The sequence below is a fragment of the Podarcis melisellensis genome, assembly GCF_964234715.1.
Source record: "Podarcis melisellensis genome assembly, chromosome: 1".
Lineage (NCBI taxonomy): Eukaryota > Metazoa > Chordata > Lepidosauria > Squamata > Lacertidae > Podarcis > Podarcis melisellensis.
In genome coordinates, this window is record NC_138528.1 from 8402031 (window position 1) to 8545443 (window position 143413).

General features: G+C 43.9%; 3 protein-coding genes across 11 annotated transcripts; 2 read left to right on the forward strand and 1 right to left on the reverse strand.

Annotated features, from left to right (window-relative positions):
* Window positions 1-716: 716 nt before the first annotated feature.
* Window positions 717-34756, forward strand: PCNX4 (pecanex 4). Of its 7 annotated transcripts, none has more exons than XM_081909400.1 (12): window positions 717-832; window positions 2329-2412; window positions 6670-7399; window positions 7681-7860; window positions 10878-11392; window positions 13139-13239; window positions 15308-15430; window positions 16463-16826; window positions 19448-19497; window positions 21893-22938; window positions 24629-24815; window positions 34009-34756. In XM_081909400.1, exons 3-12 carry the CDS (start codon window positions 6702-6704, stop codon window positions 34258-34260), a joined length of 3516 nt encoding a protein of 1171 aa, XP_081765526.1. In that variant the 5' UTR covers window positions 717-832; window positions 2329-2412; window positions 6670-6701; the 3' UTR covers window positions 34261-34756. The 7 variants fall into 7 exon arrangements, with proteins under 7 accessions (XP_081765526.1, XP_081765520.1, XP_081765524.1 ...); XM_081909394.1 differs by having other exon boundaries at window positions 719-832; window positions 19448-19551; XM_081909398.1 differs by lacking the exon at window positions 717-832 and adding an exon at window positions 908-1096 and having other exon boundaries at window positions 19448-19551.
* DHRS7 (dehydrogenase/reductase 7) lies at window positions 34676-55924 on the reverse strand. Its single transcript, XM_081914047.1, has 7 exons — window positions 55749-55924; window positions 45978-46130; window positions 43371-43477; window positions 42190-42429; window positions 40653-40775; window positions 37905-38120; window positions 34676-36512 (listed from the first exon to the last, which is right to left on the reverse strand). The coding sequence occupies exons 1-7, from the start codon at window positions 55882-55884 to the stop codon at window positions 36477-36479; spliced, it is 1011 nt and encodes a 336-aa protein (XP_081770173.1). The 5' UTR covers window positions 55885-55924; the 3' UTR covers window positions 34676-36476.
* A 12901-nt stretch (window positions 55925-68825) lies between these two features.
* On the forward strand, window positions 68826-104156 carry PPM1A (protein phosphatase, Mg2+/Mn2+ dependent 1A). 3 transcript variants are annotated; one of them, XM_081914159.1, is made up of 6 exons: window positions 68833-69102; window positions 89166-90019; window positions 91004-91121; window positions 97803-97911; window positions 99891-99948; window positions 104004-104156. In XM_081914159.1, the coding sequence occupies exons 2-6, from the start codon at window positions 89186-89188 to the stop codon at window positions 104049-104051; spliced, it is 1167 nt and encodes a 388-aa protein (XP_081770285.1). In that variant the 5' UTR covers window positions 68833-69102; window positions 89166-89185; the 3' UTR covers window positions 104052-104156. The 3 variants fall into 3 exon arrangements, with proteins under 3 accessions (XP_081770287.1, XP_081770285.1, XP_081770286.1); XM_081914160.1 differs by having other exon boundaries at window positions 68844-69102; window positions 104076-104156; XM_081914161.1 differs by lacking the exons at window positions 97803-97911; window positions 99891-99948; window positions 104004-104156 and adding an exon at window positions 95158-95634 and having other exon boundaries at window positions 68826-69102.
* Window positions 104157-143413: the final 39257 nt, after the last annotated feature.

A 143413-nucleotide genomic window follows, 5' to 3' on the forward strand; every position in this document is an offset into this window, starting at 1 on the left:
GAGAAATGCTTGAGGGTATGGACCCAGCCAGATGGGCGAGATAATAATAATAATATATTTCCCTCCCTGAAAATATAAAGCTGTATAGAAATAAAATGAAAAATTATTATGGAATGGGACGTCCTTATTTTCATTGGATAAATGCTGGAGGGTATAGATCCAGCCAGATAGCAGGGTAATAATAATAATAATAATAATAATAATAATAATAATAATAATAATAATAATATATTTCCCCCTTGAAAATATAAAGCGGAATAATAATAATAATAATAATAATAATAATAATAATAATAATAATATATTTGCCCCTTGAAAATATAAAGCGGAATAATAATAATAATAATAATAATAATAATAATAATAATAATAATAATAATAATATTGGGGGTTTGCCAGCTGCCCGCCCTTCTTCTGCCTGATCCTCTTGTCTTCCTCTGCTCCCACCTCGCACTTTCGCGATTCGCCAGGTGAGAGAGCCTGTTGTTAACAAAGCAGCCCCTTTTTCTTTTCTTTTCTTTTCCTTTCTTTTCTTCCCCCCTTTTGATTCCCCCTGGAAGGGAGAGAGGAGGGGAGGGAAGGGGAGGCGCCACGGCCGGCCATCGCCGCCGCCGCCGCCGAAGAAGAAGAAGAAGCCATTTCCCAGCCCCGCATCCTCCTCAGGAGCCCAGGAAGGAGCAGAATTCAGAGAGGGAGGAAATAAATAAATAAATGAAAGCAGAGAGAGAGAGAGAGAAATAGGAATATCTTTTCATTTCCCCCCCCCTCCCCTCCCCTCCCCCCCCCAGGCTCCCGGGGAGGGCGAAGGAGAAGGGCGGGCTCCCTCGGCTGGGTGAGTGGGCGATGGATCGATATCTCTTGATCGATATCTGGGGGAAGAGGAGGAGGAGGAGGAGGAGGAGGTGCGGGTCCCCGCGGGGTCGGCGACGGCCGCTCCCTACCCTCAGAGGAGACCTATGTCGCGCCCTCTCCTTCCTCCGCTTTCCCGGGGCCAAAATGGCGGCGGCGGCGGCGGCCCTGAGGAGAAAAAGGCGCGAAGGGAAGGGAGGAGGAGCGGCTCCTCCGCAGGCTCCCTTCTTCTTCGCTTTCCTGTCAGGTTTCCCGCCTTGGGGGCTTCTTCTCCCTTCTCGGCCTCCTCCCCACCCGGCTAAGCATGAAAGGCTTTTGCCGTAATAATAAACGTGTTTGTTTTGTTTTTTTAAACTGGCCACGGGACTCGCTGTGTGGTTGTATTTTCGCCTTCTCTCGGCCTCTGCTCCGCCCGAAAAGCGGCTGGTTTGGGGTTTTTCCCGGCGGGGAGAGAGAAGGAGGCGCTTGCTGGTCCCGCTGCTGCTGCCGGCCGGGGTCTGGCTCTTGCTCAGCCCCTGCCTTGCCTGCGTGTTGCTGCCAGCCAGGGTCGGGCTCCTGCTCAGCCCCTTGTTCTGCTTTTGGCTCCTGGGTGGTGGCTGCCGGCCCAGGTTTCACTCTTGTTCAGCCCTTGCTTTGCCATGCAGCTCCTGGGCTGCTGCCAGCCAGAGTCTGGCTCAAGCACCCCTTTGCCTTGCTTCCGTACGTAGCTCCCAGGCAGCTGCTTGCTGGGGTTGCTGCCAGCCAGGGTCTGGCTCCTGCTCAGCCCCTTTGCCTTTATTTGGTATGTGGCTCCTAGGCGGTTGCCAGCCAGAGTCTGGCTCTGGCTCAGCTCCTGCCTTTGCTATGCAGCTGTGAGCCAGTGTCCAGCTCTTGCTCAACCCCCTTTTTTTGCTTTTGTATGTGGTTCTTGGGCTGCTGCTGCCAGCCAGGGTCTGGCTCCTGCTCAGCCCCTTTGCCTTTATTTGGTATGTGGCTCCTAGGCGGTTGCCAGCCAGAGTCTGGCTCTGGCTCAGCTCCTGCCTTTGCTATGCAGCTGTGAGCCAGTGTGCAGCTCTTGCTCAACCCCCTTTTTTTGCTTTTGTATGTGGTTCTTGGGCTGCTGCTGCCAGCCAGGGTCAGGCTCTTGCTCAGTCCCTTTGCCTTACTTTGCTATGTGGCTCCTGGGCTGCTGCCAACCAGGGTCAGACTCTTGCTCAGCCTCTTGCCTTTGCTAGGCAGCTCCTGGGCTGTTGCTGCTGCCAGCCTGAGTCGGGCTGTTGCTCAATCCATTTGCCTTGCTTTGGCATGGGGCTCCTGGCCTTCCTATGACAACGTGACCCTTTCACTATAGAAACCATCAAAAGGTAGAGTTGTGGGTGTGTATTGTGCCCATTCTGTGTTTGTTAGTTCCTCTGCAGTTGCCAAGTGATGGTGGGTGAGGGAGAACGGATCTTGTTAATTGCTCTGCTTTATAACTTGTTTTCTTCTTCTTTTTTTAAGGCTACGGATTCTCTTTAAAGGGTTGTTTTGTCCAGCCAGCAAGCCTGCAGTTCTTTTCTGCCTCTGAAATGTAACCTCCCCCAGGTATGTTGGTTTCTGCTGTGGAGTTGACCTCTGTTTGGTCCATGTCTCTTGGTTAGGGTTGCCAACTCTTAATTGGCCATTGCACCCTGTGCTTTTTAACATCAGCTTGCTGCGCAAGAAATGGGGGTGAGCGAATAGCAAAACATTCTGTATTTGCAGATTTCTGCTAATCAGGCTGCTGCATGTCTCAGTGTACACTTAGTTAGGCTTACATTCTAGTTTATAAAGAACTGAAAGCTGATGTTTTAACATTTAATTGATAAATACGCCTACATTCTAGCTTATAAACAGTCACTTAACCTCAACTGAACCTGAGCTTGAATTAAAAGCTAGGCTTCCACTTTTTGTTTATAATCTGGCTTCTTCCAATATCTGGGTTTCACCTTTTGGTACAGAACAACTGTGTGTGTGGACACACACTCTTGTGCAGTTATTAATGTATTGGGAGCAATTAAATCACTGACTGGTTCTCCAGTATTTGCAGCAGGGCTAGTGTGTGGCGCAATGGGGTCTAGCTTCCACTGTGCAGCAAACTTCATTATACCTGCCTCTTCCACATGAGGCGCTGACACATTTTAGTATAAATGCTGTCAAAGGAAGTGCAATTACAGCGGAACCTCGGTTGTTGAATGCTTCAGAAGTAGAACATTTCGGCTTTTGAATGCCAACAACCCAGAAGTGAATGCTTCCATATTTGAACACTCCTCAGAAGTCAAACGGCTTCTGAGGTCCATTTTTTCGATGGATTTTGCCAACTGCCCATTGCTCCTCAGTTGTCGAACGTTTCAGAAGTCGAACAATTTTCCAGAACGGATTACGTTCGACAACCGAGGTTCCATTGTAGTAGCATATTGGGGTATTAGCAAGAAGCTTTATTTTTGTCCTCATTTATATCATTAGGCATACATACACAGGTGTGTACAGGGGAACTTCCATAATAAAAGAACAACTCATGGTGAGTTCTGGCACCTCTTTTTCTAGAAAAATAGGTGCTATCTAGCCAGTGAACAAGAGCATTATAAACATACGCAATATAAAATCATCCTCTTACAAAGCACAGAATATCAAGTACTTGTTGAATAACCAAGGGACAGACTTCCGTAATGCTGGTGCAAACATGCTGAAGGCCCTGTTGCCAGTCACTACAGCCTGAACACATGCACCCCCAGCAAGCGCCCGTCATCTGAGAACACATTCCAGAAGTGCTTTTAAGCCAGACCTGCTTCTGATTTGCCAACATCTTGGGCCCATATTGGAAGGCGTCTTATACGAAGTCTTGCCTTAGTTCATCTAGTCTGGCACTAGTTCTCTCAGGAGGACTTGGGCATCCTTCTTAGTCTGGGCGCCCAAAATGGTTTTCACAGGAGATTCCACAGAATTTTCTTCCTTGACACAAGGTCGCCAAGGGTTTTCTGGTGTGGTGTTCTGTTACAGGCAACTCTCCATTTACACACGCTCAATATGTGTCTGACCGTGCACACATGCGTCGTAATGAACCTGGAAGTGCCCCGAGAAAGTAAAGGACCAGAACAGCGTGGGGGCTGAGCGGGGCGTTTGCAGGATTTGACAATGGTGTTTCAAATATATGCCGTTTCGCTTAAACACATGGTGCCTCGGAATGTAACCCTCTCGTAAATGGTGGGTTGCCTGTATTCCCATTCTGTTGCCCTCTTCTACCTGCTAAGCAAGCCTAAGAGTAGTAAGGCATCATGAAAAACTAGGATGGAAAAGCTGAATACAGTGGTACCTCGCAAGACAAATGCCTCGTAAGACAAAAAACTCGCAAGACGAAAGAGTTTTTCGTTTTTTGAGTTGCTTCACAAGACGAAAACGTCTTGCAAGTTTGTTTCCTTTTTCTTAAAACCGTTAATACCCAGGGAATCCGTGCTTCGCAAGACGAAAAATTCGCAAGACGAAAAAACTCGCAGAACGAATTAATTTTGTCTTGCGAGGTACCACTGTATCTCCTCTGGGGCTGTTGAAGTCCAGCAGCATCTTAAACTTCTTCACTTCTGCTCTAAAGTATGTGTTCTCTCTTAAGACAATTTAGCTGCGTGCAGCAATTTAAATTTTAATACTGACCAGCTGGGGATGAAAACCACTAATCAGTGGGGTAAGATGACTGTCAGTGGTACATGGTAGTGATACAGAAAGGCCTGTGTCCATAGTTCGTAACAGGCAACGATGCCTTTGTTTTGTAAATCCTGTGGTGGTACCCAAGCAGAAGATAATGGATGCTGGTTTCCAAGACATTTAAAAGGTATTAAATATTATAGTAGGAAGATTTGAAAAATCACTTTGCTTTCCTCCCTCTTGTTAGTAATAAAAGATAATTCAAAATGAAGCAGGCTGCCCTTAAGCAACGCAAGGCAGGTGAGGTTTAAGGAGTGTCTAGGTTAGTGCTTCTTGTTCTACGGCCACAGATACCAGAAGAAAAAGCAGGTGTAATGTTGCAGTTGACCAGGAGAGAGCTCATGTAGTGAGACGCTTCTGGGGAGAAGGCTCCCCTCTGCATCAGATAATGATGTCTTGATTTGTTGTCATGCTTGACCCCACTGAAACTGCTCTGTACTTGTATGTTGTTCCTCCGATACTGCATGGCCTGCTGGGTAGTAATGTCAGTTACGCAATTATTCATGCACAAAAGGTTGTTTACAAATATACAGAACAGTTCCCCTAAAGCAGTGGTGGGGAACCTGTGGTCCTTCAGATGTTTTTGGACTACAGATCCCATGAGCGGCACTCAGCATGTTCTATAATTGGGGGACGATGGAAGTTTTAGTCAAACATCTTCCCAAGGGCTACCAGCTCTCACCTGTGGCTCCCAGAAGCTGCCAGCATGTGAAGGTGGAATGGCCTCCTTCAAGATGGGTGACACCTAGCTTGAGAGCAGTACATGTGAAAAGGATCTAGGAGTCTTGGTTGACCACAAACTTGACATGAGCCAACAGTGTGACGCGGCAGCTAAAAAAGCCAATGCAATTCTGGGCTGCATCAATAGGAGTATAGCATCTAGATCAAGGGAAGTAATAATGCCACTGTATTCTGCTCTGGTCAGACCTCACCTGGAGTGCTGTGTCAAGTTCTGGGCACCACAGTTCAAGAAGGACACTGACAAACTGGAACGTGTCCAGAGGAGGGCAACCAAAATGGTCAAAGGCCTGGAAACGATGCATTATGAGGAACGGCTAAGGGAGCTGGGCATGTTTAGCCTGGAGAAGAGGAGGTTAAGGGGTGATATGATAGCCATGTTCAAATATATAAAAGGATGTCACATAGAGGAGGGAGAAAGGTTGTTTTCTGCTGCTCCAGAGAAGCGGACACGGAGCAATGGATCCAAACTACAAGAAAGAAGATTCCACCTAAACATTAGGAAGAACTTCCTGACAGTAAGAGCTGTTTGACAGTGGAATTTGCTGCCAAGGAGTGTGGTGGAGTCTCCTTCTTTGGAGGTCTTTAAGCAGAGGCTTGACAACCATATGTCAGGAGTGCTCTGATGGTGTTTCCTGCTTGGCAGGGGGTTGGACTCAATGGCCCTTGTGGTCTCTTCCAACTCTATGATTCTATAAGAGGTTGTAGATTCTCCTTCCTTGGGAGTTTTTCAAGCACAGGTTGGAGGGTCATCTGTGATGGATGCTTTAGATGAGATTCCTGCATTGCAGGGGATTTGACTAGAATGACCCTTGTGAAAATTCCTATCACAGGATCCCTTCCAACTCTACAACTCTATGATTATATGACAGCGGCCACACCCCAGGAAACAGTGGGGGTGTGTGAGTGAGGGGAGGTTGAGCAAGAAGCACTACAGGGAGTTAGAAGCTGGTAGAATATGCCCAATGGTCCCGTCCCCCCCGAGGGGGTGATTATTAGACCTAAAGTTGCTCCAATCATGGTTATGGAGAATCTGGTTTTTAGAATGGGGCTTTCACTTTCATTTTTTTGGAGAAATGCTGTTTTATTATCAACACAGTGGTACCTCGGGTTAAGTACTTAATTCGTTCCGGAGATCCGTATTTAACCTGAAACTGTTCTTAACTTGAAGCACCACTTTAGCTAATGGGGCCTCCTGCTGCCGCCGTGCACGATTTCTGTTCTCATCCTGAAGCAAAGTTCTTAACCTGAAGCACTATTTCTGGGTTAGCGGAGTCTGTAACCCAAAGCGTATGTAACCTGAAGCGTATGTAACCCGAGGTACCACTGTATTTAGAATGGCACTCTATTGGTAAAATTTTCCTTTTGTCCCTTTATCCTCTTCAGAGAAAATGAGATTCATTCAAGGTCTTGAGTGAATGAGAATGGGCCCAGATGTTCCTTTGCTGAACGACCACAAACAAGAATTCCTCCTGAAACGTTTTCCGCAGACTGTTTTGGGCGGCCCTCGATTTAAATTGGGACACCCTGCGCCTCTTTATGTCTACGTGAACCAAATTCTTCTCTTCCTGCTACCATGTCTTCTGGGAGGTGTGGGGACGCTGCTCTACCAACTAAGTATTCTGCAAGACTATTCTACGGCTGCTGTCTCTGGAGGACTCATGCTAGTTGCAGCTGTTACTGTCCAGGCAGCAAGCCTGTATGCAAAACAGAAAACGGCTTCGGTGGAAAGAGTGCATACTCACAGTACCCTAACGGATGAAGATGAATGGGAGTTCTCTAGTTGTCTGGGCTCAGAGACAGTCAAATTTATTATTCCAGGCAAGAAATACATAGTTAACATCATCTTTCACTCACTTCTCGCTGGGGTGCTGTGTGGCTTAGGAACTTGGTACCTTCTACCTAATAGAATCGCCTCATTGTATGGAGGTAACATTGGAGGAACTGTTATGATCTTTGTCTTTGGTTGGGTGACAGTCTGCATTGGGGAGTACTCCTTAATTGTCAATACTGCTTCAGAGACAGCTACTTACCAAGCACTAGACACTTACGAAATTGTTCCTCTGATGAGACCTTTCTACATTTTTGTCTTCTTCGCAGTGGACCTCACCAACAGGTAAAAATGCGCTGCCTACAGCAGTGACTGCCTTAGAAGATTTTAATTTATTTTTTGCTGTGGAAGCCAGGTTATAATCTTTTAAACAAATCAGTACTTTTTACTGGTCCATCTTGTGCAACATCTTTCTGTAAACATTCGTATTTAGTTACATCTATTGAAACAATCCGTAAGAGGGCTCAAAAACTCTTCAGCAAAATGGTGGGCAGGGCAATGCGACTGGATGTAAAAAGCCTGTCTTCTGTCACAGAAATAATACATATTTCCATTTTTTTGTCCAGATTCATGGCTGATGTTCCAGCTTTAAAACTGGCAAACCAGATTTTGCACGTTGTGTTTTTGTGTTTGCCATTCTTGTGGACTCTGGGAATTTTACCCCCACTGGACGCACTTTTTCTCTGGGGAATGGAACAAGTGTTAGAGCTCGGTCTAGGCGGTTCACCCATGTCAAGTAACACAAGGTAATCATTGTTTGGCATAAGAATACACATTTATTCCTCTTCAGTTTCATTCTGTTTTATGGGTTTTTAAATCCATGGTAAATTCTGCATTTTAATATTTTTGTTTTGTAAAAGCAATGAACAAATAGTAGTAATCTGTTGCAGCAAAAACAACTTACTTTGTGGCATCTTAAAGGCGAAGACATGTATTAAAGCTTAACCTTTCATGAACTAGAGTCCTCTTAATCGGATGCAGGAAGCATTATCCTAATGGAACTGTAAACAGTGACGTTTGAAAGAAATGGCCTGCATTTTGCATCTTTCTGAATTCATTCCTTCAAATTCCTCACCCTCTGCAATCGTATCTGCCGATTTAGGTTAACATTTTCATATCTGTTGACGTGAACTCCAGTCTAAGATAATTTATGCTCTCATAAGTTTATTAGGTTCTGGGGTGCCAATATATTCTTTATTTAAAAAACAACATGCAGTTCAGCATGGCAGGGCAAAAAGCCCCGAATAAAGTTTAAAATACTAACAGATGCGAAAGAAAGAGGGGGGTTTGCCCTGCCGGACTTGAGGTTATATTATGAAGCTGCAGCCCTCTGCTGGTTGAAGGATTGGATTTTATTGGAGAACACCGATGTCCTTGACCTGGAGGGATTTGATAATGCTTTTGGGTGGCATGCATATTTGTGGTATGACAAGGTTAAAGTTCATAAATTGTTCAAAAACCATATTGTCAGAAGGGCAATTTTCATGGTCTGGTCAAAATATAAAGACTTATTGGAGAGTAAAACTCCGAGGTGGCTCTCACCGATGGAGGCCAAAGCACGTAAAAGACTCAATATGGAGGCCCACTGGCCTAAATATTGGGAAATAATTGAAAAAATTGGAGATAAATGGAGGTTACAGAGTATGGAAAAGTTAAAAAACAAGGTGCGAGATTGGTTGCATTATGCTCAAATCCAGGAAGTTTTTAAAGCAGACAAAAAAGTGGGTTTTCAGGAGGAAAAATCGAAACTAGAAACAGAGTTGCTTGAGCCAAAATCTAAGCTAATTTCGAGAATGTATAACTTGCTGCTTAAATGGAACACACAGGATGAGATTGTCAAATCCTCTATGATAAAGTGGGCACAGGACTTGGGGCATAACATTATGTTTGAAGACTGGGAAAGGTTATGGAACACCGGAATGAAATTCACGGCATGTACTGCCTTGAAGGAAAACATTATGAAAATGATATACCGGTGGTACATGACCCCAGTCAAGCTTGCAAAGATATATCACCTGTCCGATAATAAATGTTGGAAATGTAAGGAAGAGGAAGGGACATTTCTACACCTCTGGTGGACCTGCCCGAAAGTGAAGGCCTTCTGGGAAATGATACATAATGAACTAAAAAAGGTGCTGAGATTCACCTTACCTAAGAAACCGGAGGCCTTCCTTCTGGGCATGGTAGACCAGAGGATGGTCAAGAAAGATAGAACTTTCTTTATGTACGCTACTACAGCAGCGAGGATTTTGTTGGCAAAGCACTGGAAGACACAAAATCTACCCACATTGGAAGAATGGCAGACGCAGCTGATGGACTATATGGAGCTGGCTGAAATGACTGGCAGAATTCGAGACTCGGGAGAAGAAGAAACGGAGGAAGTTTGGGAAAATTTTAAAGACTATTTGAAAAAGCATTATAAGTTGTATGAATGTTAAAAAATGCTCCTTTCTAGGAAGGTATAGCTTCAGTATCGGCAAATTTCTGGATTGATAAATAAGACACTATAAGACAGAAGTGAGGTAATGAAATATTTTTATTGTGTGGAAATTAAAAATTAATGCAATTGTACTGAAATGTTTACATCAGATAACACGATAGAATGGAAGACATATTGTTATGTATAAAATAAGTTAACAAATTGCTGAGGTTTTGGTTACACAGGGAAGGCAGTGCTCGGGAGATGGGGGGAGTCCATTGGATCTATGGAAGTATGTATTTGAAAGTGGAAATTTGTTTATTAAAAACCTAATAAAATATTTATAAAAAAAAAAAAAAACATGCAGTTCAGCAGACGCATATCCCTAAACTACACACAGGCTTCAAAGCAAGTTTCGCAAACCCTCCAGACAGTTTGCAAAACTGCGTAGGAGATGAATTGCTAATATGATGCTCAACTCAAACTTCCAGTATGCCGTGTTGTCATCACATGGTGTATGGGACAAAGAGCATCCTGTTGAAAATCACAGTAGGTGAAGAAGCTGATCCTTGGATCTGCTTGTGGTAGAATGGAAAGGTATGAACACGTGAAGCTGCCTTATGATGGACCCTCTGGTCCGTCTAGCTCAGTATTGTCTAAACTTACTGTCAGAGACTGTCCAGAGTTTCAGACAGGGAGTCTCTCCCAGCTCTACCTGCAGACGCCAGGTATTGAACCTGGGAACTTCTGTATGCAAGGCACATGCTCTGCCACTGAAGTACAGTGGTACCTCAGGTTAAGTACCGTATTTTTCGCACTATAAGACGCACCTAGTTTTTGGAGAAGGAAAACAAGAAAAAAAATATTCTGAATCTCAGAAGCCAGAACAACAAGAGGGATCACTGCGCAGCAAAAGCAGTGATCCCCCTTGCTGTTCTGGCTTCTGAGATAGCTGCGCAGCCTGCATTCGCTCCATAAGATGCACACACATTTCCCCTTACTTTTTAGGAGGGAAAAAGTGAGTCTTATAGAGCAAAAAATACGGTACTTAATTCGTTCCGGAGGTCCGTTCTTAAGCTGAAACTGTTCTTAACCTGAAGCACCACTTTAGCTAATGGTGCCTCCAGCTGCTGCCATGCCACCGGAGCACAATTTCTGTTCTCATCCTGAAGCAAAGTTCTTAACCTGAAGCACTATTTCTGGGTTAGCAGAGTCTGTAACCTGAAGCGTATGTAACCCGAGGTACCACTGTATGGCTCTTCCAAAATGAAAATAGACCCAACTCTCCAGATGTCATTTATGACTTCTTCCTAACCAAATAAATATTTTTTCTCCCCTTTCTAGGCTGCTATTCATGTTTTTGATTTCTGTGGGAACAGCTGTTGCCTCTTATTTCATCCCCAGCACGCTTGGTGTCGTCCTCTTCATGACTGGGTTTGGATTTGCATTGAGTCTTAACTTAAGAGAGATTGGGTTTGCGTTCAAGTGCACTGTGATCAACTTCTTAGCCTCCGACAAGTTTACAAAGGCACCTGGCTGTTGTGGGACCCAGTTTGGATGGCGGGAATTTGTTTTCTATTTGACTGCATTGACTCTGGCTCTCCTGGAAGCTGGCCTGTTGCACTCCTTCCTGGGTCCTCAGGCGTTTTCTAAAACCAGCCTCCAGGCTGTTGTGAGCTATTTGCTGATGGCATTGCTCCTTGCGACGTGGATTCTTGGACAGATTCAGGCCGTGTACCTGTTCGGAATGTTGCGAAACCCGTTTTATCCAAAGGATGTCATGACTGCGAATGTATTTGTGGAGAAACAAAAGAGGCTTAAGAAAATTGGTGTGCTCAGAAGGATTTTGCTAGCTGTAGGTAAGAGAGTCTGCAGCCTTCTGTATTATGTATAAGCTGGAGATCGAAGAAAGATCATGAAATGTTCTACACGTACATTCCAAAATAACCCACATTAAGTGGAGCCAAGGCATTTAAATCTTAATGATCTGAGGGTTTACTGAATAAGTGTTCCTTTATAAATGCCACATTCTGTGGAATATACCGAATTGCTTAGTTCTCACTTAAAAATAAGCTCCTGGTATGTCCCACAGAGGAACTTGCGGTCTGCAAATAAAAACATCTTGAAGGTCCCAGGCCTCAGAGAGGTTAGGCTGGTCTCAACCAGAGCCAGGGCTTTCTCAGCTGCGGCTCCAATTTGGTGGAGCACTCTGTCACAAGAGACTAGGGCCCTGCGGGACCTGACATCTTTCCACAGGGCCTGCAAGACAGAGCTGTTCCACCAGGCCTTTGGTCAGGGCGCAGCCTGACTCCCTCCTCTGGCAATCTGCACAGAATTTTGCTTAACGGTTGCCATCAATTTGATTTTAATTAATTTTTAGAATGAAATGTTTTTAGAATGTTGGATTATTTGATTGTTGTTAGCCGCCCTGAGCCCGGCTTTGGCTGGGAAGGGCGGGATATAAATAAAAAAAATTATTATTATTATTATTATTATTATTATTATTATTATTATTATTATTATTATTAGATTTAATGGTAATTCTTCGATTCTAAAGCAGGAGTGAGAAACCTGTGGCCCGCTAGATGTTGCTAGACTACAACTCCCATCATTCTTAACCATATAGTGAGTCCCCACAATATCTGGAGCACCAAGGGTCCGCTAACCCAGTGCCAATCTAGAAGAAGGCATTTAGGATATAATAGCTGATTCACTGCCTAAATTAGTCATGCAAATAAAATACAATTTAGCTGGTGTACTGAATTTCAGTAGAAGAATTGAACTGTATCTAGCACAGAACTGTTGAATTTAATGAAAAACAATAGGTTTTAATATCAAAGGCAATTGACCGGGATATCTAATTTGACATGTTACAACTGATTTCAAATGTTTCAGAACATCCCTTCTCTCCCCCTCTCCCCAATTTGCTGAATAAAAAACTTGTTATATTTTTTCCCTGTAATTATAGTATATAGTGTAGCAATTGGCAGATCAGTCTTATTATACAAAATGGCTACTGGATTACACTGACTTCAGAAAGTGACAAAGACATTACAAAATGAAACGTAAAATTGCTTGACATTAAAACAAAATAAGAACCAGTTATTAAAAGTCAAAACTGTTAGCACAACACTAAGGTTGCAGTTAAGCATTTTCTAATGGGGGATGAATGTCTGCCCACTCAATTTTGAAGAGATGTTAGAACATAGACACCTATCCTGTAGACACCTTGCATTTTTGCCAGAGATAAAAGCCAATCTGGGCCTTTCATAAGATCTTGGGACCAGTGAGAGTCACCTAGAGAACGTCAGCCACTTGAGAGCCACATAACATCAGTGTAAACGATTTTTAAAGGCCTGATAATCCTTACGTATATAATTTCACTTTTACCTGCATGCACAAATTTAAGTGCACTGTGTTGAACTCTGTTTTAGTAAATGAAACATTCATTGCTGCCGCCTTTCCAGCTTCCCAGGGAATCCCAAATAGACAAAACTCTGTAGATCATGGTTGCAAAATCTCTGTTCTGAAGCATGCCCCTTATGTATATACTCCTTGTATAAGGAAAAACATTGTGCATAATTTCTTTTCTCTTGTAATTTCAGTGTCTCCATTTGCTATGGTAGCGTTTCTTTCCCTAGACAATTCTCTGCACCATCTTCCATCTGTATATGTTTCCATTGGATTCTCAAGAGGCTTTAGAATGGTAACTTTTAAGTATTTTGTAAAAAAAAAAAAAAAAAAAAAAGCACCATGGAAGAAAAGCACTTGATTTTTAGGGAAGATAGAATAACGAATGGATGTGAGAATTACATTTTCCAGTTCCTGAAAGGGGATATTTGTTCATAATAAGGGATGTCTCCGACCCACGTAATTTGGTGGTAGACAATGTGACTTGTATGTTCACGGCCCCAAGTTTAAATTTAAGTATCTCTAGTTAAAGAATTCTTAGGTAACATTGACCTAAGTCATTGTTGGTCGTTGTTTGGATTTAGGCAAGGGATTGTTCTCTGCCGCAGATACCGTCATGTATTGTGGAGGGTAAAGGACTGGCCAGCGTTAACGTTGTTTGTAAGGATTACTGAGATAATGCATGCAAAGTATTTTGACTACTTGGAAAGCATTAATAGAGCACTATTTATAAAGTGCTTTTTCTATTATTAGCCAAGGTTCACTCTAGCTTACTGGTTTGATGTACCGTGTCTAAATCTAGATGTATTTTGTGTCTGGAATATTGCCATGGTCTTGTATGGAATTATCTAGTGCAGAATTCAGCTTGCCAAGTCTGAGTTTCTTGCTACTTTTTTCTTTCTCTTCTCTCCCCCCCCCCCCCAATGTTTATCACCATTTTGGATGTGCTGTTGAGAACATGGGGGAATTATATGGTCTGAACTTTGAATTCTGAGAGAGATACGAAAAAAGCTGGCAGTGGGAGCAACTGGTGCGAGTAATTTCTTGCTCTCCGTTATGGGCTCTGTTTGCCTGACTCGCCAATGCTCTATTGCCCAATCCCATTTTATTTTCCTCAGGTCCTGAGTAAATGTTCCAGATTAATTGAAAACCTGATTCTTGGAATTAGAGCAAGTCACACAAAACAAGCACGTGGTGGACTGCACATGTTGTTCTTAGCCTAAGGCAGTACTTCTATAACCTAGCAGTTCAAAAGCACGTCAGTGCAAGTAGATAAATAGGTACCGCTGTGATGGTAAGGTAAACGGCGTTTCAGTGAGCTCTGGCTACCGTCACTGTCTTCCATTGCGCCAGAAGCGATTTAGTCATGCTGGCCACATGACCCGGAAAGTTGTCTGTGGACAAATGCCAGCTTCCTTGGCCTGAAAGCAAGATGAGCGCCGCAACCCCATAGTCACCTTTGACATGACTTAACCGTCCAAGAGTCCTTTACCCTTTTACTTTTTAACTTCTATAATAATATAATTACTGTATGGGACAAAAATGGCAAAAAGAGGAAAGACCAGTAAATTTTAGGCAAAAAAACAACAGAGGAATAGCAACTTTGGGTTGTATCCAAAACTGCAGGAACAGTTCCAGTTACAGATAGGTAGCCGTGTTGGTCTGCCATAGTCAAAACAAAAAAAAATCCTTCCAGTAGCACCTTAAAGACCAACTTAGTTCTTGGTATGAGCTTTCGTGTGCATGCACACTTCTTCAGATACACTGAATGCTACTGGAAGGAATTTTTTTTGTTTTGCATGAACAGTGTTCCAGTTCTGAGGGCCTTCTGGCTGTTCCCTCAGTGCAAAAAGTTAAAGGGAACCAGGCAAAGGGCCTTCTTGGTAGTGGTACCTGCCCTGTGGAACGCCCTCCCTTCAGATGCCAGGGGATGTTAAGGGGGGAAATAACTATCTTGAGTTTTAGAAGACATCTGAAGGCAGCCCTGTAGCAGGAAGCTTTTAATGCTTGATGTTCAGTTGTGTTTTTATATTATGTTAGAAGTCGCCCAGAGTGGCTGGGGCAACCCAGTCAAATGGATGGGGTAAATTATTACTCTTAATGGTCTTCCATTTCCTCTCGTCTCCATGTGCTTCCACATACCTCCAAAATCTCCTCTGTTAGGTCTCCAGAGAAGATTTTGAGGGTGCATGAGAGGGCTGTAGAATACAAGTGAGGAAGGCACAGTTCTGTGGTGCACACAGAAGTCCGTTGCACGGATGGAGCTGCAGCGTTGAATATAGCCCTTTTTATTTTAAGTATTAAACTTCAGATCAAAAGTGAGATGAACATATTGTAAGTCAATAAAGTAATCTCTGTTCCAGGTATGGCAAGATACAGAGCATGCGTTGTTGGATATGGTGATAGTGTCAACTGTGCAGTTGCTGGTGTTCAATACTGATCTTTGGTGGAATAGAAGCATTGATACGGGAATCAGGCTCTTGCTGGTAAGTCTGATTTTATTTGTAGCTTCCTTCAGCATTTCTATTCCTCCTTTCATATATATATATATATATATATATATATATATATATATATATATATATATATGCAGGTTTTGGTGTCCTCGGGTGTCTTCCCGTTTACACGGGAAGACACCCGAGGACACCAAAACCTGCATTCCTGTACCCGTGAAAATCTACGAAAGCATATATATATATATATATATATCCCAAGGTGGTGAAGCAAGTAAGCAGAAATTAAAGCAAATTATTAAAAGGCCAATTAAAAAATAAACAAGTCAAGAACAACAAGTCAGAGTTGGTATCAAACAGTGGTACTGTCAAAACCTGTTTTTAAAAGGTCAGACCTGCCTCTTGGAGAAGGTTAAGTCCTAGCTGCTCACCAAAAGCAGTAGTTGGGCCAGGGAAAGTTTCTGTAGCAGGTGCCACCACTTAAAAGGTCCCGTGCCTCATGCCTTCCTCCCAACCCCAGTAGAGGCCAAAACATTGAAAGCAGAAAGCATCATACAGAGATTTCTCTGTTGTGGCACTGCAGCAGACTCATGTGAGTGTGGGGTGGTTCTTAAGATACGCTGGTCCCAGGCCATACAGGGTAGCTCTTAAGATAAATTGATAACCGAGACAGATGGTATTTGATCTGACCTACATACTCCAATTAGCATTGCAGCCATGTTCTGGACCATTTTGGGCTTTCAAACTACTACATGTATGAAAGTTTTTTTGTTTCATTTTATTCTTTTAAGACATTTAGAAGCCTGTTTTGGGATTAAGTGGTATGTAATAATAATAATTAAAAATCTTATGAAACGTGCTATTGCCCTTCAGCCCTCCCCTATTCCTTCCCAAATAGACTCCTATTTTGATACATACCAGAGTTAGGGTCAGAAAACCATGTGACAACCAACTCAAGCTTGATAATTATATTCTGAGGGCATTCCAACAACTTTAGCAATACAAAGTGCTGTAGAAGAGCCTACAATTTAAAGAAAAAATGATATGCTATTTCTGTCCTGCTAGGTCGGAATAATCCGGAATCGACTGTTTCAGTTTGTTTCAAAACTGCAGTTTGCACTTACTGTTCTCTTGACATCATGGACAGAGAAAAAGCAACGCCGGAAGTCCACTGCTACCCTGATTACACTCAACATTGTCTTCTTTCCAGTTGTACTGACCCTCATATTGCTGTCTGCACTTCTGTCTTCCCCCTTGCTGCCCCTTTTCAGTCTCCCAATATTTCTGATTGGCTTTCCAAGACCTATCCGAAGTTGGCCGGGACCTGTGGGTGTGACGGCCTGCATATGTCCTGACACCATATATTATCAGCAAATGATTCCAAGTTTGACTACTGCATTGCAGTCGGCACTGTCCAATGGTAGCCTGGGTAAGTAAGCTTCAAAACAACTTTGTTACTCATTAGATCACATTTTATCATGTGCTGAAAACTGACCTGACTACATGGCTATGAGGCCAGTTTGAATCTGACCTTTTATACTCAGAAGCCTCTAGTTGATTGTAGCAGCTGTGGCCTCTAAAGGCTGCTACAGCTGAATGGAGGCTTTTGGGTATGTGGGTTATGGTTCAATCCCATAGGGGTTACCAGATCTGGAAAATGATTTTCTCATATCAGTGTTGTTGTTGTTTAGTCATTTAGTCGTGTCCGACTCTTCGTGACCCCATGGACCAGAGAACGCCAGGCACCTCTGTCCTCCACTGCCTCCCGCAGTTTGGTCAAACTCATGCTGGTAACCTCGAAAACACTATCCAACCATCTCATCCTCTGCCGTCCCCTTCTCCTTGTGCCCTCCATCTTTCCCAACATCAGGGTCTTCTCCAGGGAGTCTTCTCTTCTCATGAGGTGGCCAAAGTACTGGAGCCTCAGCTTCACAATCTGTCCTTCCAGTGAGCACTCAGGGTTGATTTCCTTCAGTATGGAGAGGTTTGATCTTATTGCAGTCCATGGGACTCTCAAGAGTCTCCTCCAGCACCATAGTTCAAAAGCATCAATTCTTCGGCGATCAGCCTTCTTTATGGTCCAGCTCTCACTTCCATACATCACTACTGGGAAAACCATAGCTTTAACTATACGAACCTTTGTTGGCAAGGTGATGTCTCTACTTCTCAAGATGCTGTCTAGGCCTGTCATTGCCCTTCTCCCAAGAAGCAGGCGTCTTTTAATTTCGTGGCTGCTGTCACCATCTGCAGTGATCATTGAGCCCAAGAAAGTAAAATCTCTCACTACCTCCATTTCTTCCCCTTCTATTTGCCAGGAGGTGATGGGACCAGTGGCCATGATCTTCGTTTTTTTGATGTTGAGCTTCAGACCATATTTTGCGCTCTCCTCTTTCACCCTCATTAAAAGATTCTTTAATTCCTCCTCACTTTCTGCCATCAAGGTTGTGTCATCTGCATATCTGAGGTTGTTGATATTTCTTCCGGCAATCTTAATTCCGGCTAGGGATTCATCCAGCCCAGCCTTTCGCATGATGAATTCTGCATATAAGTTAAATAAGCAGGGAGACAAAATACAGCCTTGTCGTACTCCTTTCCCAATTTTGAACCAATCAGTTGTTCCATATCCAGTTCTAACTGTAGCTTCTTGTCCCACATAGAGATTTCTCAGGAGACAGATGAGGTGATCTGGCACTCCCATTTCTTTAAGAACTTGCCATAGTTTGCCTTGGTCGACACAGTCAAAGGCTTTTGCATAGTCAATGATCTCATATCAGTAGATGGATATAAAAAGCAGGTGCAATATAAGAAGACTATTCTTTGTTACTAGGGTTGATGGGTGGGGATCTATGTTAGACATTTTCAAAGGTAAGGGGATAAATGCAGTAGGAAACCTCTTTGGCTCACATTGGAGAGTGCTGTGCTAGGGCATGTATGCCTTGGGGATTTAAATGATTTTAAAAATTAATTATCAGGAAAAAAATTACCTGGTCTTTAATGGGTGAGGCCTTGACTAGACATGTCTTGGCAGGATATCACTTTATGTTTTAAGGTTAAGGCGTATTTTATCAGTTTTGGCAGCTATGCACAATTAAGGAAACCTTTACAAAAATGTTAGCAAGAGAATGCACTCTATTAGCTCAGCAGGATAGAAAAGGCTATTTTAAATTTTAACTAATGTAATGGCAGGTTTCTTAGATTGCACTTGCTTTATTCTGAAACTCTGTAGTTTTAACTGTGCCAGCTGAGATAATTTAGTTTTAACTGCAGCCAGCCGACATCTGACACATCTCAAACCCCTGCAGTTATGTGGGGGAAGTAGTTTTGCTTCTACGACAAAATAGGTTTGGTTCGATTCAGTAATGTTCTCTTTAAGAGTGTAGTTGCAAATAATAGTTGTGCACGAACAGTTGTGCAGAGCCGATTCCTCTCTTCCATGCTGGGGTGACTGCAAGAGCTTTATCTACCAAACGTCTCTCCTCAGCAATTGCTGCTAGTGTGGCAGCCCTTTCCTGTAATCATTAAGGGTGAGATTTTGTTGATCCGTTCGGCACCACTGTATCCACTAATGGAAACAACCAATTCAAAGCAGAAAACCTCAACAGAAACTCATGACATCCATGCGTCTCCAAACATCCATAGCTAGAATCTGTTTGTAACAACAATTTCCCCATCTCTCCATTATTTTCGAGGATTGCCATTTGGGTCAGGGTTTGTCCTTTTATTTTTCTCACTGTACCTTTTTTAATATATAAAAAAGGGAAATAGTAACCACATGCAGCTGTGTCTTTGTAGAAACTGTGCATGTCAGTGTGATAGCTGCAGTCATGTACAGCTGAGATTCAGTAAGCAATTACAGGATTATGGCTATGATGTAGTCTGATGTATTTAGTTTGTTACTTTAACCCCACTTTTCTGTGAACATAACAACCATTGCCTTGATTCCTGCATTGCAGGCAGTTGACCTAGATGTCCCTCGGGGTCCCTTCCAAAATGCCGTTCAGCAATCCTGCAGCAAAAATTAATTCTTTGTGTGTGTGTCTTTTTCAAAAGGGCTCTGCTCACCTGGCTCTCACTACCTGTGCCGATTCCAAGACAGACTGGTATGGATCCTTGTGTTAGAAAGAGGCTTCACTTATTGTTGTCTTAATATCAAGGTGACTATTGCTAAGCCTATCTGGTACCATTGTGGCAGAGGAGTAGCTCCCCTCCCCCCCCGCCCCGGCAGTCAGTAGAAGTTGCTCTAATTTTCATGGTGTGCAAACTATCTGCTAGAGTGACCCAAGGAGGGGTAAAGTTAAAAAAAGAAAACACGCTACATGTGTGGGCATTGGATTCAGACTGTCTGGGGGCGGAACTTTTTTCATGGGACTATCTAGTCCCTAGGGAAGAGGAATTTTGTGAATTTCCCTCTTCCTTCTGCAGGACCTACATGGAGGGTTGAAGACCCCTTCAGAACAGCCCGGGAAGTAGCTTTGGGGGCTGTAATGTTGGTGGGAAGGAAAACTGGCCAAAAAAACCCCTCTTCCTGTAGCACAGCCTTCCCAAAACTTGTGCTCCACATGTTTTGGACTACAAAATGCTGCCTGGTGCTGATGGGAGTTGCAGTCCAGCACATATGGAGGGTACCGGCTTGGCGAAAGCTGCTCTAAGGGGAGCCTGTGCTGGGTGTCTGTGCTTCTGCTCCCAGAATGGCAAGTCTGAATCCAGCCCAAGGTGTCTGATTCATTCAGAAAGCTGCTCAGCCTTTCTGCAACTCGGAAACTGTTCTTGCTAGCAAGTTTTAGATTTAATATCGCTGTGTTGCCTTCTGACCATCTCTCTACTGCCCTGCCCCTCTGTTTCCAATGTTTAGAGGCATGTGGTGTTGCATACATAGCTGAAAATAGCCACATCCATGCACAGGAGGGGACATATGTACCGGCTTGGGAAAACCTAAAGTTTTGCAGAAGTGCAAAAAAAAGGAGCTAACAGGAGACTCACCCCACCCCACTCCCCACCCCCCAAAACATCCCAGTTCAAGGGAAAGAATGAAGCATGTTTTTATGAGTACGACCAGCAACAAAATGTTGCAGTAAATCCCCACTCTTGCAGGATAGCTTCGGGAGAAGCAAAGGCTCAGGAGCTACGACAGTTGCATGGTGCCTTGTATGCCTCCTTATGGGGACTCCTGCAGCTAAGCTGGTGTCAAACGTCTTGCTCTGCTTTCCTTTGGGCCACATCAGCGAGGCCGAGAGGAGGGGTTTTGTCATCTGGGCAGCCCAGGCTTGCACCCCAGGGAGGTTGCTTTGGTGCTGCTAACGTAGCAGTTTGATTTCACCCCTGGATGCACACTCCATTGTCTCTCAAGACAGAGGGATGCCAACCCAAGGCAGGGGGGGCTAACCTTTTTCCGCCCAGTGGCCACCACCCTTTGGAGGGTTGCATGCCAGCTCATGCTCACATGCGTGCACTTGCAGCTGGGGCAGGCAAGTTACCTGCACGAATGCTCAGCAGTGGGGTGGGGTGGGGGTGACAGAGAAGCAGCCACACATGCTTGCTCACTCAATTTCAGTACACACCCCATCGCTACTATCCCAGTTTTGCCCTGAGGTAGAAAAACACACTGTTTTTGCTCTCTAGTGCTGCACTGTAGGTTAGAAGGGCCTTTTCCCCCTTTCTCTTAAACAACCCTATATAGTTCATAGAGTAGGAGTCTTTTGACCACACAGCACTCACCCCTTCTCTATCGTAATAATCTCTCTTCCTCCAGGATATTTAGCTCTGTTGAGACTCAACATAATGTGCAGTGGTGCCTTGGTTTTCGAACTTAATCCATTCCGGAAGTCTGTTCTTAAACCAAAGCATTCTTAAACCAAGGCGTGCTTTCCCATAGCAGTGGGGGGACTCAATTTACAAATGGAACGCACTCAACAGGAAGCGGAATATGTTCTACTTCCAAGGCAAAGTTCACAAACCAAAACACCTACTTCCGGGTTTGCAGCGTTCTTAGTCCAAGTTGTTCATAAACTAAGCTGTTCTTAATGAGCATGTGGCTTATTTAAAAGCAGATCTAAACCAGACCCATGTAGAAACCATGAATTGGCACCTTTCTATTCCAAAGTGATAAGCACTTGGCCAACTGAACTCACCGTTCGTATGCATGTGCGTGTTTCCCCCCATCTTTCCACTGAGAGTGCCCAAGGTGTATAAAAAGGAGTAGAATTAGTCATAAAAACTTAACAGTTGAGCTAATAACAATAAACACAGATGACGATGCAGCGTTTGCAGGCTCTGAAAGCTGATATTCATGCAGATGATCTTGCTGTAAGACATTGCTTTCTGTGTCCCATTAAAGCTGAAGCGCTACCCTTAAAACCATGGCTTGAAGTGGGCCTGCAGAAACTACGATTGTAATGACCATCTAAACTGAGCCAGTGTATTACTCTGTGTACTTGAATACCTAGTCAGGAGGGTTTTTTTTTACCTTTTTTTTCTTTTTGCCTGTTTGATTTTCAGGGGTTAGAATTGCAGGAAACCTCCTGCCATACTGCTGAAGCTCACAAAGTAGATGAAATGTTTGAGGCGGCCTTTGAACATGAGGAGCACGGGAAGATCCTCTCCCTCAACCATCACTTTTTAAATATTTTAACACCTTGTTGTGTTCTTCCTGTGAAGCTCTATTCAGATGCCAGGAACGTCTTGTCTGGAATTATTGACTCGCCTGACAACCGGAGGCAGTTGAAAGACGATTTTCTGAAAAACCTCTTATGGGTGCTAGTCCAATACTGCTATAAGAAATCAAAAACACAAAGAACACGTGAAAGTACACCCAAAACCAAGCATAAGTCGCCTTCAGTGGAGCCACCTGAAGTTTTAAGCAAGGCAATAGAAAGCCCGGACTCCTGGAAAAATGATGACCACCTCAGTGTGGAATCAATAGATGAGTGGACTGACGACAGCAACCTTTTTGAGGATGAACCCAGCAAAAAAGGACCCAAAATGGCATCGCGAGGAAGCACACCAAGACCCTTCTTTTCTCTCCCAGGTTCAGTCGAAATACACACCACAGACACCGAACTGCCAGAGGCACCCAGTGTCAATAAACTCTACAAACCTGTTGTCCTTGGTCTTCCTGCTGTAGACACTGGGGGGAAATGGGGCTTGGTGGATTTGCCCCCTGTTAAGTTTAGCAACTCTTATTCTGAGCTGTTAAGCATTCCCGAAGAGTGGAGAACTGTACCCTTACCTGTGGCCAAAATTTATGAAATGAAGCAGAAGTTCCCGGAAGACTGGTACCATTTTGTACTTCACCAGCTGGACTTCTTCCACTTGAAGGAAAACCCTTCAAGTTTACTCGAGGACATCGTTAAAGATGCTGCTTTGAAAGACTTGTACGTCAAGTGTGCCCTGTCCTGCTACATTGCCGTGTTTGGGTTAGAAGATGTTCTTCCCTCGCCTGGCCACATATTCAGAGCCTACAATGGAGGCCTCCCCTGGTCCGTCTGTTTGGACTGGCTGGTGGCAAAGCAGGAGCTGTTTCAGCTGGCCCTGAAAGTGTTCAGGTAACCGTGGCAAGAAACTGTTGAAATAAGGGTAGCAAAAGCACAGCTAAGAAGCTCAAATCATATTTAGGACTGGCACCCTTTATCGGAAATTAAAACAAATGTCCAGACTTTAACATTCAAAATCTTTACTTACAGAAACTTATAGATGAATTAAAACATAATATTTACAGCCCTATGCTTCTCCAAGCACGGGCTTGCAGTCTGTTCTTCTAAGTTCCAAACAACTGTATTTTCCTCTTTCTAGAGCTCAGCACTTTCAGCCTTCTGTATCTCAATTAGGCCATGCCTTACAGCTCCTATGAGAGATTTCCGCTTTTACCTTCTGTAGTTTTACCCTCTTTTTTTCCAAGTAGAGAAGAAGCACTCCAGCATTACACTTTCCATTTTTAAGTTTGGAATAGAGTAGTTGCTTTGGAAGACTATAATCAGGCATCCGCACAACATGACCAGTCCAGTGAGGACTGGGCTATATATACTAATAGTAACACCTTGAACTTGGCCTGATATCTGTATTGCAATTGTTTCCAAGGTATCTTGTTTATCACTTGTTTGCCTTCCTGGCCTCCTTTGGGAGGAAGAGCAGGATGTGAATTCAATAAACAATGACTGGGGATGGGGTGAGTTGCTTCTGCATTGGGTACTAGACTCCACTGCCCCCTCTCTGTGCTATTACATTGTTTTTTCTTTTACCTCCAAGAATGGGGTTTTTGGGGGAGCAGAAAAAATGGATTTGGGTTGCGTTGGGCCTCCAGACTGGGCCTTAGCCACCCCTACTATAAAGCTGTGCATTCACAAACATACAGAGAGAGAGAGAGTAATAGTATTATGAGCCGAATCACTAATGTGCCACTGTGCACGTTCAGCATGGGTTATAGAGAATGCGCATAATCTGTCCATGAAGAAACACTTGTGCACATTTCCTGGTCAGTACATACAGTCTTGAACAAACCTTAAAAGAATGTGCATTCCTTTACTGGGGACACCATGGACTGCATAAATCTAGACTGTGCACTGGAGATAAAAACCAAGGGTGTGTCTCTTGGGGAAATGTACAAGATTCCAGTATTCTTTGAGTGAGGCGGGACTCTGAAATCACAAGGGCATCGTTAAAAGGCTCATGACCTGTTCTCAAGAGGCTCTGGCCTTTACATTTTAAGAAGCCATGAGTAAGAATGCTAATCAGGAAAAGTCATAAAATGGACTGCATGCTGAAGGATGTCTTTTTTTCTTTTACTTAAAACAGAACCATTCAGTAAATGAGTTGGTCAAGCCATGTGTGGCAGAGCGGCTGCAGTCGCCCTCTGCGGCTGCTTGGATAGAAAGCTGTAATATATTTCTTCGAAAATTGGTTTTGATCCAGTAGCCCTCTTACCATCTAATGTGCAGTCTAGCCAAAGAGCGTTTAAAGGGTTTTTGCAGGAACTACTGGCCAGACAGGATAGGGAAACCATGAAGGCTTAACAAGCTACACGCAAGTAATTTGCTCTCTAAATCAGCAGATGCAGGCATAACCTTACTGTGTGATTAATGCATAATTAATCTCATAATTAATCCTAAGCAAATCTAGTTGTGGCTCCAGCCACACGTGAGTGTTCCCAGGGTGGCATTATTATAGGCATTATTCTTTCTTACGTAGCTTTATAGATCTACACATTGTGCACTGGTCCTTACATGGTTTATCTTGCAGATACACAGTTAAGCTTTTGGTTGACCAAGCAAGTCTGGGACCAGTGGAAAGTTTCAAAGAGCTGCTAAGCTGTCTTGAAGAATATGAGAACGACTGGTACATTGGACTGGTGTCTGAGGAAAAGTGGCAGCAAGCTGTTTTACGAGAAAAGCCATATCTTTTTTCCTTGGGGCATGACCCTAATATGGTAAGTGGTTTTTCTGTTTTTCATGCATGAATTTTGCTGCAAGGCACAGGAATGTTGCCTTTTTTTTTTAAGGAGTGTTAATTGAAAACAGTTCAAAAGAACTTTTTAGACCCAATCAATGTGCTTGAATTAGATGTAGCTATTGGACAACGAATCCATTAATTGAATCCAAAACTATGATTCGGCTGTTGTAACTGGCTTGGGGGCATGAAACAACCAATTTCTTTACTCAGTTAATAATCTTGTAAGGTATTTTATGGTCTTGGATTGTATCCAAGGATGTTCCTCTGCTTCCGAAGGGCACTTTGACTCAGCAGTTGTTTCCATCTGTGGAGTGGGTAGGGACACGCTCATTGTTAGGAACGTAGGACCGTGTCATTACCGAGGAGGCAGGCTTAGTTGTTGTTTGAGGACCATCCCTGCCTCCAGGTCTGGCCCTGACCAGAAGGTTACTGGAATCAGCAAGGGAAACCCACATGACCTGAAAGTATTGCTGTGCAATGCCAGGTAAATGATGAATAAGACCACTGCCATCCATGACCTGATTGTGGATGGAGGACTTGACCTGGCATGTGTGACAGAGACCTGGTTGGATGAAGCAGATGGGCCTGTCCTTGCCGCTGCTTGTCCACCAGGTTTCTCTTACCCACAGCAATCCAGGTCATGTGGGCGAGATGTGTGTGTGTGTTGCAGTGATTTTTAGAAAGTCACTAGTTTGCACCAGGTGTCCTATTGGGAAGACCCAGTTTTCTGAGTGCATGTTCTGGAAGTTGGGCAATAGGGGCAGTACAGGATTCCTTTTGGTGTACCAACCTCCCTGCTGCACCAAGGATTCCCTGCCCGAGCTGCTTCAGGTCATGGTGGATGTGCTCCTGGAGACACCTAATTTGGTTGTCCTACCTAGGGGATTTTAACATCCATGCCAACACGAACTTACAAGGGGCCGATTGGGACATTGTGGAAAGCATGGTCTCCATGGGGCTCTCCCTAAATAAGTTTGGCCCATCTCATAGCTGTGGACATGCCTTAGACCTGGTGTTCACCTCTATGGATGTTGGTGATCTGACACTAAGTAAAAGCGAAACAAAAGAAGTGCCATAGTCAGATCACTTCCTGGTGCAACTGGACTTCTCCATGACCCTTCCCTTCTGCAGGGAGGTGGGACTGATTTGGATGGTCTGCCTCCGCCACTTAATGGATCCAAATGGCTTCCAGAGAGTGGTAGGGGATGTTTTATTTTTATTTTATTTTTTTTTAAATATTTTTATTGGTTTTTACACATAATAAGAACAAACAAAACAAGCATAAACATTAAAAACAAACAACAAAAATTGACTTCCCCATGCCTTCCCTTCGTCACATCCTTGTTTTACCATTTTTTCGAGCAACTCATCGATCAGTCTTTAGTCAGGTCCCTTTTGAGTTTTCTTAAAGTTTAAGATTTACAGCTGTAATTCTTTATTTCCTACCCCTTAACATCTTATCAGTCCACAATTTTACAGTAGTTTTTTAGATATGTTTTAAATTTCCCCCAGTCCTCTTCCACTGTCTCTTTCCTCTGGTCACGGATTCTGCCGGTCATCTCTGCCAGTCCCATATATTCCATCACCTTCGATTGCCATTCTTCCAGAGAAGGTAATTCTTGCATCTTCCAATACTTTGCCAACAGGATTCTTGCTGCTGTGGTTGCATACATAAAGAATGTCTTATCCTTCTTTGATACCAGTTGGCCGACCATGCCCAAGAGAAAAGCCTCCGGTTTCTTGACAAATGTCCACTTAAGGACTTTCTTAATTTCATTATAGATCATTTCCCAGTAGGCCTTAATCTTTGGGCAGGTCCACCAAAGATGGTAAAAAGTACCTTCAGCCTCATTACATTTCCAACATTTGTTATTGGGCAGATGGTAGATCTTTGCAAGTTTGACTGGGGTCATGTACCACCTATAGATCATTTTCATTATATTCTCTTTCAGGGCATTACAAGCCGTAAATTTAACACCGGTGGTCCATAACTGTTCCCAGTCGTCAAACATAATGTCATGACCAATATCCTGTGCCCATTTAATCATAGCTGATTTCACTGTTTCATCCTGTGTATTCCATTTCAGCAGCAAATTATACATTTTAGATAGATTTTTAGTATTGGATTCTAACAATTCTGTTTCTAACTTTGACCTCTCCTTCTGAAAACCAAGTTTCCTGTCCTGCTTAAACATCTCATTTATCTGACGGTAGTGTAACCAATCTCGAACTTTATGCTTTAGCTTCTCAAAACTTTGTAGCTTCAGTTTTTCGCCATCATATTCTAAAATTTCACAATACTTAGGCCAATTAGAGTCCATATTAATTTTTTTCACTGCTTTCGCTTCCATTGGTGACAACCACCTAGGGGTTTTACTTTCCAGTAAATCCTTATATCTATTCCAAGCATTGTACAATGCTTTCCTGACAATATGGTTTTTAAAACTTTTATAAACCTTTACCTTGTCATACCACAGATATGCATGCCAACCAAAACTATTGTCATATCCTTCCAGATCAAGAATGTCTGTGTCTTCAAGAAGTAGCCATTGCTTCAACCAGCAAAAGGCTGCTGATTCATAATAAAGTCTTAAGTCTGGCAGGGCGAAGCCCCCTCTATCTTTTGCATCAGTTAAGATCTTAAATTTTATTCTGGGCTTTTTGCCCTGCCAGACAAATTTAGATATGTCTTTCTGCCACTTCTTGAAACAGTCCATTTTGTCTAGAATCTGCAACGTCTGAAATAAAAACAACATTCTTGGCAATACATTCATCTTGATAACAGCAATTCGGCCTAACAAGGAAAGTTTCAGCCTAGACCATATGTCTAGATCTTTTTTAACTTCTGTCCAGCATTTTTCATAGTTGTCTTTAAATAGATTCACATTTTTTGATGTCAGATTTACCCCCAGGTACTTAACCTTTTTTTCTATTTCCAACCCAGTTTCACTTTGAAACCTATCTTTCTCCTCTTTTGTTAGATTTTTTTCCAGCACCTTTGTTTTCTGTTTGTTCAGTTTAAATCCTGCGACCTGGCCGAATATCTCCATTAATTCTAAAACTCTTTTGGTACTAGCTTCTGTCTGTTGCAAAGTTAGCACTAAGTCATCTGCAAATGCCCTTAACTTATATTGTTTGGATCCGACCTGTATTCCTTTTACCAGCTGGTCCTTCCTAATCATGTTTAATAAAACCTCCAGGACAGATATAAACAGTAAAGGGGATATAGGGCATCCCTGTCGTGTACCTTTCTCTATTGATATTTCATCCATTACCACATTGTTCACAATTAGTTTCGCTCTTTGTTCAGAATATATTGCACCTATACCGTTTTCAAACCCTTGGCCTACCCCCATCCCATGGAGATTCTTCTTCATAAATTTCCAAGAAATGTTGTCAAAGGCCTTCTCCGCGTCCACAAAGATCAAAACTGCCTTCCTATTAATGTCTACCTCTAGCATCTCCAAAATGTCTATAATGTTCCTCACATTTTCTGACATATGTCTCCCTGGGAGAAAGCCTGTTTGGTTCTTATGAATCTCCTCCATCAAAACTCTCTTAAATCTTTTTGCCAGAACGTCTGCAAAAATTTTATAATCCACATTCAAGAGTGATATAGGGCGGTAGTTTTTAACTTGATGTTTCTCAGTTTCTGTCTTCGGTATAAGTGAGATGAATGCTTCTCTCCACGATTCGGGAGCCTTTTTCCCCTCTAATATCTGATTGCATACTTCCTTCAATGGCTGTATTAGCCATTCTTTAAGATCTTTGTAGTATTTCGCAGTCAAACCATCTGGTCCTGGTGATTTCCCCAATTTCATATTCTGGATGGCACCCTCTATTTCTTGTTCTGTAATTTTTTCATTCAAAATCCTTTTATTTTGTTCTGAAATCTTTGATAGTCCATATTTTTTAACAAATTCCTCTATTTCTTGTTCGTTTGTAGGCCCTTGTGCATAAAGTTTTTTGAAGAAACTTTGAAAACAGTTACTTATTTCATTTGGTTTGTTGATAATTTCCCCATCTATTTCCAGGGATGTCACAGTGTTTAACTTTTGCCTCTTTTTCAGTTGCCATGACAACAGTTTCCCACATTTATCTGCCGATTCAAATGTCCTTTGTCTCATTTGCTTTATCTTCCATTCTATTTCCTGATTCATCAATTCCATATATTGCGTCTGATGGTACTTTATTTCTCTTAAAATCTCATGAGACTTCGGTTTGGATCTCAGTTTCTTTTCTCCTTCCTTTATCTGGTTCAAAATCTTTTCCTTCCTCTCATTTTGTTTCTTCCTTTTTATAGAATTTTGCTGAATTAGGAATCCACGCATCACGGCCTTGCTTGCGTCCCATACTATTCTTTTTTCCACCTCCGTTCTCAAATTTATCTCAAAGTAATCCTTCAATATTTTTTGGGCCTTTTGATAAATTTCTTCATCTCTAAATAGGGTGTCATTCATTCTCCATCTGAAGGTTCCAGCCGTTGTTAATTTCATTTCCATCTTGACTGCGTTATGGTCGGAGCAGGTTTTTGTGCAGATTTCTGTTTTTTTCACTCTTGGTGCCAGGCTGCTAGAAATCCAAATTTGATCAATTCTAGTCCAGGTCATTTTTGCTTCCGAGAAAAAGGTTCCCTCTCTTTCCAGAGGGTTCCTAGTTCTCCAAATGTCAATCAAGTCCATGGTGTCAGTGAGTTCAAAGAAGGTCTTTGGTAGTCTCCCGTCCTTAGATATTACTTGTCTTTGTGCCTTGTCCATGTTTGTGGAGACAACTCCGTTGAAATCTCCCATCATTATAATTTTAAAGTCCATAAAGTCCATTAAAGTCTCATGCAACTTCTTGAAGAACTCTGCCTTCCCCTCATTAGGTGCATAAACTCCAACAATTAAGATCTTTTCTCCTTGAATTTGAATTTCTACTGCCAGGTATCTTCCTTCATCATCTTTGAAGATCATTTTTGGTTCCCATTTTTCCTTGGCATAAATCACCACCCCTCTTTTCTTAACTTTGTCTGAGGAAACAAATTCCAGTCCTAATCTCTTATTTATCAAAAGTTTCCTGTGTATCCTGGCAATATGGGTTTCTTGCAAGCAGATTATATCTAGCTGTTCTTTCTTTAATATGTGAAAAACTTGATCTCTTTTTCGGGGATGGTTTAGACCATTACAGTTCCAACTCAGAAGTTGCAGGGACATTTTTGTTATTGGGTATTTTTCCCACCCACTGCTCCAAGTTCTTGTTCCTCGTCAGTCGGTGCTGGGTTCAATCCAAACGATAGGTTTGTAATATCCAGTGTTTCCCTCTCTACAGTTCCTTTCTGAAAGTCCTCCGAGTTTCTCTCCAAAAAGTGTTCTTTGTCTTGAATTGTTTTTATTTTGATTTTCTTCCCTTTGAAGTTGAAGGACAACCCTTGTGGGAATTCCCACCTGAATGGAATGTTATTTTGTTTCAATAGGTCGACTAAGTCTTTAAATTGTGTTCTCACCTCCAAAAAGTATCTAGGAATATCTTTAAAGATCTGTATTTGGGAATTTTTGATAACCAATGCCCTCTGGAAATATAGATTCAATATTTTGTCTCTTTCTTCCTTGGATCTGAGAGTAATTAAGCAATCCCTTGGCTTCTTGCCTTGCTTTCTGCCGATCCGGAAGGCTGTAGTTATTGTAAAATCCTCTTCCTCTTCCCCTAACTCTTCGCTCCAAAATTCTTGGAACTTGTCTGTAAGAAATTCCCCGAGCTTGTCCTCCTCCTCCTCAGGTACCAGTCTCAATTTCAAATTCTTGCCTTTCCTCTCCAATTCCATGAGGGCCAGGGCTTCATCATGTTCATGTACCTTCTTTGCAATAGGAACAAATTTCCCTTTGGTTTCCTCGGCCGTGGTCCTCGCGCTTTCAGCTATTTTCCTCGTCTCTGTACTTTCCTGAATTAAACGATTTATAGAATCTGTATTAGTCGATATTATTGTCGTGTTCAAATCCAATCTTGTTGTCAATTCAGTCAATTTCTTGGAGTTCTCTGTAGTTTGCCTAGTAAGTGATTCTAAAGATTCATTTATCCTGAGTAGAGCCTGTGTCATGGAATCCATTGATACCGTTGTTGTTCTTTCCTGTGTTGCTGCTGCTCCTGTCAAGGAGCCTCTTTTCTTTTGAGCCTGAGCCTGTTTTGCTTTGGATCTTGTTGATATTTCATTCAGTGGGCCGCTCACATCTCAAGGTCGTTCCCACAGGAACAGTTGCAGTTGGAAAATCCCACTGTTTCTATCTCAATGCAGCAGTCTCTCTTTTAAGCCTCTAGAGGGAGTACATTGTATCCAGTACGAAAACAAAGAAACAGGGAAAGAAATAGCCATACAAAGTTCCAAAAGCGAAAGTCCCAGTAAAAACCCTACTTTGTTGCAATTTAAAATGTTACAGTTTTTGTCCACTAAAGTCCCGTTATTTTATTTCAGATAAATCTTACTTTGTATCCTCAATCTAGTTTGACAGTTCACTTCAGGCGCTCACTGCTCCGGCAGCCTGGCCAGAGGTATCGGCAGTGGAAAGTTTCCCGTTCAAAACTCCTTTCTTTAAGCAGATAAAGTTAAGTCAAATTTCTTCCCCCCCCCTCCTGCTCATTGGGGGGGGGAGGTCCTCTTCCGATGTCAGGTTTAACAGGGTTAAAAAGCATAAATGCGTCCCCTTTAAGCACAGCTTACTCTTTTCGTTGCTCAGTCAATCATGCAGTTCCGGGAGGCAGACTTCCTTAATTTTTGCCTATCCCGTTTTCAGCCGAATCTTCTTAAATTTTAAAGTCCCGTTCCCTTTATTTGCTGTTCTTACTCACGGGTGTTGTTTCCAATCGGTAGTTTCAGGAAGGAATCGGCGCTCTCCGTCAATGGCGACGCGGCTTCGCTCTGTGAGCTGGGTTGCGATCCTCAGCACCGCGCTCACACCCGATGCCGCTCCGGAGCCTTTAAAAAGGCTCTTTCGCGATACCGGGGGGCGCAAAGGTGCCCACCGAATCTCCTTGTTCACAGGCTTCAGCGCCTGTGATTTTAGGGGTCCCCCGCTCGCCGTAGCGGGTCAGACCCGAACTCACGGAGCAGTCCTGCTTCGGAGCTCGAAGCAAGGACCGCCATTAACGCTGGCGCCGACCGGAAGTCCGGTAGGGGATGTTTTATCTCATGTTGATGGCCTTTCAGCTGTTTTCCTGGTGACCCGACAGAATGCAGAGCTAACCAGGGCTATTGAGAGCCAGTGTAGTGTAGTGGTTAAGAGCGGTAGTCTCGTAATCTGGGGAACCGGGTTCGCTTCCCCGCTCCTCCACATGCAGCTGCTGGGTGACCTTGGGCTAGTCACACTTCTTTGAAGTCTCTCAGCCCCACTCACATGAAAGAGTGTTTGTTGTGGGGGAGGAAGGGAAAGGAGAATGTTAGCCGTTTTGAGACTCCTTAAAGGGAGTGAAAGGTGGGATATCAAATCCAAACTCTTCTTCTTCATCTTCTGTTGACTGTCTGGCTCTGAAGCGCCCTCCGATTGCTCCATGGTTTTCCCTGGAGATGAGGGTGATGAAACAATTGTTGAGATGGCTAGAGCGCCGGTGGCAGAAAACTCATTCTGAATCGGACTGGACACGGGTTAGGGCTCAATGTTGAGCCTACCAAATGGCGATGGCGAAGAGGACCTTCTTCACTGCCTCTATTGCAACTGCAGAAAACATCAGCAGGAGACTCTTTCAGGTGGTTCGCAATCTATCAGAACCTCCTTCATCACCGGAGCCTGGTAGGGACCCCAAGAACTCCTGCAATGCTTTTGCAAAGTTTTTTGCAGATAAAGTTGCTCAGATTCGGAAGGAGGTAGACTCCATTTGGGAGCAGGGCCGGGGCAGGAGAGTGCTGGAGTCCTGTCTAGTCATGTTATATGGGATCAGTTCCAATCTGTTACCTCCGAGGATGTGGGCAGGCTGCTTGGACGAGTGAAACCAACCACCTGTCTCCTTGATACTTGCCCATCCTGGCTAATAAAAGTGAGCCAGGAAGGGCTGGGCGATGGGGTCTGCAGGGTGGTGAATGCTTCCCTCTGCGGGGGAGCCTTCCCAGACCCGCTGAAAGAGGCAGTCATTAAACCACTTTTTAAAAAAAACATCTTTAGACCTGGCCAATTATTGCCCAGTTTCAAATCTTCCATTCTTGGGCCAAGGTGATTGAGCAGGTGGTTTCCGAGCACAATTGAAGGTGTTGGTGATGCCCTTTAAAGCCCTAAACGGCCTTGGCCCAGTATACCTGAAAGAGAGTGTCCACCCCCATTGTTCAACCCGGACAGAGATCCAGCACTGAGGGCCTTCTGGCGGTTTCATCACTACGAGAAGTGAGGTTGCAGGGAACCAGGCAGAGGGCCTTCTCAGTAGTGGCGCCTGCCCTGTGGAACACCCTCCCATCAGATGTCAAGGAAATAAGCAACTCTCCTACTTTTAAAAGACACCTGAAGGGAGTCCTGTTTAGGGTTTAGTAATGTTTAATTGTGTTTTTAATATTCGATTGGGAGCCACCCAGAGTGGCTGGGGAAACCCAGCCAGATGGGGTATAAATAATTTATTATTATTATTATTATTATTATTATTATTGCTTTATATAGTTTGGTCTGCCTAGCTCAGTAGTGTGTACACCGACTAGAAGTGGCTCTCCAGGGTTTGACATTCCCAACACTACCTGGAGATCTTGGGAGTTGAACGAGCGGCCTTCTGCATGCAAAGCAGATGCTCTACCGTTGAGCTATGGTCCTTCACTCTGCAACCCCGTCACCATCTCCCATACTACTTTGAAGTGTCCCCCACCCTAAACTCTAGAATATTTGATTGGCCTTCCTCCCCATTCCAACGACAAGCCTCTGATGGTTCAGAATCTGCTGTCAGCAATACACAAGAGTGCCGATTTCCCACATACAGTGGACGCTCGGGTTGCGAATGTGATCCGTGTGGGAGGTACATTCGCAACCTGCATTGTTCGCAACCCACAGTGCCGCGTCTGCGCACGCATGGGTTGCAATTCTGCGCAAGCGCAAAGTGCAATTTTGTGTTTTTGCGCAAGCGCCAAAACCCGGAAGTAACCTATTCCGGTACTTCCGGGTTCAGCGCGGTGCGCAAGCCAAAGCATCTGTAATCTGAGGTATAACTGTATGTGCCTTGTCTTTCAGGGAGTTTATACCAGCAGAGTCCTCACCCTTCAGGAATTCCTAGTGCAAGTGGGGAGACTGAGCAGCGAAGCTGTTAGAGGGCAGTGGGCAAACCTTTCTTGGGAGCTGCTCTATGCCACCAACGACGACGAGGAACGCTACAGTATCCAAGCTCATCCTGTCCTCTTGAGGAACCTGACCATACAAGCAGCAGATCCTCCCCTGGGCTACCCAGTTTATTCCTGCGAACCTCTCCATGTACCTTTGCTCTAGAACTTGACCATTGGCCCTTTGGTTTCCTAAAGAAAAACTGCATTAATTTTCTTGACTCTTGCAGCAAGGAAAACTTAAGTTGCCAAAGATGTCAGTGGCAGCAGAAGAGGCCGGTTTTTTTGGCAGGAATATTATGAACGTGTCTCTTTCAGCCCCAGTGATGTCTGAACCTCTGATCCTTGTTGGCCTGATGGAGGGAGATGCTGGGAGAAGACTTAAAAGCAGGCAGTAAGCTCATTGATGTATTCTGCGAGGTTGTTGTTTTTTTAAATGAAAAATCAGTAGCTTGACATGTGACTTGCATTAGAAGGCATGTCACAGTTTACGTACTTTGAAACCACAGGTTAGTACAAAAATGTACATAGGATGAAAGCTTTCCCCCCGATTTTGAAAGACCACACTTGGATTTTATCACTTGTTTATATTGTATAGCTTTATTTGCATTGTCAAAGCAATACTTGAAGAAACACTCAATAATACATCTGTTCAGCCTGCAGCGAGTTCTTTTCAAATATAGCAAGTCGGATACTCTTACTTTGGTGCAAACAGTCTCATGGTGCAATAAGCCTGGCAGGTGGAAAAGCTTGCTCTGCTAATGTGCCCATCTCTAGATAACACTGAAATCATTGGGACCAAAATTCCTATAAGCAAGGAGAGGTTTGAAACCCAGGTTTTTACCTGTACCCTGCAAGGTGAAAAAACAAATCTCATGTAATATTTCCTGCCTCAGAGTGCTTTAGAATGACTGCTGTAGAACATGGAAATGAACATCTGGATTTCTGGGGGGTAGAAAAGGCTTTCCGACCTCGTTTTGCTTCGTTTTAGCATTAGTTTGAATTGTCCTTTAACTTTCAGTATCTTCCCATCCTGCTCTTCCACTTACATTTTGGCATGAGACTTACTAGGTGTCCCATTTAAGCCAAAGCACAAAGGAGGCTTCAAAGGGAACCCAAACCACCCGCCCCCTTTCATGCAATCTCTCTCCTCCCCCTTCCTTCCTGCACACCCACAGAAAGGAGCTCTGAAATTTCTGCTTCTTATTAACAGCAGATTGCCGCGTTGTTTGAACGGCTAGCCTTGATGATGAAAAGCAGAAAGAAGCCAGCTTCAATGTGTAAGCTTGTGAACCTTTGTTTTTGCTAACTATAATCAAGTTTTTACTAACTATAATCAAGCCATGTTTAAGGTTCATTTGAATTAATCTTTTTAATTTGAAGCAGCTTCGGATCTCGTCGCCACACGGGAGAAAGCCAGGCTAAAAGTCAACATGAGATCTAACTGCTGCCAAAGTACTTTTCTTTATAAATGTAAATATAGCGAAAACCACTTTAAGAACACAGCACTGCCTTAGTAGCATTCAGTAAGAGAATAGAGGTGGTAGATAAAAGCTTGGTCCTTTTTGTGTACCTGCAGGTCCCACTATCCAAACGCTCATTATACAAAAATTCATCTAAAAACGAGGAATTAGTACCCAAACCTCATTATACACACTGCAGATTCAGATATCCAAACAGCCAGACCTGTTTAAACAAATAAGCAGCCTTAAACGAGCCTTACTTATTTGTGTTTTGCTGGTAGATAGCAGCCATTTCACCAGAACAAGGCAGGAAGGGGGATTGGACAACTATAGAGAGCTTTCCCACCTCCCTTCCTTGTTTGCCTTTCGCAAGCTTTCAGAGGGTTTTCCAGTGTCCCTGCCCCCTCCAATCATTTTGAGGTGAAAATTCCATGGTCAGGAACACATTAGAAATTTCCCCATAGGAATCAATGGAAATGGCTGACTTTATGCAAGCGCTCACCTAACAAACGTTTTCCTGAGAGTGCATTGTTTGGAGAGAGACACCTGCATATATTAACATTCTTTTTCATATCCTGAGGTCTTGAAATGAAGCAAGATGTAAATGAGTCACTAACGACATTAAGGCAGGGCCTGAGAAGACACTGGGATATGGGGTGTAGATTTGAATGGTCCCCCTAGCATACAGCAGAAGATAGCACCATGAAAGGCCAGGTAGTAAAGGTTTTTGGTGGCTAACCACACTACAGTATCAACAAGCGTTATAAAATCATTTTTTATTCAAGAGACTATAGTGGAACAGGTATGGGTTACATATTATAACGTCACTCCTTATCCTCAAAAAAGAATGTGTGCTTAAAGCAGGGGTTCTTCCTCCTCCTTATGCTGGTATTGGTGAAAAGGAGAACGCAATGCTCCTTTAAGAAGATTTTTTGTAGTAAGAAATATCAGCATCCTGCAATTAACAAAAAGCACAACTTAGTCCAGACTGCTCTTAATGTCATTTATACTTAAGTATACCCGAAGGAGAGGCCCTGTATACCTGAAGAAGCATCTCCACCCCCATTGTTCAGCGCGGACACTGAGGTCCACTTCCGAGGGCCTTCTGGTGGTTCCCTGACTGCAAGAAGTGAGGTTACAGGGAACCAGACAGAGGGCCTTCTCAGCAGTGGCGCTCACCCCGTGGAATACCCTCCCTTCAGATGCCAAGGAGATAAATATACAGAAGAAAAGAAGAGTTTGGATTTGATATCCCGCCTTTCACTCCCTTTTTAAGGAGTCTCAAAGCGGCTAACATTCTCCTTTCCCTTCCTCCCCCACAACAAACTCTCTGTGAGGTGAGAGGGGCTGAGAGACTTCAGAGAAGTGTGACTGGCCCAAGATCACCCAGCAGCTGCATGTGGAGGAGTGGGGAAGCAAACCCAGTTCACCAGATTACGAGTCCACCGCTCTTAACCACTACACCACACTGGCTCTTTTATAAGCTGGTCTCTGATCGTAATAAATTATCTAGCTACAGCTTTTAGAAGACACCTGAAGACAGCCCTGCATAGGGAAGTTTTTAATGTTTGGTTAAATATTTAAAATGTTATTATGCTTTTATATTTGTTGGAAGCCTTCCAGAGTGCCTGGGGCAACCCAATCAGTTGGGTGGGTTACAAAGAACAAAAACATTTTAACACTCCTCCAACTGGGCTGTAGGAAAGAGGACCACTTTCACTGCCTAACAGCTTTAATGCATCATGGGATTAAGAGAGCATAACTTGAGGAAGGATCCAAAGAGTTGGGCCACCTGCCCCTCCCCTCTTCCTCCCCCTACAGCTTTTGAAAATACACTCTGGGAACCTGAATGAATATTGCAAAAGGCAGAGATGTGAGATGATGCCTTTTGTTCTGATCTTGCTTCTTCCACCTCTTCTGGCAAACAGCATGAAACCGGATCCTGCTTATTTCTCATTTTAAAACCCTCCAATAAAAACAGGCTGATCTGAACACTTTGGCCCATATAGAGGATGAACACAAGCAGCCCACAAAGTGGGTTGAGACAATGCATTGCAAGGGGACAAATGAAGACGGGGTCATACGCCACTCAGCCTTCAAAGCCCTTCAACACACATTGTTTCTGGCTGAATAGACTAGAGCAGAGTTTCTCAATCTTGGGTATCTCCAGCTGTTGCTGGACTACAAGTCCCATCATCCTTAGGCCAGCGATTAAGTCCCATCATCCCTAGTGGCTAGGGGTGATGGGACATGTAGTCCGAAAACAGCAGGAGGAGACCCAAGTTTGCGAAACCCTGGGCTAGAGTGATAACGGAACATAAGAACAGCTCTTGCTTGAAGGACGTACCTCTCCTTTTTTGAAATTCTCAATTCGCTTCTTCCCTAGGCGGTTCAACAACCACCATGCCCAGGTAGGTGTGTATTGCCAGAGGTAACAGACTGCCAGGTAGGGATGGTCGCTGATCCAGGCTTCCTTTATATCGTTAGCCATGCTGATCAGTGTTAGTCGCACACAACGGCCGGTTTCCATTTTGTGAGACTGATCCCCAACGTTTGCATTTGCCTGGATGGGAAAGCAGGGGGTTAGGGAAGAGAGTAAGCTGGAGAGGGAGGATCTGAGGATCACAGAGTGGTTTGCCGCATAAGATCTTTCTTTTTAATCATTTGCCGTATTTTTTGCTCTATAAGACGCACCAGACCATAAGATGCATCTAGTTTTTGGAGCAGGAAAACAAGAAAAAAAATATTCTGAATCCCAGGAGCCAGAACAGCAAGAGAGATCGCTACGCAGTGAAAGCAGCAATCCCTCTTGCTGTTCTGGCTTTTGGGATAGCTGCGCAGCCTGCATTCGCTCCATAAGACGCACACACATTTCCCCTTTTTAGGAGGAAAAAAGTGAGTCTTACGGAGCAAAAAATACGGTGTTTGATTTTTCAGATTGCCATTTTACAATCATATATACAACATAAAACTTAAAAGCAAGATTCCGTAGAATCTCCTGACCATCCCTCCTCCCCTTTGTGGGTCCTATTGTTAGTCATTTCCTCCTGCATCTTTTATAATAATCCAAATATTTTACATCTCCATTTTGTCCGAAATTCACCAGTAAACCGCAAGTGTTATTCCAATCCTACTAACCGTTTTAACTGTTTACAGTGGTTTTTAAGATAAATTATAATTCCCGCCCCCCTTACAGTGTAAGATCTAACTGGCCAGGCCAGATAGGTTTGCCACACCTGTGCCAGGTGTGAGCTAGGAGGCAGGTGAGCTGGATGGGAATTGGCCCATGCTGCCCCCAAGGTGGAGGCATTGATACAACCATATCAGCATAAAAGGGACACAGTTCAATATGCCAGTCCACTTTCAGAAAGCTGTATCTGTGCTAAGAGTAGGAAATGTGGCATTTTGCCCATGCCCATTTATGCTGCGTTTTAATCAAGCAAGAACTCACAGTACACCCGATGGATTTATTACAGTGACCACATTTGGACAATCTTATCTTTGTCGTGTTTAATAGATGGGCTGGTATGATTTTTTAAGTGTACTTTTTTGCTTTCTTTGCATTTTAAATTGTTTTGACCTGCCCTGAGATCACTAATGGTGAGGGGCAGAATATAAACCTTTATAAACAAACAATCTCTCATCTTAGTAAGCAAAGATCTGGTTTTTGTGTCCCCATCATAAACAAAGGGGCTGTGTGCTTGCTCAGCAAGGCTTGTTCATCTTTCTAACAAAATCTCTGTGTGATGTATCTTTGAAGGCAACCCCTAGGACACGGTTAAGGAATCTCTGATGCCTTAGACCTTGTTGTACTCCCAACTCCCATAATCCCTGTGTTCCCATCCTTGCCTTAGTGGGAGGGGGGCGCAGTGTGGAGACCTGGGGCCTAAAAGCCGGGGAGAGTTCTGGACAGCCGAAAGGGGTGTCAAGTATTCATGGGAAGAATTATGCTTAGTTCAGGGCAGGGGCTTATGAGGAAAGAGGCCTAGATTGTGTGACTCCGAGTTAATAGAAAAAGCTGTTCCCCTAAACTGGATCACTATCTTATGAGCAGCTTGAGTAGGCCACAAAGCTACCTTAACAATGTCCTGGCTTATTTGAGCTGAGATATTATTGTCTGAAAAGGCTTGGTACGAACTCTTCCAGGCTTACTTATCTGGACTGTGTTCAGGCACATTAATCATAAATTCAGTCACTGCGAGCGATTGGTGCTCTGTTGCATTTTAAGAAGAGACAGCTTTGCAGCCTGAAAGTTTCTTGCTTTTAAAAAAACAAAAGTGGATGAGAGGCCAGCCGGAGCAATTTGGATTTACGGGCTATGACTACATAAGAGTTTGGCCTTGCCAGAGGATTACAGAATAGCCAGCAAGACAAAAGAAGATCTGTGCAAGCGGCAGACCAGAGTTTTCCCTGTGAAGGCTACTGTGTTTGTCCTTTCAAAACCCACTCCTTTTTTAAAAAAACATAGATGGGACACGAAATTCAGCACCGCACAGAACACTAGACAAAAAGACAAAACTCCCCCTAGCATGGAGTTGTATTTGGAGAGCATCGCATTGGCTAGCCTAAGCTTGTTCTAGCCTTGCAAGTTTCCTATATGTGTAGGCACCTTTGGGGGGGAAATGTGGGGGAGCATTCGGAGACATGATTGCCCCACCTGTGTCCTGAAGTGGTACAGTCCTGGGACGGCTGTACCTTCTTTACCTGGAAGGTGTCCGACAAGATGCTGCGGGTCTTTTTTTAAAAAATATTTTATTTTCATTGTGCTTCCAAGGAGGATAATATGAAGCCAACTAGAGACTGGAATCCATTCATGAAGAACCTTGTTGTTGTTCTGGCTTTGATTAATAAGCGGTGAGTTATTAATTTATGAGGAATAACGTTTTACAGTGCAATCCTAAACATGTCTGCTCAGAGGTTAGTCCTATTCAATTCAATGAGGCTTCTAGGTTAAACTACTTAATAAACTAGCTTTATAAATATTTAGTGACAACTCTAGGTGATATCCAACTCTGCACACAGCAGATTTCTTTGATTTCACGGCCTCTTCTAATCCCAGTTAACACGGTCCTTTAATCATCTCAACCTCTCTTACCTTTGCAATATCTTCAGTGAAGACGTTTTGTATGATCTGTGACTGCACAGGCCCCGGGCAGATGTTAATTATACTTATCCCAGGATAATCAGTGAGCTCAGGTCGGAGAGAGTTGAAGAAGCCCTGGGAAACAACAAAAGCCTGACAGTTAAAGTACCAGCTCCCCCCCCCCCCAAGCTCAAACAGGACGGAATCTCTTAGGAATCTCAGATAACCTGCACTGGGGTGCACCAAGGGCCATAGCTCAGTGGCAAAGCATCTTCTGTGCATGTAAAAAGGTAAAGGGACCCCTGACCATTAGGTCCAGTCGTGACCAACTCTGAGGTTGCGGCGCTCATCTCGCTTTATTGGCTGAGGGAGCCGGCGTACAGCTTCTGGGTCATGTGGCCAGCATGACTAAGCTGCTTCTGGCGAACCAAAGCAGCGCACAGAAAAGCCGTTTACCTTCCCGCCGGAGTGGTACCTATTTATCTACTTGCACTTTGACATGCTTTCGAACTGCTAGGTTGGCAGGAGCAGGAACTGAGCAACGGGAGCTCACCCCGTCGTGGGGATTCGAACCGCCGACCTTCTGACCGGCAAGTCCTAGGCTTAACCCACAGCGCCACCCGTGTCCCTTCTGTGCATGTAGAAGGTCTCAAAATTAATCCCCAACATCTTTGGACGTAGGGCTGGGAGAGAACCTGTGTGAAACCTTGGAGATCCCTTGCCAGCCAGGGTGGACAGTACTAGGTTTATATAAGTCAGCTCCCTGTGTTCCTAACAAACCACACTTGTCTCGTCTATCACAGTTTGGGGCAGGGCGGTGAAATGTTCACAGGGGAACAGTTAGGGCCAGAGGCACCAGCTTGCAAAGGTGATTGTGTGGCGGGGACCGCCTCTCCTGGTATGTCCCACAGAGGACCTTACAGTCTTCAAACAAAAACATCTTGGACGTCCCAGGCCACAGGGAGGTTAGGCTGGCCTCAACCAGAGCCAGGGCTTTTTTAGCTGTGGCCCCGATCTGGTGGAACGCTCTGTCACAAGAGACCAGGGCCCTGCGGGACTTGACATCTTTCCACAGGGCCTGCAAGACAGAGCTGTTCCACCAGGCCTTTGGCCAAGGCACAGTCTGACCCCCTCCTTCTGTAATCCTCACAGAACTCTAGCCCAATGGTTGCCATTAATTTGATTTTGAATTGGTTTTAGAATGAATTGATTTTAGAATGCTGTGTTACTTCTATTGTTGTTAGCCGCTCAGAGCCCGGCTTCAGCTGGGGAGGGCGGGCTATATATACAATTTTATTATTATTATGTTGCACGAATGAGCATCACACTTCCCTCCCTAAACTGGGCAGAAGCTTCCTGGGCTTGGGGAAGGAGGTACCAGGGGAACATCTAGGGGACTAGCCTAGTCCACTGACCGCACGCCACTGGGGAAGGGGGACCAAGTCTGTGAGAGAGTCATTTGCCAAAGGCCACCTAGTGAGTCCATGGCAGAGATAAGAGTCTCCAAAGCAAGCTGCGAGCAGTCGAAGGCCGGAAGAGAACCCGTTACCTGCAAGGCGTGTTTGCTGGCGCAATAGCCGGTGGCCAAGGGAGCTCCCATGATGCCCATCACGCTGCTGATGGTGACAATCTTTCCCTGCTTCCTCTGTGTCATGTGGTCCAGGACGTATTTCGTTAGGGAGATGGTGCCAATGTAGTTGAGCTCCATGATAGCCTTGTAGACATCGACGGACGTGTCTACATAGAGGGAGCGCTGGGAACGGCCGCCGTTGTTCACCAAGACGTCGATCTTTGGGAACAAGAGGGGAAAAGTTAAGCATGTGTAAGGATACAGGGTGGGGAAACCCCCGAAACTTGATTTTTCTGTGGGGAATTCCCTTTCAAAAGACAGATACCAACTGCAAAGTTGCAAATTTTTCAGCTTTGTTTTACTAAGTAAAAGGAAAATAAGCATGCTGAATTAGGTAATCCTAAAGACTTATTTATTGAGCATTCATTCTGATTAGTTTGCGCAAAGCTTGCATGAAGGTTAGGCTGTATCTGCACTTAACTGAGCATTTGTTCTGGTTTTTTGGCAGGGAGGTAAAACAGCAATGAGCATCTTCACTTTCCTAACTACAAAAGTTACTTTCTTTTTTCCACAAGGCGCCAGAGTGCTTTAATGTACACTGCTTGCAAATTCTGATATATAAATACAGTGGTACCTCAGGTTACAAACACTTCAGGCTACAGACTCCGCTAACCCGGAAGTAGTACCTCGGTTTAAGAACTTTACCTCAGGATGAGAACAGAAATTGCACACTGGCGGTGCGGCGGCAGCGGGAGGCCCCATTAGCTAAAGCGGTAGCTTAGGTTAAGAACGGACCTCCGGAATGAATTAAGTTCGTAACGAGAGGTACCACTGTACTGGATATAAATACTTTTATTATTTTTAAACTGAACTCAGGATCCCAACTGCATGAGTAGTTCCATGTGCCGAAAGGGGCTTTGGGTTCGAGTTTCTAGAACAGCAGCCCCCTCATGCTGCTTATGACAGCTTTTAAAACCATTCAGATATCTCATGAAGAGCTGGCTTTTCATCCACCAGCTTAAAGAATGCCAAACTGCTCCACATTTTATAACAAATGACCTTTGACACCCATTTTCTGCCCCTTTGCAAACTGTGGCCAAGGCAGGTGCCCCTGCGGCTCCTCCCTCTCCCCCCAATCCACTGAGGAAAGTCCGACTTACCTTTCCAAAATGCTTCAGGACAGTTTTTGTCGCCGCTTCGTGGGCACTCCTGTCAGTCAAGTCAAGTGGCACAATGAGAATATCCTTGTCAGTGAGGCTGCTGATCTCTAAATGTGTTTTTTTTTTAAGCCGGGGAGAGGAAAGAAGGAAGAAGAGGAACCGTTTAGAAACAGTGGTAAACAATCCTTCCTCTTCTGTTTCATTAGCCCCACAGATCTTGGGATGCAAGAGGCGCTCACATGGCCTGTGTTGCACAGAATCACCATGCAGATTGCACATGACCTCTGGCAGGTCATGCTAACATTGGGAGCGGCCTTAAATTACTGGTCAAACCAGCTCTGCACTGTCCAAATGATGACCAGGACAGTAAGGCGTGTTAAATTTTCCAGCTTTCAAATTCCAAAAAGCTGTAACATGACTTGGGAACGCAAAAGATACGCTGGTTAAATTAATACACTTTAGTATATTGGTTTAGTTTTCTGCAGGAAAGGAGTCCTTGGGTGTTTAGTATTAAAGCTCCCCCCATCTTAAAACATACTGTATTTTTCGCTCCATAAGGCGCACTGGACCATAAGGCGCACCTACCGTATTTTTCGCTCCATAAGACGCCCTTTTTCCCTCCTAAAAAGTAAGGGGAAATGTGTGTGCGTCTTATGGAGCTAATGCAGGGTGGAGGCAGGCAGGAAAAGCCCCCAAGAGCTGCACACAAGCTCTGTGAGGCTCTTGCGGGCTTTTCCCCAGGAGCGAGAAGGGACTGTCTTGGCTTCTTTAGCCGCACGCAGCCCCTCCGGCTGGGAGAGGCTGCGTGCGACTATGGCAATTCCCCCACCTCCTGCAAAAGCCCACAGGAGCCGCGCACCCTTTAAGGAGCCCGCGGCTCCTGCAGGCTTTTCTACGAGGAGGCAGAAGGGACTGACTGGCCGCGTCTTATGGAGCGAAAAATACGGTAATCAGCCTTCAAAGGTTTCTCAATTTATTTCTATACTGAACTGTATGCAGCTCTTTTCAGGGTTTGCAAACGGGTTGGCGGGCACATGAAGGAACCCTTTGATCAGCTCTGCATTTTTTTTAATGCTCTACATCGCTGCAAGGCCAGCCTCCCCCTCCCCACCCACAGAGAACAAATGATTGTAAACTGCGTAGTTAATGGTTAATCATGAAGGCTAATGCGGGGACCTCGTATTTTTGCAAGCAAAATGACCCCTGTGACGTTCAAATGCTGTCTATCCATTTGACCTGATCTCTCCTTTCCATCGGTTACACACTGGAATCCAGGAGCCCTGGACAAGATCTAATAGGACTTGTTAATGATTAAATCCCTAAATGCTCTCCATAAGCAAAACTGGCGTGGACCTTGTTTCCTTCATTTGTTGAGCAAATATGACGTGGGCTGTGCTTGGTTTGCAAAAGTGGCTCTAGCACTGCAAGACTACAACCTTTGCCACAGATAAACTGCCCATCACTGTGACCTTGGAAACAATAACCCCTGTTTTGTGGCAAGATGCCACTGTTAGAAGTAGCTGACAACCTCTCCCCCACTTGGCAATGTTTTAATAATGGGGGAAGGTGGGTGGGAGGAACAAAGGGTGCGTTGCATCAGCAGAACAACTACGCAACATCGCTGCTTAGCTCAAGCTCAGCAAGGGTTCAATGGATGGAACATTTAAACCATTTGGTTGCCAGTTAAAAGAGCAGTTAAACCATCATTCTGGGTTCAAGCATAGGAAGCCCCCAGCTTACTCAGGGGTAATGGATTGTTCCTAAAACCAAAATTGCATAAAGTCAAAACACATTGGGTGCAAAGAGAGGTGGGATCGCTGAAGGCTTTTTTCCTGGTTGCCCACCCTATTTCTGTCCCCTTCTTATTTTATTGCCAAGCACATAAAGCTGAATGCACACAAGTTAAATGTGCATAAATTGCAGGCTTGCTGTATTCACACCCCCCAACTTTTTTTATATGTTTCAGGGGAGAAGTGGGATGAGAATGCCCCCCAAATTTTGGATTAATATTCAGGGGCAAGGCAAATCCTAAGAATTTTCAAGGGGAGGCCTTATCTGTGCTGGCTGCCAGTTTGCTTCTAGGCACAATTCAGTATGCTTGCGTTTATGTTTAAAAACCTAACCAAATGCTATTTTTCTAGAAAAAGAGGTGTTGGAGCTCACAATGAATGCCTCCTTCGTCAGCTGCAACAGCACCCACCTGGGACGTGTCGGAACTGAGCTCTGGCATGTTTTGGCTGGGGGAAAAAGCCCAGCGCCTAACCAGTTAGGTCCTAAATATCTGGACATAGAAGCAAACTTCAATCCCCACCAACCTTCTTCGACATTAAGATGGGCAAAATGGGGTTCTCTTGGTGCTTTTATCATGCACAGGTGTACAGGAAACGGTGGCCCAGGGCAGGGGTGAGAAAGCCCATGGGCCAACTTTGACATAACAACTTATGATGATGCTTGATGGGCAGGTGCGTTGGAAGGGACCCAACAGATCACCTAGAGCAACCCTCTGCCATGCATAGAATACGGTTTCCCACTTGCAGCGGGGGATTGCAGGCACAGATATTCTAAAAGCAAAATAAAAGACACGCTTTCAAGATAACGAAATCCTACCAATGCACTTCTTTTTCACTCTCTCCAGCTCGTTCTCCCTTCTCGCCGAGAGCGCAAGTGGCGAGCCGATCTTTGCCAGCTGGTAAGCCATCTCCTCGCCGATTCCGCTGGAGGCTCCCGTCACCCAGACAACTTTCCCAGGCAGCTCCTTTTCTGTCGGAAGGAAGGCATGCAATAATTTAAAGAGGTGTCTTTTCATCAGGGCAACTTTGGTTGGTGAATTTTTGTGTGCATACACCCACCCCTATACAGTCATACCTTGGGTTACAGATGCTTCATGTTGCGTTTTTTCGGGTTGCGGACTGCCAAACCTGGAAGTACCGGAATGGGTTACTTCCGGGTTTCAGCGGTCGCACATGCGCAGAGGCGCTAAATCACATTATGCGCAGAAGCGCCGAATCGCAACCCACGATTGTACAGACGCGCAGACACGGGTTGCGAACGTGCATCCCACACGGATCACATTTGCAACCCGAGCGTCCACTGTATATAAATGGTGGTGGGTGCATACACACACACACACACACACACACACACACACAATCTCATCCCAGTATACCTGAAGGAGAATCTCTACCCACATTGTTCAGCCCGGACACTGAGGTCCTCCTCTGAGGGCCTTCTGGTGGTTCCCTCACTGTGGGAAGTGAGGTTACAGGGAACCAGGCAGAGGGCCTTCTCAGTGGTGGTATCCGTGCTGTAGAACGCCCTCCCTTCAAGGAATTAAACAACTACCCGACTTTTAGAAGACATCAGCCCTGCTTAGGGAAGTTTTTAATGTTTAATGTTGTATTGTGTTGTTTAACGTTCTGTTGAAAGCCTCCCAAAGCGGCTGGGAAATCGAGTCAGATGGGCAGGGTAGAAATATATTATTATTATTGTTATTGTTTAAAAATAATATCATTTCAGCAACATATTACAGAAATAAAATGCAAATAATACAATTAAATGAAAAAAAACACACACACAAATATACAAATTTAGATCATTGCACTCACTATCCCTAGGAAGAATACTAATAAATATTGAGGTTGGAAGGTAGCAACACAGAATCATAGAATCTTAGAGTTGGAAGGGACCCTGAGGGTCATCTAGTCCAACCCCCTGCAATGCAGGAATCTCAGCTAAAGCATCCATGACAGATGGCCATCCAACCTCTGCTTAAAAACCTCCAAGGAAGGAGAGTCCACCACCTCTCATGGGAGTCTGTTCCACTGCCAAACAGCTCTTACTGTCAAAAAGTCCTTCCTCATGTTTAGTTGGAATCTCTTTCCTTGTAACTTGAATCGGTTGATTCAGGTACAGGCTGGTTTTTTTCGGCAGGCAGCAAGTGTTTGTTTTTGCTAAGACAGATTTGTTCTTTAGGGCAAACTCCCTAGGAGTTGCCCTTGCTAGACTGGCTTAGGAAAAACAAGAAGGAGTCTTGTGACTTAACAGATTTATGATATAAATCAGTTTCCACGGGCTACTGTCTACTTCATCTAGACTAGGGGTAGCCAGTGTGGACTCCCAACTCCTACCAGCCTCATCCAGCAGGGCCAATGGCCAAGGATGATGGGTGTTGTAGTCAAAAGGATGATGGGCTTTGTAGTCAAGCAACATCGGACAGTTACCCCGATCTACACCATAAATGCTTCCACAAGACGTTGCCCATGTGCTGCTGGCTTGATGTTGCTGGATGTTACAATCCCTTCAGCCAACATGGCCACTGGTCAGGGATGATGCAAGTTTTAGCTCAGGAACATCTGAGGTCATCACACATGGGCTACCCGTGGTTTAAACTGCAACATTTTTTGCCTTTTAAATGTGCCACAAACTCTTTTTTTCATTAGCAGGCACACACATGCTTTCCAGTTTGAGCTTTTCATTCTTTATAGGGGGATTTCGTTCTTTGGGGAACACCTTATAATTTATTGCCGAAGTGCTGTTTTTCATATTGTGGCTTCTTAGCTGCCCTGAGAGCCCCAGGAAGCAAGCAGGATATGTTTCATTGATAGATATATGATAGATGATAGATAGATGATAGATAGATAGATAGATAGATAGATAGATAGATAGATAGATAGATGATAGATAGATGATAGATAGATAGATAGATAGATAGATAGATAGATGATAGATAGATGATAGATTAGATAGATGATAGATAGATAGATAGATAGATAGATAGATAGATAGATGATAGATATAGATAAATACATGAAAGAATGAATGAATAAGGCGGTTTTGGCCAAGCAAGATCCAGTTTATCTGTAGGCAACGGAAGAAAGTCAACTCCACGCAACATAAACTTCTGTGTTCTTGCACAAACTAAACACCCTTGCTGCGTCAACAGAAAGAACTCTGTGCTCACCAAATTCTCAGAAATTGCAAGCGACAAGGTAAACAAAGGGATTCCTTGCTAAATCGCTTTCTTCATCCTGGGCTGCTCTTTAGCAACAGATACCATGTAGGTGTTTGCTCTCTCAATTGTTTCACATAGGTCTGAAGGCGAACAAAACACCGTTTGCACAGTCATGGACTGCACTCCAGAGACAAGCAGTCGGCCCACATTTCCCTCACTTACACACACACACAACCCCCTGCTTGTGACCTAAACCCTTAACCCTGAAGAGAAGACTATAGAACTCATCCCCTTCTAGTATAAAAGGACATTTTGGGGGGGTTTTTTCATGGAGGAAGCACTTTTTTTAAGAGCAATATAGCCTGTGAGGTTCACAGAATCGTAGAGTTGGAAGCGACTCCGGGGGGCATCTAGTCCACCCCCTCCAATGCAGGAATCTCAGCAAAATTGCGTCCGTCTGAGATCATCTGCAGAAGCGTTGTTGCTGGTTGTTCCCCAAGCTGATGAGGCTCATTTTGCAACAAGAAACAGGGTCTTTAGTGTCATGTCGAACATCCTGCCAATGGAGATTCAGCAGGCACCTTCTGTGCCAACTTTTAAATGCCTGCTGAAAATATTTCTATTCTGCCAGGTCCATGAAGGCAGTGAATACTACATCCTTCTGCAAGGGTTAATGGATGTTTGGTTTTTTTACTATTTAATGGCATTTTTATTGCACAGTTTTATGTTGCTATTGCTGTAAACCACTTCGATTTTTTTAAAAAATGACGCAACAGTATACAAATATTTTTTATAAATAAATAAATAGAACATGCACTCTTTTTAGTTTATGTAAAGAGAAGCTGCAGGAGGGGGTCGTAGGGAGTTCGGAGGAGAAACATAGTTCTCTCTCCCTGCATTTCACGGGAAGCTTCCATTGCCGCCAAAGGGATAGTCCCTGGAAAGGTAAAGAAAGGATTCAAAGAGGCAATGGCAGCTGGGAGAGAAAGGGTTAATTCTTGCTCCTTACTCCCCTGCCTGGGCTGCTGCTTACAAAACAAATGCTGTGATTATGTGATGTCCTCATTTGCCTTTGGGCAATTAAGATTAGATGCAATTGTATTTGCACAAAGGCCCTTGACACCCAGCAGAGAAATTTCAAGGTGGAAGAGATGTATTCAGGATATGTTTGAGGGTATCTGATGGCCTATTCTGGAGTTTGGGGTGTTAGGAAAAGGCTAGTACCTCTGGTAGAGGACATATCATGATCTTTTGGGGTATTTTGTCCACCTTTGGTCCCCCTCTTGCACTCAGGTCTCACCTGTGGCTCCCAGAAGCTGTCAGAATGCGACAGCGGCCACACCCTGGGAATGGCTCTGACCGGCTGGCTAAATCAGGTAAGGGTAGCTGATGGGCTTCGTTGTTGTTGTTTAGTCCTTTAGTCGTGTCCGACTCTTCGTGACCCCATGGACCAGAGCACGCCAGGCACTCCTGTCTTCCACTGCCTCCCGCAGTTTGGTCAAACTCATGCTGGTAGCTTCGAGAACACTGTCCAACCATCTCGTCCTCTGTCGTCCCCTTCTCCTTGTGCCCTCCATCTTTCCCAACATCAGGGTCTTTTCCAGGGAGTCTTCTCTTCTCCTGAGGTGGCCAAAGTATTGGAGCCTCAGCTTCACGATCTGTCCTTCCAGTGAGCCCTCAGGGCTGATTTCCTTCAGAATGGATAGGTTGGATCTTCTTGCAGTCCATGGGACTCTCAAGAGTCTCCTCCAGCATCATAATTCAAAAGCACCAATTCTTCGGCGATCAGCCTTCTTTATGGCCCAGCTCTCACTTCACCCAACTGCAATTGCCTATCCTTTGGTGGAAAGTATTAGTGAAACTGATACACAGCCAATGTAAGCCTGCAGTACAGATCTGAGAGTTGCAGTGCAACTGCATTTCAGGATTATTTTCGCAAGAGGATGGGGGTCTAGCCCTGATGTTAGGTGGCCCAGCCCTCTGTGGTATTGTTCCCCCAGAAGGCCGCAATCTCCTTCTGTCTACAATTTACAATCCAACCGTCATAACGACAAGCACGTTGCGACTGCTTTTTAAAAGCAAAGAGCTCAACAGCCAGCCAGCCATAAGGAGGCGGTTTCTGCAATTGCTCCGTCTGGTTCAGCGCAGATAAGAACGGAGCCCAGAATATCTGGAGGGTGAAAGATTGGGGAAGGCTGGGTTAGATGAATCAGAGGGACATTGTTGGGTATGGGTTACAAGAGCCAATGTAGAAGGAATGTACCCAAGTAACAGATACCAAGACAACACATTCTCCCCTCTGAATGAGGGGCATTTGACTGAATACGGAAAGGCTTTTGATCCAATAGAGGCACCCACAAACAAAATGGAAGGTTGGTTTTTTTTTGCTGATTTCCCTATTCTCCGGCAGTTTTCCACCCCGCATCAGTTGCAGAGATCAGGAAAGCTACCACCAGGGCCAAGCAGATGCCAGCAAGGTTAATGAATAGAGTCAAGGAAGCTGGTAGAGGCAAGGAACACAAATTGCTGCAGAAATGGCAGCGGATACTAAGGGAGGCAATAAAAAAAATTGAGGAGCACCACTAAACACACACATTTAATGCATTAGGAAACCAGCTTGGCAGTAGGATCTTTGGACCAAAAGGGAGTTAGAAGGAGACTTCAGAGATCCTGAATGAATTACCGTATTGGCCTGAATAGAAGCTGCACCTTTTTTTTTTTCAAAATTCCGACTATGAAAAGTTACAAGTGCGGCTTAAATTTGTGACCTTACAAAAATTGGCTCGGAGTTACAATTCTACCAACCGCAGCAATTTTCAGCCTGTAACCCAATTTTAAGGGAGCGGCTTATATTCACGTATTGTCTTCTTTTATTTTTTCCCTACTTGAATTTTAAAGGTGTGGCTTATTTGCAGGCACGGCTTATATTTGGGCCAATGTATTTGCATCTGTCTTCACAGTGAGAGATGTAGGGCAGATCCCTTACCTAAGCTAACTTTCTCAAGAAGAGAGCCTAAGGGACAGAGGCAAAAGGTGATGACGGGAAATGACGTTCGAGGCCTGATTGAGAAATTAAAAAGGAACAAATCACCCACGGAAGGAGTTCTTAACTCAAATGCGGAACTGCTGGTCTTCCAGCAAAAAAGTTGTAACTTGTCCCTAAGATCAGCTTGACACTTGCAGCTGTACTTGTGCGTACAGTTCTGGTCACCATACCTCCGAAAGGATATTGTAGTGTTGGAAAAGCAAAGAGCAACCAAAATAAACTGCGGGGTGTAGCAACTTCCGCCAGTTTACAGCAGCATCTTTGTGAACAGAATCCCAGATCAGATGGCCTTTGGGCTGATTCAGCAGAGTTCTGTCTTATGCCTTTAGCACCAGGACCTGCAAAATTCCTGCTGGCACCTTATGTGCCGTATTTTTCGCCCTATAGGACGCACTTTTTCCCCTCCAAAAATGAAGGGAAAATGTGCGTCCTATGGGGCGAATGCAGGCTTTCGCTGAAGCCTGGAGAGTGAGAGGCGTTGGTGCGCACCGACCCCTTTCGCTCTTCGGGTTTCAGGAAGCTATCCGCAAGCCCGGGGAGCCCACAGGAATTCCCGAATGGCTCCCTAGGCTTGCGGATAGCAGCCTGTTCTGGGGGCTGGGGTCGGGGGAAGCTTGGGCGCGCCTGGGGAAAAAAAATTTCTCCCCCCTTTATTTCCCCCCCTCAAAACTAGGTGCGCCCTATGGGGCGAAAAATTCAGATTGAGGTCTAAGAGCCAGAGTTGGGATTTCCTCTCTGAAAATCTGCGTAAGTGGGCATAAATGCATATCTAAATCAGCACACGCAGATCTGCTGGCCTGTACCCAACTCTGTCAAGTGACTAGGAATGCCCCTGCCTAGACAGGATGCAATTTTCAAACTACATTCAGCTTGGAGGGTTCTGAGTTGTGCAAGATGGTAGCAGAATTTTCCAGTGCGGCAACAGCTGCCAAGAAGCACACATGCAAGCATTTGTCCTTCACAGATGTTTGCAAATTGTCTGGCATACGCTGTTCCTTTGGCTCCAACAATCACTTTTTGTGATTTCCCAGATTCCCCCCCTTAGGCTGCAATCCTAACCCCATTTGCCTTTGAGTAACTCGCATTGAATGCAATAGGTCTTACTTTTGAGTATGTTTTGCAATAACGTTAAAACGCACACAATAGCAATATAATATTTTACCTTTTATTTTTTTACCTATTTAACCCTCCTGGAAAGGAGCGGGTTATTATCCTTTAAATGTACATACAACCAGTATGATTAACGGTCCATAAAAACGTGCTTTCTCCATATACATTTTTCTTTCCGGTACTGGAGTGTAGATTCCTTTTTCGTAGGGGTTGTGACTAAAATAGTAACCACAAGCCAGATTCAACTACTCATTTCCGTTAGCAGAAAACAGAACAAGGACTCCCACTAGTGCAACATGGCTTTCCCCCTTTCCTTCCCCTGCACGCCCTCCTACCTCCCCCCAAATCTGCTCTGGAGGATCGGGGAACCCCCCCCCCAAGTAGCTGGGGGAGGAAAGGGGAGATTGTTCCATCAGGCAAGCAGAATAGCTTGCGTTGAGAAAGCAATCTTCTTGCAGTGTTTCTCAAACTTGGGTCCCCAGTTTTTCCAATTCCCATCATCCTTAGCTAGTAGTACCAGTGGTCATGGATTAAGGGAGTTGCAGCCAACAAGAGTTGAGGACCCAAGTTTGAGAAAGGCTGCTAGGGCTACGCTGAATTCTACCCCAAGTCCAGGAATGGAGGGCAGTAGTTATTCAGGGTTAGCCATCACCCAAATTTTGGACATTTCTCTTTCACTGCTGGACTTTCTTTTTAAATTCATGTTGTTGAATACAGTGGTACCTCTGGTTAAGAACTTAATTCGTTCCAGAGGTCCGTTCTTAACCTGAAACTGTTCTTAACCTGAAGCACCATTTTAGCTAATGGAGCCTCCTGCTGCTGCTGCGCCGCCAAAGCACGATTTCTGTTCTTATCCTGAAGCAAAGTTCTTAACCTGAAGCACTATTTTTGGGTTAGCAGAGTCTGTAACCTGAAGCGACTGTAACCCAAGGTACCACTGTACAGTGAACAAATTGCGTCAGAGCTGGGGAACTAATGGCCCTCCAGATATTAAGGTAAAGGTAAAGGGACCCCTGACCATTAAGTCCAGTCTTGTACGACTCTGGGGTTGCGGCGCTCATCTCGCTTTATTGGCCGAGAGAGCTTCCTGGTCATGTGGCCAGCATGACTAAGCCGCTTCTGGCAAACCAGAGCAGAGCACGGAAACACCGTTTACCTTCCCGCCGGAGCGTTACCTATCTACTTGCACTCTGACGTGCTTTCGAACTGCTAGGTTGGCAGGAGCAGGGACCGATCAACAGGAGCTCACCCTGTTGCGGGGATTCGAACCGCCGACCTTCTGATCAGCAAGTCCATGGCTCTGTGGTTTAACCCACAGCGCCACACTACATTTCCCATCGTTCCTGACCACTGGCTATGTGGGTTGGGGCTGATGGGAGTTGGAGTTCAGCAACATCCGGGTGACACCATGTTCCCCTACCCCTGGACTACATGGTGGAAGCAGCTACAGTGGTGCCCCGCAAGACGAAATTAATTCGTTCCGCAATTTTTGTCGTCTAGCGAATTTTTCGTCTTGCGAAGCACGAAATCCCATAGGAATGCATTGAAAATCAATTAATGCGTTCCTATGGTCAAAAAAAGTCTAAACAAAGCCAAATTTGGTACAACAACAGTTTATTAACTGCTCTTTAAAGTCACACATACTGTAAAGAGCAGTTCAAAAACTGAAGGGAAAATAAATTAACTTTATAAACAAAACATGTCTTTGTTTTTAGACGTCGCGAGACGTTTTCGTCTTGCGAAGCAAGCCCATAGGGGAAATTCGTCTTGCGAGGCAAATCGAAAACGGAAAAACCTTTCGTCTAGCGAGTTTTTTGTCTTGCGAGGCATTCGTCTTGCGAGGTACCACTGTACTCTGCTGTGGAATGGTTGTTTCGTTTTTAAGATACACATGTATACACACAGGATGAACACACAAAGCCTTCTAATTTAGAACAGTGGGGCTTAATTCTGAGTAAGCCATGTATTGAATCAGGCTATAGGGTGGTTTGATTTCACAGAAACACACTTCACTACTCACATAGCTCAGCCAGTAGAGCATGAGACTCTTAATCTCAGGGTTGTGGGTTTGAGACTCGCTTTGGGCAAAAAGATACCTGCATCTCAGGGGGTTAGACTAGATGACCCCAATAGGACCAGATTTACCCTCGTGGTCCCTTCCAACTCTGTGATTCACCTGGCAGCAAGCTCAAACCCACAGGTCTATCCCAAAACTTGATCTCACACTATGAAACCAAACCCTTCCCAGTCCTGTGGCTGCACCAATTGTTTCCTCTGTTGCTGGTTGCTGTGCGGAAAAGACAAGGCAAGATTGCAGGTTGCCCAGATTTTTTTAAAGCAGCAAATGCAGCAACTGACGAAGGGTGACTTGGACAGTGTTAGCAGATATGTGCATAAAGGCATTTCCCTTTGGGGCAAATCAAAATATAAAATATTTACCGAATATGAATAGATATCTTTTCAAAATCAAGTGCCACTGGGAGTTGTTTCTTCTTGTTTTCCAAGATGTTTCTTGTTTTTTAAAAAAATTCCGTGTGGCGCAAACAAATTTTTGTTCTGACAGTGTTGCCCAGAGTCTTAATTAGTCCTTGATTGCTAAACCATCGTTCCTGTATCATAGCCATTAGGCTTCGTTGCAGTTGCTTTCCAGCTGAAAGGCCACACCCATGTTGCCCCACTTAATCTCAAAAAATGTGCCTAGAAAATTGCTGTAGGCAGGCCAGCTTTTGCCAAATTAGTTCCCGACTGCACCTCCCACCAGCCCCAGGTAGCAGGGTTTATACCTAGCTGCTGAAAGTTGGTAAGTTTGCAAACCAAACCTGCTCCACTCCCTCGCCTGCAAGGGAGCAACACTTCTGGGCAATTGCACATACGCATGATCACAGGGCACGCATACACGTGAACTTCTAAATCTGTGCTTTGCTACCCAGAGTTTAAAAACAGGTGTATTTGGAGAGCTTCCCTGCAGAGAGCCGCTGCAAGTGGGCGCAGACTGAGTTAGCCCTCCTGGTGCGCTCCAGATGTCGCCCAACTCCAGCGCGCAAAATCGCTACCCATTGATCATTCTGACCCAGGCCATCCAGGAGGGCACCACGTTGGCTACCCCTGACTCCGAGCAGGGCAGCTCTCTGCGTTCAGGGATGGAGAAGTGTTTGGACACGTCCTGCCACGTCCCACACGGAGAGGGGAAGCGAAGAAGGCGAAAGAGGAGGAGCGCAACGCGCGCTCCGGGGAGAGAACCAGAGCGCCGCGGGCCCGGCGCGCCGCTTACCCGGCTTCTTGCCCCACCATTCCGCCGCCCACACGGTGAGGTCGCTGTCAGCTCGGAGCCAGATGGCGAGGTTGATGATCAGGTAGATCAGGAGGCCGGCCGCCGCCAGGGCGCAAACGAGACCCCAGCACACCATGGCGAGAAAGAGCGCGCGACAGGCAGCCGCCGCCGCCCTTAAGAGGCAGAGGGGACGGAGCCAGGCGAGAGGGGCCGCCCTTCTCTGCCAGCAGGGAGTGACCGTGGCTCCGAAGAGCTGAGCCGTCCCCGGAGGGGTGGAGTTGCCGCGCGCGGTTCTCTCCAAGAAAGTGGCTACCGCCCCCTTCGTTGCGCGCGGCATTCTGTGCAGAGGCTGGAGGCGTGGAAGGTTTCCGACTGCCCAGGGAAGGAGCCCGGCTTGGCCTGTTCCTGTGGCTTTCACAACATAGAATCGTAGACTTGGAAGGGATCCCGAGGGTCTTCTAGTCTAGTCCAAGCCCCTTGCAAAGCAGGAATTTCAGCTAAAGCACCCGTTACAGATAGGTAGCCGTGTTGGTCTGCCATAGTCAAAACAAAAAAAATTCCTTCCAGTAGCACCTTAAAGACCAACTAAGTTAGTTCTTGGTATGAGCTTTCATGTGCATCTGAAGAAGTATCTGAAGAAGTGTGCATGCACACGAAAGCTCATACCAAGAACTAACTTAGTTGGTCTTTAAGGTGCTACTGGAAGGATTTTTTTTTGTTTTAGCTAAAGCACCCATGATGGATGATCATCCAATCTCTGCTTAAAAACCTTCAAGGAAGGAGAGTTCGCCACCTCTCCAGGGAGACCGTTCCACTGCCGAACAGCTCTTGCTGTCAGAAATGTTTTTCGCGCTCTCGGAATATCAGCGCGCGTGTGAGCATCCACTGTTGGAAGAGTCAGGATGAAGAAAAGGCACCACAAAGCGTTGATGGCCACCCATGACTTATGTTAATGGCTTTTGGCTAGAACAATAAACTTTGTGACTTCCCTATGTTCATATATTGGTAATTTCTAGGGGCTGTTGTGCCAGATGATGCCAGTGTTGTTTGCAACAATTTTAAATACACTTAAATTGCATCTACAAGCAGCCTTCTGCTGGGCCTCTTCCAGCACTGGCAATTCTCTGCGCAGAAGAGATGTTCGTTTGCTCTCCCCAAGCTTGCTTTCAGTAGGTTCTCCCTGGAAACTAAAAGTTAATACTGTTAATCTTTAACTCGTTGCATCCAGCACCCTGTTGCTTACCACAACCCTTGGGGGTTGTTTCTCTAGAAGGGTACAGAAAAAATACTCTTGGAGGCCACTGGTTACACTCCTCCACACAACTAGCCAAACTTGTTATTGTAGGTCCAGGCAAAATACTGGCTTTTCATCCACAATTATCTTGGCTTTAGTTTGCTGCTTTGGTTTCATTCAGTGTTTATTGCTCCCTGCCCCCAAAGAAATTTGAAATACCACCCAAGCTCTTGTCTCACTATAAACTGCTCAGCATAACATGAGTGCATTAAAGGATAAGGAATTGACAGGAGTACTATTTTCTTTTTGAAATTTTGCTAATTTAACCACCATGGTGTTGTGAAAAAAATGAGCTTGTTATCTTTTTTTGGAAAGATGCATTTGAATTATTTTTTATCCTACCCACCCCTCTCCAAAGCATGAGATATAGTAAAGGTACCCCTGCCCGTACGGGCCAGTCGTGTCCGACTCTAGGGTTGTGCGCCCATCTCACTTAAGAGGCCAGGGGCCAGCGCTGTCCGGAGACACTTCCGGGTCACATGGCCAGCGTGACGAAGCTGCTCTGGCGAGCCAGCACCAGCGCAGCACACGGAAACACCGTTTACCTTCCTGCTATAAAGCGGTACCTATTTATCTACTTGCACTTAGGGGTGCTTTCGAACTGCTAGGTGGGCAGGAGCTGGGACCGAAAGTCGGGATCTCACCCCGCCGCGGGGATTCGAACCGCCGACCATACGATCGGCAAGTCCTAGGCACTGAGGTTTTACCGACAGCGCCACCCGCGTCCCCGCCAAAATATGAGATATAGAGTATGCATGAGATATAGAGTATGCAAAAGTTATTAAATGACTGAGAGTTCCTGATGAACCAAATAATCTGTGTGCCAATATTTCTCAATGGAAAGGATGTGGTTCAAGATAATATTGCTTCCCATAATTGTAATCTGTTGCAGCAACTGGAATTCCACTCAGTAGACCATTGAAATTACTGGTACTAGGATTAATCAGCAGCAAAACCAGATGCCTTCACCTGCCCCGCCTTCAACAAAACATGTCTTACAGCAGGCACTGTAACTTTCATTGTCTGCTGAGGCTGACAGATGCCAACAGCAGTCATGTCCATTCATTTTAATGGTTCTATTCAGAATAGGATCAATATTGGTTCAGACCCAGTATGAGATAAAAGCATGCAGCAAGTTTCAGAAACGAAAGAGTCTTGTGCCACCTTCAAGGCAAACAAAGTTTTGATACTGCATTCATAATCCTTCCTGAACCAGAGCCCACAGCCTAATGCATAAACTCCTATGCCATAATTAAAGCTTAGTTCTTAATGTGCTGCAATGAATGAAAGCAGGAAGATCAGTTTGGCCAGGAACATACAAAAAGGTTTCATGATTTTCACAAGAAGCAGTAGTAGTAGTAAACTGATTATTTGTACCCCACTCATCTGACTGGGTTCCCCCAGCCACTCTGGGTGGTTTCCAACAAATATAAAATCACAATAAAACATCAACCATTAAAACAGGGCTGCCTTCAGATTTCTTCTAAAATTCAGATAGATGTTTATCTGACATCTGACAGGAGGGTGTTCCACAGGGCAGGCACCACTGCCAAGCAGGCCCTCTGCCTGATTCCCTGTAACCTCGCTTCTCACAGTGAGGGAAGTCTGGGCTGAACTGCGGTGATGCAGACGCTCCTTTATCTACCAGCAGTTGTTGCCTCCTTTCTTGGGAGGCATAATCCTACACCTACATAATCCTGCAAAGGAGAAATTCCCAACACCTAAAGAAGAACAAGCAACTGGTTTGGCAAACAATAGGATCCAAATTCCTGGTCTTGGCCAATGATGTAGGCGTTGGGGTCATGTTCTGCTGGTTAACTTGTGCGCCCTCTACTGGGCATTCTGCAGCAGAGCACAAAACATTATGCATCCAAACCATGCATGCGTGAGAGAGGAATCATGAGAGTTTAATTATGTTCTGTGTATCACAAGTTTCCATGTTTGCTTCGCCAGAAAGTGGTGGTATGGAAGGGAACCTAGCAATTCTAAACTAACAGTCAGCATGACCTTGACAGAAGGGATAACAGAACCTGTTTAAGCCAGCTGGACTCAGCTTCTGGGTTGATCCAACACCTTATGCCTTTCCTCTCCTGTTACTTCCTAACATATGAATCAAGACCAGGATGTACACCATATACAATCCTTAAGGTATAGAACCTATTTAATTAAATCCAATGCAGATATATTTCTTCCTTTCTTAATACATTCTTGCATTACACAGTCCTCGAATGTGATTAAGGAAAGGTCCCCGGATTGTCAAGGGACACGGGTGGCGCTGTGGGTTAAACCACAGAGCCTAGGGCTTGCCGATCAGAAGGTTGGCAGTTCGAATCCCCACGATGGGGTGAGCTCCCGTTGCTCGGTCCCTGCTCCTGCCAACCTAGCAGTCCGAAAGCACATCGAAGTGCAAGTAGATAAATAGGTACCGCTACGGGACGCAGGTGGCGCTCTGGGTTAAAGCCTCAGCGCCTAGGACTTGCCGATCGAAAGGTCGGCGGTTCGAATCCCTGCGGCGGGGTGCGCTCCCGCTGCTCGGTCCCAGCGCCTGCCAACCTAGCAGTTTGAAAGCACCTCCGGGTGCAAGTAGATAAATAGGGACCGCTTACCAGCGGGAAGGTAAACGGCGTTTCCGTGTGTGGCTCTGGCTCGCCAGAGCAGCGATGTCACGCTGGCCACGTGACCCGGAAGTGTCTCCGGACAGCGCTGGCCCCTGGCCTCTTAAGTGAGATGGGCGCACAACCCCAGAGTCTGTCAAGACTGGCTCGTACGGGCAGGGGTACCTTTACCTTTACCTTTACGGCAGGAAGGTAAACGGTGTTTCCATGCGCTGATCTGGTTCGCCAGAAGCGGCTTAGTCATGCTGGCCACATGACTCAGAAGCTGTACACCGGCTCCCTCGGCCAATAAAGCGAGATGAGCGTCGCAATCCCAGAGTCGTCCACGACTGGACCTAATGGTCAGGGGTCCCTTTACCTTTATCCTGCAATGTCATGGACAATAGAGCTGATGAGGTTGGCTAACTATAGGTAGTAGACACAGGCAGGCTGGCCCAGGCAGCTGGGTAGGCAGAACAAGATTTCCGGATATTTCCTTGTTTCACTCTGAAGGGCTTCCTCAGCTGTTAATAGTTCTAGATAATATAAATATAGGCACTTGATAATACAATGATTACTATTTGACGTGTAGAAATCACAAATATAAATCTGTTATATCATGACTAAAAATATAGAATTCATACATTATTAAGCATTATCAAGCATTAGAAGATACAGAGGTTGTACATACCATCAAAGTGTGTAACGATTAAATAAGCAATGATTCTTGGACGATTTCCCAGGGTGTAGCCGCTGTCACATGCTGGCAGCTTCTAGTAGCCACAGGTGAGAGCTGAGCGCAGCGTGGGGGCCAAAAGTCAACAAACTAATATTTAGTTATTAGATTTATATACCACCCTTCACCATAAGATCTCAGGACGGTTCACAAAATAAAATACAGAACAAAAACAAGTAAATAAGTAAAGCAAAACAGCAAAATAATAAGCACCGCCTTCCCACAGACAAATTTAAAAAGGTTGTAGAATATTGTTCTGTGAAAGGCCTGGTTGAAGAGGAATGTTTTTGCCTGACGCCTAAAATATATATAATGAAGCTGCCAGGCAAACTTCCCTGGAGGGAGCATTCCATGAACAGGGAGCCACTACAGAGAAGACCTGTTATTGTGCTGCTACCCTCCAGACCTCACATCGAGGAAGAAGGGCCTCTGATGATGAATGCAGAGTCTGGGATGGTTTATATGGAGAGAGGCAAGTATTGCAGTCCTGAGCCATTTAAGGCTTTATAGGTCAAAACCAGCACTTTGAATTGTGCCTGGAAACTAGAGGATGACGTGTCCCTCACCAGAGATACTAGACTTCCTCTAACATCTGATACAAAAATAACATAAGTACATGAGATTTTATTTTAATGTGTTGTTGTCATCCTACTGGGTTGTATCCAGCCGTCTTTCTGTGCATTGCAGAGTTGGACTAGAGGACCCTTTGTGTTATGTACTGAAGTTCTCACCCTGGGCCAGCAGGGGAATACTGTAGATAGTTTTCACTTAGGTCCACATATGCAAATAAGGGATTGAAAGTGACGTTCAGTGATTGGATAGTTACAGAAAGTGGTTACTGTTGCGTTGTAGTGGAGCTCTGTATAAGCAGGCTGGCTGAACCCTTCAGTTCAGTTCTGTTCTGGCCTGTGAATAAACAAGAGCTGTTTGAAAAATCGCTGTGTCGTCTGATATGTTCGCCCACAATTTAACACTTTGAGTCCTTTCCAACTCTCCAACTATCTCCCCACCCCCAGCAGTCCTCTGTTTGATCCATTCTGGCCAGGGTTGAGATACCCTCTGCTGTAGATTTGAGGTAGCACAGAGGGCTACTAGGGGAAGGAAGGGGCAAGTTCTGTTATGCAAGTGGAACCCTACTCATGTGACACTGGAGCTGTGAGCTGCTGTCTCTTTAAAAAGACAACTGTAACTTCTCCTTCAAGAGCGGGGCAGGGTTTCTGTTGACACTCGGAACAGATTTTGTTTGAGAAAAACAAAATATATATATAGTCATCTGTTTAGATAAAAATACCATTCGTTCAGCATTTTGTGGTGAGCTTCACTGGTTATCTCTGTACTTGCCCTGAGAATGAACCTATCTGGAGTGCGAGAAATCACCTTGCTTTTGCTGTTCTCAGCTCTCCATGGTCTCATTTAGACATTTATTCCAAGCCCTGCCTGGAGGTGCCTGGGATTGGACTAGGGAACTTCTGCAAAGCCCATCCTCATTGATTTGAAACATACTGTGATCTTAAAGTGCCATGTGGAACATCTGCTTTAATTCCTTTAGCAGCGCTGCTGTGGAAGCAACTAAAGACAGATTCTAGTCAATAATTTTTTGTAAGATTCAAGTTTTCTATAAACATTTCACAGTTGTGTATTCCAACATTCTCTTTTTTATATATAATTTTTATTCAGTTTTTTCCAATATAAAATTTATGCAATTCATACATCTTTTTTATATCCATTCTCTTTTTTGACTTCCCTCAACTTGGCTGATACTCCTTCCCTTCTTGATTTCTTACACATTTCTAAAACCTTACTTCTATTATTTTTATAAATTAAATCTTATTTTGCTCATTTTCTAACATTTCTTTTTACAGAGCTTCATTAAACAAGCGTTATTTGATTATCACTTAATTTATGCATATAATCTGTAAACTTTTCCCAATCTTCTATAAATCTTTAGTCTCGTCGATTTCGGATCCTTCCCGTCAGTCTATCAAGTTCTGCAAAGTCCGTCATCTTCAATCTCCATTCTTCCAATGTAGGTAGCTTCTCTTGCTTCCATTTCTGAGCCATCAATATTCTTGCTGCAGTCGCTGCATATAAAAATAGCTTCCTTTCTTTCTTATTTATCTCATTCCCTGTAATACCAAGTAAAAACGCTTCTGGTTTCTTAACAAAAGTGTACTTAAACATTTTCTTCAATTCGTTATATATCATTTCCCAAAAGCTTTTTACTTTCTTACACTCCCACCACATATGATAGTGTATTCCGACATTCTCATCTGCACACACATTGGCTCAAAAATATTTTAATTTGAGTCAAAGGCAGCATGAAGAACATGCAAAGAATCCTTCTGGCAAAGTATTGGAAGACGCAAGAACTACCTACTCTGGAAGAATGACAGACAAAGGTGATTGACTTCATGGGACTGGCAGAGATGACCGGCAGAATCCGTGACCAGGGGAAAGAGACAGTGGAAGAGGATTGGAAGAAATTTAAAATATATCTTAAAAACTGTTGTAAAGTTGAGGAGTGTTAAGATGTCAAGGAATACGAAATAGAGAATTACAGCTGTAACTAATAAGTTAAAGAAAATTTAATGAAAGGGAATCAAAAAGTTAATTGACTGGAGGAGTTGCTAAAGAAATGTAAAACAAGGATGTAGCGAAAGGGAGGTATGGGGAAGTCAGGGGAAAGAAGGTGCACGAAAATAAGAGTATGAAATTATACATGTTTAAGTGTTTGTATGTTTTTGTTTTGTGCTGTGTTTGTTTTTTATTATGTGTTTGGAAAATGAATAAAAAAATTATTTATTTTTTTAAAAAAAGAACATGCAAAGTCATTTGGCAGCAGCAAATGTTCAGATGTGTGCTGTGATTGCAAGCAGCAAGAACAGCAGCAGACGTTAGTTGGTTCACATCTGCCAGTCAGTTGTGGCCCAAATTGCTGTCAGCTCACTCACTGTGGCCATCAGTATCATCAGTATTCAAACAGGTGAGATGAGAGTGGAATCCTGGTCTCACTAAGGCTCCTGAGGTTTACCAACAAGTCTCTTGTGCTAAAAACTTCCGTTTCATGAGAAGTTCCAAGCCCTTTAAGTGTTTTGCAGTTGGCCCAATGATTTCAACTATGCAAGGAAAACAGTAATGTTAAGAAGCACTGCCCCCCCCAAAAAACCCCCCACAGCTTTTGCCTGATGCCTCAAGAGACTCCCTTCTAGGAAGCCAGGCACATGTTCTGCAAGCAAGCTGAGTTGCAACAGCACCTAGTAAATGCATTGTCTCCTTTCACTCTAAATCTCTACGGTTCCTCCCTTATCATTTGCAAAATTGAAATAAACAATGCAGTATTCATAATCCTCTGAGAAGTGTCAAACCAAGGTAACTGACATGCCAGTCCTTCATTTCCTCCCTCCTCACAGTGACTGAGTAGTTCTCAGTGGCCTGAAGTTCTTGTCAGAAGAGATGAAGAGATAAATAAATTTCTTATTGAACAACAAAAGCAATAGAGGAGACGAACAATAACAGAATAATATAAGTTCAACACTATGAGCATTTGATAATGATGTCAAAAGGAAAAAAAATAAAAATCAGGAGCAAATGAAATGGATACAATAATAACTTTATAAATGTATAAAATTACAGCTTCTCTATTGTACAATGAAAGTGTCGGGGGGGGGGAGAGAAAAATTGCAACTATTTACTTCAGTTCCAATGCTGCATCTGGTCAGCTATCTTCATTTTACAGTGATTGGTTAGTTCTCTGTGACTCTCAGATTTAATAGTATAATGCTGTTTTTAAACTTTTTAAAAATACTGATTATTAATACTTTGTACTGTATTTGATTTTTATTTTGTATGTCATTTTGAGATTTATTTACTTTTTGTGTTTGGGCTCTGTTTGGTGTATTCTTTTATTTTTACCTACACTTTGTATATTGTTTTGAGATTCTTTTATAATATATTTTATTTTTATATTGTATATTGAGATGTGGTTTGTTTTGTAGTTGATCTCTATTTTGGTAGTCTTTTCTAAGGTACTTGACCTTTCTGTTGCCTAATGTCCTGAAACTATGTTTTACTGGATTTGGTTTTTATTTTCTTTTAGATTGTTTAGAATGTAAAGTGATGAAGACATTTATGTAATAATAATGACTCTTACTGGAAGTCTCCAGGCAATGGGTGGCAAATTTCTGGAGCTAAGTTTGGTGTAAAGTTGCACCGTTGCCAGAGCATGTCAAGCACTAAAGGAGTATAGTACTGACAGGGAACATTTTTCAGCTTGAGGCCACATTCTTGTATGGGCAACTTCCTGAGGGGCACATGTCCATGGTGGGCATTTGTTGTTGTTTAGTTGTTTAGTCGTGTCTGACTCTTCGTGACCCCCATGGACCAGAGCATGCCAGGCACTCCTGTCTTTCACTGCCTCCCACAGTTTGGTCAGACTCATGCTTGTAGTTTTGAGAACACTGTCCAACCATCTCGTCCTCTGTCGTCCCCTTCTCTTTGTGCCCTCCATCTTTTCCAACATCAGGGTCTTTTCCAGGGAGTCTTCTCTTCTCATGAGGTGGCCAAAGTATTGGTGCCTCAGCTTCAGGATCTGTCCTTCCAGTGAGCACTCAGGGTTGATTTCCTTCAGAATAGAGAGGTTTGATCTTCTTGCAGTCCATGGGACTCTCAAGAGTCTCCTCCAGCACCATAATTCAAAAGCATCAATTCTTTGGCGTTCAGCCTTCTTTATGGTCCAGCTCTTACTTCCATACGTCACTACTGGGGAAACCATAGCTCTAACTATATGGATCTCTGTCGGCAAGGTGATGTCTCTGCTTTTTAAGATGCCGTCTAGGTTTGTCATAGCCAGAGGTAAAGGGGCACAGCAACAGATGTGACTATTAGTTTTGAACAGTAGGCTACATTCCAGCAATACAAAAACCAGAGGCTTCACATACACACATCCAGGCAAGCAAGAGGCATTTTCAGAATTTAAGCGTCTATTGTTTCCACAGCAAAGGACTCGTGAAGGGTTTGGAACAGAGCTGGTGTGAGGTGTAGCCTGGGAACTGGCCTTTAGGAGAAGGCATGACCCAGGAAAAGGACCAAGGGCCAGATAGAGATGTCTGGGTAGCTGTATTGATCTCTAGAGCATGAGGTTCCCCACTCCTGAGGTTTAGGATATGGCAGAAAGTCAAGGGGCAGATATATATCTCTCCCCACCCTCTAAGCCAATTTTGACAGGTTTGGGGCCCCAACCTACCTATTGATCACTCTACAATTCAATGATTCTGTGATCCAGTTGAAATTCCTGTATTGCAGTGGGTTGGACAAGATGACCTGTGGTGTCCCTTCCAACTCTACAATTCTTTGATTCTATGACTGATAGGTGGACAATCCCACCACCTATCAAAGCAGACACACAGGGTGGGGGTATGGGAGCGCCCAGCAGGACTTACCCCTGACCACTTGCTGATCAGCTTATACCACCCCATGACATCAGGTGAGTGACAAGTGGAGGCAGTTAGGGGGGCAATGACCTTGTGGGCCAATTCACTGGCTGATCCACAGACTCGAGGTTCCATAGCCTTGGGCTACAAAGTCAGTGTGCCTCCTCTGTTGCAGTTGCCCACATTCTGCTCAATAATTTCACCCTATTTTAGCCAATGCATCTGAGAATTTTGCATAAGTATCTGTCATGACTGCAACCAGGGGCGTAGGAAGGGGGGTGCACCCTGGGTGTCATCCCAGAGGTGGGGTGATAAAATCCTCTCTCGGCAGATCACTGCTGCGCCAGTCACCCCTCGGGCGGATCGCCACCATGCTGATTGAACCCCTAGGTGGATCGCCCCGCCCCCTGGCATGTGCATCGCTCTGGGTGTCTGAGCGACTAGTTCTGCTGTTGATTGCAACACAACTGGCATTGCAACAGCAGCATGGAGCTTATAGGCCCCACAGCCACCAATCTTTTAAAAGATAGCAAAGAGATGGTTGTAAAACTCTGTCCTCCTCTTTTGAAGAGTTCTCCAGAGCAGGCAAGTTTGGAAAAGGAACGTCCATAATATTTTCTGTGCTTGGGGACTTCTGAAATCAGAGCCATACATGGCTGTTTTAATGGGAAGGAAACAACATTATTGAACAGCGCTTAATCTCTTTCATATGCATCCACACACAGATACCAGAGGAGATCTGTGTTTTTCTTATGTTTTGGCAATACTAGTATAACTAGTCCTGCCAATAATTTAGGACTGTGGTTGAAACATTCTCCTTTCCCTCTGGAGGAAATGTGCAAGAGCTCATTAATGTTCTCTGTTGACATACATCCAGAGCTTGGAAGTTCATGATTCAAATCTTACTCCAAATTAGGGACTCACTGGGGCCACGTTCACACCTAACATTCAAAGTACTGTGATACCACTGTAAACCAAAGGCTGCTGTTCTTACAGCAGCCAACCAGATGCCTATCAGAAGCCTGCAAGCAGGACCTGCAACTTGCTCCTCTTGCAGTTTCCAGCACCTGCTATTCGAAAGCATACAGCCTCTGCCAGTGGAGGTAGAAGAGAGGCATCAGGCAGGGCCGGCCCACCCAAGAGGCAAGGCGAAGCGACCACCTCAGGTAGCAGAATCCAGAAGTGCAGCAAATCACAATGCAAATTCACCACTCACCCTTTGTTCCCTGGCGGCAAGGAAGGATGCCATTTTGTGGTTCATTCACCTCAGGCGCCGAAATGTCTTGGGCCGGCCCTGCTATTAGGGTTGGTAGCCATTAAGATTTGGGCATTATTGGCTGAAACAAAAGATAGACCTTGTCTATAGTTGTGTACACAGCTCTGAAAATCCCTCCTGAGGGAAGTTTGTCTCGGCTCCCCCTATAAATTTTGGTGGATGACAAAATACCCCCCTCAAAGGCTTTTGGCTTCTAACATCTGGATTTAATAGCTGGCTCAAGATGAGTTGCTTATTTGTAGGCATCGCTCTGTCTCCTGCAGATGCTTTTTGAATGTTGTTTTATGCTGTGCTGACTTCGGTAATTAGCCATTTTAACTGTTTCAAGTGATGATTTTAGTCGCACCTTTTACTATTTATAGGAAAAGTGAGGGGTAAATCTTTTAGATAAACAAACTCCAATGGTGGTCCTCTGGATTTGAGGTACATTAGTTCTCCTACGCTAAGGCAAAAAATAAAATAAAATTCACTTGTAGTTAGTGGGGTCTCCTGATACTTTCACATGTACTGTATATGCCTGTATTATTACTATTATTTATTCTACCTTCCTGAGCAGTGGTTCTGCTCCTGCTGCTTTTCCTCCTAAATCACTTTTACCTTTTCCTCAGCCTTTTGTATTTCTGACCTGCTCTGTAGGGCTGCTTGTTCTAGTGGAGGTCTGCCGTGTTTTAAATCTCGCCCGCACCCCAGGAACAAATATTCCCGTTTTTTCTCTACCAAAAGCTGTGGAAGAGGCTACAGTAACGTTTTATCGGGGATTTTTGTGTGCATGCGTGTCCGTTTAGCGAAGAAAACACGACGAACGCGCTGCACCCTCACTCCTGGGTGGGCGGGAAATCGGCGTGTATTATGTAAACAGCAGCGAATGTTTCGGTTGCTATTCCCGCCCCCGCCATAAATTTATTTCACCAGTACCAGTAAATACTAATACAGTACAAATACTAATACTATTAATAAGAGTGTGGTGCGCATGGTGGGCTGCGCCCGCCTGGCCGCTTTCTCTCTCTATTTCCAAAGCTTCCCTCAGCCCTGAGAGAAGACGAAGGCCTGCTGAGGGACGAGGGTGATGTAATAACCACCCGGCCTCAGCAAACAACTCCGCCTCGCCTCCCTCCTCAGCCAGCCCCAACATCCGGGCTCTCGCCGCGCGCTGCGCCACAGCCGGCGGTACGAAAGGGAAAAAAACGACCAACGACCGTCGAAAGCTGCTACTCAAGGAGACGCGGGCTTGGGGTTGGACGGACGGAGGGGAGAGGCGGGGCAAAAGGCTAGAAATCGCGCGCCCATTGGCCGCTCAGGGAGCGCAAGCTCGAGCCGGCGTGCGTGCTTGCGTGTTTAGTAGGGGAGGGGGGGGGGAGACAACTGCGCGTGCACGCACGCACGGCACGTACGCAGGCCAGGCATAGGAGGCCGGCGGGAGAGTTCCTTTTCCCCTCTCTCTCTCTCGCGGGCGTGCCTCCCCCTGCCTTGTTATACAGCCGACTCACCCCGCGCACGCGCGGTGTGGCAAGGCGAGGCGAGCTCGCGCTTTCGGCGTCTTCTCCGCTCCGCGCTTACGTCGTCCTCCTCCTCCTCCCCTCTCCCTCGCGCGCTGGGTGGTTCTCTTTGCGCGTGCGCGACCCTTTGCTCGCTCGCTCGCTCGCTTGCTTCGGTTGCCCGCCCGCCTGAGGGAATTGAAGCGGAGTTGAGGCGGGTGCGGAAAGACGGGGAAGCGCGTGAGGCGCCGTTGCCGCGAGGGGAAGAGGGGAGACCCGCGTGCGGCGCGGGAGGGGAGGGGTGGGCGACGGGGAGGCCGGGCGAGATGAGCGCTCGGCTCCCCGCTAGGGCCAGCCAGGAGGAGCAGCAGCAGCAGCAGCACAAACAGCGGCCGCGGCTGCCTTCGCCGCAGTCGCCGCCGCCATCGTCTCGCCCCGTCTGAATGAACTGAGGCGAGAGAGGCCGCTTTCGCCGGCTCGGCCCGGTCTGGCTCAGGCCTCCTCCCTGCGCCGCTTCGGAGCGCCCACTCAGAGCCCCCTCTCCCGTAGGGTAAGTGGAGGCCCCGAGGGTGGCTGAGGGAGGCCTCGGGTGCGCCTGGGTGGAGGGAGAGAGAAAGGCCCAGGAGCAGGAGGAGGGCCTGGAAGCCAGTGGGGAGGAAGGGCGAGGAGGCGCCCGGCCTGCGTGTCGTCGAGGATGAGGCGTCTCTCTCTCTCTGTGTTGTAATCCTCCTAAAAAGATCCGGCGGACCCCCCCCCCCCCCGCATTTTAAAACACGAGCAGCTGGGGGTGGGGCAGAGACGGTGGCAAACTGGCTCTGGGAATCGGATGTTTCCGTGCGCGGATCTGCCCCTAGGAGCTTACAGTCGGAAATCCTGCACGGGGGCTCGGGAGTGGGGGGTAAAGCAGCAGCAGAGGGGGAAAGGAACCAGGGTAGCTGAGAAAGACTTAAAGGTCTTCAGTTCCTGGTGTTGGCGAGTTAATTCCACCCCCACTTTTCCTTACTAGTATATGTATGTATGTGGGTGGGCGTGAATTTGGGAGGCCTTAAAAGTAAGTCAGTTCGTACAGCAAAGAGACTCTTGCTCTCTTGAGTCGTTGGTTCGAGCCCCAGGTTGGGCTGAAGATTCCTGCATTGCAGGGGGCTGGACTAGGTGGCCCTCTGATTCTGTTATTCCTAAGCCAAAACCATGCTCTTTTATTCAGTTTATTTTAAACACCCTAATATGCTGAGCCTTTAGTATATACAGGGCGCTAAATCTGACAGGCAAGTCTTTACGTGTTTCCTTGTGGGAGGGAAGAAGACTCTTTGATTTTGGCAGAACTTATTTATTTAGCACCGCAATCTGAAACAGAGAGAAAGGTTTTAGGTGTGTGTGTGTGTGTGTGTGTGTAGAGAAGGCGGCCAAATGTTTGGGATTTGATTCCTCTGTGTTCATTGTTCATGCCAACCCAATCCGGTGATGACGTAGCTGGATGTCTGTATCTTCCCCTGGAGGGATGGTGGTGGGCGAAAAAGCTTGCTGTCTGCCAGGATTTATTAATAATGGTTATAAGCACACATTCTCCTCCTCCTGCAAAGCATTCTGCTATCATTCACAGAGAACCATTAATAAATGAGTCTATTTATAAAGCGCCCCACCCTGCATCATCCACTTTGCTAGGTATATACTTTCAGATGTGCAATATTTATGAAGCAGTCTGCCTCAGTGATTGCCTTCCTACACACACAGCTATTGCTGTCTCTTTTTAGAAGGAAAAAAAAAAGGTGTGGGAAAGGGAAATGAACCCAAACAAAAAAGGGTTATGTAAATGTGCCGTTTCTTGTAATACTTTGAATAGTGGAAGTGGGTGTGAGAGGCTGTTTTCAGAGGGCTGTACTATTGCCCATTGAAATGCAAAAGGTAATTTATTATATTTTTTCAAGTCTGCATTTTTTTTTTACAGATCAGTGATGCTATAGTTATTTATGGTGCATGTTATGATTTTGGCTCTGTCTATTTTGTGCTAAAAATATTCCAGATTCTGCACCAAGCAACTATGAATTCTGTAGCCTGTGTGTGTGTGCGTTCGTGTGTGTGTATTATGCAACACAAGCAGGTTTGCATATATTTGTTGTGTTCTGCTTTTAGTTGTTGTGGAGGGGCATATATATGACACAGAAGCCCATCTCCTGTGAAGTGTAAATTTTGCTTAGCCTTCTCACCCCCAGATTTCATGAGACATTTCTTAGCTATAAAGGGGGGCGGGGGAGCCACAAAAGCTGTGACTTGGTTGTTAAGTTTTGGATCCATTATGCAGTCTTGCGTTTAAGTAATTTGATAAGAATACACCTTTCTGGTGCTTGTAGTTTAAAATACAGATAGTTTTATAATTCTATAAAAGGGGATAATTTTTAAAAACAGATTTTGGGTTTATGATTCAGATTTTGTTGTAGAAAACAGCAAGTTTCATAGTTACTTCAGTGTGGTGATTGCCCATCTTATGATGTACTAGTTAGAGTATGTGATTTCCTCACAAACAAGAATTGAATCTCTTCAGCTTATTGAGGAATCACTCTGCAAACGTGTTTTCTTAAAGCAGGTATCTATATTGGAACATGGAGAGAGCAGTTTCTTATTACCAGTGCTTTTTCTCGAAAAAAAATGCTTTGGGGTACTCATTTTTCTACTCATTTTGAAATACTGCCCCTCAATGAGGCCAAACTTAGATTCACAAAATGTTTAGGGGTATGCATACCCCTGCGTCCCCCCAAGAAAAAGCACTGCTTATTACCATAACCTAGTAGACAGACATTTTCCTCACATGTGTTTTGAGTTCTCAGGTTGAAAAAGAAGTTGAAAAGACTCTTCAATTACTACTGTTATAATGTTTAAAAATGTGACCTAGCATATTTTCCCTTAGTCTGCAGACAGTGCTGCAGTGCTTGTGCTGTTGAAGGCGTTGTCAGTCCCTAAGAGTGAAGGTAAGATTTCACTCCTCAGAAGAGTGAGCCTTAGAAGAGCCCTAATGGAAGTAGTTGAGCTGTCAGATTTTCTTTCCCTTTATAAAGCTGTGTAAATAGTAGAAATGAGTACTGTGCTTAGAAGCACAGTTTGGCAGAATATAGGGGATATGTGAGGATATAGCGTAGCCAGGTAATCTTCCTCTGGGGCTCTGCTTTCTTTCAAGAGCCAGATGGGTGGAATATTTATACATGCAGATGACAGCTAGAGACTAATACTAAACATGGCAAAATAGTTTAAGAACTCTCATCATACCACTTTCCACCCACTGGAGCTGGGCTTATTGCCGGAACCCCTATGAGAGCCTTTGCTTATTCTGGTTGAAAGCTCGTATGCTTTTCACTCCCTGTTATAAAGCAACTGTATGGCAATCAAATCCTACTGACTTCTTTTCCATAAACTATATTAAGGATTAAGTGATAATTGTCTTGGGCTAAATTGTTGTGTTTGTGGAACAAGGTCCAGTCCTGCAGCAGAACTATCTCTCTTCTCCTCCCCCTAAGCCTGCTCTGGAGGGTTGGTAGAACCCCCAGAACAGCTTTAGGAGGTGCACAGGGGGAGGATAGAGAAGAAAGTCCTGTTGCACAAGTGTACTTGTTCCCTGGACACATACTCCATTTAGCACTGCATAGAATTCCACCCTACGCTTTACTATAAAGAGTCCTCACATTCTCTAGTGTGCTTAAGGAACTACCTGCGTTAGGAAAATCTTTCCATTTTGTGGTTGAGGAACTAAGATAGTGACTATATTGAAAGCCACATCGTGACACTGCTGTGGGGACTCCTCTTTTTCAGGTCTAAGACCAACCCTAGTGCAGTGCTTCTCAAATTTGGGTCTCAAGCTGTTGATGGACCACAACTCCCATCATCCCCAGCTAGCAGGACCAGTGGTCAGGAATGATAGGAGTTGTTGTTCAACAACAGCTGGATACCCAAGTTGGAGAAACGCTGCTCTAATGGCGCTCATTTTTATTCATTCTTTGGGCTTTGTCCTCATTCATCTTCTCCACTAGCCCTTCTGATTAGTTCAAAGTTTAACAGTCTACCCATCTGTGTGTACATGTGTCATGGTAAAAAGTTCTAGAGGGGTCACTATCTTAGTCAGTTGCAGCACCCCCCTTTTTTTACATCTTAAATTAATTATAATGTAAGCTTTTGTGGTCTAGAAACCATTTCCTGAGAATTGTTATCTTTTCTTAGCTGGTATATATACAGATAGCCCATAGATCTGGTTAGCTACTTGTCTAGAATGAATTACTTGTTCTAGGAGAGTGGCTAATTTCACATCTACTCTCAACGGTCCTGTGAGGTAGGTCATTGTTCATTCTGGTGTAACACAATATATATGTGATAGCAGCTTCAACAAATCATTAGAGGAAAGTGAGGGAAGTGGTTCAAATGTTCCTTAATGTGGAAACCACTAACCTGTAAGCCAGGCATCCCCAACATTCGGCCCTCCAGATGTTTTGGACTACAATTCCCATCATCCCTGACCACTGGTCCTGTTAGCCAGGGATCATGGGAGTTGTAGGCCAAAACATCTGGAGGGCTGCAGGTTGGGGATGCCTGCTGCAAGCAGTTCTGTATCAGGATTGGGAATCGTGCTGCATTGGAGGGAAGGAGTTTGACCAGTAGAGCAAGGAAGTATAGAACTGGGTTCCTAATCTGGTGAGACCGGAAACCAAGTCCACTTTCTACTTTTTGTGGGGATTAGTGACTGAGCTCAGAATTTTAGATTTACTTCAGTACCTTCATCAGTCTAGTAATCAGTAATCTTAGTAGACTATTTGGGTCTACTAAGACTATTTGGGTGATATGATAGCCATGTTCAAATATATAAAAGGATGTCACATAGAGGAGGGAGAAAGGTTGTTTTCTGCTGCTCCAGAGAAGCGGACACGGAGCAATGGATCCAAACTACAAGAAAGAAGATTCCACCTAAACATTAGGAAGAACTTCCTGACAGTAAGAGCTGTTCGACAGTGGAATTTGCTGCCAAGGAGTGTGGTGGAGTCTCCTTCTTTGGAGGTCTTTAAGCAGAGGCTTGACAACCATATGTCAGGAGTGCTCTGATGGTGTTTCCTGCTTGGCAGGGGGTTGGACTCGATGGCCCTTGTGGTCTCTTCCAACTCTATGATTCTATGATTCTATTTGTCAGGTTTGAGATTATATTTCTATAAAATTCTAATTAGAAAACCAAAGTTGGTTAAATGCTATGAAACTACATTATAAATCTTTAGAAAGGCCTTATTTTGTGGGTAGAGCAGATGAGTCATATGTAGAAGACCCTACATCTGGTCCATGGCTTCTCCTATTAAAATGCTTCGGTGGCAGATCTGTCAACGACCTTATTTCTCAGACTTCAAATGACTGCCACCTGTAGATAGTACTGTACTAGATGCACCAGTGATTAGACTCTCTATAAGGAAGCTTCCTGTGTTCATTTGATATATCCCAAAGAATTAATTTTTGAAAAACAGTTTTAAACATGCAAACTGTAAAATGTTAGTCTGGAAGCTGTTGCAGAATGCAGCGAAGAGCAAGCTGCGTAGAGTGTTTTCCTCTTACTTTGGCTCAGCTTCATTGGTTGCCTAAATCTGGACAGAGTTCAAAGCATTGGTTGCTTTAAGAAGCCCTTACATAGCCACAATCTTATCTAGCTTTGGCATCATCATCACTTTTGTCGCAGCTTCTTGCTTTAGTGTGATGGCCTGACATCTTTATCTTTGGGCAGTGTCTTTGGCCATTTCTCTGGTCTTTTAATGGTTGGTTTAGAGTCTTTGACCTTCGGGAGGCTACTTAGTGCTAACTAGTGATTGGATGTCTATTTCTGCTGCTGTTTTAGTTCTTAATATTTTCTTTTTAATTTTTTTTTATATTATCATTTTGTGTTTGGATCTTTTGTGAGCTGCCTCATATTGATTCCAAACAATGTACTTTAAATAATCAATAAGATCTTGTATCTGGCCAATGAGATATGTTAGGCTGAGAGATAACTTAAGGTCACCCAGGAAATTTCTTATCTGAATAGGGATATGAACCTAAAACACTCTAACCAAAGTCCAGTTCTCTGGTGTATACCACAGTGGCTCACATTATGGATGCTGTTGTGGATCCTTTTTTTAAACTGTTTTAATTGCTGTTGATGGTGTTTTAAATTATTTTACTGATGTAATCACACTAATTATTTTTATATGTTCACTGCTTTGGACACAGCTTTGGCAGCAAAGAATGCAGTACATAAATGTTTCCTGCTTTACAGTGCAAACCTATACATATGAACTAAGGTGAACGTCAGTGGGACTTCCAGGTAAAAATAGGGTGGCAGCTTTCATAAGAAACGGCAGCCATGGGTACTTTTGAGGTGGTGTTGCATGCATTGCATAGTTCAGGGGTTTTTTCGGGGGGGGGGCACACACCACTTAAATCGAGTTTTATTGATGTAAAGACTTGCAATAATGGTGTACTGCTGTAGCCACCGCAGTATGCTGTGTGGGAGGTAAGTAGGGTTGTTTGTCTGTTTTGTGCTTTGTTATGCCATTCTGAGTGGATACTGACACCTATAACAACTTAGGTTTCTTTTGATGTAGCTGGCTCCATGATGGCTAGAAAGCAACATTTTTAATAGTATTTTATTTATCATTTTCTCTTTTACAACAAACAACAGGTTACATAAGAGCATTTCATTACTTCCGTTCCCCTTTTTCCATGGTTTATTTTAGTTTTCTTTATTTAACTACATATTCAAAAAGCTCAATCCCCCTTTAAATTCCCCCTATATCTAATTTCATTTTAATTAATTTTCCTGCTTCTATTATTCAATCCGCACATTCCATCAGTTTTATCTGCTACTCCTATTTAGTCAGTACTACTGCTTAGAAAGCAACATGTTAATGATGAGAGCATCGTTTCTCAGCCAGTTGCATGCCCTGGTGTCCTGGGTATGTTCCTTATCCCAATGAATTAAAGCATTCGTTTCTTGATGTCAGTACAGTGATCCTAATTGTTTAGCAAAATAGTCATAAGGTCAGACATCTCATATTTCTGTTTCTGGAATACTAAATTAAGCAAGACAGTATAACACTGATAACTTAAGTAGCACATTTGTGAAAAGCAGGTGGATCCCACTGCCTTTGTTCTTTTCGGTAATTGGTGCTTGCTTTTGAATGTCAGTAAGCTTTTGTCTCTATTTCAAGTCTACATAGAGTATCTGGAGCTGCTTCTCCTTTAGGTGACGTGATATCTAGGAGCTGTGTCTGAATGATATGGCGGTGTGGCTTATCATGTGGGTCTTGGAATCCAATGTTGTGGTGAAGACTCAATGATTAGTCCTATCTATATGGTTGCATCATCCCATTCATGTGGGATCACTTCATGGGAAAGTAGCTAACCACATTGCTACATCTAAAGGGCACCTGAGCATCCCAAGGTAATCAGTAGCTGTAGCTTTAACCCAGACATAAGAGAAGACTTGCCAGCTTGAGCCCTGCTTCACCCAGAAAGGATTTCCCTGACCCCTTAAAGCAGTCAATCAGAAATATCACTTGAACGTTGATTGCAAACTAGGGACACATCCTCCATCTTTGGTCTTTGCCTTTAATGCTGATCTTTCTTCCTCCCCACATCTCCCCATTTATTCCTCCTGATCCCTTGAGCCTATACTTTGCTTTGCATCCGAATTTCTACAAAGGCTAGTATTCAAAAGAAACTCTGGAAATGAAATGCGGTGTCAAATATGACCAGATAAAAGTTTCTTTGGAACAGATAACTCTCTAGTTTAATAAACGTTGAACAAAAGTACCTCCTTGTGTTTATAAGATCAGTTTGAAATTGAAATGTTGTCTAAATAAAAAGGTAGTATAAATTAAAATAAATTTGAGTATCTTGTCAGCACCTACAATTTAGTTAAATATCAAATATCAACATTGGAGGTTTTAAAGCAGAGATTGGATGGCCATCTGTCATGGATGCTTTAGTTGAGGTTCTTGCTCTGCACTGGGTTGGATTGGGTAAGGGTCCCTTCCATCTCTACAATTCTGCGAGTCTATGAAACTTTCCTCAGTTGGATAAGATTGAGCCAAGCTAGGTAAAGTAATATATTACTTCTTTATCTCCTTTATGTTTGCTTTGCAAAACTCAGCAAATGTGTTTTCATGCTTTTACATAAGCAGCTTTGGCTTTCATCCAAGTATTGCTGCACATATTTTAACTGTTACACATGTGAGAAGTTGCACTGACTTAAGTACACAAAAGACTGGTATTATATGCCTTTCTGGATCAATAACTATAAAACACAGTGATTCACATTTATATCAGAATGTTATATTTGTTTCAAGGTGACCCCCCCAAAAAACCTACTAGACTAGAAAACTGAACTCTCCAACAGAAGACACGATTTGTTTATATCATGACAAGTAATGTGATGTCAGCATTTTGTTTAAAAATGTCTTAACATAGATTAATATCTTATTGGATGAACTAGCTGCTCTAAACTCCAATGTAGGGATGGGGAACCTATAGCCCTCCAGATGTTAAAGGTACCCCTGACCGTACGGGCCAGTCGTGTCCGACTCTAGGGTTGCGCGCCCATCTCACTCAAGAGGCCGGGGGCCAGCACCGTCCGGAGACACTTCCGGGTCACGTGGCCAGCGTGACGAAGCTCCTCTGGCGAGCCAGCACCAGCGCAGCACACGGAAACGCCATTTACCTTCCTGCTATAAAGCGGTACCTATTTATCTACTTGCACTTAGGGGTGCTTTCGAACTGCTAGGTGGGCAGGAGCTGGGACCGAAAGACGGGAGTTCACCCCGCCGCGGGGATTCTAACCACCGACCATGCGATCGGCAAGTCCTAGGCTCTGTGGTTTAACCCACAGCGGCACCCACGTCCCAACATCCCTCCAGATGTATCTAGCCAGTAATTCCCACCATCTTCTGATGATTGACCAAGTTGGCTGGGACTAAATGGAGTTGGGAGTCCAAGTACATCTGGAAGGTTTCTCACTCCTGCTGTAGTGAAAGCAGTGTTAGAAACTGAAGTAGGAAAGCTAGGAGCTAAATGGCACCTTAAACTTAGGTTATGGGCCCAACTACGGAATGTCTATGCGGTTTTTTTAATAACAGGAATGCAAAGCTGAAAATGAATGAACTGCAACTAAATATTATGTTCATTTTTCACATGGTCTTGTCCTTTCCCTGCCCACCCCCCTAATATTCTTAACAGGGTCTCTTCTCCAGGCTTCAAAGAGTAGCTTGAAGTAGGGAGGCAGAAAAAGGTCCTTCTTTACTTCTACTCTGTAGTTTAAATCCAAAATCCTAGGCGCAGTACTGCGCCCGGAGCTCAGAAATTGCTCATGCTAATGAAATTCCCTGTCGCAAAATGTGCCTAGAACAGGCATCCCCAAACTCATCCCTCCAGATGTTTTGGGACTACAACTCCCATCATCCCTAGCTAACAGGACCAGTGGTCAGGGATGATGGGAGTGAAAGTCCCAAAACGTCTGGAGGGCCAAGTTTCCTATGCCTGGCCTAGAACAATGGGAGTTTTGAACACTGAGTGAAAGATAACATTTTACCTTGCTTCATTGCTCTTGTTAAATTGAACCACCACCACCTTACATACATAGTAAAAATAAGTGTTAATAGATGCAGACCACTTCAGGCTAATCTAGTAGCACTTCTTATATTGTCTGAAATTTGGAAACTTTAACAATGGAACTTTCTCTACCCAGTATTATGGCCACCAGAGCTACACAAAAAGCTGTTGCTGAGAATCAAGAAACTTTGTCAGTAACACGAGAGGGTGTGGGCTAGCCAGGAGGGGAGAGTTGACAGAAATTATGTCCCAATTTTGCATGAAAGGACATGGAAGGCACCTTTGGATCCAACCCATTATATGTAAGTCAAATACAGTGGTACCTCTGAAATGGTACCTAAGAAGTACTTAATTTGTTCCGGAGGTCTGTTCTTAACCTGAAACTGTTCTTAACCTGAAGCACCACTTTAGCTAATGGGGCCTCCTGCTGCCACCGCACTGCCAGAGCACGATTTTTGTTCTCATCCTGAAGCAAAGTTCTTAACCCGAGGTACTGTTTCTGGGTTAGCGGAGTCTGTAACCTGAAGCATCTGTAACCTGAGGTACCACTGTATGAAGTTTATGTGTTTGGCAGCATATTCTACAGCAGATCTATTAACCATGAAAATGCTGATAGAAAAATGTGACCACTATACCTATATATATTGGATTCATTGACTAGGAAAAAGACTTGATACTATTGAAACCTGGACATTACAGTGGCCATTACAAAATTGCAGAATTGATATCAGATGCAACCAGCTACTACAAGAAATAGCAGACAAGGCAGCAACTTATCATCTCCATATAAATACTAATCCAGTACATTTGAAAAGAGGCATAAGACAAGGAGATAACTTATGACCTCAGCTAATTTACGCTTGCCTTGAAAGATGTGTTTTAAAAGCTTTATTGGCCAGAAAGGGGAATTAATGTTAACGGAGGATCTACGATATGTTGATACAGTCATAATAGCTAAAATAAATCCTGGAAGAACTAAACCAGAGGTTCCCAAACTTATTTGGCCTACCACCCCCCTTTCAGGAAGAAACAACAACTTAGCGCCCCCTTGGGTTCAGTCCGATCTGCCCTCTGCCCCAGGGGCGGGACCGGTGCCCACTAAATTAACTAAACTAAATTAAGAATTAAAAAGGTAAGACTGAAGATGAATTTAGCTAAGACAAGTTAGAGAAACAGCAGGTTGAAGATTATGCTTAGGACAAAAAACAATAATAGAAGTCTGAAGTTAAAAGGCACATCTGCAGGACATGTGCTGAAAGATTGCTCAGGCTGATGGAACAGAGGAGTGCTACTGTGCAGACCATACAATTTAAAAAAAATCTAGGTGATGGCCACCCATGCAGTGGGTGAACAATCTAAAATTGACAGCAGGCCTTATGATGCAGATAGCAAAAAACAGAATGTTGAAGAGAACTTGAAGAAGTGTATATCCAAACTTGAAGAAGCGTATATCCAGAAGAGAAGGCCTTCTTCACTTGTTTATCCTTGGTATCTGCATCTACACATTTAAATTCTATTCCTTTGCTAGGTGCCCTGGTGGGAGTAGGTATGTTATTTCATGATTCAAGTCCCTTCTATTTGTAAGCAAAGGGGGAAAGGGGCTGCCGTTAGGAAAGCATGCAGGACTCTGTAAGGGGTATTAGAACATGATAATGTCAGGGCAAGAAGCACCATTCTTCCATTCTAAGAGGCAGGAAACCACCAGAACTTTGGGAAGAATACATTAAGTTCCCCCTATCCTAAGGTGAATGGCTTGGATTTACCATGCTTGAGGTAGGAAGAAAACATTGGAGCCCTTGCTTTTTAAAAATCTATAGAGCATCAGGACATGTTTCCCAACACAGACTGTCGGTCAGTCAATCAATTAATTTCTACCATCCCCACCCCTGGAGGCTAGGGAGGCTACTTAACTACTCACTAAATTTCTATGCCACCCTTCATCTGAGGATCACAGAGTGGTTTACAATTTAAAAATGCATTTTTGCCTAGTGCCTAAATATACGTAATGAAAATGCCAAGCAAGCCTCCCTGGGGAGAGGCTTCCACAAGCAGGGAGCCACAGCAAAAAAGGCCGGCTCTCATGTTGCCACCCTCATGACCTCGTGAAGGAGGGCCTCAGATGATGATCACAGTGTCCAGGTTGGTTCAAATGGGAAGAGTCAGTCTTTGAGGTATTGTGGTCCTCAGCCATTTAAGGCTTTATAGGTCAAAACCAGTACTCTGAATTGGGCCCAGAAACTAATTGTCAGCCAACGTAATTGGGCCAGAATTGATGTTATATGCTCAACTTGACTTTCCCTGGTGAGCAGCTTGGCCACTGAATTTTGCACCACCTAGTTTCCAAACCATCATTAGAGGCAGCCCCACGTATAACACATTGCAGTAATCTAACCTAGAGGTTACTAGAGCATAGATGATAGAAGTTAGGCTTCCCCTGTCCAGATAGGGGTGCAGTTGGGCCACCAGTTGAAGCTGATGGAAGGCACTCCATGCCACCAAGGCCACCTGAGCCTCAAGCCTTCAGGGGCTACAAACATGACTACCACATACACAGAATATATGTTTGCTTCAGATAGTCAACTGACATTTGAGTTTCCAGAACTTACTAGCTAGTTCAGAATCTAACTTTTGCCACTTTATTGGCCACTTATCTAGGTGTTTGTTATACAGTGGTGCCCCGCAAGACGAATGCCTCGCTAAACGAAAAACCCGCAAGACGAAAGGGTTTTCCGATTTTTTAGCGGCTTCGCAAGACGAATTTCCCTATGGGCTTGCTTCGCAAGACGAAAGCCCATAGGGAAATCTCCGGGGACAGCGGGGAAGCGCAGCGTGCCTTCTCCTCTGTTCCCAGACCTGTCCTAAGGCTTGCGGTGGGAGGTCCGGGAACAGAGGACAAGAAGCGAAGGGCTTCTCCTCTGTTCCCGGGGCTTGCGGTGGGAGGAGGGTTTTTCCTCCCCACCACCAACATTCAGAACAGCATTCTGAATGTTGGCGGTGGGGAGGAAAGCCCTCCTCCCACCGCAAGCCTTCAGGACAGGTCCGGGAACAGAGGGGAAGGCGCGCAGCGCTTCCAGGACCTCTTCTGAAGGCTGGCGGGGGGCAAAAGTCTTTGTCCCCCCTGCCTGCCTTCCCGGGGGCTTTTAAATCGCCCCGGGACAGCGGAGAATTCATCCGCTGTCCCGGGGCGATTTTAAAATGCTGGCGGGCGGCAGCGCTGCCGCCCGCCAGCATTTTAAGATCGCCCCGGACAGCGGAGAAGTCTCCGCTGTCCCGGGGGCTTTTAAAATGCTGGGGGACGGCAGCAAAGCGTTCGCTGCCGCCTGCCAGCATTTTAAGATCGCCCCGGGACAGCGGAGAAGTCTCCGCTGTCCCGGGAAGGCAGGCGGGGGGGGAAGCAAAGACTTTCGCCCCCCGCCGGCCTTCAGAAGAGGTCGGGGGACAAACTGTCCCCGGACCTGGTCTGAAGGCGGTTTCCATAGGAACGCATTGATTGATTTTCAATGCATTCCTATGGGAAACCGTGCTTCGCAAGACGAAAAACTCGCAAGACGAAAAGACTTGCGGAACGAATTAATTTCGTCTTGCGAGGCACCACTGTATACTTACACTTTTGCACTTGAACAAAGTTGTTAAGACATCCTGTTGATCTTGTACTGTGATGACATTGACAATCTATTCCTACGCTTTCCTGTCTTAGTATGCTTTTAGAGGGCTATATTTATTCTTTTGATGTTGGGTGCCTCCAGAAAGCATGCATGCAGTCATTGCTATACCCTTTATAACAATTTGTCATCACTTCACTTTATAGCATGGTGTGCAACACTGAAAATATTTGGGTCTCTGTTATATACATTTCAATACCATTGGTAGTACTTGTTGGGTACTTTATCCATCATGAGAGTGCTAATAAATTAGCAAAACATAGTTATTTTTCTGTATTCAAGAGGCCTGCTCTCTGGAATAATTTCTGGAGATTTGTGTATGAGTCGAAATGCTGAGCGCTGACATCATTAGCACTACATTAAAAGAGCATGTGAACTGTTGTCATAAACAAACAGATGTTAACTTTGGAAACGTTATGTGGTTTGTCATGGGGAAAACATGGTTTCTGAAAACACACACTGCTACTTTTGAAAGCTTTTCCCACTGCTGTATATCCAGAAAGTATTTCTCATTCATGTCCTGTACCCACTTGTTTGGCGTTTACCCAGAAATAAGCAGTAAATTGTTTTGGAAGGGTACATGTGCACTTTCTTGTGAAGAACTTGGTGTACGCTTCTTAGCTGAAAGGCAACTGCTGGGAAAGTCAGTATTATTCTGATATGTGAAACAGGAGTTCTTTGATCTGAGAACATAGACCCAAAGCACTTAGTCCACCTTGCTACTACAACAGTAGAATGGGATGCATTTTCATGACAATACTAATGATAATTAGAGGTGATGCACTTTAATATATCATTTCTATTTGGTCAAGTTGAGCAGGAACTATAGGTGACTTGTGGATAGTATGATAAGTTTGACTTACTCTATCCTTGCAAATCACCTTGGCAAAAAAGTTACTAGTCTGCACATAAAAGATTAGCCCACCTCCCTACACAGGTCAAACATTCCTTGCCATTAAAGTTCTTGCTTAATGACTAATTTTGTGAAAGCAGTTTTAACTTTACTGCCTACTTATATAAAATACTAAAGTAATGAATATCATTATATACAGATACAAACAATCAATCAATCCGTATAAACACTCTGAGATCATCACATAATTTTCTTGCAACATGTATCAAGATAAGTTTATAAACCCTTTTGAGTCTTAAAAATATTGAATAACTCCATTGTTCACATCATCCCTTCTGAACCTTGCCTCTCTTTTCCGTTCCTTTGCTATCTTCCCCACAATAAATATTTTTAATGAAAGCTCCCTAAGGCAAGCAATCTGTCTGCAAACCCCCATATACTCTGGTACTATTCCACATATACTCGAAATATTAAGAGTAATATGGTGGTTGCCTATGGGCAGGCAGTAGGCAACAGTCATAGTTTAGCCGTGGGTGGTTCACCTCGTGGCCCAAGGTCCACATGCAGCCCTCAAGGCCTTTTTGATGGCCCTCAACAACATTTGGCCCCCAGCCCCTGTGCTGTTATTTCAAAGCCTTGTGGGTAAGTGAGGTTCTGGGCTTTGAGAAGGAGGCATGGAAGCTTTGACAGGGTCCTAGAGTCCTCCTACCTCTCCAAAGCCTAGTTAGCACTTTTCCAGCTTTTGGAAGGAGGTTGGAGGGCTCTTAAGAACCTGCCAGAGCCTTGCACATCATTCCCAAAGAACGGCATTTCAATTACCGTATCTACACTTCGGAAGGCAGCATGAGGGCTTGGGGGGGGGACGTCAGATTTCAGCCTACCCCCCAAAAAAAACCAAGTTGTGTGCAGCCTCCAGGTTCCATGCCAAAGTACTCTTGCAACCACTTGGTTTGAAAAGTTGGGCCGCGCTGGTTTAGCTGGTGATAGAACGTTCATACTAACTTACATGCAGAATAACTGACCCCAATATATAACAAAACATGATAGTAGGGGGATCACTACTATACAATATATTAGATACACAAAGTTCAAAAACCTATGATAAAATATGAAAAAAATATTGTTGAAGGTAAAAAGCAATATACTGTGGAGACAATATGTATAGTGCCTGAGAGTGGTTCTGCTCCTTGAGGTCCCTACTGCTCTCTGTTCATCCTCAACCAGCACAGAAAAGTAGCAAATACTGAGCACAGTGGGCCAAATTTGGGTTGGGACTCTGGCATGGGGATGTAGTGGGGCTTTAACTCTATGCACCTTGATGTGGCTTTAATCAGGATTGGTATTTGCTGTTTGCTTTGTAAAGAAATGATCCATTGGAGTGAATGTTGGGACCATGTTGGATTACATTGTGACGTAGTAAGGGGCAAAAGATAAAAGTCTCTCTTACACTCCCCCAGCAAGGCTTTATATCTGGATCAACCCCCTGCTTGTTGGGGGGGGGGGGAGAGAATCCATTGAAACGAATAGGAGCCTATTTCTCAGTGCAAATTGTAGTGAGGGGCTTATGTGTGAATTGAATAGATGGTATGTGTGAAAGAGAATGAATGGGTGTGCTTGCATGTGAGCATGACTTGATGGAATGGGGTGTGTGGCTGCGGAGTGGCACTCCCTTTCATCACTGGTATGTGGCCCCTGACACATTTTATGCCTGAACGGATGCAGCCGTCCCAGGAGGAAAGATTCCCTAGCCTTGTGTTAAGTGGAACAGGTCCTCTGCTCACACAAACAAATACTCCTCAATGTTCCACTTCATTTGCTGCTTCTTGGTTTGTGGGAAATCATAGTTTTCTGTTAAATCTGAACAGCAAGGTGTGGTTTGTTTGCCCTGCAGACCAGGTCAGATTCTTGTTTACACACTTCGTTTGCATGGCAAGTGTAAATCATATTTGGTTATTCAAGTATTTTTGGCCCCAAGACTGGAGAATAGCCACCCTGAGGAGTGCAGCAACTAACTCATCTCCTGTAAACTAGAAACATTTATTGAAGTGTTAGAGAAAATCCTGCAAATAAATAAATCTCTAGATGACATTCTTTTCTGGAACACCATACCAGATCAGATGGAAGCCCCGCTTTCATAAAATATATGCGGTGGACTTGGTTGTACTTGTGTCTCCTGGAAACAAGTGAATTGTGCCATTGTGTTGACCATTTATGTGTTTGCCTCATGTTTCCACTTGAACCTCATGTGAGTACAGTGTGTAACCCATAGGAGAAACTAGGACATGTAAGTGATTTGGGGCAGAGGAGCAGAGCAGATTCACCCAAGAATTGCAGGGTGCCTGTTGCAAAATGAGGAGTGTGTGGGCTTGTGTATGCACAGACCTGACTTTCTCCCTGAGTCTTGCAGGTCTGTGAAGCACAAGGCCTTCATTCTTGAATAACCCCATGATGATATAAAAAGAGACTGCCAGGTATTCATTCATGTATTATTTGACCTGCATCCCAGCCCTTATATTTAGAGGAATTGCATTCATATGATAACCACTTTAGACTTTTGGGAAGGATGCGAACGGCAATGCAATGACAGTTTCAACATATTTGTTTCGCTAAAAGACAGATAAATATATTAGCTAATAAGGGATTGAGGCATATTTTTAAAAGATTTCCCTTTGTGTTCTGTGGTTATATGAATGTTTATATGGTTTCTTTCAAGTATTCATTGCTCTTCTCATATTTTGGTAATGCTTAAAACTTTTCTAAGGTAGGTGATAATTCAACTGAGACTGTTCACAGCTCATGTTCCTGGCTATTATGATATACAAGATCTAGTTATGGAGCTATGTTTCAATCTTGGGTATGAGAAAGAGTTGATATGAGGGAATACTGAATGATTGCTTTGCTTGAAAGTTGCAGTCTTGTCTCTGGACAGTGAAGTGCTAGGCTTGGTGGCTTGTGCATCTCCAAAAGTCTGCAATTTCTGGTTCTTTATCAGTCTTGTCTAGGCTTGGTTCTTAGGGATTAAAATATGTTTGCTGACTCCTTAAAAAGGAGAGGGGTATAAAAGAAAGGGGTCTTGATAAGAACCTATCAAACATCGTTTACCCAGCCAGATGTGTTCGGTAGAATTATTATTATTATTATTATTAATTCTTCAACAGTCTGTGAGCAATTACATACTTTTTTGCTCCACATTCAGAATAGATAAATTCAGCTCTTAAGAGTCATATGTATTTCCCTGGTATTATATATTCATTATTCAGAATAGTTACATCCTGCTTTATAGCCCTGAGAAGCTCTCCAAAGCTGCTTACAAAAGATTCTTCAAATAGAATCACTCTGAGATCTAATGCAGGAATAATAATAAAAAAGACACATGAAACAGCATATTCAGGCAGCATTTCCTGCTCTTGTACTTGTTCTTTCCCCTGCCTAAACCTGTTGTCCCCAGAGATTTCTGCTTCATCTCTCTCTTCTATTTCCTGTTCTTCCATCTTTATGACAATAGTGTCCCTTAATTACCCTCACTGTGCTACAGCCAGTGTTTCCTGTTGCAATAAAGGCTTTACATACACAGCTGGTTAGCCACTGTGAGAATAGGATGCTGGACTAGACAGGCCTTTGCTCTGCTCCAGCAGGGCTCTTCTATGTTCTCATCCCCAAACCCAGGTCTGTGGCCAGTTATTCCCCTGGTTATTACCTCTGTTCAGCAAGCAGGGTTACTTCCTAATTATGTAGACAACTCGCCTGAAATCTATATAGAATAGTTAAATCCGAAGATCATTCATATTCCACTGTGTGGGAGACCATGTCATGCCAGGCATGCACAACATATGATCCTAAGGCTGAATGCAACGTACAGTGGTGCCTCGCAAGATGAAATTAATTCGTTCCGCGAGTCTTTTCGTCTTGCGAGTTTTTCGTCTTGCGAAGCACGGTTTCCCATAGGAATACATTAAAAATCAATTAATGCGTTCCTATGGAAACCGCCTTCAGACCAGGTCCGGGGACAGTCTGTCCCCTGACCTCTTCTGAAGGCCGGCGGGGGGCGAAAGTCTTTGCTCCCCCCCCCGCCTGCCTTCCCGGGAGAGCGGAGAAACGCAGAGCTGCCTTCAAAAGCCGTCCGGGGGCTTTTAAATCGCCCCGGGAAGGCAGGCAGGGGGGACAAAGACTTTTGCCCCCCGCCCGCCTTCGGAAGAGGTCCTGGACCTCTTCTGAAGGCTGGCGGGGGGCAAAAGTCTTTGCTCCCCCCCACCTGCCTTCAAAAGCCGTCCGGAGGCTTTTAAATCGCCCTGGGACAGTCTTGGGGCGATTTAAAAGCCCCCGGGAAGGCAGGCAGGGGGGGACAAAGACTTTTGCCCCCCGCCCGCCTCTTCCGAAGGCGGGCGGGGGGCAAAAGTCTTTGTCCCCACTGCCTGCCTTCCCGGGGCAGCCTCCGGACGGCTTTTGAAGGCAGGCGGTGGAAGCAAAGACTTTTGCCCCCCGCCCGCCTTCAGAAGAGGTCCAGGACCTCTTCTGAAGGCGGGCGGGGGGCAAAAGTCTTTGCTCCCCCCCGCCTGCCTTCAAAAGCCATCCGGGATAGCGGGAAGCGCTTCCCTGCTATCCCGGACTGCTTTTAAAATGCTGGCGGTGGGGAGCAAAGCCTTCTTGCGAAGCAAGCCCATAGGGAAATTCGTTTTGCGAAGCGCCTCCAAAACGGAAAACCCTTTCGTCTAGCGGGTTTTTCGTCTTGCGAGGCGTTCGTCTTGCGGGGCACCACTGTACTGTATATTGTGACTTTGCAGATGTTTGGCGGCCTGGTTGATTGAATATTTGATGCATTGCATTCAGGTTTTTTCCTGAGGGGAGAGCTACAGATTTTGCCATCTTGTACGAAACTCTTACTTTTCTAAAAGATGTGAACTTTACTCAGAATATTTTAGAGGCTTCAAAGCAATCCAGTACAGTTGTTAGTTGAAATTGTATGCACATCCCCATTTGCAGATGACAGAAACATAGTTGGATATTTTTATTTCACTATAGCACTTTAGGGTGTTGTATATAATGTGGAATTTGTATGATTGCTTAAAGATTTCTTTATGTGTTAAGCATAAGATACATTCTTTTTTAAATAGATGTAAGATTTCTTTGGAAAACCTTCAATAACTATTCATCTTCAGTACCTATGGCATGAATACAGATTTTTTTTCTTTCTAAAATGGGTTCAGGTAGAATAAACAATGAGAATCTGTGAAGAAAAACATCACTTAAAGATGTATGATATACTGGAAGAGTGTGCCATTACCATTTACCTGTTGTGATTAGTACAAGCTGTGCTCTTTCAAACAAAACCCACAAAAACCTAAAAATTAATGATGCTAAGCAGATGCAAGTATGATTTACAGTCTTCTATCACAACTATGTCCATAGCCCAGTTCAGTCAATTTTGTCCTCTTATTTTCCCATCGGAGCACATCAGTTGTTGATGTAGCAGTACAAATTAGGCAGGAATAACCAGCTGCACAAATAGAAGATGAGGGATACCTGGCTGACTTGTGAAAAGGATCTAGGGGTTCTTAGTAACCCACAAGTTCAACATGAGTCAACAGTGTGAAGCAGCAGCAATAAAAGCTAATTTTGTTCTAGGTTGCATCAACAGAAAGTATAGTGTCCAGATAAGGGGGGTAACAGTACCACTCTGTTCTGCCTTGTCCCAGTTCCAGGTGCCACAGTTTAAGAAGGATATTGACAAGCAGCCTTGAAATCTACTCACTGAAAGATAAGATAAAATTATTTATGTAGATTTCCCAGTATTTATAGATTAGTTTTACCATAGATGGGCAATAAATGGATTTATTCATTTATATAGGGGTCTTATAGCATGCTTTTCATAAAAAATCACAGAACAGGGCAAAATGTAACAGTCTTGAAACCAGTAAATTGATTTTGGTCCAGTATAGTCACCATCACCACTACACACACACACACACACACACACACACACACACAAAACCACAAACACACGCTCTTTGTTTTCCAGTTGGGGATGTTCCATTCCAGGTAGCTTCCAGGACGGTTACTGGCCAAGTGCATGACAAGATGGATCTAGTTAAATCTGGGTTTGGTGTGTTGGTATACAAATGGGTGACTGAAAATATTACTGTACAGTGCAACCAAGAATCCACTGAGCTTTGTTTATTTCTTAAGAGTCTGAGCTGTGGTTTGATTTATTTACACTTACTGCAGATGTTTTGATAAAAGCCACATTAATAAAGCGCAAGCCATTCTCTTGCATAGTAACAATTTAAATATTTATAATAATACACAAACTATTCCCAAGAGTGAAGTTCACAAAGCCACAAGCTGAACAGTTCAGCTCCCCGTTAATTAAACATATTCTGTCTGTTTTGTACAGTAAGCACTGCAGTTCAGGTTCGTGTTTTCTTTAAGCAACATGTTCAGCATATGATTAAACTGCTAACTGTCTTAAAAATAGCTTAACAGCAGATCTTTTTGTCTCTGCAGATCTTAAAGGACAAGACATCATGGGAGCATTTTTAGATAAGCCAAAGATGGAGAAGCACAATGCCCAAGGGCAGGGCAATGGACTACGTTATGGGCTAAGTAGCATGCAAGGTTGGCGAGTTGAGATGGAGGATGCGCATACAGCTGTAATTGGCTTACCAAATGGACTTGACGGGTGGTCTTTTTTTGCTGTGTATGATGGACACGCTGGATCCCAAGTTGCCAAATACTGCTGCGAGCATTTATTAGATCACATCACAAGCAATCATGATTTTAAAGGCCGTGGAGCTTCGCCATCCGTGGAGAGTGTAAAGACAGGAATCAGAACAGGTTTTCTGCAGATTGATGAACAAATGAGGCTACTTTCTGAGAAGAAGCATGGTGCGGACAGAAGCGGGTCAACAGCTGTGGGAGTCCTCATTTCTCCTCAGCACACTTATTTTATCAACTGTGGAGATTCTAGAGGATTACTTTGTAGAAACAGAAAGGTTTATTTCTTTACGCAAGATCACAAACCAAATAATCCACTGGAGAAGGAACGTATACAGAATGCAGGTGGTTCAGTCATGATTCAGCGTGTGAATGGCTCCCTCGCTGTGTCTAGAGCACTTGGAGACTTTGATTACAAATGTGTCCATGGGAAAGGCCCTACAGAGCAGCTTGTCTCACCTGAGCCCGAAGTTTATGAAATTGAGAGATCAGAAGATGATGATCAGTTCATCATACTGGCCTGTGATGGCATCTGGGATGTTATGGGAAATGAAGAGCTGTGTGAATTTGTCAGATCAAGGCTTGAAGTCACTGATGACCTTGAAAGAGTTTGCAATGAGATAGTCGACACCTGCTTGTATAAGGTAGCCAGAAGTTTTATGTGGGATATATTGAAATGTGTATAATTAGTTGTAGTGTTGGCAAACGATGGATACAGCTGGTGTTGAAAGTGGTACCTTGTCATTCACAATTTTAGCTGGCGTTTGACTCTCTGGGACCAATATTGAACACACATGCTTAAATCTAACTTGCTTTGCTACTAGGTTGCTGGATTTTGTATGTAGGGAAGAGACTGTAGCTCATTGGCAGTTAACATGTTGCCATCCAAAGGTCCAAGGTTCAATCCTCAGCATCTCCAGGTACGGCTGGAAAAGACTCCTGTCTGAAAACCTGGAAAGCTGCTGCCAGTCAGTGTGAACAATACTAGGCGAGATGGACCAGTCATCTGATGATATAAAACAGCTTTCCACATTCTTTGGAGAAAAACATGTGCATTGGTAAATTATTTTAAGCTAATGATCTCACATAGCCAAATTGGACATCAACTCTAACTTTACTTACTAATTTTTCTCCACCACCACACTTTTCTTAAAATTAGTATCATGGAGGTTTGGTGGGAGCAGGTCAAAAGAAAGATACATGCAACAGCTGTTGTATCTAGTTTAGGCCAATTTTGTAGCTTAGCTAAACTACCCATTCCTCTTTTGTTTCCTTAACCTTCACTTTCATAAAAAGTATGCAAGAAGTTGGAGGCTATGCCTTTAATATTATCACTCAGTGTGCTTTGTTGTGTTACTAGTATTGCAGTTGCAATCTGTATTTTGCCAAAAGGGGAGCCAGAATAACTCATGTAAGCTTTGAACAAAGTGACTTTGTTGAACAAGAGTTATAGAAGCAAATGGATACTTGCTTACGTTCAGTGCTGGAGTGATTAATTGGTGAAAGTTAGGATTACTAGCATTTTCTTGTATTAATGTAAAGAACGTTGTCAGACTTGTGTGAATATTATGCTGCAAAATAGAACTTCATCAAACTCTTTTTCTTTTTCTCCACCCCTCCCACTTCAGGGAAGCCGAGACAACATGAGTGTGATATTGATCTGTTTCCCAAATGCACCAAAGGTATTACCAGAGGCAGTGAAGAGAGAAGCAGAGCTGGACAAGTTCCTGGAAACCAGAGTAGAAGGTGGCTCTTTTAAAAAAAAATAAGTAATTTTATTTCTAAACAAATGCCCAACAGCTAATTCCTAAGCATCTATAAGCATTTTCTTAAATTCTTAAGTGCCATTCAGCATTACACCTCACAAAAAGGTACTTTTCTTGCCTTTTTGGATATGTGTAGTACGTCCTGTCAAAATAGGTGTCCTTGACAATTCTTCTTACACTGCAGAAAGATTTGAGTATAACATTTATTTTGCCAGCAATAATTCTAGACTGTAAGCAATTTTTGATCCTGGTTGCTGAGAAGACAGCCATCATAATATGATCAAATTTAAATTAATAGTTTATTAATATCTGTTATGCTTGTGTAATAGTAAATTTGAAATCAGTACTGTCATAGATAATTTAATCTGGTATTTTGCATTTCATATAATTTTGTGCCAAATGGTTCAAAACTGGTTCTGGTTCAAAGTATGAGTTTGAAAGGTGTTCCACACTGTATTATAGTGCCTTTGAACATGTGCAGTGCAATCCTGTGCATGTTTCCTTAGATGTTCCAGTATGTTCAACAGGACTTAGTAGGTATGTATTGAAACTATAAGTTGTAATATATGTTTATTTCCAAAATAAAGAAACCATTTTATTGTGAATGTTGAGTTAAGTAAAACTTAGATTTTAAAAAACTGAATTTGCTGAGTGCCTGTGGCAAAAAAGTGACCAATAAATTTGATTATGGTGGTGGTAATAATAATAATAATAATAATAATAATAATAATAATAATAATAATAATAATATAGTGTAATGGACCTAAACATAAGGTGATTACACCTTAAAGGCTCTGAAGTCATAAGTCCCATGCACTAACATGAAATATTTTTACGCCTGCCATTTTAATGAATGAGTTTAAAAAAATCTCTTGCACTTTATTTTTTTATTCTGTAGACGCTTAACTGTCCTGAACATAAATGTTGTTTATTTAATATTTTGTCATCTTGAATTGATTCAATGGCTTGTTTACTGAGAGTTGGTGTCATGTAGTACCTAAGAGACTGAGCTACATATTAGGAAGTCTCTGATTCAATCTCATTTTGGCCATGAACTTACTACTCTTGACCCCTTTTCCCTTCCATTTTAACTAGAGGGATCATAATATTGAATGATATTATGGGGTGGTTGTAAGAAATACAGCAAGATTATGAATGTGAAGCACTTTGAACTCTTGAAAGTTTTATTCAAATGCTCAGTAGTGGTAGTGATGCAATTCTTATTTTGCTCCTATTACAGCACATTCTCTTTACACTGGGAGAATTGCAGTTAGTGGCCGCTGATATTCATGCTTTGGAGTCACTTTCCATAAATGTTACAAATTGTGGCATATGTAGTATTCAGAAGGTAACTGGGGGCAAGGAATGTTACGTTTGTAATGACCTAGTAAGATGCCCATCAATATCTAATAGATTAAATGAGAAGAGGCATCAGAAAATAATAGTTGTGTTTTCTTGTTTGTCCACACTTTTTCATCCTTGGGAACCAAAGCAAAGTGTGGCAAAACTGCACCAGAATTTTGCAAAAAAAAAAAGCTTGTTCTACTGCAGCTCTTTGCCCCTCCTGAAAAGTTGCTTAGGAAGGTTTGGGCATCCAAGCAGTATTTGATAGATAGGAGGAGGTACAGCAAGAAAGGAAAATCATCTGTCCTCATCTATATAAGTGTGGAAGCACTTTGTATGCATAAGCTTATTTTGATATCATCCCATATGACTGAAACCATTTCACTGATGAGTATGTGTGTGTAACAAAATCCATGTTCATAAATGAAACTTGACCTTACAGTTCTTTCTTTGTGTAAGTGGAATTAGCTCGACTTTTAATTTGTGAATAGATGCCATAGCTGCGATCCAAAGGGCACTGTGAATAAACCTCAGCATTTTGAAGATTTTCTGTTTAGTCCTCTTGAATTGCTCTTTGAATTTTCCTGAGTTCAAAAAGCAGTTTGGGGATTTGGCGCAAGAGTAGTTTTAAAGGGAGCTTGCCAGTTAATACAGCGTTGTCATTTACATTTTCTTGCATTATTTCCCTATCCTACTTTTAAAAACTGAGGTGTGTTAAAGATCAATTTAGGCATTCTTGGACCGGTTCTGAACTGGAAACTGTCAGAGTTTCAGGCATGCCTGTTTCTATTCAGTGTGCCGTGAGTGGAAGGCAACATGTCCCATTGTTCTCTGGTAATGGGTTTCCGGTATCAGTGTTGAATAAACTAACTTTGAGTCCCCTGCCAACTCTATAGTTGTATCTTTCTCTTTACCTCTTCCCCCCTGCAGCCCCTTGTACCCTCTTCCCCCAGAAAGCCTCTTTGGTAGGCTGTATCTGGAGCTGCAGTGAAAGGAATCAGCTTTCAGGCAATTCCCCCCTTCCTCAAATACTGCTGCCCTGGACACGACACAGCCTGCAAAATTTGATGGGTCCTCCAGCCCTCAAGTGAGGCTCTTGGGCGGGAGGGAATGATCCGTGGCACAAGTTTCCTTCCTCTCATACAGTTTTGGATTACAACCCAGTATCTTCTGGTTATGTGCAACATCCAACAAAGTAGTTCCGTATATGTAAGATTTTTCGATTGCACAAAAGAACTTCCCCCTACTCCTCCCTCTGTACTGACTCCCAAACTGTTTTGGAAGGTTGAGGTGAACATGCTGTGAAGGGGACGCGGGGGCTAGTTCTATTGCACAGTTCTTGCGCTAACGGAACTACTTGGTTGAATAAATTCACAGGAAAATAGAACTGACTATGTAACTGTTGAATAATACAAAATGTGCTTACTAATCTGTTACTGCAATCTCCCTAAAATGCCCTAAGTTAGTGTTTTTGAAATTTGAATTATAATTTTAAAATGGACTTGTATAATGAAGATCTGTAAGCAGGCCCATGCAAAGGGGGGGAACCTGGGTGAGAGCTAAGCTGGCCAGGGACCCCGACCAGGGACTGACTGCTTTTTTGTTTGAGTTTATAACTTTATTCTAACAAGACTTCAGCCCCAGGCCTCAGAAGAGCTCTGCACAGGCCTGTCTGTAAGCAATTTTGCACTGTACAAATCAAATTGAAATTTTAAAAATGGTAGCTGAAAACAGTATTACCATTATATGGCTACTGAAATGGTGTAAATCAAGTGAGAAGATTGGACACATTTTAATTTACAGCCCGACCAGGCTTAAGAGCTTGTACTTTTGACCCAACGTACTAGGGAAAATACTTAATTTCACCATTCAATTTTGTTTCTTTTTGCGAAGGAGCTATGTTGGTGACTAGTTTAGGAAAAAACCTATGGCAGTTATGAATTCTGCTGTCTGTTCTACTTTATTTTATATCAGTGTCAAACAATTTCAGCTGTAATTGTGTAGTAAATAATACTAATCCCACCTGCAACTTGCAATATAAACTACGTATTTGAAAATTTTATTCCAAAAAATACTTCAAGGCTTACAGACAATGAGTTGGATCTGGAGTTGCACAGAGTTCAGTTCCATACACTGTAGGAAAAAGATAGAGGTGATCTTCACCTTTCCCGCCCCCCCCCCATTGGCATTCTGGTATGCCACAAAAATAGAGTGTATGGGGCGGGGGGGGGGGGTAATTGATGGAAATTTCTTCCCACTGTCTCCCCATTGGAGTGTCCAGTTTGTTGAGTAGGAACCTCCATTGGACCCAACTCACTTCTGCAAATGAAAGGGAGCTCTTCATTTCATGGCACAGCAGGTCTGGATCCAACCCTGTGGGACTAGCCGAAATCTTCAAAACAAAAACCCTCAACTTTCCATTACTAAGATCCTTCAGCTGCTCCATCGGTGCAAGCTATTGTTAATTTTTGTGGAGCTTGCACAGATGCAGCACTTTTAAGGATTGGGCGGGGAAACTGTTTTGAAATACGTTTTGTAATAGGTGTATGTCTACTATTATAACTATTTAAATGTCTGTGTTTCAATGAATTAATTGAGTGTGATCACCTCGGTGTAGACTATATATCTTCAGTAAAACAAATGTTTCAGTATAGATATTTTCTCTCATTTAGAAGACGGAAGTAAGTAGATCTTTGGATGCAAGAACATGTTCCCACAAGTATAGAAATACAGTGTTTCTCAGACTTCTAAAACCACAGCCTCCTTTTAGATAAGAGCAGTTGAAGTCAACACTATTCATCTGTCTTTCATTAATCTTCTTGTGCTGCAGTTTGAGAAAGTGTTTTAAGTTAATGAGAAGCTACAATATGCATGGACACAAAAAGATATTGCAAGATGAAGGCCAACGGATTGGTTCCATTTGTGCCATAAATAATTTGTGGATTGTACATATATTTCTATTGAGTATAAATGTATTTTAGTGGAGAATGTATTTTAAATGTACTGTTGCTTTAGGTTATTGAACTGTGTAGTTCAGATAAATTTTAATCCCTTTATTTTTGTACAAAACATAACATAGCATTAGAATGATGTAGACTATACTAGATGTTCACAATTCACAATAAAAGAACTTGGCAAAATAAATCTGATATCTTTGCTCTTTATTCAGTTTCAGTATTAGAAGCCTTTGTCACAAATAGTTGATGGTAAAATACAGATTCTGGCCTTAGTACTTCACCTTCAAAATGTTTAGCCAAAACAAAAAGTAAAGTATTTGCTTTGAAATACTGTCCAGGATCCATAGAACTGTGCAGCTATCAATGTGATATCAAGGGAACCTGTCCCCCCTCCCCAAGCAGTCTGCTTTTGTGATGGATGTGTGGGCCTTGGAGAAGAGAATAGATGGTTTCAGTGGGTTAGTGCCAAGCCCCTTGCTTTTGCCTAAGCAGCTCTTCAGATCCTGGCCACTATTCACTAATCTTTCTTTAAAAGGGAAAAAAGAGAGAAGCATTTATAGGGAATTAAATTTGATATCTATGTACTTTGACAGCTGTCAAGATTTCCCCCCGACTATTTGCTATCGGCTACTATATATTAAGCCTACAAATTGAGCTAAAACTTGCAGGGACTGAAAGGTTACTGAAAATCTGTTTTTTGTGCTCCTATTCCACTAGCTGTGTTCTTGTGTCATATTGTCTGCATGTGGCCTGCTGTTATAAACTGAAAAAGTTAAATTTGGTAGCATAACATTCCTTATTTTATTTTTGGTGCTACATTGATACTACATGCAGTTTTGAGAAAACTGCACTTCTCATCAAGCTCATTTTACAGGTGTTTTCATGAAGTCTCAAGTGTGCTGGCCAATATACCAAACTGCTACTTTAATTAAAGCTATTGTATGCCTAATAAAGCATCCATTATAATAATAGGTGTTTACTGGATTGCAAAATGAAATCTTTGCAAGTGAAAGTTTCCAAGCTTGATCCCTCTAATGTCGTCAGTTAAATGCTATCAGGAAGCAAAGTATTTTTTTAAAATAATATTTATTAAATTTTCCATTATAAACATACAAATACAAAACAAAACAAAAACAAACAAACAAAAAACAACAAGTATAATTTCCATTCTTATTTTCTCAACCTATTTTTCCCGACTTCCTCATACCTCCCCGTTCTGTTTTCTAATTTAATTATCCTGTCAGCAAATCCATTCCCATAATTCCGAAAAATTTTCAATAAATCCATTCCTTTCCTTAATCAAGGTCTCTGAAAAAGCCACAATATTCTTAAGACCCCTGTCTATCTAACATTCATCAATCTTATAATATTTATTAAGATAGAGTAGAAAAAACCTGAGCTTGAGACCTTGAAGAGCTACTTTCAGTGAAGAATGCTGCTGGGTTAGATGGACCAGTGGTGTGACTTGTTCAAAGGCAAATATTCATATCCTAATATTGTCAGTTTTAATAGTTCTATTTTATAAATCAACAAACAACCTAAGTTGGTGGTCTAAAACACTTTTGAAAATCTGACCTATGATTTGTTACATTAATGAGATTTTAAAATCTTGGCACCTGATGTTCTCTGAATAATTCACATTATCTGTTAATTGATTTGAAGATGGATTGAGAAGTTTGAAGTGTTCAAATACTTGGTGTTCAAATACTGCTTGAAAGTAAATGATGCTGCAGCTGAAATCAGATTCTTGATTATTTCAACAATTCATACAATGGGGTTTAAGTATTGCACAAATTAGTTTGAGCATTGTTTCCCTACAGAGACTGTGCAGTTCATCTTTTGTTGTTTCACAACTCTATTTTTATTCAAGATAGTATGTTTCCTATCATGTCATTCATGTTTTCATATTTCAGTTTATAAAACTCTTAAATTGGTCTGTTGGAGTGTATCATTTTCATTTACTAAAAATGGTTGTTACATTTTTCTGTGAAATCAATTTATAACTAATTTGTTTTCTTCTCAGGCAGTATAAGCACTTAAGATCTCAGTGTTCTTTTAGAGCAAGCTCCCTTACAATGTACTACAAGAGTATCATTGATATTTTTAGATAATGATCTAATGAGATTAATATATTGTATGCTTCCAAAAGTGTTATTGTAGGAAATACATGGCAAAGATGCCAAGGTAGAACTGTTTTATCCAACCTGCTTATTTTGTTATGGTACAAGAGACACTCTAAATACAATACTCAATATGACAAAGGTTTTGAAATCTTAGTCTGTCTTATATAAAGTAAAATGTTGAAATCTTTTCAATTGCATTTGGACTGAATTTACAAAGAAAGTACTTCTGATTCCCAGAGATCATAAAGAAGCAGGGCGAAGGAGTGCCAGACTTAGTCCACGTCATGCGTACTTTACAAACAGAGAGCATCCCAAACCTTCCACCAGGGGGTGAATTGGCAAGCAAGTGAGTTTACACCTGCGTAAATCTGCTGTTGATTTAATATTCTTTAAATAAGGCCACTCTTAAAAAGGGAGGGGCACCAAAATAATTTTAAAGGGGCATTACGACTATTAGCCCCAACCTTTTCTTTCAAATTTTGAATTATATTAAACATGGGAATGAAGGCATGCGTGATACCCTGTGGCAGACTGGGGGGTGGATTCTAAAATTAAAAGTAAACCTGTGTCATACCACAGCTGAAGAAAGGTCAGGCTATTTTTAAGAGTGGCCTCATCCTTTAACTGAAGTTCTTAAATATTTACCGCTTTTAAATCTTTCTAAGTGTATGATTCTAATGGTTTAGGTATTTATGTTTATATGTTTTGTCTGGCTTAAACAAATTAGTTTTTATTTGATATGTATAATGCTGGTTTTTATGGTATTGCATTTTCACCAAGGTCATAGTTGCCGTTCTCAGATGGTAACGCATCAAAACTTCTGATACCATGCAGGCTGCACCAGTTGCCAATCTGCTTCCGGGGTCAATTCAAACACTGCTTTATGACTAAATGGTTTGGGACCAGAGTATCTTTAAGAATTGCTTCTTCTCACATGAAGCCATTGCATCCAGAAGATCATTTGATGAGACTGTGCCCTTTGTCCATCCACTGTCAGATATGTGGACACAAATGGTGGCGGTCTTTTTTGTACTGGTACTAAGGCCATGGAAGGCCTGCCTAAGGAAGTTTGCCTTTCAATAAGCAGCTATCTCTCCCAGTGGTTCTCAACCTGTGGGTCCCCAGATGTTGTTGGACTACAACTCCCATCATCCCTGAGCTCTGGCCTTGCTAACTAGGGGTGATGGGAGTTGTAGTTCAACAACATCTGGGGACCCACAGGTTGAGAAAGGCTGCGGCTTAGACACTGCTTCTCAAAATGGAGTTTAAATGCTATTGTCTGCTCCATATTGAACTGTTACAATTTTAGGTTTTTTGTAATTTGGTAGCTTTGAACCTAACCTGTTAATATTTTGAAGAAAATCAAGGAGTCTTTAATTCTTAAGTTTACTTGAATTTATCTTTTGGTAGAAAAGTGGATTAAAATATAATTAAATAAAAAGGTCTAGTATTACAACATAATCAAGGCTATAATGCCAAATCTTTCTTCATTCTGAGAATTTTAGATGTTAGGCTATTGGGCACGGAGATACAGGATATTTTGACTACAGTTGAACCAGAGATGAATTGAGGGTGTTAAATCTTGCATCTCTGTTAGGGGTTCTTTCTGTTCATCTTAGTTTGGCAGTAAAGTTCCAAACCATCTGTGGGAATTTTCTGTCTGGATGAGCCTTTAGTGAAGCCCCAGTTTTTCCTGTACTGAAGGGTATTACTGGGAATTTCATCCACATCTGTACTGGGATTCAAACCCTGGTTCAAGACATGCCCAGTTGCTTGAGCATGGGATTTTCAAGTGAAATAATTGTATTGGGGCTGCTGGGAATTCAAGCCCTACTGGGTGCAGATAACTAGTTGTGCTATGCTTTCATCCTTGGCCCTCTCATTCTGCTGACATTCTCTGGTACTTGATTAATTCTTTTAAAATAAATGTTGCTTTCCTTATTTGGGATTTTGGTAAGTAGTTCCAGTAGTTTGGTTCAATTTGCTGTAGTGTTTGTTTTGTTTCGCTGTGCTTGCCCTACCTAGTTTGGTCTGCCGATAGTCAACTGGCTACTACTAAAATGGTTAAGCTGCTGCTTTTATCTATTTCTGTATAATGATGTGTGTTCTGTTATGAGTGTTGGCGGTCTTATGGAATTCTGGTAAACTACCTTGAATGTCAGTTTGCAGAAAGATGGCACACATTTTTTTATATATAAATAAGGGTTTCCTTTTCTTTTTTTCCTTTTTAAAAGGTATTTCTGTTTTGAGAATCTGTTTTCAGATGACAATTGTCCTTTGGAAAATGCTGATCTTTAAAACCTTTTTTTTTCTTGCTTGCTTTAGACGGAGTGTGATTGAAGCAGTTTATAACAGACTGAATCCTTATAGAAATGATGATGCTGTGAGTATTAGTGCTGTCCAGCCTGTCAGCCTGTCCTTACTGACCATTTTCACAAGTTTAGTTGAATGATTGCTTTTTCAGTGCTTAAAATGTATTATGTTCATTAAAGCAAAAAAAAAGAAATCCAGATTTGTGAGACCTGTTTATCACTGACATTGGGAGTCCCAATGCACAGCTGCCTTCCATTTGAATTGTAGCTGTAAAAATGCTTGCAGAAAGAAACATTTTGTTGCATGTGAATGGCAATGTATTTTGGCTGTCAGAAGTGGAATTGGTTCCTCTTGTGTCAAGTTGGGCTACCCAGTTTGTTCTTGCTGTGGCTGCAGCATTGGTGGACAAGCCATTAGCTTCCCCCCATCTCATAATTGAATTATTCCGTGTGCAGTGCTATGTGACTAATACACTGAAAATCTTGGCATTTTTGTTTCACCACTTAATTTTCACAACTCTTCCGCTTCATTTTCACACGCACCCCATCTTCTGTTTCAAACATGTGCTTGCACTTTTTTGCTATTTCCTTGGCACATAACACACCTCACATGCACACTACCCTTCCCACTTGTAGAAAGGTTCTTGGGGAGTTGAAAGGAAAACATTTTTAGCTCTGCATTCATGCATAAGGGTGGCATCTACACAATAGCTAACCTTTTATTGTTTATTGTTGACTTTGTGTGCTTGTTCTGTGTGGTAGTGGGGACAGGTTGAGAAGTCTCTAATACTCAAAACTACTTTTATTTTTGGCTCATTTTTGTAGCCACACATTGTCTCATCAAAGTCCTCATTGATTTTACATCAAAGTAGCACATTTCTAATGCAGTGCATAACTTTTGTACATAATTCTACAGAAGGGTTTTCTTTGTATCATGGCAGTGGTGATGCTCAACTAAGTTGTACAAGGAATAGAACCACTGAAATGAATGGGTTCAGTTACTTAAATCCACTCATTTCAGTGAGACTGCTTTGAGTATGACTAAGATAGCTTATCACCCTGTATCTGGTGCACTTTGCAGAGGCTAGAAAAAAGCAGAAAAAGGAGAATAAAGGGCAGAGCAATAGAAACAAGCTCATGGTGTGAGGTTGGCAGCCAGGAGAGAAACCAAATCCAGGATGATGATGATAACCATAATAATAAATTTTATTTATATCCCACTCTCCCTGGCCAAGACCGGGCTCAGGGCGGCTAACATCAGGTATAAAAGCAATTGATTAAAATACAACTTAAAAACAGGGTTAAAATACAACTTAAAATGCAGCCTCATTTCAGTGGAAGTCCAGATCAAAAACTGTTTGGGGGAGAAAACGTCAAATCTTCACCAAGGCTAACTACCCAGACTGGTCCTATGTGGGCCAGAAAAAAGCCAGGGAAGTCTCCAAATAGGGGTTTCATCGCAGAAGGAAAAGGAAAAAGGGGGAGGGGATCAGGCTGATTCCAAGCCAAAGGCCTGGCAGAACAACTCTGTCTTACAGGCCCTGTGGAAAGAAATCAGATCCGCAGGGCCCTGGTCTCATGAGACAGAGCATTCCACCAGGCTGGAGCCAGTGTTGAAAAGGCCCTGACTCTGGTTGAGGCTAATCTGACTTCCTTAGGGCCTAGGACCACTAGAGTGTTGCTATTTATGGACATTAAGATCCTCTGCAGGGCATACCAGCAGAGGCGGTCCCGTAGGTACGAGGGTCCTAGATTAAGTACTTGAATTCAGACTGCACGGGTGAGTGTAACCTCACTGCATTTTGCACCAGGCTCAATGTAACTGGGTAGACAAAATGGAGTCAGTGGAGGAAATTAGGTTGCTTGGGCTGGTCATGCATTGTGCTTTTGAGTGACTTGCCTCTTTGGGGAACTCGTCTTAAAAGTACTGGAAGATTCTTGGTGGATGGTCTGTTACTGGAGGGCTTTTTATGCATAGTATAAGCCTTTCTAATTTGCCCACTTCCAACACAAGGCTTTTAAATATCTTAAAAGGTGAAATAGATATATTCCTGTCATTTCTGTTGTGGAGGATGCCAACCAAACTGAAATGACTTGACTGCTATGCAAGATAATCTCCAGTTTCCCAGTTGGCTTCTCTTGAACATCAGTATACTGTATACAGAAGCATCAAAAGTGAGCAACCTCAAATTCAGAAGCGTAAAGAAAAGCCTGTTAATAATTGGAATGATACCATAACTTTTTTCTAGGTCAGCAACATTCAAAATGATTGCTTACAATTATTCAGCCAGGACATCTTGACAAATGTAGATGCATGTAAAATACTAATAATGCCGTATTTTACCAACACAAAAATGCCACCTTATTTAAGAGCCTAAGTCTTGTTCTTTAGAAAGTGGCATGTTCAAAGTCATGTTCTTTAGTTCTTTAGAAAGTAGTGTTCTTTAGAAAGTGGCAGCTGGGTGCCCCAGGCTATTCTTATAGCCACCCTTCCTTAGTTGCTGACTGCATTGGGGTGCAGTATGCAGGAGTGATGAATCTTTGGTCCTCCAGGTGTCGCTGAACTGCAACTCCTAGCAACCCTAGCAAGAATGGCCAGGGTTGATGAAAGTTGTAATTCAGTGATCTTTGTAGACCAAAAGGTTCCCCATATCTGGCTTAGTGGGACATGATTTAGGAACATGCACTCTCCTCTCCCTGTCCCATGTGACTGGGAAGATGACCACAGAAGCCTTCACTAAGCCAGCTAATGTTTTCTATGTCATTTGGAGACAAATATGTTGTTCATACCAACGTGATCCGTCTAAATGAGCCTGTTTTAGAAACACTGGTTTGAATTTTGCTTGTCTGAAATCCACCATAGCTAGTGCCAGACACAATTTACCATGCTAGAAGACTTTGCAATCCCAAATTGGTCCAAATGGAAAGCAAAATCTCTTAATTCTCCCCCAGCTGTGTGAGAGAAGGCAAGGAGTAGGGAAATGCGCTGGAAGAGACCATTTTTGAAGTTGGTGGTTGCAGTGATAGTGTTTTCATGTCATACCACCTCCTTGAGTGGACAGGCAAGAAGGCTTTGGCCTTTAACTTGACCACGTGATTTGTAGCAAACTAGCTTGAACATCCAGCCAACTTCAAACCACAAGTTATGAAGCTGGTTTGTTAAATTAGCCGAAGTTTGCTATTAACTGTGGTTTCAACACAATGACAAGCCGAAATTAGGGTTCAGGGAACCTAAACACAGTTGAAGTCCTGCACAGCTGAAGATTTCAAGGTGGTGGAGATTAAAGCCAGAGTCCCTGTTTTCACAAAACCCAAGATGTTTAGGTGCCTTTGGGTTCAGTAAACATATCAAACCCTGCAATTTAATTTGCAGAGTTATACATAAAACATACTAAAAGTTATATGAAAACAAGCATTTCTTGCCTCTATTTTTAAATTTGCATTTCCCCTAGCTACTTTCAACATTTCTAGAAATCTTAAATCTCTTAACGCTTTGCTTTCAAAAATCCATCTTTATCTGGAGAAATAAAGGGGGCAGTAGTAGTGCATATCAGTACTGTGATTATGAAGTGCTGAGTTACATCAGATACTGAACACCTGAAGCTGCTGCTTGCTTTAGTACCCAGGTGATGTCTTCCATCTGGTGAGTCAAGCCGTTCTTCATCTGCACAGAACTGGCATGTGGCACAGAAATGCCTTCTTCAGCATTTAAACATGACTAAGGAAAAGAGGTGAATGACAGTTGGACAATATCTATTTTCTATTAATAGCATCTAAAAAGATACTTCTACTAGAGTACCTAGATTTTAAATTCTCAGGATGTTTTGTTGATTTCACTGAAACCTGCTTTCTAGCTTGCCTTATGGGATAGGAAAACTGAAAAACTGTAGGAGAACATGTGTGAATAACTTTTAGTTTAAGGCAGAAGCTGAAACTTTAACTCTTGACACCTGAAAATAATCTGCTTTTATGTTCAGGGGTATACTTAGGGGTGACCTAAATAGCTTTTGTGTATTAGGTATCTTACCTTGTTAAATGCTCATAAATTAATGTTCCCAGAGCAAAGCTCTTCAGAACATAAAGAACACCTGAATCCTAAAATTATTGCCGTATCTACCCTTTTCAGTCTGGATTATCCAGAAACTGCTGTAATTTTGGGCGCTCCAGACTTTAAAGGGTTCCTTCTCTTTTCTTTAAGGACTCTGCATCAACCGATGATATGTGGTAAAACTGCCATCTAAGCTTGGAGTTTACATCCATCCCGATGGAAATTGCACCCTACCCACAGTGACCCTTCCTAACATCCATCTTCCACCTTACTTGAAGGGGAAAAGATGTGTTGGCAAAAGTGACTACACCTGGAAGCAGAAGTCCCAACACCTAGCCCAGGAACTGATGATCTTTTTTTTCCCCTTTTCGTTTTCTATTGCAAAACAGACTTCTGTAAAAGTGATATTGAAACCAATATGTTGTAAATTGGACTCTAAGCAATTTTATGTTGTATGATTTTTGTTTTGTAAAGTGCAATTGTGGTTGTACAAAATGCTTATTTAATGATGAACTGCTTTACATCGATTAAGGTTAGATTAAATGCTTGGTTTGTTGCTTTGAACAACAGTAATCTAGCCCTTTTCCATTCACATTTGTGGTTCTGGATTGCTGGGAGCAGCAACCTCGCCAGCTAAGCGCTCAGGAGGTATATAGAAATTGTGTAAAGGCTATTTTATATAAAGGCAGATCATTGCAATTCTAGTATGGAAAATAACTGATAAAACAGTTCATTCTCCATCAAAATTCCTGCGGGATCTAAAAATCCTATTGAAATATATGGGAAGTTCAGTGAACAAATGGGACAGGTTTGCCAACCTTGCAACATGGCAGTGAAATATAGATCATGGGGGTTAAAATGCCTTGATTATTTGCACCTTTAAAAAAACCTTTACCTTCAGTTAATTTTCAGTTATGTAAGAGGCTATGTCTTTATTTAGTATAAGCCTGCAGCATTCTTATCATCCTGATTGGCTGGGTTGGCTGCTGTTCCAAGTAAAATACTTTGAATTCCATTATATCAATAAAGATTGATTTAACAAACAACAAAATTTAACAATATATGTGTAACTACTTTCTCCCTTGTCTTTTGAAATGCTTGTAAATGAGATGTCATGTGGATAAATATTTTTTATTAACTAATTGCCCATTTATGAAATGGGAAAAACTCCTGGCTGTTGCCCAAGGCACAGGTAGATATTTTCCCCCAGTTAGCAGGCGTAATATGGTATCAGAAATGAAATCCCCCCCATGAGTTTCTTTCAAGATTTTTGCTTTGAGAGAATCATGTGAAGTTATACTTGCCTCTTGTTAATGAAACTCATTTGTCAGAGTCTGACAATCTTACTTTTTATGGTATGTTTTATATGGCCCCATTGACTTAGAACAAAAACTAGTGTTTTAACAGTATGTGAGATTTGAAATACAGCATGTTCAGAGTATTTAACTGTTGAGATTAAATTTTAATTCTTAAAAAAATCATAAAAGTAATAAAACTAATTTGACTTTTCTCCTATTGAACATTCAAAGATAACTTTTCAAATCAGTCGTGTTTGCAGAACTACTGTTTCGTGCACCTTGTATTTTGTCCCTTTTTATGTTGAGAATATTGTATGATCAATATGTAGCTTTCTTTAATCTTTCAGTCAACAGATCCCCCCTCCAAAGGAAAATCAACAAAATATATAAATAGGTTGTAGCAATGTAGCTAGAAATTTTTTTAAAAAGGTGTAAAATATACCTTTTTATAGGAAGCAATGTACAATGCGTTTTTCTATATCTGTCTCCCCCCCCCCTAACTTGGAAATATACATTTGTGTGTATATATAGCCTTAAAACTGTTGCAGAGTTAGGGAGTGTTGAACAGTGTTGAACAGTGAAAAAGTAACTTAATAATGTCTCAACTAAGGATAGCATTATACCAGCAAACACTTTTATTTTATTCCTCTTGTTTGTGTGAGGTGCTTAACCTTGACATCATTGTAATCAGTTTGTACCCTGTTAAAGCATGAAGAAAAACCTTAAGCACTATTTGTATTTATAAATTTATAGCGATTTTGGGTTAAAGAACCAATCCTTCCCCCTACATACAAATAAATGGTTAAAATGTACAGTTTTGTTGAGTTCAGACTATAAAGATGTCAAACGCATAGGATCACGAGAAGCTATTTCAGAGACCTGTATTTAAAATACAACAAGGTCAGCTAGTAAAGATTGTTAAAGTGGTTCCAGGATTGGTAAGATAACTGCTCCCTTTTCTGTGCAAACTGAAGTGCAGTTCTTTAATTATTATTTTTTTGCAGAACTTCAGGCTGTGGAAACTGAAAAGTTTAAAATATTTTATAAATCACAAGTGGAAAGCCATATGTTAAAACAATAATTTAAATGTCATAATGACATAGCGTATGTTTAAAACATACGGCAGGTGCACCCTTTAAACATACAAAAACACAATTCTTCTGCTGTTTCTACTAGTGCTAAGAAAGGGGTTGGGGGGGGGAGGCAGGGTTTAAAAAAAAGAGGCCCCCCTCCCTTACATTTGGCACTTTGAAGAGGTCAAAGCACTGTGTTAGTTATGCCTGCTAAATACACTGCTATTCTATGTATACCAAAATGAGATTAAATCCATATAATCAATGCACCACATATTCTAGCAAAGGCGCTTGCTCACTCTTGTTCATTCGTCTGCAAAAAAGGGCAAAAAAAGGCACTTTTCGTTTTTGCAACTTTTAAAAAATGCTAAAAAAAATAATTTAGAACACCTCAGGGGCAATGCAGCAAAGTTTTGAAGAATTGTGTGCTATTTATTTCCCTAACTTGGAGGGGAGGAGTGGATGCCTCTGCTGACAAAATAAAGTAATATGATGGTCCCAAATTTACCTGTAAGGTGTTAATATTTTGTTCCTTTGCTTTTTGCTTCACGTCCATACTGCTCTGTATATTTTTCTTAACTTTGACCATTACAGTTTAAATCTATCAGTGAGTTCTGAACATTAATAATACCAAGTTACACTTACAGTAGGCAACATTGTTGAATTCAGTATGTGTTAAGAGTTGATTCCACATCTTGTGGTTTGCAGAACGTGGGTTCTGACCTATACCATTGGCCTATATCAAGCTCCTATTTTATTGTAGCTTTTTACACAATTCCACCTATTCATTAAACAAAATTGGGCTGGAAGCACAAGCTTTCATTCATTTCTACAGGTATCATTTCCCACCTGTGGTTAATGTTTGTTCAGACGTGCACCTAAGCAGTTTAAAAAAAAAAAAAAGTATACAATGAGTTTCAGCTACTGAAATAGTTCAGTGCCTGAAATTCGTAGTTTCATCATGCAAGGAGGCTCCATGCAGCCAGGCACTTAAACGTAGAAGAATTAGATGTTTCTAACCTCTGTAAAAACCAAGGTATAACTCAGTGTTATATCTGCTTAATACAGAAATGCAACTGGCTCAGAGCAGTAGCCTGGTTTTCCTTTTTGTCATTTTAATCAATCTGGAAATCCGAATTGGAGAAAATTTCATCCATGTGTCATCAGCGTGTTCTGTGCTTCCTTCATAGAATTCAAAGTACAGGGTAGCAACATAGGTTAAAGGTACCCCTGCCCGTGCGGGCCAGTCGTGTCTGACTCTAGGGTTGTGTGCCCATCTCACTTAAGAGGCCGGGGGCCAGCGCTGTCCGGAGACACTTCCGGGTCATGTGGCCAGCGTGACGAAGCTGCTCTAGTGAGCCGGCACCAGCGCAGCACATGGAAACGCCGTTTACCTTCCCGCTATAAAGCGGTACCTATTTATCTACTTGCACTTAGGGGTGCTTTCGAACTGCTAGGTGGGCAGGAGCTGGGACCGAAAGACGGGAGCTCACCCCGCTGCGGGGATTCGAACCGCCGACCATGCGATCGGCAAGTCCTAGGCGCTGAGGTTTTATCCACAGTGCCACCCGCGTCCCAAGCAACATAGCTTACGTTGCACAATTCTAATATTTGTATCTTACTCTTTCTTGAACAGCTTTGGACAGATGACACTCAGTCCAGTTTACTGCACTGGGCTGCTGTTACGATTTCTGTTAGTCCATGTTAGACCTGAGATTCTGTGGTGCATGGAATAAGCTGATGCAAGTACACATTTATGCATCATGACCATTTTCGAAAGCTAACCTTCAGTACCTGATCTAAAGGAAGGATACTGCATCATAGAGATTGCTGATTGGCATGCCTCTCCAAATCAGCTTTTCAGCCACAGCATTTTGTTTGCTGAGGCATCCCGAGGATCTATATACTGCAAGGTGTGGCCTGTTTTATGCTCCCTTGTCCCCGTCTTTTCGTGCATTTTGATATTTGCAGTGGTGGATTTGTATTCAGTTTAAAAGACATCATCCTCACATAGGGGAAAATAAAAAACCCGCATCTCAGGCTAATGTTTGGAGGAATAACTGATCAAGCAGGAGAAGTTCCCGCAATAGGTGAATCCTTTTTGAATAATAATAATATTTTTATTATTTATACTCCGCCCTCCCCAGCCAAGACCGGGCTCAGGGCGGCTAACAACCAATAATAAAAACAAGTTGATTAAAATACAATTTAAAAAAGATTAAAATACAACATTAAAACATTAGAAGCCCCTTTTATATCTCTGCAGGGAATTATTTTTTGGTAGCCCTTCGTCCAGTCTTCCCTTGGAAAAAGCAGTTGTGCTGCATTCTAAGCCTGCCAAGAGACTGGCTTGCAGACTGCCCTGGGCAGGGAGATATTTAAAAAGAGACATCTGGTGGATTAAGATCAAACAGCCCCATGATTTTTCCCACAGTGGTGGCATGAGATGGTGCACTCTGTGGAGGAAGGCTAAATGATGTGAAATGGCTGGTGTTAGAGGGTATGGGTGGGGAAAACAATTTGTCCTGCAAGATGCACTCTTAAGGAAGCTGTCAAATAATGTTGCTGAGATGGCCATTTAAAATGCCCTAGCAGAATGCACTCTACTCTTTTTCTCAGCCAAGCCTTTAAAACAGGAACGGCAAATCAGCAAATATCAGCGTTTCTGCAAAACTGCCCACAAACAGTAGTTTGTTTGTTTTTTTCTAATTCCACAGGGCATCGGCCCAAATGGCTGTAGCTGCTTCCAGGCATGTCTGTGGGGTGCTATAGAGTTGGCTGTAGTGCTTCCTTCTAGTGCAGCCTTTCTCAACCTTGGGTCCCCAGACGATGTTGGACTACAACTCCCATCATCCCTGACCACTGGTTCCTGCCATCTGGGGGTGATGGGAGTTGTAGTCCAACAACATCCGAGCACCCAAGGTTGAGAAAGACTTCTAGTGCATGGGTAGGCAAACTAAGGCCCAGTGGCCGGATCCGGCCCAATCACCACCTAATTCCAGCCCGCAGACGGTCGGAATCAGCGTGTTTTTATATGAGTAGAATGTGTCCTTTTATTTAAAATGCATCTCTGGGTTATTTGTGGGGCATAGGAATTCGTTCTCTCTTTCCCCCATAAAAAATATAGTCCGGCCCCCCACAAGGTCTGACGGACAGTGGACTGGCCCCCTGCTTAAAAAGTTTGCTGACCCCTGTTCTAGTGGACCAAGGCCTCGTTTCACGCTAGGGATGTTATAAACCACTTGCCTGGATTTTCAGCATTCACAGAAACATACTTTTTAAAAAGGTACGCAGAGAAAAATGCATCATTCTGCTCTGTGAGTCATAATCTGCTGCCGCTTTCCAGAAAAAGGGGAAGAGGCAGACAATTTAGCGCTTCCACCTTTCCCTAATCCATCCTTTGCTGACCTGATGCTCTCCAGATGTTTTGTTGGAAAACACGCAAGATTTGCAAAGGCTGCCCTAATGCCTGACTGGCTCTTTTTAAGTTGAGATCTATATACTTCCCCCCTTAATGTTGGTTAATCATTGCTATTAACATGTAATCTCCATCTCACAACCGTATTCTTTCTTGTGTTCTGGTTAGTTTTGTTTCCTGGTAGCCATGCCCCTTGTCCAGTTTCTGGCTTGTCAGAAAGCATGCAGTTTCATCAAAGCCCTGTTTAATTTCAGCGATCCAAAGCCAACTTTGTTATACTCTTGTCTGGTGGTTTTGTTTTAGTTTTGGGTCTGCTTAGGTCTTGTGGCACCTGAAAGACTCGTAGAGGTGGAGACGAAAGAGCTTAGCACACTTGTTCCTGCTTTGCATGTGAGCAGCATCCCAGGGGAGCACGATTTGTCTTAAGCATCAAGTCCAAGCACACTATGGGAAAACCTTTAGTTGTTTCTGAACTTCACTTCCCATCAGCCCCAGCAAACATGGTCACTGGCAGTGGCGTAGCGTGGGGGGTGCAGGGGGGCCCGGCCGCACCGGGCGCAACATCGGGGGTTAGGGTTAGGGGGCGCAAATCCACAGGTTAGGGGCCGCAAATTACTTGCCTTGCCCTGGGTGCTGACAACCCACGCTACGCCACTGGTCACTGGGCAGAGACAATGGGAGTTGTAGTTCAACACAGGTTTTCCACGCCTGTACTGTGGCTACAGGGACGTGGGTGGTGCTGTGGGTTAAACCACAGAGCCTAGGACTTGCCGATCAGAAGGTCGGCGGTTCAAATCCCCGCGACAGGGTGAGCTCCCGTTGCTCGGTCCCTGCTCCTGCCAACCTAGCAGTTCAAAAGCATGTCAAAGTGCAAGTACATAAATAGGTACCGCTCTGGCGGGAAGGTAAACGGTGTTTCCGTGCGCTGCTCTGGTTCGCCAGAAGCGGCTTAGTCATGCTGGCCACATGACCCGGAAGCTGTACGCCGGCTCCCTTGGCCAATAAAGCGAGATGAGCACTGCAACCCCAGAGTCATCTGCGACTGGACCTAATGGTCAGGGGTCCCTTTACCTTTACCTTACTGTGGCTACACACCTGCACCGCTTTTCTATTTACAGTTCCAGTATATAAACTTTTTCTCGCAAAGCTCTGTACACCACAAATTGCTTTGCTTTGCATCCGCAGGTTACATTATTTAGGTTTCCCCCCTACCTGTATGTGCCTTTGCTTTCATTTGAAAAAAGATGACCTCCAGGTTATTTTATGTTATGAAAAACTTGCAAGTGTGCCGGGTGAACATCTGGCTGCAACTTCTCCCTTCTTCTGCAGTCCTGTTGCACTTTTTATGCTTTGCCTTTAACGGTCATTTTCCCCACTTAAATCCACCACTTTCAAGCAAAGCCATGAGCACAAAGTGGTGTTTAGAACCCTAAACCATCTTGGTAGGGACACTGGTTAGTTTCATAAGGTATCGTATGCATTGGATAACCCAGGTGGCTGCATTTTCCTCTCCAGTGTATTGATTCTGGAATAGAGTGGAGGGACTAGGTCTCGGGAAAAGTTTTTCCCCGAGTCCTCGGGGGCAAAGAGGAGACTCAGCCTTTCTTTCATTTGTTAAACAACCATTAGGGTAAGGGTCTGGGCTCAGAGATTACTATATTTTTCGCTCTATAAGACGCACCAGACCACAAGATGCACCTAGTTTTGGGAGGAGGAAAACAAGAAAAAAAATATTCTGAATCTCAGAAGCCAGAACAGCAAGAGGGATCGCTGTGCAGTGAAAGCAGCAATCCCTCTTGCTGTTCTGGCTTCTGGGATAGCTGCGCAGCCTGCATTCGCTCCATAAGACGCACACACATTTCCCCTTACTTTTTAGGAGGGAAAAAGTGAGTCTTATAGAGCAAAAAATATGGTATGTATCGAAGGGTGTGTGATCTCTGAGCCCATATTCCCCATCTCCAGTGCGGTCACTTCAAAGACGGGAGGGGAATATAAAATAAGATGGGAACATGCTGGTAATTTTGTGAAGGTACTAGGATTTAAGTATGGACACGGGAAGGAAAAATGCCTGTAGCAGCCTTTGCAAACATGGTGTCCTCCTGAGGTTTAGGAATATAACACAACTGCCTAGGATGGATGGAGTTGTAGTCAAAAACATCTGGATGGTCCCAGTTTGGTGAAAACTGGCCTAAGGAATGTTTTAGAATTCTATTTTTATGCCTCTCTGTTACAGTTTTTAAAAGTGGTCTTTTAAATTTTAGTTCCAAGTAAGCTGCGCTTTCCTGAAATAAATTTCATTTTTCATTCAGAATCCGTTCCTTTGTTTCATTCACACTTGACCAACCTGTGCCAGCTCAGACATACGCAATACTAAAATGTTGCTTCTTGTCCCATTAAACTTTAATTAGTTTAATGTAAATGCCCAGTGCACTTCCTTCTTTAAAAGTCTCACCACGGCAGAGGATTTCGCGCAGCAGCTAAGAAGGGCAGGAGAGGCAGCATCTTCCCAAAAAGGAGTCCTGGAGCATGCGGTTTGTAAATCAAAAATAAGGTTTATTTACAAAACACCAAAAAACAACCCTGGCGACGAACCACACATCTCAGCAAAACACACACCCAAAAGGGAGAAGGGGGAGAACAAACAAACAGGGGGACTATTTATACAGACTCATGTTCCTGGAAGCCTAATGACCTCCAGCTGCTCAGTGATTAGAGCGTTTCTGCTACTCTTTTAACCCTTTGATAGCAACACCCCCTCTCGCTCGTAACACTGAGCTGTACCAACCTTAATACAAATTTAAACCTGAACAGAAACATTTATGAGATTGCGGACTCAAAGCTTTTGTAAAACCGTCTGCGAGATTTTCTTGGCTTGGACAATACTTTAGTTCAATTAAACCTTGTTTTACACTTTGGCATACATTTTGATAACGGATATCCAAGTGTTTTGTGTGCACCTTGAATTGACCTGATTTAGCTAGTTTAATACAAGGTTGATTGTCTTCCCACACTCTGATAGGTAGGGAACATTCTCCAAACAATTCTTGTACCAGTTGCTTATAAAATTCCAGTTCTCTACATATATCTGATAACGCATTGAACTCAGATTCAGTTGAACTTAAAGCTATAAGTGATTGTTTTCTTGATCTCCAACCAATTAGTGCATTTCCAAATTTTATCGCCATTCCTGACACTGATTTTCTATCTGGTCCAGCATCTGCCCAACTGCTGTCGGCCCAACATTCAAGTTGTGTGCTGCCCTCTGCTGATAGTTTTAAGCGAAAGCTTTTGGTAGTTTGGAGATACCTTAAAACTCTTTTTACTCCTTGCCAAGCATGCATTGATGGTTTTTCAGCTTGTCTACACAGCATGTTGACAGCATATGTTATATCGGGCCGAGTCCACTGTGCAATGTGGAGTAGACTGCCTATCGCTGACTGGTAAACCCCGGGATTACAGAACTCTGCCTTTTGCTCAGTTTGAGCATCCTTTGTGTAACTTAACTCCATTGGGGTTTTAACACCAGCACAGTTGTTCATTTTAAACCTTTCCAGCAACTGCTGGATTTTAGCTTCTTGGCTAAGCCAATAGTTACCATTTTCATCTTGCTGAATTTTAACTCCTAGATAAACAGATACATTGCCTAGTGATTTTATCTGAAACCTTTCTCCAAGCTTTGTGGCAAATTGTTGTGCAAGTTTATCATCCTTTCCACTGTATAATAAATCGTCAACAAATATCAAAACTGCTTCTTGTTCACATCCCGAGCCTTTTAGATAAAGACACGCATCTGCTGCGCTCTTTCTGAACCCCATGCTCTCTAGAGCATCGTTTAAGCAGGAATTCCAATTACGGGCGGACTGTTTCAACCCATAAATGGATTTGTGTAGGCGCCAGACCTGGTTTGGCTTGTCTCCTTCAAAACCTGGTGGTGGTGTCATATAGACTTCCTCCTGTAAGTCTGCATTTAAATAAGCCACATTGACATCAAAATGAAACAGCTTATTTCCCTTCTTAGCTGAAGAGGCTAGAAGCATTCTTAATGACTCCGATCTTGAAGTAGGGGCATAGATTTGAGAATAGTGAACACCTTTGCGCTGCGAAAACCCTTTTGCAACTAGCCGGGCTTTATATTGCAACTCTTCAGTAGTTGTGGGCTTTAAACGATATACCCATCGACAACCTACAGCTTGTTGCCCTTTCGGAAGCTCTGTACTTGTAAACACACCGAGAGACTTCATTGAAGCCATCTCTTTTTCCATTGCTTCCTGCCACTTTACGGCTTCTGAGCTTGGAAGCTGTTGTACTTCCATATAGCTTTCTGGCTCACACTGTGCCATATTTACGTATACACTTGTCACCTTAAACCGCTCTGGCGGCTTGCCCTTCGTGGCGCGTTTTGACCTGCGCAATTGCTCCTCTTGTGCCCCCTCTGACCGTTGGCTGTCAGAATCTGTCTCAGACTTTATGTCTGGACGTGCCTCTAGGGATAAAGACCTCCGTTTAGATACCTCCCTTGGGCTTGGTGTTGCAGGTGACCTGCTTTGCTTTTGCTGTCTGCTAGGCCTACTGACTGGCGAAGTTGGAGCACTCCTAGATTCTGGCTTTTCTACCTTAGGAGAAGAACCTCGTGCCTGATCAGAATCTGCATCTGAACCATGTGCACCATCCCCTTCTGGCTCATCACTCTCTGGACTTTCTTTCTCAGCATGAATGCCTAAATCATCTCTCAAAATGTCAGGGTTAGCGTGTAAGTGAGTCCATCCGGACTGCTCACCAAAATCAGCGCTCCTACTGAGGACCACTCTTGTAGTATCCCCATCTGGGTCCACAAACCTCCAAGATTTGGCATGTGGTTCGTACCTGCAAAAGATGAGTTTCCTAGCCCTTGGACTTCCCTTTTTCCTTAACGCTTTTGGGATAAGTACATAGGCTTGAGATCCAAACACCCGAAAGTAATTAACTTTGGGCTTCTTCCCATATAAAGCAAAATAAGGCGTAGTATCAATTACCGAATTATATACTCGGTTCAGAATATGAGTAGCCGCCTGCCAGGCTTCCGCCCAGTAACTTTGAGGAAGTTTAGCATCAAACAACATAGAGTTTGCCAACTCTTGCAGAACCCTATTTTTACGTTCGGCCACGCCTCCTTCTTGGGGGGAATAAGGTGTAGACAGACGATGCTTAATTCCCTTTTTCTTAAAGAAATTCTGCAACACAGACCCGGTAAATTCTGACCCTCTGTCTGTCTGAAAAGCAAGTACTCTAGTACCGAATTCAAGTTCTACCGCATGAACCCAATTTTTAACTGTTTCTGCAGTATCTGCTTTTGTTTTGAGAGGAAAAAACCATGTAACCTTTGTTTTGTCATCCGAGAGACACAGTGCATACTTCGAACCTCCCATGCTAGCAACAGGCATTGGGCCACATAGGTCCATATGCACAAGTTGGAATACTTTGTCAGATTTCCTATCTGAACTGGGATAGCTGCATCTATGAACCTTCGCACTTTTGCATGCAGTACAATCCAAATACTTAGTACATTTGTTCAATTTGCACCCTTCTGATAATTCAGGTTGCCTTTTAACATACTGAAAATTAATATGCCCTAAACGGCGGTGCCATAAATGAACACAAGAATTATGGGTAGGCGTGTTCACACAACCAGCATGAACCTGTTCAACTTCATCTGGACTTGTCTCAAAATAATATAACCCATTTCTGCATTCCACCTGCAAAAGAGATACGTTATTCTTTGAAATAGTGCAAACCCCATTTTCAAACACAGTTTTAAACCCATTTCTATCAAGTTCTGACACAGACAAAATACACCCCTTCAGTCCCTTTAGCACGTAGGCATCAATTTCTGTTTGCAAACAATTCAAGAACACTGTGCCTACAGTCTCTAAGGAACGTTTAGTTGAATCTGCCATTGTCACAACTTTAGGGGTTAGCAAATGTCTGCAATTCTGCAAACGTACACTAGATGGCGCCACCAGGTGGTGAGATGCACCACTGTCGATCAACCAGCGTAGATTGCTGCCTTGGCCACGCCCTTGCATCAACGCCATTGCTGAAGCCATGTGCTGTGTGCTGTGGGAGTAGCCACGACCTCCTCCTCTTCTTCGACGTCCCCTGGAACTCCTTGTCTGGTAACTAGGGGTAACGGCCTTGTTGCTGTCTTGACCAGGTTCACGTGTGCAATTCCTGATTAGATGGGAAGGGGAACCACAGCGAAAACAGTGTCTAGCTGCAAAAGCATTTACTGTGTGCTCAAACTCAGCATCAACACTCTTAGGCACAGCATAACTCCCCTTTAAAGACAAACCTCTTTCTCTTTGCCTTTTATCCTGTTCATCCGCAAGCCGAGAAGAAATGTATTCAAGGGTTAATTCAGTTGAAGGCATAGCTTCCAAAGTTAGAGCTAGAGTCTCATAGCTTTTATCAAGAGAAGACAACAATATGTATGACTGCTGCTCCATAGAGAAAGGAATGCCCAGCTGTCTTAGTTGATTAAAGGCAGACACCATTTTGGCAATATGTTCTTTCACACACGCTCCCGGTTGGAGACGTAAATCAAACAAACATCTTGTAGCATGGATCTTGGCCCCCGCAGTGTTTCTGGAATTTAACCGCTGCAGAACCGTCCAGACCTCGTGCGTGTTCTTTAACTCAGAAACATAAGGCATTTGCTCTGGTCCCACTGCCAAAACTAGTAGACCTTGGGCTTTCCTGTCGCGTTTCTGTGAAGCTGCTGCTGCTGCTTTGGCTTCTGCAGACGCGTCTGCAGCTGCCTGTAAAGGCGGTGCTTCAGTACAGCTCCACAACTCTTTTGCTTGCAACCAAACCCTTACTCTAGCCTTCCAATCTTGCCAATTTTTCCCATTGAGTCGCGTAAACGGGACAGTAAAACTTTCCTGGGACTCTGCCATCCTCCCTGGGGCTTAGGAACGATACTCACACACCTGTAGACCGTCTCCCAGCTGCTGAGGTGGCTCCTTGAGGAATCAGACGTCTTCCAGCGAGTACAAACTGCGCAGTGCCTCTTTAAAACTTTTCTAGGCACGTTGCAGGACTCAAGCTGCTTTGGAGGCTTTCGTTGTCGGCAACCGCTTCTGTCTTCACTCCAGTCCTTGCATAAATCACTCTGAACTGCTCTCCTTATCTCCTTCTTGACGTACAAACAACCATAACCTGTCCCATTAAACTTTAATTAGTTTAATGTAAATGCCCAGTGCACTTCCTTCTTTAAAAGTCTCACCACGGCAGAGGATTTCGCGCAGCAGCTAAGAAGGGCAGGAGAGGCAGCATCTTCCCAAAAAGGAGTCCTGGAGCATGCGGTTTGTAAATCAAAAATAAGGTTTATTTACAAAACACCAAAAAACAACCCTGGCGACGAACCACACATCTCAGCAAAACACACACCCAAAAGGGAGAAGGGGGAGAACAAACAAACAGGGGGACTATTTATACAGACTCATGTTCCTGGAAGCCTAATGACCTCCAGCTGCTCAGTGATTAGAGCGTTTCTGCTACTCTTTTAACCCTTTGATAGCAACACTTCTTCCCTAGATACTGGGATTCTTTCAGTAAGAGTGAGGCAGTCTTGTGGTTAGCATGATTAGATGATGGCAGCTACATGTCATTTTTATAATTGAGAAGTGGGTGGCAAGGGTCAGTTTGCCAAAGGAGGCTGTCACTGCAGTCCTGTAGCGCTTGAGATATAATGACAGCATCTTCCGTCCTCCCATCTCATGGCTCCCAACAAAACATTAACAACACAATAAAACGTGAACTTCCCAATACAGCACTGCCTTCAGATGTCTTCTAAAAGTTATGTAGTTGTTTATCTCTTTGACATCTGATGGGAGGGTGTTCCACAGGGCAGGAGCCACCACTGAGAAGGCCCTCTGCCTGGTTCCCTGTAACCTCACTTCTCGCAGGGAGGGAACTGCCAGAAGGCCCTCAGCTTCAGTGTCTGGGTAGAACGATGGGGGTGGAGACGCTCCTTCAGATATACCGGACCGAGGCCGTTTAGGGCTTTAACGGTCAGCACCAACACTTAGAACTGTGCTTGGAAACGTACTGGATAGTGGATCATTTGATGAAAATGTTGATCCACTGTGGCACCTGTGAAGAAGAAGAATCCCATGCGAGGGATCATTGGAAAAGGAAAATCTGCCAATACCGTGAGGCCATTATACAAATATATGGTTGAGACCACACTGGGAATGCTGTGTGCTGTTTTAGATGCCTTACCACGAAAAGGACCCCCTTTGGCTGAGCTGGCTGGGCAAATCTTCAACATAAGAAATTGATTTCTTAATTTCAGCTGTTAGTTGCGGTGGTCATTGCTAGCGAACCTAGTTGTGCAAAGTGCAAGAATTACCGTATTTTTCGCTCTATAAGATGCACCAGACCACAAGACGCACCTAGTTTTTGGAGGAGGAAAACAAGAAAAAATATATTCTGAATCTCAGAAGCCAGAATGGCAAGAGGGATCGCTGCGCAGTGAAAGCAGCAATCCCTCTTGCAGTTCTGGCTTCTGGGATAGCTGCGTTGCCTGCATTTGCTCCATAAGACACACAGACATTCCCCTTACTTTTTAGGAGGGAAAAAGTGAGTCTTATAGAGCTTTTCTCCCACTGCAGGTTTCTTTTAAATAAACAAGCAAAGAACTCCAGCTTTGTGGCACAACTACATGAAGCAAACCATGCCCTCGGGCCACTGGGTGGGGAGGGGGAACCTGAGGCAGGAGAGCGTAACTCCTTTGTGAGCGTGGCCACATTCAATTTCCTTTCCCATTGTGCTTGGGTCCTCGGAGATGTAGTGCCACACCAAGGGAAAGAGGCTTCTGCAAAGAAATTCTGGAGGTGGGGACCTCGGCCGTGTACAATGGGGAAGTCCTGGGAGATGAGGCAGAAGAGTTGCACCTGGTGCTATTAATTGCCTCCTTGAAACGGGGTCGGTGTGAAGGGGAGCCGAAGATGGGCAGAAAATCCAGGTGATTATTCATGACTGCGGTGGAACGAGATCTGATGCAGCAGGAACAAAGATTCCACCCGGGAGTCTCCTTTTGATTGAACTAGCACTATTTGGCTTTTGGCTTCTTTCCTGAGAAATCTCCTTGCTTTTGTCCAGTTTTTTAGCGTTGCACCTGGTGGGTGTTGGAAGATGAAGAACAGAAGCCCATCCACCCCCCCCCGAAAACTTTGCTTCCATCAATGCTGTGCTTTTGAGCAGGCTGCTCCCTCTCCCCCCTCCCTTTTTCCCCCATCTGTACTCTGCAACCCAGAATCTGCTCCCAAATCTACTCCTTAAAATTCCCTCTGAATTCTCGAATCCTTGAATAACCATTGGAGATTCAGTATTTGTACAGTGGTTGCCATTGGATATCTGGCACATGCGATGGAATGGCATACTTAAGCAATAATAATAATAATAATAATAATAATTTATTATTTATACCCCGCCCATCTGGCTGGGCCTCCCCAGCCACTCTGGGCGGCTTCCATAAAAACCAAAAATACAGTAAAATATCACACGTTAAAAACTTCCCTGAACAGGGCTGCCTTAAGATGTCTTCTGAATGTCAGGTAGTTGTTTATCGCTTTGACATCTGCTGGAAGGGCGTTCCACAGGGCGGGTGTCACTACCGAGAAGGCCCTCTGCCTGGTTCCCTGTAGCTTTGCTTCTTGCAATGAGGGAACCGCCAGAAGGCCCTCTGCGCTGGACCTCAGCGTCCGGGCAGAATGATGGGGGTGGAGACGCTCCTTCAGGTATACTGGACCGAGGCCGTTTAGGGCTTTAAAGGTCAACACCAACACTTTGAATTGTGCTCGGAAACATACTGGGAGCCAATGTAGGTCTTTCAAGACCGGTGTTATATGGTCTCAGCGGCCGCTCCCAGTCACCAGTCTAGCTGCCGCATTCTGGATTAGTTGTAGTTTCCGAGTCACCTTCAAAGGTAGCCCCACCTGCCTCGCTGGGTTTCCGCAGCCACTCTGATCTGATGGCATCTGATCGATGCCATGCAAAGTATGTTTTCCTAGCCAATTTTGGACAGCTTAGGAGATTTCACGCTTCCAAACTAAGCAGGAGATGCCCATGTGTCTAAAGCGCTCAGACTGAAATCACATTTCACATTTGAAATGCAAATTGCAGTTATTGGAGGATAAGATAATTCCTGGTGTCTGCGAACCACCTCCAGTACTAAGAGTTGGTTGGGGAGATCTTCTCTTGTTTACATCCTAACAAGGAGCTGAAACCTAGCTCACCCACAGCTTTTGGTCTTGTTGGCTTTCAATATTTTAGCATGCCAGGAAATCCATAGAGTTTGGTATGTTACTCTCCCCCCCCCCCTGCTTGTATTATTTAGTTCTTGTCAAGCCCGGTTGCCCTGCTTAGCCATTAAAGTCACACTAATACAACCACACAGCACACAGCTTGGTTCTCCCTGGGGCATGGGATCCAATGTCAGCGGAGTGCGATCCAGTTCACATTGGGAGAGATGGATTAAATCTTTTTGCTCGGAGAGTTGTCAAGAAAAGCCAGGCTGCCTGCTATCAAAGGCGTGCAACCCCCACGAGGCTCTCGCCATGTGCATTGATACAGAAGGGGTTGTCGCTAACCCTCGGGGGCATTGTTGTCAAGGTCAGGAACCGCTGATCTTTCTGAGCAACAACCACTGCCGACAAGGGGAGGGAGAAGAAAAAGAGGTTCTCAAAACGTGACCTTTAAAGAACCTTATCTTTGCAGGACCCACTTAACGGTGGTGAAGTAGGATTGCCCGCGTCTGATTTATTGCTAAGATGGGTTTGGTTTTGCTAACACGCTTGGGGAGCCCTTTAAATACAGCCCACTAAATAATGACAGTGCAGCTGAGCGACAGTGGAAACGCCAAGCTCTTCAGAAATGGAGATATTTCTCTGAATACAGTGGTGCCTCGCTAGACGAAAAGAATTTGTTCCGCGATTCTCTTCGTCTAGCAGTTTTTCCGTCTTGCGAAGCAAGCCCATTGACAGCTTAGCGGATTAGTGCTAGAGCTGTCAAGCGGCTTCCAGCAATCAGCTGTTAAGCGGCTTATCAGCGGAACAGCTGATAAGCGGCTTAGCGGCTTAGGAAAAGGGCGAAAAAAGCAAAAAAAACCCGCTGGGGGACGCAAGATTTTTTCGTCTTGTGAAGCAACCCCATAGGGAAATTTGTTTTGCGAAGCGCCTCCAAAACGGAAAAACCCTTTTGTCTAGCGGGTTTTTCGTCTTGCGAGGCGTTCGTCTTGCGGGCACCCTAGAGACATGGAAGTCCGCACCACTAAACTGTGGGGAGGAGTTGCGGTGGACCGCGTGGCCACCCACTCTCCTCCGGGGGCGCGGACGAAGTCGCGTGTTGCCCAGGGGATCCCGGCTGCGTCAGCGACCAGCCAGCCAATCCGCTGGCTGGTTGGGGCGTGGCTGGGACCATTTAAGCCAAGGCGGGAGCCTCTTCGATCTCCCTCCCTCCTTATTTTGCAGGTTTTTCTTCTTGGCCTTGCTATGGACCTCGGTTGGTCGCCGTTGAGGGGCCTGGTAGGAATTTTTCCACTTGGCAAAACTGGCATGGGGCCATTTGCTTTTCGCCTACCTCGTAGCAACCGTCACAACTTTGTAAGGTTTTGACGTTAGGCATTGTTGGACCTTATGATGGGGGAGGGGAGGTGTGGCCATCATCTGCCCCTCCAAACTTAAGGGTATCCCGTTAAAGGAATCTGGGGGTGTGGATCTTGTCCGAAGCCCAGGTCGGGGGCTAGGGCCATGACATGACCCTATCGGGAACACCTGGGGGAGCTCGAGTTGGTGGTTTACCCTTCTGGTGGTTTACCCTTACCGGATTCCCTGCACAATGAGCAGGAGTCAGATATAGTCGGGTCCATTCAATACCTAAGCCAATACCGCTCACATTCTGTAATCAATAAAGTTGTGGCCAAAATTTGCCCAATAACATTAACCTAATATTGGTGTCCTGTGTGTTTCATTTCAACGAGGGGGTGGTTGTGGGGTCTTGACACGCAAAGGCAAGGGATTCTTGCCCTCTGCACTCATGGTTTATAATCTGCCGTCTTCCTCAGAGGCCCTTCCATGTTTGCCTCATCCAAAGAAGGTGCGGAGGGTAGTTATACAATAATGGGCTTTTTTGGTGGTGGCCCCCTACTTGCAGAGGATCTTCTCAAGGAAATGGGCTAGATGCCATCGTTGTCCATTTTTAGGTGCCAGTCCAATAATTTTTCTATTCACTCAGATTTTGAGGGGTGGTTGTGGTGCTGAACTTTTAGTGGAATGGTATAGGACTTGCCCTACTTCTTGTCATTGGGTGTTTTGTTTTGTTTTGTTTTGCTTTGCTTTCAATTAATTTTATATTCATGTATTTTTAAAAATACTTGATAGCTTTAAGGCTTTTTACAAATAAAGTGATAAATGAATTGCTGTTGTTGTTGTATCAGCAGCACTTGCGGCTGTCCTAGAGCTTTGACCCTGTTGTTGTTGTTGTTTTGTTCTTGCTGCTCTCAGAATTTGTTTACCGCCCTTCATCCGAAGAGCCCAGAGCGGTTCACAACAGAAAAATACAAAATGAGAATACAAAATCTGTATTAAACCAGAAACAAACCAATAACTTCACCTCCCACAAATACATTTCAAAGACCATAGAATGTTAATCAGCCGAACGCCTGGTTGAAGAGAAACGTTTTTGGCTGGCACTGAAAGAGATGCAATGAAGGCGCCAGGCGAATCTCCCTGGGGAGAGCATTCCACAAACAGGGAGCCAACACAGATAAGGCCTATTTTCGTGTTGCCGCCCTCCGGACCTCTGGTGGAGCAGGCACACAAAGGAGGGCCTCAGATGATAATTGCAAAGTCCAGGTTGGTTCATATGTGGAGAGGCAGTCCTTGAGGTATTCTGTGGGATATTAAATGCAGTCAAACCAACAAGTTATGTTTTGCCAGATAGGCACATGATAGGAGTGGAAGCTCACAGAGTTTTCCTGTAAACTCGCTAGAGAGGACTCTGTGAGAGACATTCCCACTGTGCCCTGATGGGAGAAGGCATAGCTATATATTCTTCTACCTGCCTGGGCAAACTCTTACTCTTTCCGTCTCTTTCCATTTCCATTTTAAGCTAGACTTTAGTATCTTTGTGGCTGAATTACCAAATGATGCCTGCCTGAAAAAGGTGCCATATCTGTTACTGTTCAACAAGCATTCTGAATGGGTAAATGTTCTTTTTAAAAGACCATTTGTGTGACTGTTATTTTAAGGGGGAAATATGAGGAAAACCCAGTCTGCCTTAAAGCATCCTGGATTACTTAAAGTAAAAGGCTAAAACTGGCCTATCTGCGCTTCTCTTTAAGCTGCAAAGGGGTGGCACTCTGCTGAACCCACAAACATGAGGAAGGAAGGTCAATACAGTGGTACCTCAAGTTACAAACGCTTCAGGTTACAAACTCTGCTAACCTGGAAGAGTTACCTCAAGTTGAAAACTTTGCCCCAGGATGAGAACGGAAATCGTGTGCCGGCAGCGCAGCAACAGCAAGAGACCCCATTAGTGAGAGCACACCTCTAGTTAAGAACAGTTTCAGGTTAAGAACGGATCTCCGGAACGAATTAAGTTCGTAACTAGAGGTACGGCTGTAATAAATATATCCTCCTTTAGCATCTTCGCATCCCAACAGATTCTGCCCATCTCCAGCAGAAATTGCTCAGTTTGCATCTTGTTGCTGATGAGTGCTTGGGCCACTCTGGTGTTATGCCTCTCCCTGTATAAACATCCCATATTCTGCCTGCATCCTCTGAGGTCCTTCTTTGTGTGCCTCTTCCATGTGAGTTCCGGAGGGTTTCAACACAAGAACAGGGCCTTCTCTGCAGTGACTCCTCGTCTATGGAGTTCCAGGGAGTTCGCCTGGTGCCTTTATATATTTTTAGGTGCCAGGCAAAAACATTTCTTTTTAACCAGGCCTTGGGCTCATTAATATCCTACAGCCTTTTAAGTTTATCTGTGGGAAGGGGGATATTGTTTTGTTGTCTTGGTTTAATAATTTACTGGTGTTTTATCTCGTATTTTATTCTGTGAACTGCCCTGAGATTATATATATATATATATGTTTTCATTTTCAAGGTACAGAAGATAAATTTTGAGAAAACAATTATTACAACAGTAAACAACAAATAACTTAGGAAGAGACAACACCGACCAGAGAAGAATGGCAAACCAAGTTGATGGACTATGCCGAAATGGCAAAATTAACAGGGAAGCTCAGAAATCAAGAAGACAACAACTTTAAAAAGGAATGGGAAAAGTTTGTAATTTATATACAAGATCATTGTAAGCAGGTTAAAACAGGATTTTAACCGCACTTGTAATATAACGGAACGTATGGATAATTTAGAAAGACAAAAAATCAGAGAAGTATTGATATACAGTTGAAAATATTACGAATACAGTGGTGCCTCGCAAGACGAAAATAATCCATTCCGCGAGTCTCTTCGTCTAGCGGTTTTTCCGTCTTGCGAAGCAACCCTATTAGCGGCTTAGCGGATTAGCACTATTAGCGGTTTAGCGGCTTAGCGGCTATTAAAGGCTTAGCGGCTTAGCGGCTAAAAGGCTATTAGCGGCTTAGCGGCTTAGAAAAAGGGGGGGAGCGAAAAAAATCGCAAGACTCGCAAGACGTTTTCGTCTTGCGAAGCAAGCCCATAGGGAAATTTGTCTTGCGAAGCGCATCGAAAAACGGAAAACCCTTTCGTCTAGCGGGTTTTTCGTCTTGCGAGGCATTCGTCTTGCGGGGCACCACTGTAGGACCCATGGAAGGGAAGGGGTGAAGCCAGGAGATTCAGAGCAATCTCGATATTTGGATCTTGATTTGGTTTTTGCTGTATGTTTATATTTTTGAAAATCAAATAAAAAATTACAGTGGTACCTCGGGTTAAGAACTTAATTCGTTCTGGAGGTCTGTTCTTAACCTGAAACTGTTCTTAACCTGAAGCACCACTTTAGCTAATGGGGCCTCCCGCTGCCGCCGTGCGATTTCTGTTCTCATCCTGAAGCAAAGTTCTTAACCCGAGGTACTATTTCTGGGTTAGCGGAGTCTGTAACCTGAAGCGTATGTAACCTGAAGCGTATGTAACCCAAGGTACCACTGTATTTACAAAAAAAATATGGTAACCTGTCCTGATAAATTTTCAGACTTTTATCTTGCCCTGGGAACTTTTGATTAAGGGTGGTATATTATTATTGCCTTAACTCTGTGATTAATGGAGAGAGTAGGGCTGGCTATTATGAAGGCATGGAAAGACCTTCCGTCACAGTCAAAGGTTCTGCCTGCCGCTAAAGAGCAGGAAACAGTGAGTGCTGCAGATAGGAAAGGGGACAGTTTACTTGCACATCCATGTCTATTTCTGTGTTTTTCCTCCCCCCTCACGCACCAGTGCTGAACGACACCCGTTTGTGCCTAATAACCCTTTGCTCTGAACACTCTTTTGTCAAGGCGGCGGTGTTTTTATTCCAGGCCGAGCCAGAAATGCTTTTGTTCCGAAGATGCTCCTAAGAGGTAAAGCTTGTCAGCTCCGCGCTTGCGATTTCCGAGAGGCCTACCAGGTAGCCGCCAGGGGAGCAGGGTTGCCGTGTTTAGACTCGATGGGGTAAATGGAAATGTGTTGTAAGCTGGCCGTGCGAGCTTGTCGCAAACCGTAGCGAGCACAAATAGGGCCTGTTACACGTTGCAAATGGAGCGGCCCAATGCAGGTAACCGCAATAACAGCAACTGCGACACAGTTGTTCTACTCTGATCAGGAAGGGCCATTAGAATAATGCTTTCTGTCACGCGCCTCCCCAGCCCCCATCTCCTTGGCTTTATCTGACCTCTGCGTCTTCCCTGCGCACGGCTGTTGTTTCATGTGTTATGAGGGATTCTGGCTCAGTCGGAGGCGCGATCAGCAACTATTACTTCCGACTCAGCTGTGCCATTGTGGCAATTGGACCCAATGCATTATGTCGCTGAGCATCTGACGCCCTTGGCAGCCCAGGCAGCGGAGGATTCTAGTGCCTAGGAGTCGACGTCATCTGCTTGGGGCTATCTGGTCTGTGGCAATTAGATGGGTGGCCGGAGGGGTTGGAGAGTAGAAACCTCAAAATGGAGAGAAATAGGAAGTGGAGTCCCCTAAGGACTGGGATCTTTGCTCTTTTTCTTCTTCTTCTTTTGCCTGATCTGGTACGGTTTCCTGTGTGCCCATAATTCAGTGGGGGAATTCCAAGATGCACTTTCAATTATTTTGACCCAATAGGTTGGGATTTTTCTAATTCTTGCCCCCTGATGATGCCTCGTGGAGCAGGCAAGACAATTTCCTAGTAGGTGAAGATGCTCAACTTTAAAAAAACAAATTAGCTTGGCATCATGCAGGATTGTCTCACGTCTTTGATTTGGATCAGTGCTGCAGTTAAGCGACTTTTTTTTACTCTGGTCATGTTGTGCGGATGCCTGATCATCGTCTTCCAAAGCAACTACTCTATTCCGAACTTAAAAATGGAAAGTGTAATGCTGGTGGTCAATGCAAGAGGTTTAAAGACTGTCTCAAGGCAAATCTAAAAAAAACGTAGTATAAACATCAACAATTGGGAAACACTGGCTTGTGAGTGCTCCAGTTGGAGAACAGCCTTTACCAAAGCTGTCATGGGCTTTGAAGACACTCGAACTCAGGCCGAAAGGGAGAAACTTGCTAAGAGAAAGGCACGCTTTGAAAATGCACACCGTGACCAACTCCCGCCTGGAAACCAATGTCCCCACAGTGGAAGGATGTGTGGATCCAGAATTGGCCTCCCCAGTCACTTACAGACTCATTGTTAAAACCGTGTTTATGGAAGACAATCTTACTCAGCTACAGATCGCCGAAGAAGAGAAGAAGGAGGAGGAGGAGGAAGAAGAAGAATGTTTATGGCTTCACTTTCTTTGTAGAGTTGGAAGGGACCCCGAGTGGTTGAGTCCCACCCCCTGCAGTGCAGGAATATTCAGCCTTGGCATTATCCGTGCCAGCATGCTCTAACCAACGGAGCTATCCAAAATGTGGTCAGCTGCTCTGGTGCTTTAAGAGGCCCATTGCTGATTAGGGCCCTGGACTTCCTGCCCTGATGATGCCACCGATTCTGATCTCACGTCCGCACCTCTCTGCATATCTCTGTGAAGATTTTGGTTGCCTATGTCCCAGGGGCAGAGAGTGGGAGCATCTCCCTGTGTTCCCACGCCGAATACAATATTGTGTCTCTGTGAGTTAGACTGTGTGGCGTTCAAGGCAAGGACCTTGTCTGCTCACATGTTTGTTATAGAGTCAAAGATGTGTCTTTTATCTGCAATAGGTTACGATGACTGTGATAATGACCTCGAGAGAGATCTGAATGTATGTGAATAGCTATAAACTAGCACTTTTAAAGCCACCTGGAACACTTTTATTTAAAAAATGGCAAGGCAGGTGATAAATATTTCAATAACAGCCATTATTATTATTATTATTATTATTATTATTATTATTATTATTCATAAAAAATAGAAGTAGTGGGGTTGTTTTATCCACTTAAAGCAGGGTTTCCAGCTGATTTTTGGACCACAGTTCCCATCATCCCTAACCACTGGTCCTGCTAGCTAGGGATGATGGGAGTTGTACAGGACAAAATTAATCCGTTCCGCGAGTCTCTCCGTCTTGCGTTTTTTTCATCTTGCGAAGCATGGCTATTAGCGGCTTAGCGGCTATTAGCGGCTTTAAGAAAAAGGAAGAAAACTCGCAAGAACTCGCAAGACGTTTCGTCTTGCGAAGCAACCCCTAGGGAAAATTGTCTAGCGAAGCGACGCAAAAACTGAAAAACCCTTTCGTCTTGCGCGTTTTTCGTTTTGCGAGGCATTCATCTTGCGGGGCACCACTGTAGTCCAAAATCACCTTGTTTCCCAGATTTACTCCCTCCTCCATTAATTTAGCCAGAAACAGCTTAGCAGGTGGGGTGGAGCCACTGTGCAACATTTTTGGTAAATGGATCACTGTTGCTTAGCAGGAGGCAGGGAGGTCAGCGTGGTGCAAAAGCTCTAGCAGGAACACTGAATTGGCTTTTGCACCCTGCCTCCCTCTCTGCCACTTCATCCCTCCATTTCCCGGTAAGCAACCGTGACTCACCTGCTAGGAAGCCAGCATGGTGGTGCTAACCCACCCAGCAAACTTTTCTGTCTAGGTTTGTGGCATTTTAAGAGGGCTTGAGTTTGCATCTTGGTTTCAGAAGTGCAGATTTGATTTCGGAAGTGCAAAATGCAAACGGGGGCGGGGGGAATTATCCACCCCGAGGATCTCCTTCTTATCAAACCATGTATTGAACAAGATCACATCTAGCGCAAGATCCCACTCCTATCCTCTTCTGCTCATTCAGCCTATAGGACCTCTTACCACAACTTTTGTGCAACAAACCTGATTTTCAAAAAGCTGGACTTTTTGTGACAAGAAAAACGATGCAATGCACTGGAAAGTGTGGCATAACACTTCCTTTGATGATCTCGAATCTCCCGTAACAATGAATTTGCCAGTTCTCTGTGTAGGAATATTGATGTGGAATGATGCTTATAAGCATCTGAATGGTGTCTTAATATACTGAACCGCAACTGAACACTAGGAGGCTCCCATACCTTGTCTCAGGGACTTGGGAAAATGGCTCTGAAAGCTGAGATTAAATACCTTTGTAGAGTTAAGTTGTACGAAGCTCTGCTTGGAATTCACACTCCAGCAACTAGAGAAATGGAACTGGGTCGGAGGAGATGCACACCTTGTAAAAATCCGGAACTTCTCTTGCAATTCACTCACTAACGTCTGACCTTTCTAACATTTCAAAGGTGTGCACTGGTCATCGTTTCAGATGCTCCTGAAATCTGTTGGAAACAAAGGCCGGTCTGGTGCCTCTAGGAGCTCCCCAGCACCTGATCTTCTGAGGTAGCCTTCTCTTGTACATGCAGGTTCCATTTAGCCATCTTTGGCTCATATCCATTGAGAAACCCATCTTCCATAAATGAGACAGGAGGGGCTGTCGATCAAAAGTGAAACATACAGAAGGGTCTGGGGTTAATCTCCAGGTTCGGCTGGGAATGTCGCCTTCTCTGAAACATCTGCCAATCAGTGTGGATGAAACTGAGCTAGATTGGACTGACTCTATATAAGTCACTGGTGCATGTATATATCTATGTACCCCTATGTATACATAGATACCCTGACTGTCTTTCAAAATATTGCCCTTCATCCCTAGATCTCAGGGTGGTTCACATAAAAATACAAGATAAAAACACAAAATACATAACAAAACCAAGAACAACTCTCCCCCCACAAACCAATAACCTCCCCCACGAATACATTTAAAAGGTTATAAGATGTTAAGCAGCCCAAGGCCTGGTTGAAGAGGAACGCTTTTGCCTGGCATCTAAAGGTGTATAATGAAGGCGCCAGGCGAACTTCCCTGGGGAGAGCATTCCACAGACAGGGAGCCACTGCAGAGAAGGCCCCGTTCTTGTGTTGCCATCCTCAGGACCTCACATGGAGGAGGCACACGAAGAAGGGCCTCAGACGATGATCTCAGGGTCTGGGTAAACCTCTAATTCCATTCCAATTTGACTGTACCCTTCTAATAGTGTGATGCCCCTAGCTGGACACAGAATTCCAGGTGAGGTCTGACAAGCGAAGAATAAAGTGGAACTATATGAGATCATGTTGTATTATTAGGATGGAGCAGATTAAGCGAGCGAATGCTCTCAGGGTGTTCTGTGGGGGATTTGACATTATCTCAGTGATTTTATTATCTGCTTATGATGGACCTAGCTCTGGGATTCACTGGCAGTGAAGGGCGAGGCAGACATTTTTATGGATTAAAATGTGATAAGCAAATAATAATTTTTTAAAAAAATGTAATAATAAAAGAATAGAGCAGGATATGATTCTGATTCAGTATGGCTGGTTCGCTTCCCAGAAACATCACAGGCCTTGATAGTTCCATCCAGGGTGGTGCAGGAAGTTTAAAACTGGGACTTTATCCACACAAAACAACTTCTATACCGCTGAGCCCCGACTCCCCTGTAGGTGGGGGTGCAGCTAGCCATTTCAGCTTATCATTTTCTAATCTTCCACTCTCCACATTTCCACACAAGTTTGCTTTTTTTTTTTAAGCCCTCATGAAAATTCAAGGGCATTACAGCACCAAATTCCCCCAATACGCACGTATTTCTTTGCCATTTTGCCTAACGTGCACATTTTTGCAAAGCTATTTCCCCCCCCCATTATAATACACCTTGTGTGTTATTTTAACTAATCTATGGATTTATTTACCCGTGTTACCTGTGCATTTCTGCACATGTCTCCAGAACGGCGCTGCAAAATTCGGAGAAGTACGAATTTTGGTGTGAGTAATGTTTCGTGGGGCGTAATTTAGACAGGTTCACCTGTGAATATTTTTGAAATCGGCTACCTTCCGGTGGCAGGGAGTTCCACCGTTCCACTGTTCCCCCACCCCACCTCCCCCAACCATTTGTTTTGGCTCCCCCTGTCTTGCCCATCTCCTTGACTGCAGCTTTTGCACTGTGTGGAAGTCCAAACAAAGTCCCACCTGCTTGCCTAGTTACTCAACTTCTTGGAAAAACAGTTAATGTTGTGGCCAATTGCCTGAAATTACACATTCTTTCATTGAAAACAGTTAATTAGGAATTGAGCTCTGAAGTTAATTTAGCTAAGGTCACCCACTATTCTGTTGGGCCCGGTGACCCCGTCTCCCCTAATCGGGGCTTTAGCACACAAAAGTTACGGCTTTTCTTTTCAGCAGATGACATAATCTCTTTAATTGGTGTCAGGAGGCCTGCTTGTGAAAGAGCCACGGAAAACACCTATAGGCTCTAATTTTTGCTTGGCCTCGTTCAGGGAGGAGTGAATGAAGCGAGCTTTAAGAATGTACTAGAGTCTCATTACCTCCCCCTCGGTTGTCAGCACAAAAGCCCCCTCGCCTTTCAAGGCGGGGGGATTAGCCATGGGGAATTCTGTTTGCTACTAACTTCACTCCCTGAACTATTAACCTTTTCAGCAAAATTTGTGAAAAGTGAACGTCGGCTAATCCTCCCTTGAGAAACCTCATCGCAGGGTGGGGTCGGAGCGGCAATGCGCTAATTAAAAGTTCCACAAGTTATTTTATTTTTTAAAAAATCAAACGGGAGCCTCTAAGGAAGTCAAAAATTTATTTCTTAGAATTATACAATTGTAGAATTGGAAAGGGGTCCTGTGGGTCAATCTAGCTTGCGATGCAGGAATACGCAGCTGTCCCATACGGGAATCGAACCTGCAACCTCTGCATTATCAGCACCACGCCCAAACCAACCGAGCTATAATCAGAGCATGTTGAAATATACATTCTTTAAAAAACCAGAAGCATTTTTACTTGGTATTATAGGCTAAGACATTAATAGGCAAGGTGTTAAATTGTTCTTATATGCAACAGCAGCGGCAAGAGTACTGTTAGCCCAGAAATGGAAGCAAGAATAAATTCTGACGAAAGAGGAATGGCAGACAAAATTAATGGACTATGCAGAATTGGACAAAATGACAGGAAGGATTTGAAACCTGCGGGACCAGAGATTTACAGAAGATTGGAAGAAGTATATGAATTATTTGAAGAGCAACTGTAATCAACAAATTACGCTAGTAGGACTACAGGAAGTTTTGTAAGGAGAAATACACGAAGTGTTACAAAGTAGAAAAAGAGAGAGAGATTGGTTATGAGTTTGAAATGTAATAGGGAAGATAAGAAATGCATACTAAGAGATTAGATTGGACAATTTTCAGACAGGACTGATGGAAGTAAAAAAATGAATAAGATGTAAAAGTATGTTTAATTATTGTTGAAAATGGTATGTTAAAAAACTAATAAAATTTGTTGTTGTTGTTTAGTCGTTTAGTCGTGTCCGACTCTTCGTGACCCCCTGGACCAGAGCACGCCAGGCACTCCTGTCTTCCACTGCCTCCCGCAGTTTGGTCAGACTCATGTTTGTAGCTTCGAGAACACTGTACAACCATCTCGTCCTCTGTCGTCCCCTTCTCCTCGTGCCCTCCATCTTTCCCAACATCAGGGTCTTTACCAGGGAGTCTTCTCTTCTCATGAGGTGGCCGAAGTATTGGAGCCTCAGCTGCACGATCTGTCCGAACTATAATCAGAGCATCTATAAACCGCTATTAAGCCATAAATCGTAGAATTGTAGAGTTGGAAGAGATCCCAAGGATCATCTAGTCCAATTATCTGTAGTGACCAAGGTGGTATGCGGCGTAACTATAAAAGAGGACAGGGGAACCCAGATGTGGCCTCCAAGTCTCTCTGCCAGGCCTCTGGGACTCTTGCCACAGGCCACAGGCTCACCAGCCCCACTTTGCTCCCTCTTTGAGTGGTTCTTGCCTGGCTGAAACATGCCTGTTTCGGCTAAAGTTTAAAATTAACATTTGTCGCTCCACCTACTTTGCCTCTGGCCCCCTCCAACACAGGGCTGTGGCCCCCTGAAAGTTGCCAAGGGCCAAAAAGCACTCCTCACCCTCTGACTTAAAGCAATTCACTGGAACAGGCTAAGCACCCTAAACCTGTGTTTGCCAGCAACTGTTATTCAACTCCACTCCTACTGTGGAGGCCGAGCCCAGCCATTGATGGCAGATAACAGATTGAGGTTGAATCCTGACAAGACAGAATTACTGTTTTGGGGGGACAGGAGGCGGGCAGGTGTGGAAGACTCCCTGGTCCTGAATGGGGTAACTGTGCCCCTGAGGGACCAGGTGTGCAGCCTGGGAATCATTCTGGACTCACAGCTGTCCATGGAGGCGCAGGTCAATTCTGTGTCCAGAGCAGCTGTTTATCAGCTCCATCTGGTACGCAGGCTGAGACCCTACCTGCCTGCGGACTGTCTTGCCAGAGTGGTGCATGCTCTGGTTATCTCTCGCTTGGACTACCTCAATGCGCTCTATGTGGGCTCTACCTTTGAAGGTGACCCGGAAACTACAATTAATCCAGAATGTGGCAACTAGACTGGTGACTGGGAGTGGCCGCAGAGACCATATAAAACCGGTCTTGAAAAACCTACACTGGCTCCCAGTACGTTTCCGAGCACAATTCAAAGTGTTGGTGCTGACCCTTAAAGCCCTAATCGGCCTCGGTCCAGTATACCTGAAGGAGCGTCTCCACCCCCATCGTTCTGCCCGGACACTGAGGTCCAGCTCTGAGGGCCTTCTGATGGTTCCCTCACTGCAAGAAGCCAAGTTACAGGGAATCAGGCAGAGGGCCTTCTTGGTAGTGGCACCCGCCCTGTGGAACGCCCTTCCAGCAGATGTCAAAGAGAAAAACAACTACCAAACTTTTAGAAGACATCTGAAGGCAGCCCTGTTTAGGGAAGCTTTTAATGTTTAATAGGTTATTGTATTATAGTGTTTTGTTGGAAGCCGCCCAGAATGGCTGGTTGGCCCCAGCCAGATGGGCAGGGTCTAGATTATAAATTATTATTATTATTATTATTATTATTATTATTATTATTATTATTATTATTATTTTATTGTTGTTGTTGTTGTTGTGGTCCTTTTCCTCCATGAATTTGCCTCCCTGTCTTCATTTGCGAGGGCATGCAAGAACGGCAGGCCTCGGAGCACGTCTTTTGCATCTCCGGGTGGAGGTAATGGCGACTGGGAAGCCCTCTCAGCTTGGGGAACAGGGGAGACAAATGGAGAAATCGTCTGAACAGAGTTAATTATGGAGGGCGATGAAAAGGCCAGGCTGGAGCTGGGAGAGCAAGAGGATAAAAGCAGGGGGAGGCGGAGAGAGGAGAACCTCCGGCAGCGTCAAAATGGAGTGACATGCAGCGGTTGTCAGTCACCTAGCAACAAGTTTCCTTCCCCTGCTGCGCTCTTTAATTCGCCAAATCTGCTCAGGATGTTGTCCTGTTCTCCTGACAAAACGCATTATGCCGGCAGAATGGAGGAGACAGGAATCCACTGTACACAGTGCCCTGCTCCCCACGGACGGCCTGCTCCGCGCCTTTCTCTGCCACAAAAGGGAAGGCCGCATGGAGGCCTGGACCGGCTCGGGTGGTGGTGGGCAGAGGAAGCTTGACAGAGAAAACCTTTGCTTCTAATTGAGTTTGACGACACAGTGAAAAGGATGTTCTTTTTTAAAACGCTGCCTGATTGAGGCCGCTCTTTCTTCCCCGCTCTCTTTCGGTCTCCCAGCACCCGCCACGCATCCCCCGTCGCGAAGAGGCGTAAACACTGGAAACACTTGAGCCTGGGTGCTGGCTGTCCCTCACACACACAAACACGCACAGACACACGCAGCTGTCTTTGGCTGAATGAGGACAGCTGTGTTTTCCTGTACTTCTACTAGGTATAAGCTGCGGTGCCATAAGCTTTCGTGGATTAGAGCCCTCTTCACCGGGTGCCCCGGAGAGCGATCTTCAAAACACGCAGAGGGACATATAGGGTTGCACCTGGTGAAATTGCCCTGTCCATGCAACTGCGTCTCCTGCCCCTGTTCAACTCCCAAATGTGTCCCGGGGGTTCCCACAAACCTCCAAATTTTTATTATTTTATATTTATTCACATAATATACATTCTTTACAACAAACAACTCCAAAATAAGCAGACAACAACTCCAAAATAAAATCATATGTAACAAAACCATAAGTCTCATGTTTTCATTTACACGGATCTCCTCTCCAATACCTTTACTTGATATTTCTTGCTGCTTTCTGCTTTATAAAAATTTAAATCTCTTAAATACTATACCAATCGTTAACAATTTCAATTACCGGTAATCCCTTCACCTCCCTGCGGATTTTTAATGGGGTTGGATGCAAGAAGAAGGAGGGGAAATTGATTGGTACGAGCAAAAGTCCTGATGAGGATAATAATAATAATAGTAAATAATAAAAATAATTTATTTATACCCCACCCATCTGGCTGGGTTTCCCCAGCCACTCTGGGCGGCTTCCAACAGAACGCTAAAATACAATAACCTATTAAGCATTAAAAGCTTCTCTAAAGAGGGCTGCCTTCAGATGTCTTCTAAAATCTGGAGAGGACAATTTCCTTGCATACAACCCATGTTCTTTAAATCTATTAAAACCAACATAAGACTAAAAAGATCCAAAAGCTGCAAACATTTGTATACTAAAAACAAAAAGAAAAAAACAGTCTAACACATCCCACCTACTAAAAAGAGGTTACGATGTCTAAAACCGAGCTAAAGGCCAGAAGCCTGGCTGAAGAGAAACATTTTTTTTTCCTGGCACTTAAAAGCAGTCATGGCTGTCATCGTGTGCCTTTCCCTGGGGATAACATTCCAGTTGTCCGGAGCCACCACAGAAAAGGCCCGTTTCCCTGTTGCCGCTCTTCTCAGCTCCCTCAGAGAGACCACTCAGATGAGAGCCTCAGGTGACAAACACTGGGTCCAGGTTGGTTCACATGGGGAGAGGAGGTCCTTGAGATTTTCAGGTCCTGACCCACATTGTATTTCTGTGCTGTGGACCGCCCAAGAGATCTACAGATGAAGGACAGTGTGCAAATTTACTGAATAAAATAAATAAGTCTTTATAGGTCAAACTGTTCAATGTGGTCAACCATTTGTCATGTCTGTTTGGGTACTGGCAACAACCAGGATCCCACGAACATGTGAGGGGGGTGAGTTAGGGCAGAGATGGGGAACACGCAGCCTTGCAGGTGTGGGTGGACTACAACTCCCATCATGCCAGGCTGGCAATGCGAGATAATGGGATTTAGAGTCCAGCAACATCTAGGGGTTGCACTTGCCTGCTTTAGGGAACAAGAACGTTTATTTATTTCATAAAATTTATTCACCTCTTGTTGAGAAAACAAACCAACTATCAAAGTGGTTGTTGTTTTTTAAAAAAATAAAGCTATAACATTATTGTCAGGGAACTGCCATCGGAGCCAGAGGCGGAGGGAAGGCTCCAGAGGGATGCCGGAGAGGGTCCCAGCAGGCAGAGAGGCAGCCCATCTGCTGGGGAAGGAAATCAGCGTAACACCAGTGGAGAAGGGGGGCAGATGGGGGAATCGGAGAGGAGGCTCCAGGACTCTTCACCGGAGACCAGCGGAGAGAGCACAGGTCCTCCGCTGCCCACACCCTCCCTGCGCAGAAGACTTCCGCGCAGGGAGAGTAGGAGAAGACTTGGCGTCAAAGAACTTCTTTGCTGGAAGAAGTTCAAGAAACGCCCACTGACGGATTCTGCCAGCCACTGAGACAGCCACGAAGTGAAGGGCTGTCCAGACAGAAAGGGTTAAACCAGGTAACCTGGCCAGGAGTGGCGGCAACTTATGCATGAGCAACCCCTATAACCATTACAATTATTAATAAGGAAAATTAGCAAGTCTAAATTAAGAGTTTATCAGGGCTCGCTCCCCCCCCCCAGCCAGAACTCAGTTCCGGCACCTCTCCGGTGGGCGCCATTGCCATCCTAAGAGAACAAGGGAGGCGTTAATATGACTGGAGTTTATTAATGTTAAACTAACAATCAGCTTAAAAACAGATTAAAACTGATCAGTCGCCAAATGACTGATATTTGTGGAATACAGTTTTATTTACACTGCAATATTGCAAACAGTTTTCATAGAATCATAGAGTTGGAAGAGACCACAAGGGCCATCGAGTCCAACCCCCTGCCAAGCAGGAAACACCATCAGAGCACTCCTGACATATGGTTGTCAAGCCTCTGCTTAAAGGCAATTGTTTTGCCTAACAAGTAACTTGGAAGGTACTGAAGAAGAGAAGAAGAGTTTGGATTTGATATCCCGCTGTATCACTACCCAAAGGAGTCTCAAAGCGGCCAACAATCTCCTTTACCTTCCTCCCTCACAACAAACACTCTGTGAGGTGAGTGAGGCTGAGAGACTTCAGAGAAGTGTGACTGGCCCAAGGTCACCCAGCAGCTGCGTGTGGAGGAGCGGGGAATCGAACCCGGTTCACCAGATTACGAGACTACCACTCTTAACCACTACACCACACTGGCTCTCTACTGGTTCATTAAAGCTCGAAAGGAAGGTTTGGACAATTAATGATTGGGAGTTGCTGCGTCATTAAACTTCAGATAACAGACTTGGATGACATCCCGGATTGGAATGGAGTCAGAGGAAGCTGCGCTGGTAAAAAGGCAGTTGGAAATATATACTGTATTTTCCACTCTATAAGACGCACCAGACCATAAGATGCACCTAGTTTTTGGAGGAGGAAAACAAAAAAAATATTCTGAATCCCAGAAGCCAGAACAGCAAGAGGGATCTCTGTGCAGCGAAAGTAGCAATCCCTGTTGCTGTTCTGGCTTCTGGGATAGCTGCGCAGCCTGCATTTGCTCCATAAGACGCACACACATTTCCCCTTACTTTTAGGAGGGAAAAAGTGCATCTTATAGAGCGAAAAATACGGTACACAAACACACACACAAATAAAGCTGTATTCGACGGATGAAAGGATATATGATGTTTGACATGATTGAGATTCGTGGAACCAGGGACGGAGAATTTTAAAGCGTTCAAATTGAGATGTGGAAAATATGGAAACAACGAGGAAAGGCAGAACTGAGATGTGGAAATATGCTTCAGAGATCCAGACTGTGGGGAGCTCTGAAAAATCGATAATTATAATTTGGATTATAATTTGGGCTTTTTTATTCTAGTTTTTTATTTTAATCGGATTACTATGATTGGATTTATTAATTGGATGTTTTTTGTTGGAAAATCAATAAAAATGATTTTAAAAAACAGATTAAAACTCGCATCAGCTTTCTAAACATCTGGGCACAGTGCATATCCTGTGTACCCAAGGGCAGGGCTAGCAGCCCATGGGGGCGGGGCTAGTTGCCAGCGGCGAGCATTCCAGGGGGGGCGGGGGGCAATGTCACCAGTGTGACAGAGAGCCAGTGTGGTGTAGTGGTTAAGAGCAGTGGACTCGTAATCTGGTGAACCGGGTTCGCTTCCCCGCTCCTCCACATGCAGCTGCTGGGTGATCTTGGGCCAGTCACACTTCTCTGAAGTCGGGGAGGAAGGGAAAGGAGAATGTTAGCCGCTTTGAGACTCCTGAAGGGGAGTAAAAGGCGGGATATCAAATCCAAACTACTACTACTCCTCCTCCTCCTCCTCCTCCTCCTCCTCCTCCTCCTCCTCTTCTTCTTCTTCTTCTTCTTCTTCTTCTTCTTCTTCTTCTTCTGGGATGACACTGCCCCCCCTTCCTCTGCCACTGCATCTGGGTAGGCTAGTCCCCCCCAAAAAATGTTTTGGGAAGTCACCAGATACTGTACAATGAAGGCACCCGCCTGACGTCAAGAGGCGGGTAGTTCCAAAGAGGGGAGCCTACCACACTAAAAGATGGAGGAAGGGGGTCTTTAAAAAGTGTACAGTGGTACCTCGGGTTAAGAACTGAATTTGTTCTGGAGGTCCGTTCTTAACCTGAAACTGTTCTTTATCTGAGGTACCACTTTAGCTAATGGGGCCTCCCGCTGCTGCCACCACACGATTTCTGTTCTCATCCTGAAGCAAAGTTCTTAACCTGAGGTAATATTTCTGGGTTAGAGGAGTCTGTAACCTGAAGCGTCTGTAACCTGAGCTACCACTGTATAAAGTGCCGATCGCACTGCAAAAAGCAGTAGAAATCGAAACAATAACAAAAAAATGAGGAGGATGTCGATTGATGATGTTTGTAAAATGATATTGCGCTCATGTAGGGGGGGTGGGCAACAGCCGGGAAGGGAAATATGTCATCTTTTCCTCCTCCCTCCCCACAGTTAAATAACTCATCCGATGTGTGACTGCAGTTCTTGAGACGGGTGATGTAAATTTAACGTACTGGGGATAGAAGCTGCAAACAAGAATGCTGTATTATTTATGGGACAAAAATTGCACAGGCAGGCGTACGGTGTCTGCCACCCTCTTCTGCTATAGATTCCTTTAACTAGGTCGTGCCCACTCAGAAATTGCTTTGCCACTCCGTGGCCATTAGTACTTGGAGTTGTGTGGGGTAGGTGTCTCTGCTTCCTCTAGTTAGCAGAACGAAGCAGTGGGAATGAGGGCTGTAAGATGCAGATAGCAGCATGGAGGTCGTCTCTGGCACTACCAGGGATGCACTTAAGGAAGAGGCCTCAAAGTTAAGGAGGGATTCCTCCTTCTCCTCCATCATCATCATCATCACCATCGTTTTAATTTTATGCCGCCTTTCCATAGTTGAAACTATGCTCAAGGCGGCTTACAGCATGACAAGATTTACATAATTACAAGCATGTCATAAACAATAAATAAAACACATCAAAAGTATACAACCAAATGGAAACAATTTCAACGTAAATCATAAGGTCTAAAACTAAAGGTTTTAAATGCAGTGTAAGGTAGTCTCTAGGGACGCGGGTGGCGCTGTGGGTTAAAGCACAGAGCCTAGGACTTGCCGATCAGAAGGTCGGCGGTTCGAATCCCCGCGACGGGGTGAGCTCCTGTTGCTCAGTCCCAGCTCCTGCCAACCTAGCAGTTTGAAAGCACGTCAAAGTGCAAGTAGATAAATAGGTACCGCTCAGGCGGGAAGGTAAACGGTGTTTCCGTGCGCTGCTCTTGTTCGCCAGAAGTGGCTTAGTCATGCTGGCCACATGACCCGGAAGCTGTATGCCGGCTCCCTCGGCCAATAAAGCGAGATGAGCACCGCAACCGCAGAGTTGGTCACAACTGGACCTAAGGGTCAGGAGTCCCTTTACCTTTACCTTTAAGGTAGTCTCTATGGTAGTATATTGTATTTAATTATGGGGTATCAGAGTTTTTAGGGGGTTAACCAGGCTGGGATAGCTGGGACAGCAGGCTTGTTGGTTTTTGAATGTCTGATGTAGATTTTTTCAGTTTTGTTGTTCTGTAAGGGACAATAACAATAAAGATTATCGTATCAGTATCAGTATCAGTAAAGATACAACAATAATATCAATAACAGCAACAAGCTCTCTCACCCCACCCATAAACAATACTCCAGCCCAAGAATCTGTTCGACAGCCTCAGTTTTTGTAGCTGGAGTCAGTCCGCACTCCATTCTCCCAGGCCAGATGGGAAAGGGCCAGCAAGGCAGGGTGCAGGTCTTCCAGGGCTCACAGCCAAGATGGTCTCATTTAAAACAACACAGATAAAAATGAAAAACAATTTAAAAGACGAGCCCTCTCTGCTGAGCAGCAGCCGAAGTCCTTGTGAAGCCTGTCAGGCCCCGTCCCAAGCCAGGTGGAGAGAGGCAAGGGCAGGGCCCTTCAGGCCTTCAGCAGGCAGTCCTCCAGACATCTATATATCATGGATTAATAGATTATGGCCTCAAGCACAGGCATCGGTTCGCTCTAACTGGGTGCCTTTCTGTCTCCATTTGTAATTCACTTTGTTTTATGGCAGAATGAGGAGAATGAGGAATAGACAAATTCTCTCTCTCTCTCTCATTTGTTGTTGTTTAGTCATTTAGTCGTGTCTGATTCTTCGTGACCCCATGGACCAGAGCACGCCAGGCACTCCTATCTTCCACTGCCTCCCGCAGTTTGGTCAAACTCATGCTGGTAGCTTCGAAAACACTGTCCAACCATCTCATCCTCTGTCGTCCCCTTCTCCTTGTGCCCTCCATCTTTCCCAACATCAGGTTTTTTACCAGGGAGTCTTCTCTTCTCATGAGATGGCCAAAGTATTGGAGCCTCAGCTTCAGGATTTGTCCTTCCAGTGAGCACTCAGGGCTGATTTCCTTCAGAATGGACTCTCTCTCATACATAGGCATAAAACAATCAACTCTTCTGAAAAGCTTTGCCACGTGAGAATTGAAGGAAATGTTTCCAGTTTTGACAGCTGTAGTTAAAAAGGGGACCAGGATGAATCCTAGACAGAGCCAGGGGCATGATCAGATGCACACTTGGTGGTGGAAGTTGATTGATTGCAAATCATAGAATCGTTGGAAGGGACCCTGAGGCCCAGCCAGATGGGCGGGGTATAAACAGCTCCCAGGAATCTCAGCTAAAGCATCCATGACAGATGTCCACCCAACCTCTGCTTAAAAGCCTCTCATGAAGGAGAGCCCACCACCTTCAAAGTTAGCCCATTCCATGGTCAAGCAGCTCTTACCACCAGAAAGTTTTTCCTGATGTTTTGTTGGAGTCTCCTTTTCTGGCAACGTGAATCCAGTGGATAGTGCAGTCAGTAGAGCATGAATCCATTGGTTTGGGTCCTACCCTCCAGAGCAGGAGAAAACGAGCTTGCTCCATTCTCAATGTGACGGTACTTGAGATATTTGAAGATGGCTATCATAGGACCTATCGGTCTTCTCCTCTCTGGGCTAAACAAATAGTATATGCAGATTTGTAGCCTTTTGTTAGTGGGACTCACTTTAGCAGCTCAGGAACCTCTATGCCAAACAGTGGACCTCTACCCCAAACCTCGTCAACCTCAGCAAACTCTCTACCTGCCAACTTACAACTAGTCTGGGGGCTGGCCCTGTTAGGATATAGTTCCGTTCCACCTTTAAAACAGGCATGTGGAGTTGTTGTATGTCACGTGTCTATTTACTTCCAGCACAGTTTGCTGGGAACTTCCGTTGTATATAGCTTTTGCCTATGCTGTTTGCTTGGACACAAAGGGAAGCAGACATGTTTTTCCTTTGTTCTAATGCTGAATAAACTCTTGTAAATATGCTTACATATGCCTCTGTCCGCTACTTCCGTTGCAAAGAGTTCTTATCTCTGCTGGCTTGCATGCTCAGTCTCTAAAGGTTTCTGAGGCTTGAGATGCAGTTTTTGATGCTGTTCAGAGAACTGGAGTTCACCTGGCAGCCGGCCAGTGGGCTGGAGCGAGCTGGGGGCGTGCCAATTGCCCCTGTCTCCCGAATGCATCCCAACAGGCCCTGCCTGCCAACTTCCTCCTCTTTAGCAAGGAACCCTCAGCAAGGAACTGGAACAGAAAGAGATTCTTTTGGCTCCATCTATTGGTGGCTCTGGCGCCACCTGCTGTTGACCTCCCTGCCTTCCAAACGTTGATGGGGCAGCGCTGAGCTGCTTTATGGGCAACGTTTCAAAGCAGGGCTTTGAAGCCAACACACAGAGGGCAGAGCACGCCACCCACTCATGCAAAGCCCTTTTTTATGTCAAAGCAAAGTGGAGCAGCAGCAAGGAAGGGCCGTTCAGCAACGTTTCGAGGGCCACCTGCTCCCCACCCTTTGAAGTTATCCAACGAGAAGTGAAAGTTTTTTCACGCCGCTTTCGGCTCTCTTTAAAGTCCCGGCCCTCGTTTCTTTGGAATCACCCACTCTTTTTTTCAACCAAACGAGACAAATCAAAACTGGTATTTCGCTTCTGAACTAGGGAGCGCTTACAACTATTAAATTAGTTTGGACATCTTAATATAATTATACCATATTAGTGTCAGATAATGTTCATTAATGGTCCCTGATGCTTGGTGGTTGGCCAAAGCTGGAAATCTATGCTGATTAAAAAGAAAAAGACGGAAAAAGCAAGTCTTGCATTCACCTTTCTGCTACATTGCTCAGCTAATTGACATAAGTATATCTAATGAGGAGGAGGCCCTAATAGGATTGTCGCAATATGCCCCTTGTGTCTGCTAAAGATCTCGCTGCCCTGTTAATCACCGCCTTTCCAATAATCCACGGTAGCTTTTCTGTAAGTTGGCCCACCCTAAAATCTAATTAGAATCACAAGTCCTATTCACACATTGGCAATGTCGAGGGTAACCAACACACGCCAAGCAGTGAGCTCACACCTGTTCACTCCCTCCTGCCGGACGTTTACTGGATTCCTAAAAATAAGGCCATGCCTGTGAAAATATAGTTTGCATGGCCTTATAGATCAGGGGCATGGGTTGTAATTCAAACAAGTCACAAATGAAAAACAGGTAGGGGGTGGGCAAAGGTAACCCCCCGCCCTACTAACAAATGGGCAAATCTCTGCACTTTAGTTCCTCTTTATTTTCTTGATTTTCCAATCTTATGTTCATTTCTGCATACATCCACATCATTTTCAACTGGTAAAATAAAACAGCCCACCTGCATTTTAGCATGAATTCTAATACACACGTTTTGGCATGCAGTTTTTCCTAATCTAGAAGTTTTCACAGAGCAATTTTCCACTAACAGAACACATCTGGGTTTGCTGTTTTCACAGATATATCCATATTTATTGTTAAGTTGTGGGTGAACATATCAGACGACACAGCGATTTTTCAAACAGCTCTTGTTTATTCACAGGCCAGAGCAGAACTGAACTGAAGGGTTCAGCCAGCCTGCTTATATAGAGCTCCACTAGAACGCAACAGTAACCATTTTCTGTAACTATCCAATCACTGAACATCACTTTCAATCCCTTATTTGCATATGTGGACCTGAGTGAAAACTATCTACAGTATCCCCCTGCTGGCCCAGGGTGAGAACTTCAGTACATAACATTCATGCACCCTTCCCCCTGGCTTATGTGTTTTTGTACACACTGCTTGGCTGGAGAACTGCATACCCCTCAACTGTCCTGATTTAAGTGGCGCATCCCAGAATTACAGGCATCATCCTGGCTTCTGACTGAATCCCAGCACGTCTCGTTTTTGGATGCTCTGGGGCGAGTCAGCTGGCTTCCTCCCGCAAGAGCTCAGGACCCAA

Coding starts and splice junctions, on each gene's coding strand:
- PCNX4 (XM_081909394.1), top strand. CDS start 6,702: ATGAGAATGGGCCCAGATGTTCCTTTGCTGAACGACCACAAACAAGAA. Junction 7,400..7,680: donor GCAGTGGACCTCACCAACAG/GTAAAAATGCGC, acceptor TTTTTTGTCCAG/ATTCATGGCTGATGTTCCAG. Junction 19,552..21,892: donor ATTGTTGTCTTAATATCAAG/GTGACTATTGCT, acceptor TTTGATTTTCAG/GGGTTAGAATTGCAGGAAAC.
- DHRS7 (XM_081914047.1), bottom strand. CDS start 55,884: ATGGTGTGCTGGGGTCTCGTTTGCGCCCTGGCGGCGGCCGGCCTCCTG. Junction 42,430..43,370: donor TCCTGAAGCATTTTGGAAAG/GTAAGTCGGACT, acceptor TTGTTCCCAAAG/ATCGACGTCTTGGTGAACAA. Junction 36,513..37,904: donor AGAATTTCAAAAAAGGAGAG/GTACGTCCTTCA, acceptor TGTTAATTGCAG/GATGCTGATATTTCTTACTA.
- PPM1A (XM_081914159.1), top strand. CDS start 89,186: ATGGGAGCATTTTTAGATAAGCCAAAGATGGAGAAGCACAATGCCCAA. Junction 90,020..91,003: donor TCGACACCTGCTTGTATAAG/GTAGCCAGAAGT, acceptor CTCCCACTTCAG/GGAAGCCGAGACAACATGAG. Junction 99,949..104,003: donor CTTATAGAAATGATGATGCT/GTGAGTATTAGT, acceptor TACCCTTTTCAG/TCTGGATTATCCAGAAACTG.